General features: G+C 44.0%; 1 protein-coding gene across 4 annotated transcripts; it reads right to left on the minus strand.

The window, feature by feature from the left end:
* Positions 1–9,862: 9,862 nt before the first annotated feature.
* On the minus strand, positions 9,863–98,744 carry LRRC8C (leucine rich repeat containing 8 VRAC subunit C). Of its 4 annotated transcripts, XM_068239830.1 has the most exons (4): positions 77,016–77,102; positions 74,012–74,062; positions 18,216–18,357; positions 9,863–13,129 (listed from the first exon to the last, which is right to left on the minus strand). In XM_068239830.1, exons 3-4 carry the CDS (start codon positions 18,351–18,353, stop codon positions 10,865–10,867), a joined length of 2,403 nt encoding a protein of 800 aa, XP_068095931.1. In that variant the 5' UTR covers positions 18,354–18,357; positions 74,012–74,062; positions 77,016–77,102; the 3' UTR covers positions 9,863–10,864. The 4 variants fall into 4 exon arrangements, with proteins under 4 accessions (XP_068095931.1, XP_068095932.1, XP_068095933.1 ...); XM_068239831.1 differs by lacking the exons at positions 74,012–74,062; positions 77,016–77,102 and adding an exon at positions 98,446–98,744; XM_068239832.1 differs by lacking the exons at positions 74,012–74,062; positions 77,016–77,102 and adding an exon at positions 97,096–97,115.
* Positions 98,745–144,179: the final 45,435 nt, after the last annotated feature.

Here is a 144,179-nt window from a genome sequence, read left to right on the forward strand (position 1 = left end):
GACAATCGCATCTCTTGCGATTGTGTTCTCACTTGGTTTCCACTGTTGTGTGTTCGCCGTCGCTGGTTGGTGACTAGATTGGTGGACATACATACATTCCTTCTCTGTGCTTATTCAGTCTTGTGTCACTGTTAGCAATCGCCATCTCTTGCGATTGCTTTCCCATCTGGTCTTCACGGTTGTGTGTTCATCGTCGCTCTGGCGACTGGATTGGTGGACACACATACACCCTGTCTCTGTGCTCTCTCTCTTTAGGGGCTATCTTGCCCTGCATCGCTTCCCCTTGTACAATTCCTATCTGACATCTGTGGCTGTGCAGATGATCTGTTCCTCTGCACTCCACAGCTCCATCTGCTGGCAGGAATTCTCCTCTACAGGTGCATAGCACCATTGCTGGGTTCTCTCAGATTATACGCTTGTGGAGGATTTCCGCAGTGTCAACGCGCATCCTGTGCGCTGACCATGGGAATAATTCCACAATCGTTACAATGATGTTGATGCTTTGTATATGGAGGGTGGTCAGTAAAGATTGGAGAACCGTTTCTAATCTTCCCAAACAACTGCAACTTGTAAGAGAGGGCTGCTGTCATTTCATATCTGTGGTTACCTTAAAGAGGAACTCCAGTGAAAATAATGTAATAAAAAAAAGTGCTTCATTTTTACAATAATTATGTATAAATGATTTAGTCAGTGTTTGCCCATTGTAAAATCTTTTAAATCCCTGATTTATATTCTGACATTTATCACATGATGACATTTTTACTGTTGGCAGATGATGTAGCTGCTGTATGCTTTTTTGGCAGTTGGAAACAGCTGAAACAGCCATTTCCCACAATGCAGCAGGGTTCACAGACAGGAAACTGCCAAGAGTACGTACTCAGTTTCTTGTGGGAGGGGTTTCACCACAACATCGGCCATACAGCGCCCCCTGATGGTCTGTTTGTGAAAAGGAATATATTTCTCATGTAAAAGGGGGTATCAGCTAGTGATTGGGATAAGGTTCAATTCCTGGTCGGAGTATCTCTTTAAAGGACAACTGAAGCGAGAGGGATATGGAGGTTGCCATATTTATTTCTCTTTAAGCGATACCAGTTTCCTGGCACTCCTGCTGATCTTCTGCCTAATACATTTAGCCATAGACCATAAACAAGCATGCAGCAGATCAGGTGTTTCTGACATTGTCAGATCTAACAAGATTAGCCACATGCTTGTTTCTGGTGTCATTTAGACACTACTGCAGCTAAATAGATCAGCAGGGCTACCAGGCAACTGGTATTGTTTAAAAGGAAATAAATATGGCAGCCTCCATATTCTCATCACTTCAGTTGTCCTTTATCCCCCCCCCCCCCCCCCCCCACACACACACACACACACTCATATTGAGGCCTGTTTCCCTGGATGTGTCACTTGCTGTCTTAGTGTGGCTCTATCATCTGGAAGTAGGGATACCATTGCAGACCTTGGTATGGAGCAGCACCCTGAAGAACTGCATTTCTTGACTAGGGATTGGGATAGATTTTGAAAGCTTACAATACATACAAGATTCTGCAGCATGTCTAGGGTTATCCACAGGTACGCCTACTCCATAGCATTTGTGGCAGTCTTGGGTAGATCATCGAGTTATGGAATAGCTATGATCCAATAAGATGATGTAACTCCCCTTGTTTCTTGGAAGTGATGACAGGAATTCCATCCAGTGTCCATCTTGCATGTTTGAAGCCAGGACAATTATCTCCTGATGAAGTGAACTAATAGCAGTCACTAAACACATTGAGTATTTAATGCTCAGCCCCTTAAGTTTTATGCCTACACTTTTTTTTTTTAAACCAAGGATTATGGGGGAGAGGTTGGGGGGTGTTTGAGGGAGGTATTATACACTGCTACAAGGAGACAATGCCCTACTTGCAGCATCCTTCATACAGTTGGGGGTGGTACAGTTAATCTATATTTAAATGTATGCATGTATCAAAGACTTGACCAGAAAGAAATGTGCAATACTTGTGGTTTTATAGAATGTCTGTTTTATTTTATTTTTTTCTGTGGAATTTTGTGTTTGAAGGACACTTTTGACCTCAGCTGCTGGACTTATATATACAGTTGCGCTGATCTCTAGTTACACTGTGTCTATTGTGTTGTACTGTATGTATTCCAATGAATGTCCAGCACACTGAACTGCTTGTTCCAAGCCATTTATTCCATCACCTTGTTAGAAACCATCAATTGTTTTGGAATCATCTTGTGTTAACTTGCCTTGAGAAAAGGGTACAGTTTGAATGACTCTGAAACGACTGTTTGATACTAACATGGTATAGTAATGGAATAAACGGACTGGAACAGCAGTTCAGAGTGCTGGCCATTCATTAGATTTGTGTTTGTTTGGACTGTGACATCCTGACATTGCAGAAGGAGGCATGTCAATACTCCTTCTGACTTCTATTGTGTTGTATTTGTCCCATAGACCCTACTCCTTTTTCAATTTGTCATATGTTGGGAAGTGGGGATGTCCACATCAGACAAAATCGTATTCTTTTTTTCCTTAATCTAATTATGATACTGTAAATAAAGAGGTGTAGGACCTCTGGCTCCACTTCAGTGAGGGTCATATATGATAGTTTATTCCTAAAATCAAGGTGAATAAAGTGATATTAAAAGTCAATTTAATCAGGACCAACTTATTTTGGGCGATTTTGTTGCTTTTTGTAAAGAGATGAAAAGTTAGTGGGAGGAGCTTAGAACATCACAGGCAATACACAAAACTAAAGACACAAAATAAGTCATTTATGAACAATTTATACAGGCTTGACAAACAAAATAACCATTTGTTTTCTGAACCCTGCAAATTGAGCCCCTGGTATTAAATACATATTACTTTCTTAACATCATTAACATTCAAATGAGCAACAACATTCAAATGAACATGTTATTACTTTCATTAGCAGATGTTGACCAATGTTCAATACTATTTAATTCAATTTACCGTATAACTATGCACAAGTGTGTTATTTTCTCTTGTAAGGACACTCTTATCCAAACAAAATATACAGTTGTGCTCCTAAATGTAAATAACTTGGCAGAATTTATGATTTCTTAACCATTTTTCATAGACTATGAATGATAACAAAAAGGTTTCTTTCCCTCATGGTTAGTGGTTTGCTGAAACCAGTTATTGTCAAACAACTGCGTTTACTCTTTTAAAATCACACTGCTGATTAGCATTCTCAATTCCTTGGATAATTTTGTGTATCCCTTTCCTGCTTTATAGAGATCAATAACCTGTTCCCGGAGATCCTTTGACATTTCTTTTGGTTTCCCCATAGTTTAGAATCCAAACAACTTCAGTGCAGCATTGGATGAAAGATGCAAGGGTCTGTCAGAAGTCCAGAAACTCATAGACCTTTTATACACACCCACTAATTACAAGCAAACAGATCAGAGGTGAAGATGGTTACCTTTAATAGCTATTTAAACCCGTTTGTGTCAAGCTATGTGCATGTTATTAGGCCAAATCTTCAGGGTAGGCAAACTTGTGATCAGGATATTTTGGTAATATGAGTAGTGATTATGATTTAAAAATAGTAAACAAAGTTGTTTGGCAACGCGAAGGCTACTGAAAGCCTGACTGCGCAGCTGCCGCAATGCCCCCAAACGCGATGCCACGCAGACGTCCATCTGAACCAGCCCTCATTTAGGTAGTTTGTGTAGTGATTATGATTTTAAAAGATTAAACACAGTTGTTTGACAGTAACTGGCTTCAGCCAACCACTAATCATGAGTGAAAGAAACATTTTTGTGTTATAATTCATTTTGTATGAAAATTGGTTAAGAAGTCATACATTCTGCCAGGGTATGTAAACTGTAGGTATACAATGCAGCAAACAGCTGAACTGTAGTTTGTGCAGCAGAAATGCCAGTATGTAGTGCTGATGAAGATGTAATGTAACCCTCCACCTCCTCAATCACAGTAATGCTGGGAACACACATTGCAATTTGCCATCCCATCAACAAGTGATTGGACAGAAAGTTGTATCGTATGTACACGTCCAAACTGCTCCTGATCGATAAAGGAAACGATTTTCCCATGATAACTACCCAAAATCGATCCCTTTCTCAATCGGAAATGGATCAGGCATGTCGGAAATAACTGCCAGATTCCCAAGGATCAGGTGGGAAATTGCATTGTGTGTTCCCTGCATATTACTTCCTAATATCCTGAGCATCCATGCAAGAGGAATTGGAAAGCTAACTGGCTTTGCTGGGAATATGAAGAAGGCTACAGTATGGTAGAGTAATAAAGGGTAGTATTGCAGCTAGAAAAAGATTACCTGTGACATCACTGGCAAAAGTAGTATCAGAAAATTACAATCAGAAAATTAACTTATGTAATAACAGTGGAATCTTGTTACAGTAAACTCTGATATAGTAAACTCTGTCCCCAGGTCCTAGCAAATGCGCTTGCATAAATATACAATGCATGACTAATTCTGATAAAGCAAACTTCTGATATAGTAAACTACTTGGGCAGGTCCCTTGAACTTTACTATAAAGGGATTCTACAGTATTTCATACATACATATATACAGTCCTTCAGAAAGTAAATATGAAATGATAAATGCATCCCTTTAAAGTCCATTTACGGGCCCTTTTCCACTAGCAGTGATTGTGCTGCTGAATCACAAAATCGCAATCGCTAGGGTTTGCAAAACAACATATGAATCGCAGTAGGTATTTTCCACTACCGCAATTCGATTTTTACCAAAGCGCGATCATGCCTCGGAGTAATTTTTACCGTGATTTTGCAATGTAATACATTGCATATGCAAAATCACAATCGTGAAAAGAATTAGGGGACTTGCGTAATCGCTAGCATTTAGCAATTGCTAGTGGAAAAGAGCCCTAAAGGGTACCCGAGGTGACGTGATAAAATGAGATAAACATGTATTTGTACAGTCTCAAGTCTATATAGGACTAGGCTGTGTTTATTTTTTTCCACTGTAAAAGTTAAGCATTCAGGTATGCAGATCACACATTGAGCCTGATTCACAAAGCGGTGCAAACTTTTTCGCGGACTTTTGCGCGCGCAATTTGCCGCGATTGCGCGAATCGCGGCAAATTGCGCGCGCAAAAGTCCGCGAAAAAGTTTGCGCCGCTTTGTGAATCAGGCCCATTCTCTTCAGTGGGACACAAGTAGGACCATAGCATCTCTCTGATAATTTCAAGCCATAAAACTCTTGCTTAGATTAAAAGGGCAACAGTTCGAGATTGTAGCTGTGGTAATGTTATTTTACAGTTGTGATGTATTGCTACATGGGATATGTTATTTCCTGCATTTTGTACTGTCATATAGTTTTATTGTAAACCTCAATAAAACTGTTTGGAATAGAAGATTGCAGCTGTGGAACGCTAAAGTTAGCCACACACTTCTCAAATTTACATTTCGATACCAAGCAGTTTCCTTCATTTGTTTTGCAGTAGCGATTTTAAGGTGGTGGTAGCCTGAATTTGATACAGGAACCCACTTATCAGAAATGTTCAACAGTGGGCAAGTTTTAGCTAGGTAGTACTGTTATACTTTCTATTTATAATGCTGTGGATAAAATATAGTCAAAAGTTTTTTGGGTTTATTTTTTTTTTGTTTTGCTCAGCCCCTCTTTCACCCTTAAATACAAAACAAGACACCAGGATTCCAAGAAAACCCTATTTAGGATTAGAGCTATGGTTAAAATTGCTTATCTCAACAACTTATTTTTCACTTCAGGTTTGCTTTAAAGTGGTCTGAAAGTTAGCATTTCTACTTTGCTCTAAAAGATTCCTCACAGCTTGAAAGCTACTATCCCAGAATTTTTTTTTTAGCAGAACATCACCGAAATCGTTAACAAAGCACTTTTTCCTGCTATTCAGCTTCAAATCCGCATCCAAACTGGAGATAACAGTATCTTTCACACAGTTCAGAATAGCTCATTAGAAGATGTTAATATATAATGAAAATCAATTTGAATAAAATGCTATGACAGCTTTTAGGGCACAATAAACTACACTTTGGAAACGTGTAATTTGTAAACAGACAATAATACGTATGTACAAAAGCAAATATGATAACTGTATGAGTAATAAAAAGTAGGAAAACACATTTTTATTGAATGTTATGTTGGGAGTTTCAGACCACTTTAACATTAATCGCTCTTAATGGTGTAATTGCTACATTCTTCTTGCTACAACTTTGTAAAACTGCCAAAAATTTTAATTACCATTCACTGAACCAGTTGTAACAGTATGTTATACAGAAACTGTCAAAATTTCCACTTCTCTGTACATTTTATCAGTTCTCTATTTTTCCAGTTGTCTGCACAAAGCAGGAAGTAATAATTTAAACATGTCTGGAACAGTCTTAAAGTGGCCTGCAGTGAGAGAAATACAGAGGCTGCCATATTTATTTCCTATCAATTGCCTGGCTGTCCTGCTGATCCTCTGCCTCAAATGCTTTAAACCACTTTCCCAGAATGCGTAAGAAGATCAGGTGCTTTGAATAAAGTCTGAATACATAAACTGCATGATTGTTTCAGGTGTGATTCAGACACTATGAAAGCCAAGAAGATCAACAGGTAATTAGGATTGTTAAAAGAAAATTAAATATCACTACAGAGTCATTGTAAGCTACACACAGAAGTACTGTCATCCCAAATGGTCAGGCGAGAGGAATGCAACTTGGTGGATCACTGGAAAGAAGACTGCAAATGTAGGAAGACATCAGTACTCACATTAGATGTTAATGAAATTAATTATAACAATCATATCTGGTGGTAGAATCATGTGTGCGCATAGCTTTACGTTGACTACAAACATTCTTTCAGTTATGTGACTAATGGGATTACACATCTAAAAGGTGTGTACACACGCACTACTTCCGCCAACGACGGGTCCGTCAGACGCTGAGCGGATCGTTCAGAAACAGCCTTATCAGTCTGCCGACAGCGCATACACACGCGCTACTGTTGGCTGAACATCCGCCCAGCGGGAGGGTCTGACGGATCCATCGTTGGCGGAAGTAGTGCGTGTGTCCGCACCTTAAGGGATGCCAGAAACACATTATTTTCCATTCGAAGCCTTGAGACAGATTTTTTTTTTTTCGGACAAGTACTCAGAGCAACAGTTTGCTTCTCTAACTTCATAAAATGAGTGAGACTCTGCAACACATCTTGAAATAATCATTGCAATGTATATATTTAATCTGGTAAAGATCTGTTTTTCTAAGCGACGTTGGAACTGCACTTTAACAAAGCTGACTGAACAGTACAGTGTACATGAAAAAATGGAGTAATAGAGATGGCACATTACTGACTTGTAAGTTACTGCTTGGGTTAGAGCACAGGTGACACTACATGTTTGGATGATACCTAAAGAAGAGCTTTGTTTGAAACATGCAGGAAGTGCTGTGCTCGAATACAAGCAGTAACTTGTAAAGCAGTGGCGTGCCATCTCCATCGTTTTAATATTTGCATTGTGGCAGGAGTGTTGTATCTAAGGAGGCTTTGCACTGGCAAGCTCTGGTGGACCAAATTTGTGTGTATACAAGTTGGAAATACAGTAATCTTGAGTTGCAGACATTAACATCTTCCAGACATGAGTAATTGAAATCTATCTCCTGTTTACTACCTCTTATCCCATCCAGGGTGTAGATCTCGACAACTCATGCCTAGTAGTCTCTGGCGCCATTGCAGCCTGTTCACTCTTCTCTCTAAATGACAGCGGAGGTCTGTATGCTGGTCAGTAGCTGATTTATTTGCTCTTGGCCTTGTGATCACTGTGAACCAATTAAATTAATCACAGTATGAGCTCCCAGGAAAAAAAATGCTCTGGTCCTTAACCTCCTTGGCGGTTAATTTTTTTTTTTCCTTTTTAAAAAAATCCTTTTTTTTTTTATTTTTTTTTTTTGTTTCATGTAAAGCTACCAGAGTGGTAGCTACATGAAACACCACTAGAGGGCGCATGTGGCCCTCTAGTCCGATCGTCGCCGGCATCTATAGCAAACAGGGGAACGCGTATATAACGCGTTCCCCTGTTTGGCTTCTCCTGTCGCCATGGCGACGATCGGGATGACGTCATGGACGTCAGCCGACGTCCTGACGTCAGGCACACCCGATCCAGCCCATAGCGCTGCCCGGAACTCATTGATCCGGGCAGCGCAGGGCTCTGGCGGGGGGGGCCTCTTCAGCCGCTGCATGCGGCCGATCGCCGCAGAGCGGCGGCGATCAAGCTGTGCGCGCGGCTAGCAAAGTGCTGGCTGCGCGCACAGCAATTTATAGAATGAAAATCGCCCCACCAGGGGCTGAGATCTCCCCCTGCGCGGCATAGCCCGAGCTCAGCTCGGGCTTACCGCCAGGGAGGTTAAGGTAGCCATACACTGGCTCGATTCCCGGCCGTTTCGACAGCAGATACGATCCTGGGATCGAATCTGCTGCCAATCGTTCGCGGTAAACGCAGCCGCCGATCCGATTCCCTCCCGAAATCGGATCGGTCCGTCGATCGCGCCGTGCGGTAAATTACCCTCGATCACCCGCGGGTAAAGTGCGCGTCGCTAGCGGCGGCCGATCCGATCAGGTATACATTACCTGAGGCTGGCTCCCGGGCGTCTTCTCCGTGCTGCACGGCTCTGTTCCGGCTCCATCCATCCCGGCGCTTCCTGTGTCACTGCAGTGACCAGGAAGTTCTAATAGAGGGCGCTCTATTTGAACTTCCTGGTCACGGAGTAACACAGGAAGCGCCGTAATGGATCCGGAACAGAGCCGTGCAATGCGGAGAAGATGCCCGGGAGCCAGCGTCAGGTAATGTATACGGGGGGGGGGGGGGGACAGGCGGCAGGAGCAGCTCAGCAGATGGTGAATCGGTTTCAGGCTGAAATCGATTCACAATCTGTTTGCAGTAAAGGCAGCCATACGATCCCTCTCTGATCAGATTCGATCAGATAGGGATCTGTCAGCTGGTCGATCTAATGGCACATCGACCAGTGTATGGCTACCTTTAAAGGGATTCTGTGGACTGTTTAAATAAACAAAAACAGACATTTACCTGGGGCTTCTATCAGCCACCTGCAGCTGTAATGTCCTCCTCCAATGCTCTGTTCCCCGCCGACGGTCCTGGTGTAATATTCCTCTAACAAGATGAATAATGCTCGCTCCCGCCAGGTTCATCGGGAGCTTACTGCGCAGGTGCAGTACAAAGTTTTCTTGTACCGCCCCTGCGCAGTAAGCTCCCGATGACACGTGCGATATACTACACCTGGGGCATCAATGGTGAAGGGGCATCTTGTGGAGTATGCCCCCTTTGTACCTCTTGTGTCTCCCTGTGTCCTTCTCTGTCCCACATGTGTGTGCGCCTCTGTCCTTCTTGTGTCCTCTTCTATGCCCCTTTGTGTCCTCCTCTATGTCCCTTTGTGTCCCCCTGTGTTGTCTTATGCATGGGCACAGTACAGAGAGTCCCCGACATTACAGCAGGTTGGAGGTTGGTATTGGCAGCGTTCACAAGTCAGGAACTCCCTGCATTTGGACTATAAGACACAGTGACTTTTTTCCTCCACTTTTGGGGGAGAAAAAGTGAGTCTTATAATCCAAAACATACAGTATATTGGCTAGATGAGGAACCTACCCATATTTGCATCAAATTCATCTAGAAGGACTCCACAGCCTGTATGTTTGTCAAATTTTGACAATGACACGCCAATGTACACTATTATAGCTCCATAAAGAAAAACAAAAAAACAGGGATGATTGTTCCTCTGCGGCCTACAAGGGTACATTGGTGGATGGGAACCCTCTACAATACATCAAAATGAGGAATTAAGTTAAAGGGGTGTAACAGGCTGAACAGATTTTTTTTACTCACTCATACTTTATTTGCTTGCCTTTGTGAGATCCACTTTTCTTCACACACAAATTAAACTAGGTCTCCAGGACTATTAAAACTTTCCACTACTGAGCCACCATGCAATGAAAATAGTGCTATTGTTAAATACAGTTAAAAATAGTACATTTTCTAGATTGAATCTAGTGGTTGCACTGCTGCAGCACCATTCTTACTCTTGGCAGTGTAGATGGTTACTATGTTCACGGTAAGGGACATAGCTGATTAAGTGCTGAATTGATGGGGGAAACTCCGGGACTGCCAGGCTATCAAATGCGGCCTGGCAGTCTGGGTTGCCAGAAGAGTGGTGCTGCAGTCAGAAGACCGAGGTTCAACCTAAAACATCATTTTTAAAAATACAACACCTTTGTAACTTGTATGTATGGAAGGGACTGTCCACATTAATTATTTACACTTTTGGCTATCATTTTTTTGGAGATAATAATGCCTGCACAACCCCTTTAAGGCACAATATAACCATTACATTTGTTCTGATAATCATTTAAGTTATTCATAAAAATAGCATATGTAGTTAATGTATTAATTATATTTTGGTCCCCTTAACAGTAACAAAGATTGACACAAATTAACTTACAACAAAAAATGTTTAACACAACTTACAAGTTTCTCAGAACTACAGACAGTACCTGAGCATTTTAAAACTCAAAAGTCTTAGATGTCCATAAAATATACATTGCCCTGCAATAGTTTATTTTTTTTTAAATGCCATATTTTTTACAATAATAATAACTTGATTCAGCATTACAAAGTGCTGAAAAAAAATCCAACAGCTAGTATATTGGAATAATGCCCAATATAAAAAGGCCATGTTTAAAAAAAATCATAAGGCAATTTAAGGCCCATTCGTAAGTTGTGGCAAGACCTCTGCCAACATAACAGTGATTTTATTTCTTTGGCCGCAAAGGATAGGACCCATAAAGTAGCTTCACCTGCTACAGACTAGTTTTTCTTACTCCAATTTCATTTGATCTCTGATATCAGATGGAAGAGTCTCAAACAAAGTATCCTCTACAATAAATCCATTCCTTTTCAGGGATCTACAATCTCCAAGCTCTGGTGGTAATGTCTCAAAATGATTACCCTTAATATCCAGATAAGATAAGAACACTAAGTTGCCAATTTTTGGCGAAAGGGAGCACAAATTATTTTTTCCAATCTTTAAAGTTTTTAGTTTCTTGCAAAAGTAAAGTTCATCTGGTACACTTTCCACCTTGTTGCAAGAGATTGAAAAGTACTGCAAGCTTTGGAGAACCCCTATCTCAGGGGGAATGAACCTAATGTCATTAAAAGATAAGTCTAAATATCGGAGTTTGTTACATAAGAACAAGTGAGAAGGGAGCACTTCAATTTTATTGTGGCTAAAGTAAAGCCGTTCCAAGCTTGACAGTTTTTTAATATGCTCTGGGATGTACGTAATGCTGTTATACCACAGCTTTAGGATAGTGAGTTTACGCAAGTGCTGGAAACTGAGAATTTCTTCAATGGATTTGAGATTATTTTCTTTCAGGTCCAGTTCTTGGAGTGATAGTAGGCTGAAAATTGCATGAGGTATGCGCTCTAAATCACAGTGTATAAGCTCCAGCTCAGTCAAGTTCACCATTTTCTTTAAATTGTTCAGCATTACCAGCTTTGTGCCATCATTGTGGATACAGAGCTTCTGAAGATGTGCTGCAATGTCAACAGCCCCTTGAGGAATTTTAGACAAATTACTTTTGACAAATAGTATCTTCAAACTCTTCAGTTCACGAAAAGACTCAAGACTGATGTTTTTGGTTATGTCAGGGCTCAGTGAACCAATCAGGTAGAGTTCCTCTAGGTTCCTCAGGCTGTACATCCATGGTGGAAGCTCCCGAACATCATCAAACTTTACTCTTAATACCTTTAGATTTTCTTTCAGGAATGCTAAGGCTGCTGTGTGAATTTTTACTGAGCACTGATATAAGGACAACTCTTGAAGATTATCAAGCTGAGCAATTGTTGCTGGTATCATTACATTATTAATGATTTCTAGTTTTAAGGACTGAAGCTCTGTGACCTCAAACACGGTATCTGGAAGACCAGAAAGCATGAACAGCTGCAACTCTAGTCGGTTGTAGGCATTTGTTTGCAACCTCTGCCTCAGTTTATCTGCTGTCCATTCATTATTTAAATTTAATTGCTTCAGCTTGTTTTCACTGACCTCTGAAAGGAAAACGGCAAATCTTTTGGAGTACAGTGGGTCATATTGATCAATCATATGAAACATAAAAGCAAAGTCATTCTTCACATCTGGAATGTCATCGATGCCAGTCTCTTGACGAACATATTCAAAAGAGTATTCCTTTAAAGATCGATAGAACAACCAGTAAAGTGTGTAAAGGCACGTTAATCCATAGACACCAACAAAGCACAAGTAGCAAAAAGATAGCTTGGAGAATAGATGTGCCATTGTGTGGTTGCAGGAAAAGTTCTTATAGCCAGTCATATCTTGTATGTCAACATTGCAATCCACCGTGAACTGTACTTTTGAAACAAGTGCACTATTGTAGCATATGATGATGAGGAACTTAAGAACTTTAAGGATGGTTTGGCGAACATACATGGCATATAGAAGATCACCTTCTTCAACATGGAGTCTGAACTTTTTTACCTTTTCAAACAAGGCCTTGGCTTGCTCTCCTTCCTTCTTATCCAGGGCTCCTGCGGTTGTTTTATCAACCACAAACTTTTCTGGTATGGATCTTAATGACTGAGTCTTTACAAGGGGAGTTTCAACAGCAGAGACACTACCTATAGACTTGCTCATATTGTTCTTTCTGTTATCCTTCTCCTCTGGTTCTTCGCCAGACACTTCAGACAATGCTCGGGTTGTCCATGGTGACTCAAAACACTTTCCCAATATGGAAATAAAGTGCTCAATTTTCGAGCTTGAGCCAGGAAACTTGAACCAAAAGTTGCTACAAACCATGAAAATCAAAGTGTGAATGAGAACCAGATAAGGGAAGTACTTTGCATACCAATGGAGAGCTCGCTCATAACACATTTGGTTGATGAAGCTGTACTGCTGGAGATCCAGATCTGTTTTTAACCCCTTCATCTCCACTGTCGGAGCAGGAGCTGCAGGTTTAGGTGCAGGAAGTGGTACATTGACTACAGGGTGTGATGAGTTGTAGATGGAAGAGTTGTGACCTAGATGCACTCTTTTTGGTAGACAAATGATCTTGTCCTGCATGACCTGAAAATACAATGTACAAAAAGGAAGAATATTTAATAGTTTCATTATGAACTACCTATGAATTAATGCAATACTTCATATTACATAAGTAATTTTTTTATTGTATATTCGGTTCGAGAACTGGCCTGCGGTTTATGGCGGGCCAACAGATCTCTCTCTGATCAGATTAGAGAGAGATCTGTCTATTGGTTGATCAGCCACCAAAATCACTAACTGTATAGGCACCTTTAGACTAAATCCGACACTTTGATTGGCTCTGGCGCTATCCGCTGCTCCATGTAATTTAAATATTTGGGCTCATCATTAGGAAGGCCATTGCCAAATCTAGTCCGGCATGTCGTGACAGAAACCAATGCAGTCCCATACTTTTATCCCTTCTGCCAGTACACTGCGCCATGTAATTACGGTAATTAAGCAATTATGCTGGTGCGTGTGCAATGGTGCAAAGCTACAGTGCATGAGCTGGCAGCTGCCCCACCCCTCCGTCTGATACTGGGTCACCTTCTCGCTCTAGTGCAAGGAGGAGGAGACCCCGTTCCAGATCCTCACCACACTAAAGTAAGTTCAGGGGGGGGCATAGGTGATCCAAGAAATTATTGGAAAAGGTAAAAAGTTGAAGCAGACCAAAACTCAGAACTTCCTCTCTGCTCTAAAAGATAAGCAACAGCATAATAACCTTTCAAGAATAAAATTTCTTTGGTACAACTTATAGCAGAAATCCTGCAGTATTACATTTTTGGAATTCCTGGGAGTGCAGGAAGGGGTTAACCTCCTATGTTTACATATTAACCAAGGACAATGGCTCATTAAGACACAGCTTGGTGACAACATAGCTGACAGCTCTGATTAATGCTGGGAATACACAGGTCGATTCTGGCGCTCGATTCTGCGCCCAATCGTTTTGCCTGCTCGATTCCCTTATCTTCAGCTCGTTTTTCTTATCTTTTTTCAATTAACTTCAATGGTGAATCGAGCGGCAAAACGATCGAACGGTGATTGGACATGTCGGAAATTATCTATCGAGCCATCTTAATGGCTCAGAATCGAGTCGTGTATTCCCAGCATTACACTTGCTGATTACTTGCTGATAAGGAGTAATTAGACAGGAATGACTCTCTAATGACACACAGTGAGAGAATTTCTCAACATCTATGCTGTATGCGTTTTCCTTGTCTGCTGCGCAAGAGTTTAGGTCCACTTTAAGTCCACAAAGAGGGAGGAAGGAGGACAAGAGTGTTAGCCAAGCAGAAGACAATGGATGATGCCACTGTCACTTACTTTGGGGAAAAATAATAGCAATCTTCAGGCAATTACATTTGCACCATCACTTTACCAACAAATAGTTAAAAATAAAGAAAACAAGTGTTTGGTTTCTGTGCTTGATTCCTCTACTATTGCTGGCAGTTTTCTGCTTCTAAATAGCCTTCCTACATATGAAAATATTCTTTCAAGAAAATGTATTCCAGTTATGTAGCGCAGAGCAATCTTCTTGTAATAACATTTCCATTTGACTGTTTGCTCTGGTAGATAGAAAATGAGAGTAATTATAATTTGCCAGGTGAATAATTGTCGATTAGGTTTCTAAGGAGACGCAGGAAAGACCACTAGAAACAAACAAACTAATTACATCTCCAGATGTGTTCATCACTAAGAAACCACAACAGAATTTCCCTGACCTACCTAAACACTGTGCTGGCTCCTAATGGAAGCATTACCATCATTTAAGCTAGACGAGGGCTAATGTTAGATTAACAAGGCTGCTGCCTGCCAATATTACAAATATTACACAATAAACAGCATATTCACTCAGTGATTTTGTTCGAAAAAATGGATTTAATAATGGCAATAACAAGGAGAAAAAGTGTAATCTCCATTGCTATCACTTCAATATTTTATCTTTCTACATATTTAGTGAATTGTTGTATTCCTGTTATCTCTTTTGACTCTAACAACAGTGGTAGGCTCAACTTTCTTAAGGTATAATCTATACCAGTGCGGGGCAAACTGTGGCCTGAGGGCCGTATCCTGCCCATGTGCGCTGCAAACATGGCCTGCCTGATTCTTCTACTCCCTCCCTCCCTGCATAGTCACCAGTGGAAGGAAACCAAGGGTTAACACTCACCTACCTGCCTGCGTCCTGCATCAGATCTCTATGGCCACAGGGCGTCACATGAGGCCCTGTGTCCATGGAGACCCGATGCATGAAGGGGCGAATAGGTGAGTGTTAACTCTTCATCTCCTTCCACTCGCTGCTCTGCAGTGGAGGAGAGAGGGAATTTTAGGAATGCGGCCCAGCACTAATCTATACTATATTATAATATATAATCAGAGCATCCTACAAGGGTTGACATGCTATTAAGGTAGCCACTCATTGATATTCTCATTAGATTCCCAGCAGATTTGATCACTTTGACGACTCTGCCAGCAATCTATTGCCTACCCATGTCTGATCGATCAAATTTTAATTGATGTTGACTTAAAATAGTTCAAAGCTATCATCTGAACAAGACAGAAAATCGCAGTCTATCGACACCCCATAGCTCTGCACAGAACAGTGCAATGCTGAGGTTTTTCATCGATTTTCAACAGATTTTTTGATCAGATTCCAATCAGAAAGGTTTTGATTGTTTTGCCACATCAGGTTGCAATCTGTGAGTATACAGCTAGTTAAAGCTCTAAGGGGAAGTTGAGTACTTTGCTGAAAGTTACTACCAAGTCACATCACCTGAGGCAGAGAGAACAGGTGAGTCTACTGTAAAGAGAGGCAGGTAAAGAGAATCTAACAGTTAGAGTCAAAGTCAGGCCAAAGGTCAGGATAGGCATCAGGCATGTAAGTCAATAATTAGTAGCCTAGCCGGACATACTGACTCGTGTAAATTGTTAGAAAGCAGAAGTCAGGGCAGGGAGAGTTAACAGGCAGAGGTCAGATGGTAGAAGGAGGATAGACCTAATCAGGTCAAGATTGGTTAAAAGTATCAGTATGAAGACCTAGGTACCTTTCTTGACCATCTCACACACTCTGAAAAATACAAAAGCCTGCACAAATCCAAATGTGAACACATCCCTACCTGCGGGTGAGTACACATTTGTGCTGCAATGTTGCCATGCATATGGCCACACGCATGTGCATAAGATGTCACCTGAAAATAGCTTGCCAGGATGGGCATGGTAACATTTTCCATCCATAAAGTGGATTCAAGGTTTTTCATGAAAAACAGGGCTTTAAAATGTCCTTCAATTGCAGATTTCTAAGAACCTGGCTAGCTGGTCTTAGTTATGTGACCAATGCTGGCATTCCATGACCACAACTAGCCTAGCGTGTGTTCAGAAAGTCACTTATATAGGAAAACAGTGTCACAGCTGGCTGTAGTCCACAGAGCAGAAACTTGGTTTTGATTTAGGACTTGAGATCTTGTAAATATTAAATGTAAAGAGCATTCATATACTGTAATTACTGAGTTGGAAGATATCAAGCAGACTATTTGTTTTAATTAGCATCATGGGTATCTTCAGTCTCCGAGTAAGTAATTCATCCTATTTAAATGAAGAAAAGTATGTTTTGTATTGTTGTATGCAGAAGACTGAACATCCTCAGGAAAAGGAAAAGCAGAGAACCATCTGATTGTGAAAGGGAGAATGTAATAGCCAAGCTTGGTAGAAGAAAAGGCAAAGGCTGGAAAACCATCTCCAAAGTGTTTAAAGGAAACCAGAGAGGAGTAAACGTAAACTTTTTATACATACCTGGGGCTTCCTCATCCACCCCATCCACACGGATCACTCCCACGCCGCCGTCCTCCGTCTTTTTCCCTCTTCGGGAACCGGGTCCCATAACTTCGGCATTCGCAGCCAGTTTGATGCATGCACAGTGCGCTCTCTCTCCGTCTCAGAATAGTACTGTGCCTGCACAGTACTATTCTCTACCGGAGAGAGAGCAACGCACTTGCGTCGACTGGCCGAAGTTACGGGACCCGGTACCGGCGATACAGAAGACTGAAGGCGGCGGCGTGGGAGCAATCCGTGCGTATGGGGCTGGAGGAAGCCCCAGGTATGTATGAAACTTTTAAGTTTACTTGTCTCTGGTACACTTTAAAGTGTTATTATTGCATATTTATACAGTACTGACATGTGACAGAGTTTTATAAAGTTTATAATTACATTTACACACGAGTCTAGCAATCGGTTTTTGACCCTCAAAGCGCTTCAAAAAATAAATTGAACTTCCCACTTCGGAAGTAAGCAGTACAAATATCTGACCAGTGCAACCAAATGCTTCTCCAATCTATGCTGGCAGTTGTAAGTAATAGAGATGTAACGTCCTGTCTAACTTAAAAAGCTAGGAGGTAGATGTGAATAAATATTGATCAGTAGTTCAACTCCTATAGATTGCCTCCTTCTTTAGAATCCAGAGGCTTCCCCCTCCCGAAGTAAGTACCTCCCAGGGGCCCTTTTTTTCTTACAGGTAAACTCATATGCAATGTGCCTCCTTCCTCAGTCCCTAGATGTGGACCGCACCTTGGGACTGAAGTAGGATGCAGACTGCATGTCCTGTCTTTGCCTGCACAGCAGCATGTAGCCACTCATGCATTGTTTTATTCTCTGTGCATGAATGGCTCCATGCTGCTGCACAGGCGCAGACAGGACTCGCACAGATGTAAGGGCAGCCGTACTCATAGACAGAGGAAAACGCGGTCACGAGAATAAATCTTAGAAGGTCATGTTAGATTTGTTTAGAGGGTCCTAACACTGGACTGCTGGGGTCAAGGATGACAGTGGGAAGCCTCAGGACTATCCAGAGGCTTCTTCTAATGTAAGTATGGAACTTTTATTCCAATTAAGGTACACTTTAAAATCTACTCTGTTAAATGAAGTATATTGTGGCAACCTTGTAATAATATTATGCTGTGTCTTCTATGCCTAGCTTAATGCTGTAACAAATGTAGACTTACAGTTTCAGTTTTTTTTTCAAGAACTGAGCTCCATTTAAAGATGATAACTGATATCACCCATGAACTGAAGTATCAACAATGTCTGACACTGTATGTCATTGCTGGCTCCACTAGATTTATGTATCTAATAAATGAATTACCTGCAGTGTGCAGCCAAACACTCCAATCATCAGCATGGCCACCGAGAGATAGTCAGTGAAGACATCCCACCAAGGTTTAAGGACTCGAAAAGCTGGTTGCTGTTCTGAGAACTGACGGAATTCGGTTACTGGAATCATCTTCCTAAGGGATACAAAGAAGAATGAAATCAGTCTTAAGAGTACTCACCGACAAGTTACCAAAAATGGATTTGTTAAGTCTTATCCAAAGTATTCCCTGCTACAACCCATAGTTCTATGGATAATCATATAGTATGAGCTAATGAAGTAAAGAGATTACCGGTAAATCTACATACCCTTATGTTACAATGTTCCCATCTTAAATGTGTAATTACTGTTTTCATCTATAGTGCATATGTTCAGCAAAAACAGAAGGAAGAGATACAGTGTCTCTGAAGCTACAGCTATTCATTATAAAGCTGAAATTTGATACTTTGCTTTTTCTACAGTTTTACTGTTAAGCACATTGAGATTCTTGGAAATGGATACGGAAATGCAGCAGAGACATCCTTCCCTGTACTATAAAACCTGCAGAACTCTCTGTCTTGTGTATTTTTTGTGTATCTGCGGCATTCACGTGAGAGCTTATCCATGCTGTATATACAGAATAATGTATAAGATAGAGCTAATGTTGCTTATAGTCTTCACTCTCTGACTGTACACTGAAACATAACACTTTCAGTTCCACTTCTGGGCCTGTGTATCTCAGACTCTCCTGTATGTCAGAGGAGCAAGATCGCAATATTGTGTTGCAAAAATAGTACATAGAGTATAATGCATAACATTAATGTACACAACAATAAACTGACCCACTTACCTTCTTACACCTAATGCATAGCTTTTAACTGTCCCCTCTTAGAGGTAATACCTGTTTTTTCTTGTGGAATCCCCCAGTCCCTCTTACCTCTTCAACTGACCCTACCATAGGTTTTATGTACAAGAGCATGCAGTGGAATGTAGAAATCTCAGTATACAATCGATTTCTAAAGCTCAATACTCACCTGACGATGGATCGGGGAACATCACAGTGGCGCCTCCCGATGAGTGAGGTTCCCCAAACCATCTTCCTGCCTGCGGGAATATGCGACTCACACAACAGGCACATACAAGAGTTGTTCAAGTGATAGTGGCACTTTGTGCATGAGTCGTCAGGGATCTTAAAGATCCGATGTGACGGTCGTTATTGCTGCGCGTCACAAAGCGCCGTTTGCCTAAACGCGCACTCACACCCACCTCGCAAGATTGCGGAAGCAATCATTCGTCGTGGCATGTGGTCCCGCAGAAGCCGATCTAGAGGGTAATTCTGCGGGACTGCATTGCCTTCCTGTATTGATCCTTGCCTCCCTGACAGTAGCTGTCAGGGAGGCGTAGCGCTCCCCGCATGGATGGATCTTCGGACCAATTTATTTCAAATGCATTGCCAAACGGTTTTCTGATTGTGAATGACAGCTTTGACCATGGTGGGCGGAGCCAACGTTAACTGAAGGTGTGTGAGATACAGAAAAGTTATTTATTTTGGTTTTGTTGCACTTATGTTTGTACATGTTTATCTCTCTTGGGCCATAATAACAATCGTCGGCGTCTTTTCATGTGTGTGTGGTGGGGACTGGGGGAGGAGGATGATGTTGTGACATATGTCACAACACCACAAATAAAAGTGTGTTTATTAAAAACCAGGTCAGTGGTAGTACTTTAAAACTTTTAGCCATAGAGCCTGAACAAGCATGCAGATCAAGTGCTCTGACTGAAGTCTGACTGGATTAACTGCATGCTTGTTTCAGGTGTGTGCTTCAGAAACTATTGCAGCCCAAAAAAATCAGAAGAACTGCCAAGCAACTGGTATTGCTTAAACAGAAATAAAAATGAAAGCCTTGCTTTAGGTTCCCTTTATAAAAGAGTAAGAAATCCTTTGAATGTGAAATTCTTCCTCAACTGGAATAATCTAAACTAAGAAAGGAAGTAATCTGTTGGGAATAATTATGTTTGGTGCTGACTGACTGCTGTTTAAAAATAAATGTATTCGCGTCATTCAGACCATTAGATAACTTTTCATTACATTAGACTGTCTCGGCTAATGAAATCTCATTCGTTATTGATTTAATCTCAAAATCTAAATGCAGAAGCCTTGTTTACTGTATCATGTTGAACATGTCGTAGTTGTAGTGTCTTTGCTGAGGGTACTACCTACATGTACCCCATATCCCACCCCCCTGCACACAAGGCTCCCCAGATATCTATATAATCAAGCTTGGTATATCATCCATCAGTGGTTAGACCCTCATAGACAGCTTGCTGTGAAATAACCTTAAAAAAAAAATATACTGATCATAGTGTACCAAACATATTTATTCAAACTTTAAAACATGTGCACTCACAAGTGTCTGTTGGTGTACAGCATATAATTATGTATGGTCATCCGGCCAGGGCTCCTGCAGCTACCCTCTGTCCGATCCTTCAACGCTGACACCAGCACCTCCTTGCACCTTCGCAAAATATGATAAGATCCCACACTCTGGTTAGCACTTCCCAACTAGTTTCATCATCAGTCAGAAGCATCGGGTTACGCTATGATCAGTACACTTTTCTTTGAGGATATCTCCCAGCCAGCTGTGAGGGTCTAACCACTGACGGATAATATACAAAGCTTGATTATACAGATAGCTGGTGAGTCTTGTGTGAACCAGTTCGTATGTACATATTGTAGACAGGGGATTGGAAAGCAATCTAGTTGTACCTGCTATATCCAGACATCAGTTTGTACCATAATATATACAGGCAAGTTTATATACCATATTTTTCGCAATACAAGATGCTCCGGAATAGAAGACAAACTTAGGTTTAGAGGTAAAAAAATTAGGGAAAAAAAAGAAAACTACTAAACCTAGGTACATCCATAGTTCAGGGCGTCTTATGGATCTTAGTTGTCTTTAAGCTAATCTATCTAAGCTACACTGACCAACTACACTACACTAACCCTTGTTGCCCCTACCAGCTACAGTGCACTACACTACACTACACTAGATTATACACTGCGCTAACCCCCTGCTGCCCTCCCAACTAAGCTACACTGCACTAACAATTCAGCTCTTACCCATCCAGCGCCATGCTCCTTGACCACCTTGCTCCGGCTTCTCCAAGCGTTCCTCTTCACCTCCGATATAGCTGTACACAGCGGCCACCTGCCGCTGTACAGATCAGGGTCCTCTGTTTCACTTGGTCTCCGTACTTCCACATTGGTTCAGATACTGTAACACCAGCGGTGGACCAATGCGGAATTACGAGGCCACCTGGATGACCCAGAGCTGTACAGCGGCAGGCGGATGCTGTGTACAGCTATACTAGTTGCTGGAGGAGAAGAGGAATGTTTGGAGAAGCCGGACCGGAGCGACGTGGGAGAGGAGCGCAGCGCTGGATGTTGCAAGTGCTCCCTGCACACTCTGCACAACATTTATTGTATATTCAGTATATAAGATGCACCCACTTTTTCCTCTCAGTTTTGGGGAAGAAAAAAAGTCTTATATTTTGAAAAAAAAAACAGGAATTCACTACACTGAGATAACTTCTCCATGAAATTTTCCACACCCACAAATAATAAAGGCAAGATAGTTAAACTAACAACAACGATATCATGCAAATAGTGGGTGTTATTGTGTCTACATACAAGTGTGAATGTCCGGATATTCTTGCCAGCAGCCCCAAGATAAGATTAGGCAACAAAACAAAAGAAGTTTGAGTTAACGCTTCCACATGCTATCTTCAAGCATTGTTGAATTCCTGTAATGTTCTGTCATAAGAACAATAAGCAGCTTCTGCTTCAGGCAGCACTGAATCCACACAATGACACGTTTACATAACATATCATATCCACAACATCTCCACTGCTCCCTATCACAGTGCAGCCTGTGTCTGGGATAGTTTCAGTAATGGTGAACATCCTGTACCAAGGAAGTCTAATTAAATAGTGACAGAGTGTTAGTGACAGAGTGTAAGGGCTGCCATGCTGGCCACACAATGTCAGATTTTGTTTCAGGATTGAGCTGTTGGGAACAAATATGTATTAACAGTTGTGTTGTATTCATGTCTTACCGCATGGCTTTCATTTGTAAGGAACTTTTAGGTAGGCCATTGCATTATATTGTTTATAAATTTTCCTGGGGGTAACATTGGATTTTGCTCATTTACACCATATATTAACGCATTAACTATCTCTTGCTACTTCCGTCTCAAAAACTTTTGTTCCCTTCTTCCACAGGAGGCTACTAAAATTCATTTACATGCTCTAATGATATCCCGTCCTGACTACTGCAGCACCCTACGTTGCGGTCTACCAAAAACAAGACTAGCACTTATCCAGTCCCCACTGTCTGCTGCCTGGCTCATTCACCTCTCCTCCCACAACTCTGACGTAGCACCTCTCTGCCAATCTCTCCATTGGCTACCTACAGTATTACCCAAAGGATCCAGTTTAAACTTCTCACCCTATCATACAAAGCTCTACATGATTTGTCACTTCCTTACATTTCCCTCATTAATCTGCAGACACCATCCCACCCTGAACCTTTGCTCCTCTCAGGAGACCCTCTTGTCCTCTAGGATGGTCACCTCCTCTCAATCCTGCATCCAGGCCTTCTCACGAATATCACCTCTTGATTGGAACTCTCTCACAACCTGCCCTTAATTCTCCCACCCTGTAAACATTTAAATGTGCTCTCAAAACACACCTGTTCATACAAGCCTAGAATTTGCTATTGGAGGTTCACTGCCTCATCACCTCTCCTTCCCTAACATTTCCAACCCATTACCCTCTAGCTTGTAATCACAAGGACATGGACCCCCTCCTTGTGTTTTTAATTCTGCTGTAATGTATCAGATAAACATACAACAGCATTGGAGAGGTCTCAAACCACACAAACTATGTATGTATTTAAAATTCTAACATTTGTATAGCACTTTTCTCCTGAGGTACTCAAAGCTATTGAGACCCGCAGTGCAGAGTAAAGGAGTCTTACGTAAGGACTCCTTACTGAATAGGTGCAGGCCCTTAACCAGTACACTATCCAGCCACTTGTATTTGTATTGGTGGGTGTCCTGATTGTACACAGATTTGAACGTCTCATGTATCTATGCTCCCCACTATTTGTTTTGCGCTATGTACAGTGCTTCGGAAGATGTTAGGCACTATAGAAATAGGAAATAATATCTCATTTAACATTTTCCTTTTTGTGTTGACTTGTATTCTGCTTGAGGTACTGTAAAAGTCAATGTGTACATGTTTATGTGGTGTTGTAAGCTTGGAAAAGCTCAGCTATTCATAAAAAAGGACAAACAGGAAATCAAAACAGGCCAGATGTTTTCTCATTCCAGAAGCAAAAGCCTCCCTCCCATGAGACAACGTTAGATCCTCATTGCTCTCAGTACCTCTGTTATGGCAGTGAAGAATAGATCCCCATGAATCACTTTATCTTTAGCAAAAACTGAGACTGTGATTGGTGGCCCATGTCACATAACCATTTCTATCAAACTAATGTTGAAAAAATGTAAAGACATCAGGTTTAATCAGTCAAATATTCTATGCATGAGCACACTACTGGATGAAGTTCAAGCTATTGAAAAACAAGCTTGTGTGGTTTTTCACATCAAACCCTATTTGTGATATACCTAAATACTTGATACGCCACTATCTTTCTCCAGCTGCTGCAAGGTGAAAATGCCCAAATACTATGAGGACATTTTTGGTAGTGGCACATTATATTGTAGAGGTCAGTATTTGTTCACATTGTCTGCAGGGCAAAAGATGGATGTTTGAAAACAAGGCTGCAAAATTCCAAGGCCTGTTAAAGCCCTGAACTTAATTTGACCATTCCCGTCAGAAATCAATGCTGTTGGATACTTTAGAGTCAGCAGATTCTGTGCCTTCACTCAGTTTTTATTGCACTTCAGGTTAACAGCTACAAACAGCTCCTGGAGCTACAAGTGCCAGGCCTCTCATCTCCATAAAGCCAGATACAAAAGAGTCAACCAACTTCTGGCTGGCAGGGGTGTAGACCTAGCCACCTTGTTTCAGAGACTACTGTTAAAGCTCTTCTCCAGGCAAAATTTTAAAAAAATCATATGATGTGAAAAGGAGATATTCACTTCCCCACGAAGGCTACCTCTGATTATCCGTCCTTCCCTACCTTGTCCCTTGTTCCCTGGGGAAGTGGTAATATTGGTAGCAAGTGTCTTTGTCTAACAATCTTCATCCATCCCATTACTTCCACTCATGGTTCTGCTAAGTGAATAATTGGCTCTCTTAGTCAAAGCCACCATATTGCCAAAAACATTTAACAGGATCATTGGCCATATTGGTTTTTAAAACCACTGTATCTTCACCACAATGTTTGTAACACCTGCTGAAGAAATAAGAGAACAAGAAGGAACATTCACTGGAGGCATCACCTGCACTCTTCACAGATAAAAACTTTTGGGGCTACTTTAGGGAGTATGTATACATACTCTAGCTGAATGTTATTTTGCTGAACGATTTTCCGTCACAAGGATTCTTCCCCTGTACTCTAACATACATTCGATTAGGACCTGTATTACACCCAGAAAGTCAGTATCTGTGAGACTCCAACTAGAATTTCAGTGCCCAAGGCAATTCTTTGTGTACATTTTGGTTGAAAACCTAAAGTTACAGGTGTCCTCTGCAATTGCTTGCCTTACATTCAAGAATTTTGTCCTTAACCACTTCACAGCTCCAGTACAGTATATCTACTCCCCTGCAGACTTCATCTAACCGCCCAGGGGAGTAAATATACGTACTCCCGCTGCTACCACTGCTGAAAGCGCTCCCGCTTATTTGTGCGCTCGTTCATGTTGCCATCTGCCCGCCAGGAGATCAATGAATGAGAAAGCAATTCCTAATCATTGATCTAAGTCCCCGTAGCAATTATCGGCGCCTTTTATGAGAAGCTGCACGATCATTCTAATAAATAAAAGTTTCCCATCTTCAGTACACTTCCTGTAAGCATACATATTTCGCTTACAGGACATATAACAAAAAAAAGACTGAGGCCATATTGTAGCCAAATAGTAAAACTACATCTAAAAGTACTTTTTTTTAAATACAAAGACCTGTTTTTACATTTTAAATTAACCCCTTACCTCCCACACTCCCCAATAGTTACCAACATTTATTTTTTTTGTAAAAAAATACAATGAAATAAATTTACAATTATAAAAAATGCATTAATAGTTTTCTTAGGGACTGAACTTTTTTAATATGTATGTCAAGACGGTATAATACTGTTACTTTATAAATTATGGGCTTTTTATTAATGATGGATGCAAAACTGAAAAAAAATGCATCTTTATTTCCTAATAAAATATTGGCACCAGACATTGTGATAGGAACATCATTTAAATGGTGTAATAACCGGTACAAATGGGCACATTAATTACGTGGATTTTAATTACGGTAGCATGCATTATTTAAAAATTATAATGGCCGAAAACTGAAAAATAAGGATTTTTTTCCAATTTTTTTCTTATTTTTCCATTAAAAAACATTTAAAATAAAAAAATTCTTGGCATAATGTACCACCCAAAGTAAGCCTAATTAGTGATAAAAAAAACACATTTAACACATTTAATTCTGATAAGTAGAGATAAAGTTATTGGCAAATGAATGGAAGGAGCTGAAAGGTGAAAATTGCTTGGATGCTGAAGGGGTAAAACCCCTCGGTTGTGAAGTGGTTAACCAGCACTGCTATGTATCATGGGAAGTGTAGTCCCATGGCTGACAGTAAGTTAGTACCTGAGGTAGCATAGACCTTTCACATAAGCCTTACAGAAGTATAGTACAGTGGGGATGAGAAAGATAATTTAATTAGAAAATCACACACTAATTTAGGCATGTTCAAGGCAAAGCTTACTTTTTTATCTAAGTTTTAAAGTGAACAAAAATTAGAGGATCAGCAACGTGTACTGTAGATTCTGGAGAAGTCCAAGCTGAGAGTTCATGATAATTGGAATGAGTGCACATCCAAACACACTCAGATATACTGTATATGGCGGGTACACATGGTAGATGATACTCAGCCAAGGCGGACTTTCACAATCATCTCAGGCAGGAATCTTGCATGTGTTCGCTTAAAATCTGGCAAAGTGGATCTTCTGGAACAACACATAACCACATTGTTCACTTTCTCACCTTGCCCATCAGAAACCGCTACATCGTCTGCCGTGCCGTCATCCCTCCTCCCCTTAAGGCGGAATATAACCCTGCATTTCAACTTTGCTGTAAAACATTATTTACAGCATATTATATGCAACCAGCATTTTTTTTTTACCAGACCAGCATTGGAAGGGTTGCACACAGAGCTTTAAAGTTCCTGGAGAGAACTGTTCCCTGTAGCGTAAGTTTAGATAGATACATTTAACTAAACAGAATGTAACAAGTGTGAAATGTGATTCACTATCTCTGACTGTGCAGGAGCTGGAGGACAGACAAGGAGTGTGTAACATTCCTCACTTGTTACAATCTGTTTATTTAAATGTATGTATCACTTCGGCTGCGGGGAGCAGTTCTCTCCAAGGAACTTTAAAGCTCTGTGTGTAACCCTTCCAATGCTGGTCTAGTAAAAAAAAATAATGCTGGTTGCATATAATATGCTGTAAATAATGTTTTAGAGCAAAGTTGAAATGCAGGGTTATATTCCGCTTTAAGGGTCACTGCAAACATGTAAGCAGCAGCGTTTTGTAATAGCCTATCTTCATGATAGCAAGGTGAGGACCAATACCAAAGTCATGGAACGGGCCCGGTGACCTGTTTATTCTGTTACCCTATAGATAGTACACACAATGCATATTATTCTGCTGTATAAGGCTGATTCACACTGGACGGATCAACAACTGATCCATGTAAAAACTGATACAGGAAACAGATCAGTTTTTATTTGGCATCAGTTTTTGATCCGTTATGTTAGCCTGCGGTCAATGTGACGCGCCCGTCGCTCAGGAATTATCGCAGCCTCCCCAAACTTATGGAGCAATGTGAATGGATCAAGTGGTTAACATTGGATCCGTTCGCATCCGTAAGGATCCATTTTGGTAGGGTATGGTCTGCTACATGGACTGTTTTGCCAGCCAATGTGAACGGGGCCTTATACATCATCTCTTGTGCAGTGTTACAGCCATTCATTTGAAAAACAAAGCTTTTTACAGACAGCAATGCGTTTTTACCCAGGAGTCCCTCTGGTGAATCTCTGAAAGGCATTAAAATGTTCTCATTTAGGTAATGGTTCACATCTGAGTGCATTATAGAAGGAAAAGTCTAATTACATGTACAGGCTCCAGCAGTCCTGTATCTCCTGCACAAATGAACCATGATGAGGAGTATAACTGGTGACAACTTGCTATGGAAGAAATGCTTCCTGCTACTTAGATTATATTCAGCAGAGCTACAGTTTCCATGTCCATTCATTTTACATTTTAATCCCTTTTGTAACTCGCATACCCAATGAAGCTCATATCTCACATCCTTGGCCTGGAAAACATGGCAAGTAGATGACAGTAATCCTGATGGGGTAGAGCCCGCTTCCCCTCCTTTGTCTTGTTTTTGTTATTGTCTTAGCGTTTGCAATTTAATTTATTGTGCAGCACTGCTCTATCCCAAATGATACTAAACTACATGCTCATGGAGAAAATATATGTGTCACTGTTTGAAAGAGTTTACATAAGCTGGCACAATGGATTTGCAAAGTCCTTTGGCTGCCTCTCTCTCTTTTTTCTACTTCTTGGCTGTCTATCTTTTTTTTTCTCTATCTTGGTTGTCTCTCTCACTATTTCTCCTTCCTGACTGTCACTATCTTCACTATATCTCTCACTCTCTCTTTTTTCGCTGTCTCTCCCATTCTGCCTTTTAGCTCCATCTCTTCATGTTTGCTGCCCCTCTCCCCGAATACTTGTGTCTCTCCAACTCCCTTCCTTTTAGCTTTCTCTTTCTCAGTTGTCTCTCACTATCTTTCTCAGTTGTCTCTCACACTTCCTCAGCTGTCCCTTTCACTTTTTCTTGTAGCTGTTTCTTTCAGTACGTCTCCCAGTCTCCTCTTTATCACTCTCTTTGTCAAGGTTGCTGGAACAAATTTACCCTGACACCAGTGGCTGACGTGGGCTCTACCAGGGCATTAAGTCTACTCAGTTTCTGGTCTTCACCAGAGCATCCAACAAGAGTTGATGGGCCACTTCTTCAAGTGGTGAGCAGACTACTTTGCTGTTAATAAGTATTAGGTTGTGGCCCCCTGGGATTTCTCCACTGGAGAAAGTGAGAAAAGGAAAGTCCACAGTTAAGAGATGCCAAAGTCGAGCAGAGTAGTAGGATAGGTCAAGGTTGGTACTGGTGGGAGACAGGGCAGAGTCATAGAACAGGTTGAGGTCAGTACTGATAGCTGACATGTCAGAGACATAGAACCGGCCAGAGTCGTTACTGGAGACAGACAAGGCAGAGTTTGAGAACAGGTCAGGGTTGGAGTTGGCAGCACATAAGGCAGAGTCATACAAAAGGCAGGGTCTATAGCAAGGTTGGGAAGACCAGTTGAGGTCACATTAAGGGGAATAACTGGACAAACATCTTCGAGCACAAGCCAGAGCTCCTTAAAGGGGTTCTTTCGCGAAAAAAGTAGGCAGTTAAAAAATGTGACAGATGACAGGTTTTGGGCCAGTCCATCTTTTTGCAGTGGCTGGATGGTGTACTGGTTAAGGGCTCTGCCTCTGACATGGGAGACCTGGGTTCGAATCTCGGCTCTGCCTGTTCAGTAAGCCAGTAATTCAGTAAGGAGTTCATTGGGCAAGACTCCCTAACACTGCTACTGCCTACTGAGTGCGCTCTAGTGGCTGCCTCGCAAGCGCTTTGAGTCCGACAGGAGAAAGGCGCTATACAAATACTGCCATTATTATTATTATTATTATTTTTAAGGGGGATTTCCTGAACAGCAGTTTAACTGCCAAAATAGCAAGATACCAGCCGGCCTCCCTAATCACTTGCACACTATTATGTCAGTTAGATTTTGCAACTGTTGTTCAGGAAATGCTGTTGAAAACCAAGAAAGCCCTGAAAATCCCCCTTAAAAAGATGGACTGGCCCCAAACCTGTCATCTGTCACACCTGTCAACTGCCTACTTTTTTCGCGAAAGAACCCCTTTAACGCAAAGACACAGCCCAAGTTCCCCCACCAGGAAGTGCAGGACTGCCTGATGCAGCACACTAATTTTACCCTGCACTGCTTTTGCGTGGTAGCTTTACCTGCATGCCTCATAATCCTAGAGCTTAACTACTTAAGGAACTTAGTAGTTGAAATCTAAGCCCTGTTTTGATGGATATCTGGCTGCCAGGGCGTAGATTTCAACTCACCTCCGCTGTGCGCATCCACCGTTTTCATCGCTCCCGCCGATCTTGCCACTGAATCCCCGCCATCTCCCATTGCAGCTTACCGATACTTGCCGTTCCTGTCTTTATGAAGGCAGAGCCCTATGAGCGGGTCAGGAGCCGATTTCATTGGCTCCCGGCCCTGTCTTTCAATGTAAGCAACTCCCATTGGCTTACACTAAAAGACAGGGACAGGAGACAATGAAAGCAGCTCCTGACTGGCTCACAGGAACTCTGCGGGTGGCCCAGGTTCCCGACATGCAGCGGTGACGGCAGTTGCGGCGGGTATGTGCGGCGATCGTCGACATTCCGCCGTTTCTGTATCAGCGGCCTCTGGTCTTTAAGGAGGCAGAGACCGCTGGTATTTAAGTTGTTAAAGTGTACCTGTAGGGCACAGTTCCCCAACCCTGTCCTCAAGGCCCTCCAACACTACATGCTTTGCAGGAAACCACAAACATGCACAGGTGGGGGTAATTAGTGTCTCAGCAGAGCTGATTAACTACCTGTGTGGATTTCCCCAAAACATGTACTGTTGGTGGGCCTTGATGACAGGGTTGGGGAACACTGCTAGGGAATACAAGTGCCCCTCCTTCTTCCTAAGAAGAGGTAATCCAGCACTGGAACCCCCCACCTCCTCCGAAAAACCCCCAACAAGCCTTTAAAGTGGACCTAAACCCAGGACTTACTCTCTGCTCTAAAGATAAGCAACAGCATAATAACCTTTACAAAAGAACATTTCCTATTTACAGCTTATAGAGCTCCTCAGAGATGCTGCAGTTACAGTACTTCCTGGTTTGCTGGGAGCACAGAAAGGTTTAAACTCCCATGTTTACATATAGCCTGTCTGAACGGCACACCGTGGCATAGAGCAGACATAGCTGACCGCTCAAATTACAGTGGCTCATTACTAGCAGATAAGGGAGAATTAGACAGGCTATTATGTCTAAATACAAACAAAGTAGGGTTGCCTGTGTTTTCCTTCTTTCCTGTGGAAGAGTGTAGGTAGGTCCTCTTTAAAGAGCCACTGAAGCAAAATAAAAAAAAAATATGATATCAGGAATTGGTTGTGTAGTAGGGGTAATTACTAGAACATTGGTAGCAAAAAAAATATTCTCATGTTTTTATTTTCAGTTATACAGCTTTTTTTTTATAACATTGCATAATTCTCGAATATTTGCAGTTTACACATTACTCAGCATTCAAAATGTTTTTATAGAACAGGCAGTGAACTTTTGAACTGCCCTGAACTGTTCTCTGCAAAAGAAAAACACAATACAGTTGAGATAACCTAATCAGAAGTCAGAGCTCTCTGCGACTTTCAAAGTCGTGAAGCTTAATGGCAATTTGCATAGATAACAACTGGAGTTTCTTAGCTCTTCCTGTACTGGAAACAAATATTAGACTTAGGTCTCTGCTCCTTATGCTTTATTTCTTAAGGTGGCCATACACTCAGCCAATTTTCTGCCAATCGATCGATCGCAAATCGATTGCCCGATCGATTTGCGGCCGATTTTGATCGATCTGACATGATGGAACATCTAGGTTGATCTGAAGAGATTGCTTATCAATTTGCATGGGACCTAATCGAAATCTGATGGCAAAAAAATGCCATCAGATCGATTTTCAATAGATATCATACTGAAATCTATTGGAAATCTGTTCCTAGTAAAAAAATGTTCCTAAACACATCAAATAGATCAGAAAATCTATCTGATGATCTATCTGCTGCTAATCTTATGAGTGTATGGCCACCTTTAGCTGTACTACACAACCAATTCATTATATCATTCGCTTCAGTGTCTCTTTAAGTTGTAAGGTGTTACTTCTATAAGCTATGAAGAATATGTGAAGGTTGTTTCTGCATGTTATTCTTAACATGAATCTTAATGATTTGCGAAATCTGTTATAAAACTGGGTGGTGGTGATTTTTACAGCTGGTAATCATATTTACTTCATCCAACTGATTCATGCTTGGGAATTATTTTCAAATGTAATTGGATGAAAGCACTAAATCCATGTCTGCACACGCGTGGGAATATAGATGACAGCACACAAGTATTATCAGGAGGTAATGGAGAACAATCCCGAAACACAACAGGCCCTCATATATGAAGAGATTGGCTGAAGTTCCTCCCAGTTGTGCCATGTTTGGTTGCTAGGAGAGGAATAGAAAGTGTTCTACAATCATACACGGCACTGAGTAACATTCGCAAAACAGCACAAGCACCTCTCATTCTCCTGCTGCAGTTTTGTGGGTCAGTTTTCAGGACTTGAGAGACCTATGAGTAACTTCTTCACTCTTTTATAAACACAAACAGGAGGGTTTTCTACTAGTATTTCAGCGTTCCACAGTAAAGTTCAGCTCCAAATTATACTGCCCCCTACTATTTCATAATTGCAACAGAGGTGTGGTATGAGAGGTGGCTCTGATCTTGACTGCACCCAGAACACATTTTTCATAATTGTGTTTTAGTGCTCCAGACGTGGTCTGATTAAAAGGCAGCACTACAGTCCCACTAGCCATGGGGGATACTGATGGCTGAAGGTCTCTGAGTAATCCTGCTAAAATCAACCTCATCTGTCAACATTAATTTACTTTTTACTGGAATATTGAGCTAAATTCCTGTAGTTTTGCTTTAACTCTTTTTTTTTTTAGGAAATGCCTGTAAATGTCTATACAAAAACCTACGTCAGTATAATCAGAAGCACATAGCATTGCATAAGTGGTTGAGCATTAGTTATCTACTGCTTTGATGTTATTATTTATATGATTCAATAGATAGATCGTGGCTATGAGCTCTGGTCTACACAAACAAATGCATTATAAGTGTAAGAAATGTAGTTTAAAAAACATCTTTAACCTGTTTATTTAAGTGGCCAACATGTTGTCTGGCAGGTGAGTTAAACTCTATTTGTATATATTGGGAGACCAAAAACCATATCCTCAATGGTGTGCTACTTCACCAATAGTTCTCATGTAGAATTACAAGCATATATACATATAATGAGCAAATTATTTGAGGAAACCAGAACGTTTTTGAAAGATGGGCATACTGTAATATTGTAATGTATCAAAAGTGTAAAAGAGGTTCACAATTCTTCAAAAAGCAATCAACTACTGCGCTACAAATGGGAAGTTTATAGTACTCACGGGATCACAGCAATGAAAGGGTCACTCCACCCCGGACAGATTATAGCAATAGACCACTGCGCCTCACGTCTCTACCCACTATCAATATAGTGGCAGACAACCCTGCAAAACCCAATTCACAATCCGCACATAGTGCCAATATTGTTGGAGAAATTCCACAAATAGCAACCAGTGCTGCACTCCTGGGGGTAGTGCCACCACCACGGGAAGGTTAAGAAATACAGGTCACCCCCTGGTGCATCCACTCACCAAAAGGTATCAGATAAGTCAGCCAAGGATATCCATTCCAGCATTGCAGGTAGGCCTAAAAGATAAATCGAATTGAAATCGAAATCGCGATCACCAAGATCACAATTTCAGAATCGTCAAAGCGGCGAATATTGCGATCATGTCATTTCCACATGAGGAAGTTTGAAGAAGCGCCTTCAAACTTTCCCAAAGTCCCAGTGCCCGCAGCGTTGGACATACCTTCCATCTTCTATCGCCCTCTGCCTCCTCTTGTGCTTGGCAAAACTTTGGGTTCCTGTATGTCACATGATATACAGGAAGTATGCCGTGCATTAGAGCCTGCAGGAGGCAAAGTGGATAGACGGGCATCTCTGAACTAGTGCTTGAAGCTATGTCCAGAACTGATGCAACTTGGGGGACAGAGGAGGCACAGAGAGAGACAGCGTGGGCACAGAAACACAAAGGAGGCAAGAAAGAGACCCAGAGGAGGCATGAAGAGGCAAAGGGGGCACAATGAGAGACAGGGAGAGACGGGGAACAGAGAGGCACAAAGGGGGGGGGGGGGGAAACAAAGCTTGATTTGAAGGAAATCGTGAATCAAATCGAAATCTTAATTTTGGACATAAATCGCTCAATTCAATTTTTTCCTAAAATCGTTCAGGCCTAATTGCAGGTTAAAAAAACTTTAATATAAAGCGCCAGGGACTATGTGACAGGCATATACTCTGGCCGCAGAACACAGAGCAGCACGTCACCTACAATCCACCCGGCTTCCATGTCTGATGTTAGTGCGCACCTCCGACTCCACCCTATGCGTTTCATCACACTGTGACTTAATTACTGGCTTGGCTTGCCTGATTAATTACTAGGTTAAGTGATAGGGGTACAACAACGCAAAGCACCAATGCGCTCAGTTGGATGGATCTCCACACACAAACAATAATGTCACCAATAAGTGCTGCTCCTCGGTTACTTTGGGGTTAGAGTGAACCAACTGTAGAAAACAAATAAAAAGAGAGGAGAGGAGCGCTCTCTGGTGCATTAACCTTTTTAATATTGCGTCTTTGCGCAAGGTTTAAAAAATCAAACTTACAAGATTACATATAAAATCAAGCTCATCGCAAGTTTTGCATATCACCATGTCCTATAGATGGAATCTCCGGTCTGGTCGCCCCCATACTATGGCCAGTAGTAGTGGTGATCCAGGGGATCCAATAATGCCAGTGGGGTCAGGATCACGGGAGGATGGTGGCAGCTGCCCTGCGCCTAATACGTCATAACGCGTTTCGACGCCTTCGTCCATCTATAGGACATGGTGATATGCAAAACTTGCGATGAGCTTGATTTTATATGTAATCTTGTAAGTTTGATTTTTTAAACCTTGCGCAAAGTCGCAATATTAAAAAGGTTAATGCACCAGAGAGCGCTCCTCTCCTCTCTTTTTATTTGTTTTCTATAAGTGATAGGAGTAGGAGGGGAGTTGTTAGAGTTAGGGTGAATGCTCACCTGAAGATGCAGGAAGATGGATCACAGCAACCTCCCCCAACATTGAGCAGTCCCCAATCCATCTTCCTGCCTGCGGGAACATGTGATGACAAACGGCGGGCGCAAACAAGAGTTCAAACGATCGCAGCACTTTGCGCGGGAGTCGTGAGGGATCTTATATCCGATCCGCCATGACGGTCATTATCCCCACAAGTCGCAAAGCGTCATCCATCTAATCACACACTCGTACTCACATCACAAGATCGCAGAAATGATCGCTCTCTGGAGGAATTGGGCACAAAATCGCAAGGTAGGTACAAGCTTTTAGGCAAGATAGGGGAGGGATAGTGTGAGGATTAGGGTACAGATTGTTAGTGAACATTGTTATAAATATCGATATTCTACTATTGGGATAGCAGAATATTCTACTATCCCATATTCTACTATCAGTATTACCTGGTGCCCATTTTTCTTCGGACCTCTATTACATGTAAGCTCTCTAGGTACCAATGGAGGGAGAATTGTGTGGCACACTAGGCATCCCTAAAGTGGAGTAGGGCAATGACTTAGGCCTGGGACCCACTAGCAGCGCTTTTCTAAGCTTTTGGTAAACACTGATTTGAAAAGCTCTCGCTAATGTAATGCTATGTGTGTGATCCCATGAGAGATGGGATTTTTTTTCTTAAAAATCCCCATAGCATTACATTAGCAAGAGCTTTTTAAAATCACAAGCACTTAGAAAAGGCCTTATTGTGGGCATGCATATACGGTACATGTGTTTTTATTAGGATTTCCATAGAATAGCAAATACAGAGGTAATCACCACACCAATCAGTCTGATATGAAAGAACTGGAACACCTAAAGATATAGTAAACATCTGCAATTTTATTCAAAGGCTTATTTTAAATTCATCAACCTCATGCCAAATTCCTAAATCCGAAAATTGAGTTTGTAAGTAAGTCACTTTCCAATAAAGTCAAATTTATGCCAAATTCATTTGACTTCATTGGAAAATACAGTAGTTTATATCTTAACCCTCAGGTGTCCCAGTTCTTTCATATTGTAAGCATGACCAAATAATGTATGTGAACCTGGTGAGGATGTAAGTAGGAAACAGTGACACCTGCACTGTTCTGGAAAACTTGGATGACTCCTCCCTCTCCTTGAAGAAAAAGTTGTTTTGCACATCAAAGTTTTATTCTCCTGTCGCAATGCATGCTGGGAGATGTAGTCCGTGGATACGTGTACATCTAGCTTTAGAAGTCTTGTGTGACATCAAATGAGACATTTAGTCACTCTGCTTACTAAACTATCAGACGGTGTCTTTAAAGAGAATCTGTATTGTTAAAATCACACAAAAGTAAACATACCAGTGCGTTAGGGGACATCTCCTATTACCCTCTGTCACAATTTCGCCGCTCCTCGCCGCATTAAAAGAGGTTAAAAACAGTTTTAAAAAGTTTGTTTATAAACAAACAAAATGGCCACCAAAACAGGAAGTAGGTTGATGTACAGTATGTCCACACATAGAAAATACATCCATACACAAGCAGGCTGTATACACCCTTCCTTTTGAATCTCAAGAGATCATTTGTGTGTTTCTTTCCCCCTGCATCTCTCATGCACTGAAGTTTCAGGCTGCTCTTCCTGCAAACAGCTTTGCCCTTGTCTGAATTTCCTCAGTATGTGAAAGCCCAGCCAGCTCAGAGGAGGATTTATCCAGCTTGTAAAAGATAAGAGAAGAGAGAAGCTGCTCTAATCTAAATAATACACAGGCAGTGTGCAGAGAGGGGCCTGGAAGGGGGAGTTCATAGCAGAACCACAACACTGAAGAACTTGGCAGCCTTCCAGACACAGGCTGACAAGTCTGACAGGGGAAAGATACATTGATTTATTACAGAGACTGTGATAGCAGAAAGTGCTGCAGTAAGCCAGAACACATTAAAATAGCTTTTGGAACTTGTAGGATGATAAAAAACAGGATGCAATTTTTGTTACTGAGTCTCTTTAAATGTACTTTTGAAATTAGCACCCTATGAACCCATGGGAAGACCCTATGTCTGAGAATCCGTGCTAACCCATTTGCTTCCACTTAATTCCCTGGTCAGAGCAGAACACAGCATGTACACAGCAAGTTACTGCACAGTGTAAACATGTTCCCTGCCCAGCACAAGGAGAAATTTCAGCAAATAAATCCTGGAAATACATTGGGCTGTCTACTTGGTGAATAAATTCAACTTCAGCACCAAGTAAACATTTATATTAGTCATAAATAGTAAAAAAAAAGCGCATATACACAGAGCATAAGTGACTAAGACTTCCTGCCAATTCTGTTTTGCATGGTGATAGCTGTTCAAGATATTTATAGTCTGTAGTTAGCTGACGAAAAGACAAGTCCTCTGCTTATTATAAGTGATGAGTGGAGAATTCACCTTACATGCAATTCACAGTCACCCGGGTAACAGAAGAAGCTGCTGGCAAATAGAGCCACTGCCACTGATTAAGGAAGGTCAAGGAAATTAAAATAATTCTCAGTTGATGTAGGGTGAAGAAAATTTGGATCCAAATTTATGCAGATTGGGGGCCCCACCAAAGCAAAATTCATTTGGTCAAGTTGCCCAAATCTGCATACAATATTTGCAGATTTCTGCATCAATTAGTTGCATGTCATTGACTATCCCTACAGGCTCATACACACATCAGACCATAGTCTTTTGAAAATGAAAGATCACAGACCAATTTTACCCCCTTCCATGTAGTATGAGAGCCATACCTACACAGTCTATTCTATGGAGCTGAACTCCACATCAGACAGAAATCTTTGCAAGATGCTGCACACAAAGATGCTGTAGACATTCAAAAGATCAGTATCTGCAAAAGATCTGTTCCTGCCAAAGATCCGTTCCTGCAAAATGCATTCGTAATCTATGATATCTGCAGATCATCATACACACCTTGTTTAACAGACATTCATCTGCAGATCAGATCCACCAGGATGGATTTTCAGATCTGCAGATGATTGTCTGATCTGCAGATGAATGTCAGTTAAAAAGGTGTGTATGATGATCTGCAGATCTCATAGACTATGAATGCAATTTGCAGGAACGGATCTTTGGCAGGAACAGATCTTTTGCAGATACTGATCTTTTGTGTCTGTACAGCATATGTGTGTGCAGCATCTTGCAAAGATTTTTTTCTGATGGGGAGTTCAGCTCCATAGAAAAGACTGTAGGTATGGCTCTCATACTACATGGAAGGGGGTAAAATTGGTCTGTGATCTTTCATTTTCAAAAGACTATGGTCTGATGTGTGTATGTGGCCTACCGCTGATCAGTTAGCCAGCGGCTGTGCTATACTGCTGGCTTATTGAATTGTGTAAAGTGGCTTTCATTTCCTGGCCACTACTTCGGCTTTGTGGGTGTAGTACACTGTAGGAGATCTATATATAAAGTACATTCTCTGCCAAAACCTGGTTATTGTGTCCACTACATGAACTAATGGCTAATATTTATTCACTGCCCATTATTACATAATTCACAAGTACTTTTTTCCCAATGAAACTTCAATAGCTTTTACTAACAAGAAAACCTCACCTGAGAGGAATATGGAGGGTGTGGGTTGCAAAAAGCATACTTCCTACTTTCTCTGAAGGTAAGTAGCCAGGTAAGTTTACTTAGATGGATGCACTGCACAGCTTCCCTGTGGTTCAGCTACACAGCATCAGGGAATCTAATACAATTTGGATGCTACATATTAAACCAAATGGAAGTATCACCCAGGCAGTTGGGCCAGCAGTTGACAGACTGCAATCAACCATGACACAGTTAATACAGTAAGTTGCATGCCACATATGACAGGCAATTGTGACCCTCTCAGAATGCAGGTGGTGATGCAGGGAGAGCCGTTGCACTTGTTCTGAGCCTGGTGGACATTACAAGAATATTAAGCTAGGTTCACACTAAGTTGTTGCATTCCCTATAAAACAGTAGGCTTCACTGCAAATGGAAGCACCACACATCATGCCTCATGTTATGCTGACAGATTCCACTGCACGGCACTACTAACATGCTGATGTAAACTTACCGATAACATACTGTATAATTGCATCACGTTTGCTGTGTGATTATATTGTCTGAGGCAACACAACCTGTCATTGTGAATAAAGGTGGTATACACCTTCAATTTTGATTGGTTAAACACTGACCAATTTTACCACATCCATGTAGTATCTGAGTACCTACACAATCTGTTCATAGTATTCAAAATCACATGGCCCGGGCAAAATTTGCCAATCTTCTTTGAAGGAGTGTACCAGGCTTTATCCAATAACAGCAGCAGCATGGGTGCCCTGTCCGATTCAGAAACATGTGGTACCCAATTGAAAATAGGCCCTAAGGGCTTGTTCACGCTAAGGGCATTTTCGGGATTTTTTTATGTGCCGGCGATTATGAAAATCGCCCTAAAAGCGTTTGTGCAATGATTCCCTATGAGATTGTTCACATCTGAGCGGTTCGATTACGATCCGCTCACCAAAGCGCTGCCTGTGCCATTTTGGGGGCGATTTGCTTATAATAGCAGGTATAGGGAAATCGCAAAACACTTGAAAAAGCACTTGGTATTGCGATTTCCCCAGCGCTTTTAAGAATAAATACATTGTATTTATTCTTTTCCAGGCCAAAGAGTTCACTTCCTGACATGCGTCAGAAAGTGAAAAAACAAATCGCTCTGCAAAAGCGATTTACAAAAATCGCAATGCGCAGGTAAGCTCCAGGAGGCGCTAAAAATAATTGTGCACAAAATCGCAAAATGCTGGTGTCAGCGATTTCGATTTTAGATGTGAACAAGGCCTAAAGGTTCTCATGCTGTGCTTAAAGTGAATGTTTACCGTTTCAAAAAACAAAAAGTCAGATACTCACCTAAGGAGAGGGAAGGCTTGGTCCTAATGAGCCTTCCCTCCTCTCCCGGTGCCCGGTCCCGCACAGGATCCCCCGTGGCAGTATTCGACCAGTTCGGTCAAATACTGCCACTGCCGCATGCCGAAGGGAGCTTTCGGAAGGCTTCGGGAGCACTCGGGCTCCCGAGGACGCGGCCGCTCCATACTACGCATGCGCGAGCCTCCTCTATGACGTGCTCGCGCGTACGTAGTATGGAGCGGCCCGTCTTCGGAAGCCCGAGTGATCCCGAAGACCTCCGAAGTCCCTGCGGCGGCGGACGCGAACGGGGGAGCCAGCACAGCACCGAGGGCACCGGGAGAGGAGAGGGAAGGCTCATTAGGACTGAGCCTTCCCTCTCCTTAGGTGAGTATTTGACTTTTTTTTTTTTTATTAGTGGTACCCATTGGCTTTAATCTTTTAAAGCAGAGAGGAAGTTCTGAGTTTAGATCCATTTTAACAGCAGCCTGATATGGATTTATGCAAATCAGAAGCTGCTTTAAGCAAGCCAAAGTCTCGTGTAGGTTTATTTTCCTTTAAGGAAAACATCTGTCTGGCACACACTATTCCATCCAGAGCTCAGTGCTTCTAATGCATTACTTCATTGTTGATATAATATTGTTTTAAGAGTGTCCGGCCCTACTGAAAGCTTAGTCACAGCATTACAAAGCAGAGAGGACTCATTTTGTTCTAACTTGCCAGCCTGTCCATGAAAAGGATTAGCCTAAAGGCTCGTACCCACCCTGCGATTTTGTCCACGATTCTTCCAATGACCATCGATTTTTTTGGGCATCGAGCGATCATTTATGCAATCTCGCAATGTGGGTACGAGTGTGCTATTGGGTAGATGACTTTTCGCGATACACGTCGATGATAATGACCATTAAGGCGGATCGGACCTTTCAGATACCCACGACTCCCGCGTAAAGTGCCATGATCGTTTGTACTCTCGTTCGTGCCTGTCGTGGGCTGTTGCGAGACGTCATGTGCTCCCATGGGCAGGAAGATGGATTGATGAATGCTCATCGTCCTGGGACATTGCTGTGATGCATCTTCCTGCGTCGTTGAAGTGAGTATTCCGCTTAAGATAGGCTGAGGTCATGTACAGTACACAAGAGCCAATATTAATTTCCAATCAGCAAATGATCCAGAGTCAACAGACTGTCTATTGGTCAGAATTGAATTCTTGTGCCTGCCAACCAGAAGTGACCAAAAAACAGCAACTGAATCAGTTAAGTGATTAGATGTAAAAATAAGCAAGACGTATAATGAGACAAGTTTCAGTAAGCTGATCCTCCATTAATGAGAGCCAAGCCTTCTCATCTTCTGGTTCCCATGGAGAATCTGCATGATGCGAGCAAGATACTGTTTTCAATATGGCTGCCAGTAGCCACCCCTTCTGACTAGTTGCAATGAGAGCAATTTTAATGGCAAAGCTGCCATGTACCATTCCCTGAGATCCTGCAATCACGAAGTGCAAGTGTTGGAGGCCATATCTAATTAGACCTAACTGTTAGTATCCACAAGTAGTCTATCACCACAATAACAATCAGAAAAGTATGATGATCAATTAAAGACAATGCTATTACTGAAGTAAATGAAGACTGCAAATTGAAAACTGTGGATGCCGTGTGACTTCACCACGGATTTACAATGTGATTTGTATTCAATTGCATTTTGCAATTTTCATTGGATGCTAGGAACAGAAGTACAAATGCTCAAAAATGCAGCCGGCAAGAAATTTGTGAGCAGGGATAGTTGAATTGCAATTTCAGCACAGTAATGAAAAGGTAACCTCGTGGTTTAAATTATGTAGCAGGTGTCCTTGCATTTTTGCAGTGTAATCGCAAAACACTTCTAGATTTTTAGAACACATTTTGTCTAGAATGGTGCTTTAAAGGGTAGGACTTAACAAAATAAGTGAAGGATATGCGGACTAACCAATATACTTACCCATATGTCCTCGAATGTGGTCATCCTCATGTACAAGTCGACCCCAAAGTTTGACCCTCTTAAGCTGGAATTTTTTTTTTGACTACCCAGCAAAGTTAACGGCTGCACTTGGGGACCAGGAGCGGTTAATGACTGCACTGCATAAAGTATTGCATCCATTAACCCCTGCTGGCAGGCAATAACGCCTTCAGGTCATCATGTGCATAAATTATCCACTCCCCCTCCTTAGTAAGCATTTAGTATGCGCTGAAGTCCAATATCTTTCCCCCTGCCCATTCATGTTAACTGTTGTGGCCTGGACTTGTGGCCTAGACCTGTGTTTTCTTCACATTACCTTCATCAAGAAAGTGGCGCTTACCACTGGGTAAATCAGTGCAAATGGTAACGTCACTAACATTACACACATTACTCAATGTGCTCAGTGTTACAGCCATTTGTTGATAAAAATGCCATTGTCTCACAGGCAACAGATTCTAAAACCTACTCATATCAAAAGTAAACTGGACTAGATTCTGAGCCCCTCTGGGGGACAGTTAGTGACAAGACAATATACGCTGCACAGCACTGCATAATATGTCGGCACTATATAAATACTTAAATAATTAAAATAAAAACAAAGTAGTGCTTTTCCAAACAAAGGTGAGGGTGGGAGTGGGGTTATAAAGCATGCTTACCACCGCGGCTTGCTCTGCAAAGGTTGAGAGAGAGGTGTGCCCCCTCAGCTATGAGTCAGAAATGTAGGTCCCTCTCATGTACAAGTTGACACCTAAACTTTTATTGTGAGTCAGACCTAAATTTCTAGACTTATAGTCAAGCATATACAATAACCCTAAATTATTCCCTGATCAACAACTCAATTATATTCCACCACTGATTTTGGCATGTTGCAGTGCGTTGTATTTAGTAGTAGTAGTAGATCTAAGCATGTGGCATGATGTTCACAACATCAAAAAGGTTAGGAACCACGGTCCTAGGAGATATCTCAGGAGAAAAGGTGAATTGGCCTGTGTGTGTGTGTGTGCGCGCGCGCGCATGCGCGAAGAGGATGAAGGGGGGGGGGCACAAAAATCTAATTTCGCTCAGGGCGCTGTGAAACCTAAGGCCGGCCCTGGGTACCTGGTATTACAATCAAATTGCAAAGGAGCTGAAAAGTTGCAGTACCATTGCGGTGCAACCATACAGTAAGGCATACAGTGCAATGAAAAGTATGCCTCAAACTAACTGTAACTGCACACACGTTGCCCTGTGTGTTACTGTGCTGAAACCCACAGCTCCTAGGTGTAAAAAGACCCATAGAAATATAATTACATTGCAATGCAATGATATTGTCTACTGTGATACAATGTAACTGACTTTGGTGTGGAAGGGCACTTAGACTAATGCCTGACAAAAGCACAGGTCCGTGCTAGCACTTCAAACTTCTTTAAAACATCCTCGTAAAATAAATGCAAATGAGACCGATAGTAGATTCTGTCACCTGTTCATGGAAAGTCTAAAAATCTTTGAGGAAATGTGACGCGATGTCTGCAGAAGCCCAGGATAGATATGGTACCTTATCATTTTAGTAAACTTTCTGCCTTCTCTGGGGAATGAAGCATATTTGCTTCTGTATGAAAATGTACATTCAGCCTACACGTTATCGCTGACACAAGAAAGTATCTGTTCACACAAACAGGAAAGGGTTTAGCGGCATCCTGTGGAGATGAATTTAGTCACTGTGGAGGCCAGGGAGACATGTTTACCAGGTAAATGAAAATCTGGAGTTCTTAAATGAAACATTTCATTTCAAGGGAGGATAACAGATGTTTGTCTATTTCAGCTTTGCAGATGGGTGCTTATTTTTGGCCCACTTCAACATTTTCCCTCACATTTTTCAGCAAACAATCTAGAAAACGGTTTAAATAAGTAAATAGTGACTACAGTTAACAAGAGCTGGATTACCATAGCTGGGAACTTCCATCCTGGAACATTTTGTTAAATGAAAGCACGGCGTTGGAAATGAATATATCAAAGAGGATCTTTGCTCTTATTAAAAACCAGGACATTGTATTAAATCACAATTTCATTTTGTAGACACATTGCAAGGGTTAATGGAAACCTCGGTTCAGAATGCTTATTCTGTTTTTATGTGACTAGAAAACAAAGCACCCATTGTGATGTGTAAATGACAAACCTTCAGATGGGAGTGTCAAAACCTGCTGCTAATCACTGAATTAAAGGAAACCGGAGACTTTTTCGAGTCCATGCTACTGAGCAGGAGGCTCAGCATGTGCAGTAGTACAGACCTAAACAGGCTCAGCTACTCCATGCTACTGCACATGTGCGAACCATCGAAAAGCCCTCGTCGTGGTTTTGTGGTAGTGACATCGCTGGAACGACCCAGCAGAGCAGGCAAACAAATCAGACAGCATGCAGCAAAAAATGTGCTCAGAGTGAGCTTATATCAGCAAGTGCCACAGCTGAAGTGGAAACAAGTTATAACAAGATGACACGTAAAAAGTGAAGTTGGCTAGATAGCTTGTACAAAGGTTTTCCTAAATTAGAAAACAGCTTTCCAGCCATTCACAGAAAGGACTGAGCCACTGTGTGTGTGTGTGTGTGTGTGTGTGTGTATGACTTTTGGTTAACATGTGCTTTGTTTTGTTTCCATTTTTTTTAATAGTAATTAACCTGTAATACATGATGCAATAAATAAACAACACATTCGCTTCAGCAAGAATCATGGATTCCAGTAACTGTAGATACATACAGCCAACCTTGTAAATACATACAGCCAAGCTGAGACTTCTAATTTAATTTTAAAAAAATGTATGGTTTCTGCTACAATATTTTAAAGGGTATGTCCAAGGTACGCTCGCACAGAACTACTGCGTCTGCTTAGTGCACTCCAGATTACCGTCAGCGCGACCACGAGCGTCTCTTACGCAGGCGCAGTACAGGTCAGTCATCAAGCCGGGACCCGGAACTTAGCAGCAGTGCGAGCAGAGATGCCGGGCAAAGAGTAGGGGGGTAGAGCTGCTCATCACTGGAGCTGGAGAGGTGAGTAATGGCTGCTGTCTATGCTGGGGACACCTTTCTATACTGGGGACACCTATGCCTAGCTATCTATACTGGGGATACCTATGCCTGGCTATCTAAATGGCCCCCCTCCCGAATGTAAAAAATGCTCCGGACCTTAAGGGGGTGGAGGTGCCGGCCCTGAGGAGGTTAAGGAGTTGCTTGGTACCAGGTTAATTCGGGCCACATGGGGATTCTGAAAACGCAACTCAATGGTCTCAATTTTTTTTTTATGAACAGAAGTATGACATAGTGAAACATTTGTGACTGTGTTTCTAGTTTATTGCTAGTAGGTCTTGAACAAGTAGATAACTGCAGATCTTTGACCTTTCTGGTCCCCTCCTCTTGTCCCCCCCCCCCCCCATTCCCTTTAGATTGTAAGTTTGCAAGGGCAGGGCTCTCTCCCCCTTTTGTGTCTTGGAAATCATACATTTTATTCATCATGTTACTTTAACAATTCTATATTTTGTATTCTGTATTTTGTATCATTTTTTGTATTTTGTCACTAATCATGTATCTTGTATGTTGGTGTACACAATTGTCTGTATTATTATGTACCCCATGTTTGTTTCTTACTTTGTACAGCACCACAGAACATGTTGGCGCTTTAAAAAGCAATAATAATAATACCTTCGTGGATAGGGATTTTTTTTTAAGTCGTTTAGCAGTGTTCTAACTTTCAGCTGCATCCATATCCCGACCATGGTGCACTTTTAAAAAATGCTAATTATTGTGATATTGGGCGTTCATCGAAAACGTATTACTTGTAGGAAATACTCTCATAATATCTATAAAATAAAAGCAGTTTAAGATCTGTTCATCTTAATAAGTAATATTCCACATAGGGTTGAGCTGAACAGATGGTTAGCTCAATCTGGAATTTCACTTCCAGTGAAGTGAGCCATGCAGATCAGATATGAGACTCCTTGGTACGTCAGCTATGCAGTGTTCATTATCTGCAAGTCTGTATGTGGGTCTCCAGCCCTGCGGTTATTCAATCGCACGCCATTAGAGCTTGAGAAAAAGCATCAAAGTTGACTTTAATGTCGGCCACAAGTATTTATATAAATTTACAGTATCAGGATTACATGGTCAAAATCAAGACTTGCAGGAACCACCATAATAATAAGCTGATTAAAAATCAAGCTGCCTCTTATCAAACAGCTCATAATCACTTACTGTATTTTTCGACCATAAGATTCTCCTGACCGTAAGACACACCTAAGTTTTTAGAGGATAAAAACTAGGGGAAAAAAATATACCAAACCAGGTTTGTCCATGGTGCAGGGGCGTCTTGTGGATCTTCTCTTCCCCAATGAGCAACCGCTATCTGCCAATGTGGGGAAAACGATCTGCACTCAGACTTGTGAGGTTCTGGCAGTCACAGCTCCAAAAGTAGATACTTTATGAGATAACAAAGTATGGGACCCTTGAAAAAGGGCGAATAACTGAAGCTGGGAAGTAGGAGGCGCCCAATGGTAGATAATCTGTATAAGAAAATGATGTATGAAAATGGCCTAACTTAAAGGATATCCGAACTGACATGTGACATGATGAGATAGACATGTGTATGTACAGTGCCTAGCACACAAATAACCAGGGCTGTGGAGTTGGAGTCGGGGCAATTTTGGGCACCCGGAGTCGGAGTTGGAGTCGTTGATTTCATAAACTGAGGAGTCGGAGTCGGGTGATCTTTGTACAAATTCCACAGCCCTGTTAAGTATTAGACTAAGGAGTCGGAGTCGAGGAGTCGGAGTTGAGGAGTCGGAGTCGGGGCCATTGTGGGTACCCGGAGTCGGAGTTAGAGTCGTGGTTTCATAAACTAAGGAGTTGGAGTTGGAGTCGGAAGATTTTTGTACCGACTCCACACCCCTGCAAATAACTATGCTGTGTTCTTTTTTCTTTCTTTCTCTGCCTGAAAGAGTTAAACATCAGGTATGCAAGTGGCTGACTCAGTCCTGACTCCGGCAGGAAGTGACTACAGTGTGACCCTCACTGATAAGAAATTCCCCTTTTTTACCTCTTTCTGCTCTCAGAAGCCATTTTCTGCTAGGAAAATGTCTTATAGTTGGAATTTATTATCAGTGAGGGTCACATTGTGTAGTCACTTCCTGTCTGAGTCAGGACTGAGTCATCCACTTGCATACCTGATATTTCAGGCAGAGAAAGAAAAAAAAAAAAGAACACAGCATAGTTATTTGTGTGCTAGGCACTGTACATACACATGTCTATCTCATCATGTCCCATGTCAGTTCGGGTATCCTTTAAGAAGTCGCTCTCTGTAGATCGGAAAAGAGGGGGTAGAGCACCTCTTCTCCAGGGGTGGACACAGTACTTGTAGTAGGAAACAGAGGCGCCAACAGCATAAAAATCACTAAAAACTTTAAAATTGCTTGGGAGAAAGCGGTGGACTTTTTGGGAAAAGCTTTTTAAGAGTATATAATAAATTAACGTTTGTTCATAATTGACAGTTAATGTCTGCTTCTTGGACGCAATTCCACCACTTCCTCCCAAGCAATTTTAAAGTTTTTTGTGATTTTTATCCTGTTGGCGCCTCTATTTCCTACTACATCTAGGGGCTGGAAGAAGCTCCAGGTAAGTAGAGATTTGAGGAAGCGGACATTGACTGCATGCTTCACTGTATGGAAGGCAACAAGCTGATAATGTGTGGCGGGGCTTTCCCATTCCATTCTGTTGCATTCCTGCTTTTACAGGGAACACAGCGCCCACTGCGAATCTACCCTTACAGTGAGTGCTCTTTATCCGGAAATGGAAACAGCATCAAAGTACAATGGGGGGCGAGGGATTAGAAAATTACACATCGCTTAACTAAGAAGAAAAACTACAGGTAACAGTGCAGCAGCCGATGTATAAATATAACTGTCTCCATCAGCTAAAAATTGTAATACCTACGGCACAAAGCACACTGAAGGAATGAATTCATATGATTTCACAAAAAAACCTGGAGGTGTGTCTGTAAATGAGTTACTGCATTTGGCTGTTCTGAGTTTCCCATGCTAGATTCTGAGAGCACGCTGCTGGTTGGAGCACCATATGTATGGTCACAGCACTGTGCCAGCTAGTGCACCGGGGAAGTACAGACAGACAAATACTGCAGAGATAAGGAACGGCAGCAAGCATGTAGTCATATGAGGCTGGTGAGATTGTGACAGACGGTATTTTATACTTAAAGGTAGCCATACACTGGTCGATTTGCCATCAGATTCGACCGATAGATAGGATAGATCCCTCTCTGATCGAATCTGATCAGAGAGGGATCGTATGGCTGCCTTTACTGCAAACAGATTGTGAATTGATTTCAGCATGAAACCGATCACAATCTGTGGAGCTGCCGCCTGCCATACATTACCTGATCTGGCTGGCGCGACTCCCCCCGGTCTCCGCTGTCTTCTTCTCTGCACTGGTCTCCGGTTCGGCTGGCTTACTTCACTGAACTTCATGTCCAGGGGAAGTTTAAACAGTAGAGGGTGCTCTACTGTTTAAACTTCCTGGCGGGACAGGAAGTTCAGTGAAGCTGCAGCCCTGGAGCGGAGAAGAAGACAGCGGAGACCGGGGGAGTCGCGCTGGCCGGAACAGGTAATGTATCTCCGCTGTATTGCGTCGGTCGTCGGGCATTCAAACGCCGCTTATCAACACACTCCCGACCCGCCGGCGATCGAGAAAAATTTTCCGCACGGACGGATTGACGGGAACGATTGATTTCGGACGGAAATCGATCGTTCTGTCAGCGTTTGCGCGACGATTTCACAGCAGATTCGGTCACAGTGATCGAATCTGCTGTATATCGGCGGGAAAATCGTTAGGTGTATGGGCCCCTTAAGACTGTGTAAAGTAAGGCCTGGAATATGGCACAGCTTTTTTTTAAATCATCAATATAAATTAATTATCAGTGAAAAAAGTTTTAGAAAACATTTCATTTTTTTTCAAGACAAAGGAATGTACTTGCTGCACCACCTTATGTATCCTCAGCAATCTACAGCTGCCAAGAACTGCCTATCACCTTTTTTAAAGGGTACAAGCTTCTAAGGGTACAATGGTTAATTTGCATATATTCAGCAGTGATGCCCCGGGAGACATCTCAAGCTCACTCCAACCTGAATTATCGCAAATTCTTTCTGTTTTAAAGAGACTCCGTAACAAAAATTGCATCCTGTTTTTTATCATCCTACAAGTTCCAAAAGCTATTTGAATGTGTTCTGGCTAACTGCAGCACTTTCTACTATGACAGTCTCTGTAATAAATCAATGTATCTATCCCCTGTCAGACTTGTCGGCCTGTGTCTGGAAGGCTGCCAAGTTCTTCAGTGTTGTGGTTCTGCTATGAACTCCCCCTTCTGGCCCCTCTCTGCACACTGCCTGTGTATTATTTAGGATTAGAGCAGCTTCTCTCTTCTCTCTTATCTTTTACAAGCTGGATAAATCGTCCTCTGAGCTGGCTGGGCTTTCACATACTGAGGAATTACAAACAAGGGCAAAGCTGTTTGCAGGAAGAAAAGAGCAGCCTGAAACTTCAGTGCATGGGGGAAAGAAACACACAAATGATCTCTTGAGATTCAAAAGGAAGGGTGTATACAGCCTGCTTGTGTATGGATGTATTTTCTATGTGTGGACATACTGTACATCAACCTACTTCCTGTTTTGGTGGCCATTTTGTTTGTTTACAAACAAACTTTTTAAAACTGTTTTTAACCACTTTTAATGCGGCGAGGAGCGGCGAAATTGTGACAGAGGGTAATAGGAGATGTCCCCTAACGCACTGGTATGTTTACTTTTGAGCGATTTTAACAATACAGATTCTCTTTAAGAAAGCAAACTTTTGTTTTTCTTAACATCTTAGTAAGGGGGCTTTTAGGACCATTGTAGTCCCTTACACACTCCAATGAGTTCTGGGTCACCATGAGCTTGCTGGTTAGTCTGACCCTCTCGGTGTTACAAGCCCTACTGCATAGAGCTAAATTAATCTATGCCATGCACTGATGAGGATCAAACAATCCGAAACAGCCTGTATGCATGTTGGATTATTATGGCTCTGTACAAATTAACAAGCTGACACATCATTGCATTCCAGCGGTTCTGGAGGTGTGTTTAGCTTCTAAGGGTACAATGGTTAATTTGCATATATTCAGCAGTGATGCCCTGGGAGACATCTCAAGCTCACTCCAAATTCTTTCTGTTTTAAGAAAGCAAACTTTTGTTTTTCTTAACACCTTTTTTACAAATATATATGTTTTATTTACTTTACATATATTCATTGACTTTTATTAATGTCAGGCTGGGGGGTCTGGTATTTGTAATTGCATAAAACAGTGGAAACTATGAATATTGAAGAAAATGAAAAAAAAAATTAGTACAGTATATGACTGTTTTGTTATTTGAGCTTGTTGTAGGTGTACAGTAGTTTAAAATAGCCTGCTTTCCATTCCCAGAATAAAGGTGGTTGTGAGTTAGTGGTGATAAATACATCATTTTGCTTTTCAAGTACTACTAACAGGCAAGGCCAGGCAGACCTATCATTTACTACTACCAGTATAGCATCATCCTAAGCAGGTACTTTAAAAGCAGTCAGCTGCCAAAACACAAAACCCTTTGGCTCTCCAAGGTCTCTAGTTTAGCACAAGCTATGCAGAGGTATATGCAGAGAGTCAGTGAAGCTTTGTAAAACGTACAAATAACCCAGTAGAACACTACTGTCTGCCACTGTATAAGTGTCAGTTTGTACTACGGTAAGTACTTTACAGCATTTAACTTTACTTTTAGCATCATCTGGATAGTGTGCTGGTAAGGCTAATGCCTTTGATGTAGGATTTAAACCCTTGACCAGGGTTTGAATCCTGACTCAAGCCAGTACATGAAATAGTAAGGAGTCTTCGGGCAAAGCTCCATACTGATCCTGGTCGCCATAAGTGGCTGCAGTCCTGAAGTGCTTTGAGTCTGTTAGGAGAAAAGCACGATATAAAAGTTCTGTGTCTTGTCTAGTACCCAGTAAACTACTAAAAAGTCTATTCCATACATGTCAAACTCGAACCCATGGACCAAATCTGGCCCATAGAGCCATCAAATTTGGTTCCCAAGTGATTTCCCCACTGCATTATGTTTACACCACCATGGAAGCTATATTGAATGTGAAGCCCTAGATAACAAGGAAAGCCATAAGGTGGAGGAAGGGGAAAAGCACTAGATATCAAGGGACTGTATGTAGGAGGGGGGTCACTGGACACCAGGGAACTGTATAGGGGAAGAAGGGGGGCGTAAGCCATGTGTAAGCCACCAGTGAGCTGGGTACTCAAATCCTTGGGGGCGTAAAATACTATTCCCCCTTCGAGTCATCGCAACTCGAAGGGAGATGTTATTTGGGGACCGGTGATCGCTGGAACCCTGAATTATCCTTACACGCCCCGCGCAGTATAACCATCTGCTTTGGAGGGGGGGGGGGGGACACTAGACACCAGGGAAATGTATAGGGAAATCAGAGGGCCATTAGACACCAGGGAACTGTATAGGGGAGGGAGGAGACATTAGACCAGTGGTTCCCAACCTTTTCCGGCCCGGGGAACACTGTCTGACCAAATTTTTCTTCGGGGAACGGCGCGGGGGGGGGGGGGGGGGGGGGTTTGCGGCCCCCGGTTGTTTGCGCGACCTAGTGGACAGTGCCGTGCGCAGCAGGCTATGGGGGGGGGGGGGGGCCTGGGGTGCGGCTGCATAGCTAGCATAGTTGCCCCAGTGTAGGGAGTTTAGTTGCCTCAGTGTAGCTAGTATAGTGCCCCAGTATAGCTAGTATAGTGCCCCAGTATAGCTAGTATAGTGCCCCAGTATAGACAGTATAGCACCCCCAGTATAGCTAGTATAGTGCCCCAGTATAGCCCCCCAGTATAGCTAGTATAGTGCCCCAGTATAGCCAGTATAGTGCCCCAGTATAGCCAGTATAGTGCCCCAGTATAGTGCCCCAGTATAGCTAGTATTGTGCCCCAGTATAGCCAGTATAGTGCCCCAGTATAGCCAGAATAGTGCCCCAGTATAGCTAGTATAGTGACCCAGAATAGTGCCCCAGTATAGCCAGTATAGTGCCCCAGTATAGCCAGAATAGTGCCCCAGTATAGTGCCCCAGTATAGCTAGTATAGTGCCCCAGAATAGTGCCCCAGTATAGCCAGTATAGTGCCCCAGTATAGCCAGTATAGTGCCCTAGTATAGTCAGTATAGCCAGTATAGTGCCCCAGTATAGCCCCCCAGTATAGCTAGTATAGTGCCCCAGTATAGCCAGAATAGTGCCCCAGTATAGCCAGAATAGTGCCCCAGTATAGTCAGTATAGCCAGTATAGTGTCCCAGTATAGCCCCCCAGTATAGCTAGTATAGTGCCCCAGTATAGCCAGAATAGTGCCCCAGTATAGTCAGTATAGCCAGTATAGTGCCCCAGTATAGTGCCCCAGTATAGCCCCCCAGTATAGCTTGTATAGTGCCCCAGTATAGCCAGAATAGTGCCCCAGTATAGCTAGTATAGTGCCCCAGTATAGTGCCCCAGGATAGTCAGTATAGTGCCCCAGGATAGTTCCCCCCGCCCGTCCCCGCCGCTGTTATTACCTTAACAGCTGCCGCCCCTCCCCTCTGCGGCGCGTGTATATTTCAAGCAGCGTATCTCCGGCTGCTCTGTGTGATGCGGAAGGAGGCAGGGCAGCGGCTTCCTGTAACGGCGATATGTATCGCCGTTACTATGGAAACCGAGCCCTGCCTCCTGCGCATCACACACAGAGCAGCCGGGAGATATGCTGCTAGAATAAAAACATGCGCTGGAGAGGGGAGAGCGGCCGCTGCTAAGGTAATAGCAGCGGCGGCCGCGGGGACGTGCGGGAGGGGGGATAAGAGGACGGCACACCAGGCAACGTTCCGCGGAACACTGGTTGAAAAACGCTGCATTAGACAAGAAGGAACTGTATAGGAGAGGGCCACTAGACACCATAAAACTGTATAGGGGTAGGAGGGGGAGCCATTAGACACCAGCGACCTTTACAAGAGAGGGAAGTAGCCACATGACATTGAATTTGTCCAGAAACTCAGTCCCAGTGTTCAATTTTGGCCCACTTTGTATTTGAGTTTGACACTCCATTTACAAACATTTTTTTTTATCTTTGTTAGTGACTTGGATAAAAATGTTATTTTACAAATAAACATTGATTATAGACTAAACCTACATCACTATGGTTGTAAGGTATACTGAGGAGAGCTCAGTATTACCAGTTTGTGAGTGAGCACTCTGGTAATAGGTGAAGGAAGTTACTTATACATCACTACTGAAGATGGTAGCGCTATATGAATCAATAATAATAATAATAATAATATACATGATATTTTATTTCTTGTCTGAAATGATAGTTCATAACAGACCAGGTAATATATAGCATCACTAATGTTAGTGGCCTTCACTTCAGCAGTCCACCGAGTTGGATGAATGCTCAACCAATCACTATAGTATCCTCCTGCTTGTTCTACCCTTCCCTCTCCATAGAGAGGGAAGGGCAGGACAAGGGTCCTTGTAGGCATTACAAGGACCCCCATACACTGGGGGTCCTTGTACTGCCAGGAGAGAAGAGCAGAAGGCAGGCGCCTTGTTTGTAAGGAGTTGCTGTTTGGGAAGAGATCGAGCAGTTGGAACTCGCTAATTGCACACTACAATTGGTCAATCTGAAATGACCTTTTGCAATATTTCCCATTTATATTATTAAAATTGAATTTTATATTTTTAAAATCCTATTCACAAAATAAAAAACTAGAAAAATGAGATGAAAGCAGCTTTAGCACAGCCTTATTGGTCTCCCCCATTCACTGACTGCTGAAATCAGGCAGCTGTAGATATTAGTGGGAGCCTTATCACCCACTCTTCCATATAGTAGGAGTCCTGGGATTCCCAAGTCTGGAGTCGCGTGGAGCGAATTGCTAAACTCTCTCCAGCTCCTGGGAATAAGGGCTAGGACCTACTAGTAAGTGTGAATCGCGATCGCACTTGATGAACGCTCTTGGTAGGGATTTTTGCAGCGATTTCCATCACTTTTAATGCGTTTTTTTTTACCTTAAAGAATACCTCAGTCCTAAACATATGGCAAAAATTATGCCCTTTGTGTGTATGGGGAGTAGTACAGAGGCTTACCGCACCTTCCTTGTCTCGGCATCAGCCTCTGTTTTGCTGCAAAGCGGCCCGTTCCACAGTATGTCTGCGGGAGTACGCGCGCATTCCCGCGGGAAGACGTACCCAGCTTGCATGCCTTCTGACCTGGACATTCTACACTGCACATGTGCAGTGTCTGTTTGGGCACTTTGAGACTTGTCTCCCCACCAACCTCGAGTCCAGTGTGTGCAGTTTCCCACGCAGACAGGTACATCTTCCCGCGGGAGTGCACGTATACTCCCACGGACATACTGTGCATGCACCGACCCCGCCAACTAGAACTTCGGAATGGGCTGCTTTGCAGGGAAACTGAGGCTGACACCAGGACAAGGGAGGTGCGGTAAGCCTATGCACTACTCCACATACACACACAGGGTATCATGGTTGCCAAATTTTTAGGACTAAGGTATCCTTTAAAGGGTCACTTAAGGCAAAAAAAAAAAAGAGCTTTACTCACCTGGGGCTTCCTCCAGCCCCCTGCAGCTGTCCCGTGCCCACGCAGCCTCGTTCGGATCCTCCTGTCCCCGCCAGCAGCTACTTCCAGTTTCGGCGACAGGCCTGGGAACGCAAGTGATTCTTTGCGTTCCTGGACGCAATAGCGCCCTCTTTTTTTTCCTAAAGTGAACCGAGGATCATTTTTAACACCCAGGGCAGCTCTATAGCAAATTAAAAATGCATTGTAAAAATGTGGTTTATTAAAAAAAACAACTTTCATTTTACCTCATTTTTTTACATCTAAGGGTTAAAATAGCCACTTTGTCCTGCTGACCCTGAGCAGGAGATGGTGGAAGGCAGATAAGAAATCACCTCATTAGACTTAATTGACCACAAACAAACCCCCATTGTACTTCAAACAGAAAACATCAGTTACAGTTGAAGAATTTCACACCTAGCCTGGATAATGGCAGTGGTAAAATAGCAGGGGGGTGAGCTTCTGAACAATGTCAGCCCTTACAGCTATTTGAAGCCAGGAGCTGCTTGGATCCCTTTAAGTGTCCCTTTAATGCAAGCGATTTGTACAGCGATTAAAAAGAAATTTTTCAGTGATTTGTATTTTGTATTTAAGTGCAAATGTTCCAAAAATACTGCAGGTACCACAATGTCAGGAAATCGCAATCACTACTGTAAGATCACCTTCACTCACTTCCGTTAACTTAAAACACTGCTGAAACAGCAGGGCCCCCGAACTGTCGACTAAGGGATAGAATCCCAATCCCTTTGGGCTCCAATCATTGTGTGTATATTAAAAATAACTGTGAGACTACAGGAAAGTTCTATATACTACTGCTACTTGCTACTGCACATTCAATGAATTTTCTTTTTTCGTTTATTTTCAGTTAAGGTTTAATTTAAATGACGTGGTGATGAGAAAGTTTCCATAGATGCTGCTGTGCAGTCAGTGTGTATTGGGATTGTGAAAGGCCCAGTGAGTGGCAGCCATGACATACCATTACACACACATTGCTCAGTATAACAACCAGCGTCTGTAAACATAACTGCAAATTTAAGCTGCTCTACTGATTAATGTATACTCCAGACAGCCTCAGAATAATAACATGTTCTGGGAAAGACATTAATAGGGTAACCGTAAGCTACTTCATCCTAAAAGTATCACCTGATGCTCTACAAGTCCTGGGTGGCCGGGAAATCCAAGCTGAACATTGTTCGATTGTTATTTTCAAACTGTGATTGCGATTTCTCATAAGTCTAATAATACCTCATAATATCTAAATATAAATCAACGTTGACACCAGGGGCAGAACAATAAATCATGGGGCCCCTCAGCACAATTTTGCTGGGGCCCCTCAATGTTTACACCCTTTCCCTTGCCAACCCTTTGTGACTCTCACAGCCTAGTGGCCAATCTTTCAAGGGTCATAAAACAAGTGTGGACATTGTAATTTTCACACCCATAACAAGTGTAGCCACAAAAACACCTGATCTGAAGAATGGACTCCTTTATCAGAGGGAGTGAGGTAGTAAATGGGGCTCGCTTACAGCTCTGGGCCCCCCTGTAGATCGCGCCTGGTTGATACATATCATTAGCAGCCGTACTAGATAATGTAATTAGCTACTGATGTTTGCAACTAGCATCAAATGCTGCTTAAAGCGGACCTGAACTCAGAACGTCCTCTCTACACTAAAAGATACACAATAGCATAAAAAACCTTTAAACAACAAAAAAAAATAGATATATTTTTTACAACTAATACAAATCCTAAAATAAACTGCACTGTTTCTATTTCCTGAGCCTGCGCTTTCAAATGGGATTATCTGCCATCTCTGCCATAGGCAGTCACGTGACACAGGGGAGAGATCAGATTACAAGTTGTGATTAGACACAAATGAGGGGGAATTAAGCAGGCTAAACTCTCTAAATACATACAGAGTGCACTTCTCTATGTTTTCTTTTGTGTCCTGCGCAAGAGTTCAGGTCCACTTTAAAGGGAACCTGAAGCAAGATATATATGGAGGCTGCCATGTTTATTTTCTTTTAGGGCCCATTTCCACAAGCAGCGGTGCAATGCGATAATCGCTTGCAAATTATGCGACCCGGGAAAAGAATCGGATGCATGCTGCAGATTCTCGCAGCACACATCCGATTCTCATAAGAAATAAAAGATGGCTGCATCCAGACTTCCGGAAGAAGACCGGAAGTACCCACGGTGAGATGTGAAGATCGCAACCTATTGCTAGTGGAAATGGGCCCTTAAATAGTACCAGTTTCCTGGCAGTTCTGCTGATTATTCTGGCATCAGTAGTATCTGAATTACACACTAATCCACTCTAATCCAGTCATACTTCAGTCATAAAAATCTGATTGTTCAGGGTCTATGGTTAAAAGTATTAGAGGCAGAGCATCAGCAGGACTACGAGACACCTAGTATTGTTTAAAATTATATTAAATAAATACTGTATAAACTCGCGTATAAGCCTAATTTTTCAGCACCAAAAACGTGCTAAAAAGTTACCCCCTCGCCTTATATACAAGTCAGTGGAGCAGAACAGATGGTGGAGCAGGTTTTGTTACTGGCAGAGGAGCATAAGGATTGTGCACTAGTGATCCTGCTCTTGCCATCTGGCTCCCTGCTGTTTCCGTGCCCCCCATCCCCTGCAGTATGGTGTGCAGAATGCGCTGCTCAAGACTACCTGTGTCCCCCCAGAATGTGGAGCAGAGAATGCTAGCACGCCATCGGCACATGAACAGGGATTCTTCCTGTGTGGCGTCTTGAGACACAGCTGTATCATCTTTGGGGAACATCTAGCTATGGGGAATGGGGCTGACTTGTACTGGGGGCACATCTGGCTTCTGTGGAGGGGGTATACTGGGGAGGGAGCTTATATGTGGGTCAATCATTTTTTCTTGTTTTCTTAGGGAAAAGTGGGTACCTCGGCTTATATACGAGTCTATACGGTATGTCGGCCTCCATATTCGGATCAGGTAGCTGCAAAAAAACGCTGCTCCCCGCAGCTCCTGTGAGCCACAATGGCCCACTTTCACTTTCTTGACCTTTGTCCCATCTGCCCACATTGGGTTCTCTTTAAGTTAAATAAAGCATCACTGCATAAAGTAGTCATAACAATAAGCATATAAAGCCCTAACTTTTAAAATGAAGCCGTTTTCTTTAAACTGTGTTTACTATAACAAATATTTTTTCCCTCATTAAAATACTGGGGCTGATTTTTCAAAATAGGTGCAAAAAAATATAGAGCAAATGTGGAGGAATACCTCAGCGCAACCAATTAGGTCTAATAAATAAAACAAGGATAGTGATTACTGTTAATTCAAGAATGTCACTGAGTGAGATCAGGTCATTCTCATGGTTACTTTTCAATATCCTTTGCTTCCTCTACTATCAATGGCATGTATTACATCCCGCTATTCACGACTTTTCCATTACTGTCCACTATCCTGTCCCTATCCCAGGTCTTTCCATTACTGTCCACTATCCTGTCCCTATCTCCGGTCTTTCCATTACTGTCCACTATCCTGTCCCTATCCCAGGTCTTTCCATTACTGTCCACTATCCTGTCCCTATCACCAGCCTTTCCATTACTGTCCACTATCCTGTCCCTATCCCAGGTCTTTCCATTACTGTCCACTATCCTGTCCCTATCACCAGCCTTTCCATTACTGTCCACTATCCTGTCCCTATCCCAGGTCTTTCCATTACTGTCCACTATCCTGTCCCTATCACCAGCCTTTGCATTACTGTCCACTATCCTGTCCCTATCCCCGGCCTTTCCATTACTGTCCACTATCCTGTCCCTATCCCCGGCCTTTCCATTACTGTCCACTATCCTGTCCCTATCCCAGGTCTTTCCATTACTGTCCACTATCCTGTCCCTATCACCAGCCTTTCCATTACTGTCCACTATCCTGTCCCTATCCCCGGCCTTTCCATTACTGTCCACTATCCTGTCCCTATCCCAGGTCTTTCCATTACTGTCCACTATCCTGTCCCTATCACCAGCCTTTCCATTACTGTCCACTATCCTGTCCCTATCCCCGGCCTTTCCATTACTGTCCACTATCCTGTCCCTATCCCCGGCCTTTCCATTACTGTCCACTATCCTGTCCCTATCCCCGGCCTCTCCATTACTGTCCACTATCCTGTCACTATCCCCGGCCTTTCTATTATCCTCAACTATCCTGTTCCTATCCCCGGCCTTTCCATTACCCTCCACTATCCTGTCCCTATCCCCGGCCTTTCCATTACTGTCCACTATCATGTCCCTATCCCCGGCCTTTTCATTACCCTCCACTATCCTGTCCATATCAGTGGCATTTTCCATTACCCTCCACTATCATGTCACTATCCCCGGCCTTTCCATTTCCCTCCACTATATTGTCCCTATCCCTGGCCTTTCCATTACCCTCCACTATCCTGTTTCTATCCCCGGCCTTTCCATTACCCTCCACTATCCTTTCCCTATCCCCGGCCTTTCTATTATCCACCACTATCCTGATCCTATCCCCGGCCTTTCCATTACTCTCCACTATGCTGTCCCTATCACCAGCCTTTCCATTACCCTCCACTATCCTTTCCCTATCCCCGGCCTTTCCATTACCCTCCACTATCCTTTCCCTATCCCCGGCCTTTCCATTACCCACTACTATCCTGATCCTATCCCCGGCCTTTCCATTACTCTCCACTATCCTGTCCCTATCACCAGCCTTTCCATTACCCTCCACTATCCTGATCCTATCCCCGGCCTTTCCATTACCCTCCACTATCCTGTCCCTATCCCCAGCCTTTCCATTACCCTCCACTATGCTGTCCCTATCCCTGACCTTTCTATTAATTTCGACTAACCTGTCCCTATCCCTGACCTTCCAATTACCCTCCACTATCCTGTCCCTATCACCAGCCTTTCCATTACCCTCCACTATCCTGTACTTATCCTTGACCTTTCCATTCCTGTCCACTATCATGTCCCTATCCCCGGACTTTCCATTACTGTGCACTATCATGTCCCTATTCCTGGTCTTTCCATTACTGTACACTATCCTGTCCCTATCCTTGACCTTCCCATTACAAATGTAAATTTAGAAGTACAAGGTAGCCCTGTGTGAAGAGTTTTTTTTGATGTAAGAAGAATGCTGAAACCGTTACAACAGTATTTCTCAAACCTGTCCTCATGATTCATCAAAGGTGCAGGTTTTGCAGGCAACTTTACCTATGCACAGGTAATGTAATTAATGTCTCAGCTAGGTGGATTGCATGTGCCTGAGACACTAATTACCCTACCTGTGCATAGGTGAGGTTGCCTCCAAAGCATGCACCATTGGGGAGTCACGAGGACAGGTTTGAGAAACACCGAACTATAGCATAGCTCTTCATTTTCAACAGCACTGATGAAGGAAATTTTATAACTTCTAGAAACTGTGTTATATAGTTCTTATGGTTTATGTTGTATTTGGACACCTTCAATGGTATATATGTAGAAGGTGATTTAAAATGTGGACCTTTGTGTGGACACTGTTTACTGAAACAGTGGAAGATACATGTTTTTGTTTAGACTTCTGTTTTTGCTATCCATGGTTTGAAACAAAACACAGCTCTTTCATTTCTAAGGCCAATCCATCTGACCATAAATCTAAATATACACTGAGACAAATGTAGGAGTGTTTCCTAAAATGGTCCTCTGAGACCTCTAAATATATACTGAGCCAAATGCAGGCACGTTTACTAAAGTAATCCCCAGGGAGCTCTAACTTTATATGTATGGTAGGTCTTCTCACAGAAAGAAATATGTGATACATTGCACTGGTGCGTCTGTTATTACTTTACTACCAGATACACCTGTAGTCCAGTCAGGTAATGCTGCATACTGTACACACTAAGGAACTGTAAGAATGATGCACTTTCTATGTGATCATTATGCCTGCTAACAACTCACACACTATAAGTCTATCACCAGATCAAATGAATCACGTTTCTTCACGAGTTGCCATATAAACGCACGCATCACTAATCTTCAGTGCCTTAACCTGACAGGAAGTAGGTAGAAGTTTGCAGTACAATTTGCTAAAACCTAACAATGTAAGGTAAAAGAGATTCTCAAAATGAACATGATGTCCAGCTCTGCATACCTACTGATTTGCACTGATCACTTTGCTTGGCTCTAGAAACTGCAGTTACCTGTGTCTTGGCTGGAATCTTGAAAGAATGAACCGTACATGTGCAGAACACTGCCAGGGACTTAAAGAGAAACCGTGACCAAGAATTGAACTTTATCCCAATCAGTAGCTGATACCCCCATTTACATGAGAAATCTATTCCTTTTCACAAACAGATCATCAGGGGGAGCTGTATGACTGATATTGTGGTGAAACCCCTCCCACAAGAAACTCTGAGGACCATGGTACTCCTGGCAGATTCCTGGCAGTGAACCTTGTTGCATTGTGGCAAATAGCTGTTTACAACTGGGTCCAACTGCCAAAACAGCAAGCAGCAGCTACATCACCTGCCAGCAGTAAAAATGTCACCATGTGATAAATGTCAGAATATAAATCAGGGATTTAAATGATTTTACAATGGGCAAACACTGACTAAATCATTTATTCATAATTATTGTAAAAATGAAGCACTTTTTTATTACGTTATTTTCACTGGAGTTCTTATTTAAGCACGAAAGAGAAGGGTGGGTGGACTGGGCCACACATGTGCGGTTGCCACGACTCGCAATCGGGTCATACGTGTCACAGAGCTACCAACAGGAGAATGGTCAGAACCCGGGGGACACTGAGGGACCTCATGGACTACAAGGGGCTGGAAGAAGCCCCAGGTAAATAAAGCATCTCAGATTTCAGCTGAGTTCAGGTCTCCTTTATAAAAGGTAAGTGTCTGGCTTACCTTAACATGACAACACCATTTATAAAAAAAAACCCAAACTTGTTCTACACTAGAGACAACGCGTTTTGCAGGTGACACCCAGTTTCTTCAGAACTAAATACAGTACCTTGGTGTGGCAATCTACCATGCTATACGTGCTTTAGAAGCTGTTTTTTATAGTTTATATGTGAAATTTCACAGTTAACCTGGGGGTTTACTTTTTCTACAGATAGCATATGAGATTATATTGGGTAAAGGCATGGAATCAAAATTTGACCTAAAGGGAAAATGCGAAGTCTACATTTATAGCAGGGATTGCTAACCTCTTTAGGATTACTAACCACCAAGTGGGTTGCACAATATGTTACCATACGCGCTTCCACACCTGGCAAAACACAAACACACACATTAGCTGCAAATAGTGAGTATTTTGCATTTATAGAATCAGAACATGCAGTTGATGAGATCAGCAGGAAGCCAGGCAACTGGTATTGTTTATAAGGAAATAAATATGGCAGCCTCCACATCCCTCTCAGTTCAGGTATCCTATAAAGTGTACCTGAGATGGCAGAAGTACAGTTCCACAAGCCATTCTACCCTTTTCGTAAGTTCTTAAAAGGAACCAGAGGAGAGAGCGATATAGAAGCAGCTATATTTATTTCCTTTTAAACTATGCCAGTTGCCTGGCAGTCCTGCCAGTCCATCGTTCTGGTCAGTAGTGTCTGAATCAGCAGGACAGCCTGGCAATGTGCACTGTTTAAAAGGAAATAAATATGGCAGCCTCCATTTGTCTCGGGTTCCCTTTAAGTGCACAAAGAGGCAGAATATCTAATTTTCAGATCTTATTTTCCAAGCTTCCAATACAAGTTATGCTAATCTATAACAATCAAGCAGAATTTAATGTTTATGTGTCCCTGTTTTTTTACTGGCACTTAAAATTTTTTACATATGATATTATAATTTTTGACTCAATTATACCCAGAAGTCTGGTAGGACATTTCCTTACAACATACTACAAGTTAGACAAGGACTTAAACAGAGCCAGGTTGGCAAGACCATCATTTTGATATCAAATATCGTCATTTGTACAGAAGCTCAGAAAAACAGGATTTCCTGAGGAACGGAAAGACCCACCTAGTGCTTCCTAGATATGCATGGATTTGCAATTTAATGCTGGTCAATAATCCACTCAATTCCTGTTTGCACCACCTTAGCCTGCTGTGATATGAACTACGTACAAATAAGAGCATGGTTGGTGTGATCACTGAGCATCACAAAGCATATTAACAAACCTCAGCCTGTTGTAAACATTTCTGTAATTGGCTGAGAAAACTGGATAATGGCCCATACTCACGGGCTACAATTGTCGCCGCAACACGCGGCGCACGTGTTGCGGTGACAGGTCGCCCGTGAGTATTAGGCGTTGCACGGGCGCGCACCCCGAACCATCGCTGATGTCGCCAGGTGATTGACCGTGGTCAATCGCCTGCCGACAGTTGCTGCCGCAACTCCGCCGCAACTGTCGCTAGTCCGCGTGAGTATGCGGACTAGCGACAGCAACATAATAGCAAATAGACTGCGCTTCCGGCGAGGGGGGAGGAACGTCGGCGACAGCTTCCATCGTACAGCTGATCCCTCTTCCGCGTGTGTACGCGGAGGGAGCTGTCGCTGACCTGTCGCGCACACGCTCACGTGTGCTGGCAACAGGCCACTTATGTAGCCCGTGAGTATGGGCCATAACACTGTGTTTTCCAAGATAGAAAAGCTGTCCTAAAATGCTGTAACGAGACTGTAAATAGACCTGTCTTCACACGTGTTATCTTCCTGCTCTTGCTTACTGAACACCACCTCAGTAAGCCATAAACATTAAACAGAACTGCATATCAACACCAAGTAACCTGGAATGTAGCGTGCAGAGGCCAAGGCAATTGTAACTAAGTATACTAAGTACTATACTAAGTATACTTTTTGTTTACATTAGTTCCCTTTTATTTTGTGTTTTCGTTTCCTTTAACAAGCTTTTTGTTAAACAATTTTTTTATAAAAATGTTGTTAATATCATGCAGTTGGTTCTCTGGATGCTCCTTGGAATGCTATCATTCATGGCGTGCTATCATGCATGGCTTAGAGCAGGCATGGGCAAACTTGGCCCTCCAGCTGTTAAGTAACTACAAGTCCCACAATGCATTTGCCTTTATGAGTCATGACTGTGGCTGTAAGACTCCTGCAATGCATTGTGGGACTTGTAGTTCCTTAAAGAGTAACTGTCAGGCTTCAAAAAGCTAATTTAAACCTCTATTCTCCTGTGTTAAACCGTTTAGAAGGAAGCCAAAAAGGCAATACTGAAGTTCAAAATCTCTCTTACTTTGATGCTTGCTGAACAGCAAGGCTTGTTATTCTCAAGCCCCTAAAGAGGCCGACAGGACGAATAACAGATACTGCAAAGCATTCTGGGGCTGCTCCTTCTCCCCACTCCCTTGGTCCTCCCCTTCATTTCCCTATACCGCCCTAAGGCTGCTTGCACAGTGAGAAGTTACAGACTCATGTTACAGCAGCCAGTAACGCAGCCTAACTCACAGCACTGAAAAATCATTGTGCTGTGCACAGGACACATGTTCCGTTATGGCCCATACTCACGAGGGACTTTTGTCGCCTCAACACGCGGCGCGCGTGTGTTGCGGCGACAGGTCACCCGTGAGTATGGGCCGTTGCACGCGCGCGCACCCCGAACTGTCGCCCGTCGCTCATGTCGCCATGCGATTGAAAGTTTCAATCGCATGGCGACAGTCGCCGCCGCACCTCCGCCGCAACTGTCGCTAGTCCGCGTGAGTACGCGGACTAGCGACAGCAACCTCCATTAAAGTATATGGAGCTTCCGGCGGAGGGAGGAGGAACGTCGGCGATAGCTTCCACCTCGCCGCTGGTCCCTCTTCCGCGTGTGTACGCAGAGGGACCTGGCGAGGAGCTGTCGCCGGCCTGTCGCCCACACGCTCACGTGTGCTGGCGACAGGCAACATTTGCAGCCCGTGAGTACGGGCCATAAGAGTCCGCTATTGTTCCTAGCCACATGGCTAATTAATATTCACTGCACAGTAATGTTGTCCGGATCATGAACCATCTTTTTCATCAGGAAGCAGGGTAAGGGAGGATATTACGTCCCAATTGGCTTCATACAAGACAGACAATCATGGAACCTGCCATGAGCTGTCAGGAGCATCATTCTCTGCAAATACTATATAAAAATTCTGTGAAATCCAAACGTGGACAGTGAAATGCATATGTAATGCAAGTACAGCCAATATTTAGCTACTGATATATGTGTTTATTTTCTCTGAGACCTTATACCTAACAGCTCCACTTTAACAGCTGGAGGGCCAAGTTTGCCCATGCCTGGCTTAGAGGCTGCTTGGATCCCCATCGACCAAACTCCAGCTCAAGGTCTCTCTTCTCTTCTGGCCATGCTCCTAGATGTGGACAAGCGCATTTGGACTGGGCATGCGCGGGCAAGGTGCGCACATGTCTAGCAGAACAAAGCCAGTCATGCAGGAGCGCTTCCTTCTACTGAGCATGTGCAGATCTTACTTGTGCATGCCTTACTTGTGCATGCGCTCATCCATGGTTAGAGCGTGCCCACAAGAAACCTCTGGACTACCTAGACTCTTCCACTACTGAAGTATGTATCTGGTGTCCTTTTTTTCATTACAGGTACACTTTAAATCACTTGGTGGCAATTTCCTTTGTGTATAAAGGGCTAACATGCTTACCAGACCCTGCACCAGTTCTTTCTTCCACCTGCTAGCACTTATTGCCAAACACTCTGGAAAATCTCTGCACAGTACACAGTGCAAGGTTGAGGAAATAGGGCTCAAACTCACTAGCAGCCTTTTTTTGCCACGCTTTGCATTTTGAAAATGCTCTCCCATTCACTTGAATGAGAATCGCAGTAAATGAGTTCTAGATTTTGTCGCAATTTTGAATAATGCACTGGCAAAAACCGCTGCTAGTGGGTTTGAGCCCTAATTGTTACATACACCCAATCCCAGAAGGCACAGGGGGAAGGTGGACAGCTGGGATGACAGTTTTATCTGTCAGATGCTATAATATTTCACCATTCTGTCCAAAACTAAAGTATTAGGTTTGGCTGTGATTATGTTTCCATTTTTGTAAAAAGCACATGTAAGCTGAGAGAAAACCTAGACTCTAAACTATCCTCTGTAACGATTTCTCCCTCCCTAGGAACCTATTAATAACGTTACCTGAGAACTATTCTATTTCCATTCATCTGGAATCCCAGATCATAAAGTATGACACTTGACATGCTGTAAAAGATTTGGCGGGCATCCTTAAGTGTATGGATGTATTGGAAAACTATAAAAGCCTAATGCATACACTGCAGCCATAACTCTTGCTGGGAGAGAGAGGACTGCAGTAAAGTAATAGCAACTCCCTCTTGGCTGTATCTGCTCTCTCTTCTTGCAGAGATTAATGCATGGATGATTAAATATACAAAATGAAAATTAAATAAGATATATTAGTTTACTGTAAGAGAAACTTACGAACAAGCAAACTCAAGCATCTTCTGTTAGACATTAGAAGACTTCAGTTCACCTTGTTTCTAGATCTAATTTAATGTTATGCTCTGATCAAATTTCAGGAAACAAAAACTGCACATAAGATCATAGACCACAGTCAGAAATTACCTTCAGCAAAGTCTGTATCATAAAATAATGAGCAGGAGATAGAGGCGAGTACCTATCAGTAAAGACTGTATCACAAAATAATAAGCAGGAGACAGAGGCAAGTACCTATCAGTAAAGACTGCACCACAAAATACATTTCTTTTTTTGACGCTTCCAGGATGCGGTTGACAGGTGAGATGGTTAGGGAGGGGACCGTGTGGGAGATGTGCCTACACGGACCGTCCCTGTAACAGATGCAATCTACGATTGTGTCCAACCGAAGCCTCCCACCTGAATGCTACCCAATTGATGCAATTCCTGCTAGATTTGGTACAGCAGGCAAAGGGTGCATGACAGTACACCTGATTGGCTGACTGCATCTGCTGACCAGATAAAGGTAGGAAATTGCCCTAGCTGGGAGTTAGCAATTATGTTTGTTGCAGTAAGTATTCAGTTTAGAGGTAGTGGGGGTGAATTCCCTTGGGGTGAGAGGTCCAGGGCTCGCCCGCACTTCCCTATAAGTGTCGCATGATGGTTTGGGGGGCCCAGCCAGTGAGAGAAACTGGGACCCCCGGCTGTCTTGCGGACCAGTGTTTGTGATCACAAAATAATGAGCAGGAGACAGAGGCGAGTACCTATGAGTAAAGACTGTATCACAAAATGAATAATGAGCAGGAGACAGAGGCAAGTACCTATCAGTAAAGCCTGTATCAGAAAATAATGAGCAGGAGATAAAGGCAAGCACCTATCAGTAAAGACTGTACCACAAAATAATGAGCAGGAGACAGAGGCAAGTACCTATCAGTAAAGACTGTATCACATTATAATGAGCAGGAGATAGAGAGGAGTACCTATCAGTAAAGCCTGTATCACAAAATAATGAGCATGAGATAGAGGCAAGTACCTATCAGTAAAGATTGTATCATAAAATACTGAGCAGGAGATAGAGGTGAGTACCTATTGTGGCGCTGCCACATCAACTCCAAGTGGTGCCGCTAAACAGTAAAATATTGGTAATTTAAATGACTGATATTTTACTATCCTATTCTAACCTCAACCCTTCAGTCTAAGTATCTATCCCTAACCCCCCCCCCCCCCCATCTAATGCCTAACCCCAAGCCAACACCTAATGCCGGGTAGCCGATTACCGAAAATTAACACAGGCTTACCGGTATATTAGATGCCTGCCGATGGTGCCACCCAAATAACTTGATCTGGATAGAGGCTCCTGGAGTAATATAGCAATTTATAAGTCTATTTCTAAATAGGTCACTCAAATTAAAGGGAAGGTTCAGGGTGGCTGTTAAAAAAATAAAAATGCCCATCCACTTACCTGGGGCTTCCTCCAGCCCGTGGCAGCCAGGACGTGCCCTCGGCGCCGCTCCGCAGGCTCCCAGTCCCCTCCGGTGGCCGACCCGACCTGGCCAGACCGGCTGCCAGGTCGGGCTCTTCTGCGTTTCAAAATGCGCCTCACGGGGACGCCCTGACGTCATCGGACGTCCTCCGGGCTGTACTGCGCAGGCGCAGAACTACTGCGCCTGCGCAGTACAGCCCGGAGGACGTCCGATGACGTCAGCGCGCCCCCGTGAGGCGCATTTTGAAACGCAGAAGAGCCCGACCTGGCAGCCGGCCTGGCCAGGTCGGGTCAGCCACCGGAGGGGACCGGGAGCCTGCGGAGCGGCGCCGAGGGCACGTCCTGGCTGCCACGGGCTGGAGGAAGCCCCAGGTAAGTGGATGGGCATTTTTATTTTTTTAACAGCCACCCTGAACCTTCCCTTTAATTTGTTCTTCAATGCACACATTCACCTGTCTTCTCCTTCTCATTCCTTTAGTCTACTCTGACTCTTCGTGACCATATGTACTTCTGCACACCAGATGTCTGTCAATCACTGATTATTTCAGCTGTTGAATAGGCATGTTCATAGGTTCACATTTGTTGTCTATCAGTCTTAGCCTCTGTCGTCCCCTTCTTCATTTGCAATTGCTTTTTCCAAGCATCAAGGATTTCTCAAAAAAATCCAGTGTTTTTATTATGTGACCAAAGTATTTGAGTTTTAATAGTAACATCAACCCTTCTAGTGAACACTCTGGCCTTATTTCTTGAAGTATTAACTGGTTAGATACTATGGCAGTCCAAGGAACTCTCCGTGACTTTCTCCATACCCACAATTCAAAAGCATCAATTTTTCTACAAATAGTTAATACAGGCGCTCCACCGAAGATATCTCTATGGTCATAAAACAGTAAACCAGCATATAGTGTGTTAAACACACAAATCCACATACACGATTTCTAAACAATGCCCAATCTCCAGTTCCTGACCAGTTTCGGCCTTGCGCCGCCGTCGACATTCCTCTGACGACAGCGTAAGGCCAAAACCGGTCAGGAACTGGAGATTGGGCATTGTCTGGAAGTCGTGTATGTGGATTTGTGGGTTTAACACATGCTGGTTTACATCTGAAGGGTCCCTGTTGGAAGGGCCCTCAATGTGAGTACTTGTTTTTATATGTTTTAAAGTGAATAAATGAATATCTTGTTTTAAGTATATGCCAAGAGAAGCTATGCACACAATGTCATCACCAACAGCTTTATTTTTAAAGCCGAACTACATTTTTAAATTGTTCCCCTTCTTTACTACTTCCCTCAAAATAACACTAGGGTGGGCCCCTACACTAATGCCACAACTCCCCCCCCTCCTCCTTTTAAACTAACAAGGCCTTCAACGTTCTAGCAGTGCTCACCTCTCTCTTTGCTGCAGATTGGAAAGGAAGTATGACTGTTACTGTCATGGACCTCTCCATAGAACAGTCCAACAAGACAGACAGAGAACGCGGTTCCAACTAGCTTTGGCTTGGATGGTTATCCACGGGGGTGTATGAGGGAGTGTTGAAGGGTGGGTGGGTAGTGGAACACAGGTTAGTTTAGAGGGAAGGGAATAGGGCTATGGAGTCGGTACAGAAATCATCCGACTCCGACTCCTCAGTTTATGAAACCTGTGACTCCAGGTAAACAAAATTACTCCGACTCCTCAGTCTAATTTTTACAAAGGATATGGATTTGGTTAAAAAAATCATTTGACTCCAACTCCTCAGTTTATTGAAACCATCGACTCCAGCTACCTAAAATCGCTCCGACTCCTCGACTCCACAGCCCAGGAGGGGAAGGCATAATTCGTAAATATTTGTTGTGGTGATAAGTTGTAATGGTAAAAGTGGCCGCTAACGGACATTTCCTCCTCAGTTTTATGCCACAGGAATAAATGTAACATTTCATTTTAATATAAAATAGCAGGGGTTTGTTAATTCTATTAGAATAATTGCTGTTGGAACCATAGTCTAGAACAGCAACAGCCTAAATAGCTACCAGAGAAAGTGAGCGATGCTATATACAGCTCAGTTTTTCTGCACACCTTTAGTTTACCTGTTACTCTATTGGCCTCTTAGGGCCCATTCACACTTACAAGCACAAAACGCCTGTGATTTTTGCTGGCGTTTTGCGGGAGTGATTTTCCTGCAACTTCACGCAGAAAAATCACTGGACACTGCGGCAATTTTTTTCTTCAAGTTTATCGCTTCTATAGCACTGAAACGCGATCGCCGGGATAATCACATTTGCGTTTAGCATTTTGGGCGATTTGCGTCGATTAGCGCAAATCGCCCAAGTAAAAACGGGCCCATAGGGTTTCATTACACTAGCACTTTCAAAAGCGCTAGCATTTGAGTGGTTTGCCGAAATTGCCGGCAAAACGCTCTAGTGTGAATGGGCCCTTAGGGAGTGATGGATGGTTTTGCCAACCAATGATAGAGATCAGGATTTCAGTTTTTCCTTTAACTTAGAAAACAGAAGTCTTCGTTTCTGGAATCACTGAAAGGAACATCTAATTATGTATATTCAGCATTCTATAGGACAGGTTTGCTGTAGGCTTCTTCAGAAACAAAGGGTCAGTTACGTACTTTCTATCGGGCATGCTTGTTGTAACAATGTAGCAGATATGCAGCCAGGTAGATGGAATCAGGTAATGCCACCTTCCCTGTGGAACTTTTTGTGGACAGTGCAGTAAAGAGTAGGAAGATGCCAAAGTGGGCAACTCTGAGATGTGCAGGGACTCTGGAGAAGAAGATAGCACCATTGAAGACCTAAGCGTAGTCATACATCAGGGGTTGATGGGAGTATATGACGGAGAGAAATTTGTTGGCTACACATACACCGCAGGCTGATTCCCGAGCTATTTCAGCATGAAATCACTCGGGAATAGGCTGCATCATAGAGAACTTCACCAAATTCATGACTGACAGGATAATTGAATGCTGAATTAGCAGGGAATCATGGGAAGCACTCACTGCTGCTGAGCAGTAATGATGTCATGCACATTTACAAGATTATCCATCCATTCTATCACAGGAACTGTAGTGAATATTGCTAAGTGGTTAATAATGAATCCTCAGGGCAATGTGAGAGAAATCAGTATTACTGTATAACATAGACTCTCCACCAAGTGCACAAGTTACAAGGCAGAAGAGAAATAAGGGATATGTCAGAGAGGTCTGCTACAAATCACCACAATGAGCTGGGAGCAGAAAACACAGGAGCCAGGCAACACGCAATGTTTGAAAAGGAAATCCGCTCCACCAGACACTGGTTCAATCTTCGTTCAATCTTTAATTGCATAAACGGACAAACAGTACACCCATAAGCTTTAGAAAGACAGCATACATATCTGTATAAAGCCATGAGAAAAACAAAGTACACCCTCTATTTATGCACTTGATTAAGTGATCATCAGCAAGTGTAATCATCTCTCTAATAGCAGACATTATTGTGGCACCTTGCTAGATTGCTGGACTGCAGCATTCATTTGTGTGTCAAAACAATATCAATAAGAAAATACATCAGCAATAATCTTAGGCCAGCTTGAAATTGCAAATTGCAGATTATCGGTGCAAAAACAGACCTTCAGGGATTACCGCGTTATTGTAATCCCTGTCTGGTATCTGGCCAAACAGGAAGTGACGCTTACTTCTTGTTTGGCAATCAATGGCGTGCGCGGGAACATATTTCTAAAATACGCTTCCGCGATGATGTAGATAACTTTTTTTAAATGTACGTGCGTTACCTTTGACGTACATGACTACTGGCCCGACGCATGTCGTTGCCGGAGCCGCACGGTACCGTAGGTATTGAACCGCGTTAGATAGGGCACTTCCGGCACAAATTTACTGCAACGTGGGTAGTGTGAACATTAGGCTGCAATGGGGTACAGTTAATTTACCGCACCGCCTCAGTGTGAAAGGGCCCTTAAGCCTTGTATACACGCTAAACTAAAGTTGTTTGAAATATCTGACAAACAACAGATTTAGAGGAATGGAATGACAATTGTGTGCAAAAATGTAGACAAATGACAACAAACATTCTGCTGGCATTTTGCCCAATCCCTGCAGCGGATCATTGTTTGAACATTTTCTACTAAATGAATGCATATCATGCATGATGTAGTTTCTGCTTGTGTGTACATTATTTAAATGAGTTGGTCGTTTGCACTATCAGAGCACAGAAACAACAAGTCATACTAATGACGTCACTAGTAAAGTCGTTTCCGCAAAGTTGGTCATTTGTTTTCTGCAACTTTCTTATTGGGCGTGTGTACAGACTGCTAGAAAAGCAACTGTTACTGCCCACCAATTTGGGAAAGGTTATCAGATCATTTCCAAACAAATCCATCATCCTACAGTGAGAAAGACAATTCACAAGTGGAAAAACACCATAGACACTTGCCATTCTTCTCAGGAGTAAGGGCTGGTTCAGACGGGCGTTTTTGTGGCGTTTAACGCAGCGTTTCAGACGCAGCGTTTTTTGGGATCTACTGCCATCCCATGCAAGTGAATGGGAGCGTTTAGAGCTGGCTTTTGCAGGCTTTCATGAAAGCCTGGCAGTAGATCCCAGCGTTGCGTCTAGTCTCAAAAGCAACATGCTGCTTTCAGAGGCAGTAAACGCGAGGAAACAATAGCAGAGACCAGAACTGCTAGCCTTGAACGCTTTTCAAAAGCTTTCAAAAGCTAGCTTTTAAACGCTGGCGTTTAAACGCTGGCGTTTGAACGCAATGCCAAGCAAAAGCTCAGCAGACGCCCGTGTGAACCAGCCTTAAACCTCCCAGGAAATTCACCCCAAGGTCAGATCATGCAAGGCTCGGAAACACTTCAAACATCCTAAGAGCTATATCTGTCAATCTGCAGACATTAGTAGGCAAGTTAAGTGTTAAAGGTCATCGCAGTACAAGTACAGCTTGTTTGGAAGGGCTGCCAGGAGGAAGCCTCTTCCAGGGTCAGCCCTACTATGAAGCCAACATTTAGGTAATATCTAGTGGGTGAAGCAAGCAATATATATATGCAGAGTGCCAGCAACGGAAGCACAATTATTTGGTCCTTGATCGGTTCCCCTCCTCTTCTGCACTGAACCTCACCTATCACCATGCCGCAGCAGCTCTCTGTAGCCTCCTGATGCATGTTATGTGACATTGGAAGTCTATGGTGAGATGCTTCCACATGGATAAGAGAAGCATAGTGTAAGAAGAAAACAGTTTCTGGTGATCAGGTAACTGCAATTTTGCTGCTGCTGCTGCTCTGCATAATGTGAGGGTGGGGAGGAACACACTGGCTATGTCCCTCTGGATAGAGCCGGGTGTCGGGCAGCAGTCAGGGGCTGACGTGCATGCGCCGGATTACCAGCAGAGACAGTGGTTATTGGATGCTTTAGCCGACTTTAATCTAGCATGTGTACAGGCCTTTAAGTGCATGGCTTTTCCGATTGATCATAATTTTCGAGGTACTAACCATGTATTCTCGAGCTTGCTGCAATTCTGGGATAAAAGATGGTAAACTCCAAAAAATTGGTTGGTTAGAAATATTAGAAAAATTTTGAGAAAAATGTACTAAATGGTTACATACAATTTTTGCTGGTTGAATAAAATTTCACAATCCATCACACACACCATACAATCCTTGATAAAAATTGTCTGAATTTTACAACATGTACAATCTCAAAAAAAATTCAAAAACCCCCAGAAAATTAAATTGGATTTCTCGATCGAAAGCAAAAAAGCTTTTGATTTTTCAGGACAAGCGATCATATTTATCGAATTTGTATAAAATTGGATTTTTTTTAACTGTATGGTGTGTACCCACCTTAACTCAGAGTTAGTTCTGGTTCATCATGAGCTTGCTGGGTAATCTGTGACTCTGAGAGGTGAGAGAGCAGGCAGACACAGGCAGACAATAGGAGGTAAGCTGACTATATTTATCCACTTTGTAAGCACTAACTGCCATTATTTACAAATACACTCATTAACATTGTGATAGGATAAAATGTTGTTGGCCGTAAAAATATCCCACAATGCAATGGCGTTCATAGAAAGGAAACTGTCAAACTGTCAGGGCCATGGCCCTGACTTCACACTGTGGGAAGGGGTTTCACCACAATATCAGCTACAAAGATCCCCCCCCCCCCCCCCTCTTCAAGAAAAGATAAATATTTCTCTTGGGGAAAGGGGTATTGCCTTTTGATTGAGATGAAGTTCAAGCCTGGGTTAAAGTTCCTCAGTTTTACAGACAAATATGTTTAGTGTAGTCTAGACTAGTCTAGACTACTAGTAGACTTTTACATACTATTCATGCACTCTTTCCTTGTAGACTCATTATGGGTCTGTGAGGTGTGCAGTCTAAGTATAAATGAATGTCATGAGGCACCAGACATCCGCTTCCTGTGGAAAGGATAGAAACAATGCTATTGTTCATATGAGCAAACTATGCCCCAACAATCAATAATGTGAGAAAATAGCCTTGTACAGCAATAATAGCCCTGACAATAGACTGCCCGCCACACCATGAGCACTTGCGGTGACAGTGACAACACAGGAGGCTGGATGATAAAAATAAACATTTGCCAAATTCAGGCACAATGAAAATGCAAATAGATATGCTTGCAGGGTGATAATAGATATACTTCAATAGCCATGAACAGTGGAGGTGGTCAGTGAGATGCAAATAACTCCAGCCTACATGAAAATATCATGCAAATTGTATACAGCCTGGAAACTGGCCAATCAGATTAAACAGGAAGTGAAACTGATGGGCTGATTCCAAGCTGAATACAATTTGCATTACATTTGCATTCAAATTGCAATAACTGTCCAGAGATGAACAGGAACATTATTTGTACGTTTCCTGGTTGCATGGCTGTACGTTGGCTGGTTGCATTGAACGAATCATGCCTCACTGGCATGGAGGTTCATGTGAGTTCATGCTATACTGTCACGCCAAACAATCCCCATGATTGTTGTGGATGATGAAAATCTAGCAGCTTTACAAATCCATTTACCAGATCAGATTGGTCACATTCTTCTCCCTGACATCTCCGCCATGAGGGTTTCTGTAAAGTAGGGGAGGTATAGTTTAGGGTAGTAACACACTAGGCATAAACACTAGTGTTGTGGAAAACGCAGCAAAAACGCACATAATGCAAGTCAATGGGCTACATGAAGAAACGCATATGTTTGCATTCTGCAATGTGCGTTTTAAAAACGCTGGCCATGCTACATATTTTTCCAAAACGCATCTAAAACACAAATAAGTCAATGGTGATGCAGAGGTATTGTATTTTAGTGCATTTTTTGAATGCTTTTTTAATGCATTTTTTTAAAAAATCGCCGGTGCTTAACGCAAATTGGCAAACGCAAACGTGTAGCCTGTACCATTTTCAGGCGATTTCCCGGCAATCGCGTTTAGTGCTATAGAAGCACTAATCGTGATTGTGGAAAAATCGCTGCAGTGTTCAATCGCCGCAAAACACCGGCGGTAATCGCTGGCATTTTGCGCTTTTAGGTGTGAATGGGGCCTAAATCAAAAACCATTACTGGTATATTAGGAAAACTGCCTTATTTCCCGACCAAGCTTTCAGCCTTCCGCTGTCACCCCCATGAAAGTGAAAATCAGCCTGACTTTGGTTTATACTTTGGTGGTGGTAGTTTCACTCTGTTGTGTGAGCACTGGGTGGCTGCAGGCTGCACAGAAGAGAGGTCATTACAGACACAGTGCTGAGGAATTTACAATACAGATAGTCCCCGACTTACAAAGGCCCAACTTAGAACGACCTGCTGATACGAATGGCATGGATTCTCTGTTTCTATGAGAACAAGTCAAAAAGATTTTTTTCAAATTGAACTTGTAGTTTTTGAGAAAATCGATTTTAAAAAATTCAAAGAAAAAATGGCTTTTTAAAGCGGAACTGTAAATACAATTTAAGCACAGTGTTCCACTTACCTGGGGCTTCTGCAAGCCCCCAGCAGCCGCCCTGTCCCGCGACGGTCCTGCCCGAGCCGCCGTTCTCCCGCCGCAAGCTCCGTTCCGTTCCTAGACTTCAAAGTCGACGCCAGCACAGCCCTGCCAGGCATATCGTTTCTTCGTGTTCCTCTCTGCAATAGCAGGGGACGCGAAGAAAGAATACGCGTGGCCAGAGCCGCGCAGGCGCCGCGGCCCGGCGGCGAAACCAAAACTAGCTGGCGGCGGGAGAACGGCGGCTCGGGCTGGACCGGCGCGGGACAGAACGGCTGCTGGGGGCTTGGAGAAGCCCCAGGTAAGTGAAACAGTGTGCTTAAATTGTATTTACCGTTCCGCTTTAAACTTGTATAAGCAGGTACAGAGGGCAGAGGTGACACAGAGGGGAACACTGGAGGCAGAGGGGGGCACATAGGAGGTACAGGGGACAGAGATGGCACAATGTTCCGACTTAAGAACAGATTTAGGTTAAGAACGAACCTACAGTCCCCTATCTCGTGCATTACCAGGGGACTACCTGTACTATGCTATCTGTCCATTGTGGATTGGGAACCTCTGGCTGATATTTAGGGCCCAATCACACTTAAAATCGCATTTTTTGCGCAAGTGATTTTACCGCAATTAGCGTGGTTAAAAATCACTGTACAGTTCCTCGATTCAGAGCGATCACGATCAGCGCTTTATTAAGCACTGTACTGCGATCGCTCCAGAATTGCTGCAAAATGCTGCAGGTAACATGTTTTGCGATTGCCGCTATCGGTACCAATCGCGGCATTGAGATCACTGCCATAGGGTTAGTATAGCACTAGCGCTTTAAAAAGCGCTAGCGTTTCGGCGATTAGCGGGAATCGCCCGCTAATCGCCGTAGTGAGAACGGGCCCTTATACAGTTCAGTGCTCATATCATTCCTGTTTACAAGTACTCTATTGAAAACAGATGACTTAGGGCTGGTTCACCGGCATTCGGTACTCGGTGTTAAACGCTCCCATTCAAGTGAATAGGATCGTTTGTGCTGGGCTTTTACAGGCGTTTGTGCGAATGCGGCATTCAGATCCCAATTCTCCCTGGCATTCGAGGCGACCCTGGATGCTACATGTATGGTCCTAGGACAGTTAACCGCCGTGGCTAATGTCCCCCTGTGGGGGCGAAAAACCGCCTAGCGCAACTGAAAGCCAACAAAAGCCCAAACACAACGCCGACGAAAGCCAGGCACCCACATAAGTAAGGTGGAGCTACTAATTGCCATGGCAGCATGTCACCTGCATTGTCACAGGTAAGTGAGGTATATGGAGGCTTACATATTTATTTCCTTTTAAACAATACCAGTTGCCTGGCTGTCCTGCTGATCTATTTCCAGTAGTGTCTGAATCTCTCCAGAAACAAACATGCAGCTAATCTCGTCAAAACTAAACATTTGACAGAAATGTCAGAGACACCTGATCTGCTGCATGCTTGTTCAGGGTCTATGGCTTACGGTATTAGAGGCAGAGGATCAGCAGGATAGTCAGGCAACTGGTATTGCTTAAAAGGAAATAAATATGGCAGCCTCCATAGCCCTCTCACTTCAGCTGTCCTTTAACCTCTCCATCCTTCCTCATGAAATGATCCCTCCCCTTCCTGATGCCTAACCCTAACCTCACCCTGTGCCATTACATCCTTCCCGAAGGATGGTGCTTCAGGAAAAAACAGGAACCCAAATGAAACACCTGGGGCCAAAATATCAGGAACAGAGGGGGGGGGGGGGGGGGGATTTGTAGTTACACCACTACTAACCAAACTGAATTAGTACCTCAACTGTGTGAGGTCGCTCAATTCATACACTTGTATTTCAGCTGTATAATAAAACTGTTTGCTTAGTAAACTTTTAAAATGTAAATTAAAAAAATATATATATTCCTAAGATTTAGTGTGAACTATTTTTCTAAATGGTAATAATGACCTCTCATACCCTAATGACATTGTTAATACCCTCAATGACATTGTTAAAAGCTATTCCTGAAAAGAAGGTCTGCAAATATCAGTACAGTATTGTGTTATTTTGTTTGTACTTTATCTTATTTAGCCTTGCAGTCCTCTCCAAATACCGAATGCTGATAATCTGGCTAAAGGTATAAAATACAAGTGCTGAACTGGTAAACATGGCCAAGGGTACTTTTCCCAATCTCCATGGCAACTGCAAAGAATTCATTGTCTGAAGCAGAATAGATGTGCTTTCTGGACCCCTGTCGGGTGAACAGAGGCGTGAAGCTGATTCACTAGCAGTGCCCTTGGAAAGTCTGGACAAAGAATCATTGGGTGATGTACGCTAAATATACATGTGCCTACTAAAACAGAAGGTACCGTGTTTATAATTATTCAGCTTATGTGAGCAGGAATGAACTCCCATGATGCATCACACCTGCTCAGTGAGTGAATATGCAAATCATCTCATAGATCATACACACATCCAAAGCAGCTGGTATGCAATGTGCCTATAGCCTTATAATTTTACAGAGCCATACTTATCCAAATAGCAGGCAACTGTTCCAGGCATAAGAGGAACTCCAGTGAAAATAACATAATAAAAAAGTGCTTCCTTTTTACAATAATTATGTATAAATGATTTAGTCAGTGTTTGCCCATGTAAAATCTTTCCTCTTCCTGATTTACATTCTGACATTTATAATATGGTGGCATTGTTACTGCTGGCAGGTGATGCCAGTAGAAGGAGAGGCTGCTTGCATTTTTGGCAGTTGGAAACAGCTGTGAACAGCTATTATTTCCCACAATGCAACAAAGCTCCCACAGTGCGATGTCAGAACCACGGTCCTGACATCACACTGTGGGAGGGGTTTCACCACAATGTCAGCCAAACAGAGCCCCCTGATGATCTATTCGAGAAAAGGTAGATTTCTCATGGGAAAGGGGGTATCAGCTACTGGTCACACAGGTCATTTAGGGTTATGTTTACATCACATTATGTAAGTATCACAGTGTGTAACAGCCGGGATGACACAGTAAGGAATCCCCTGCCCTGTTACTTAATGCCAAAGGGTTGATGCACAATACTTATATTTACTTGCTCAAACATTTCTCAATGGGGCTCTGAATAATACTGAAATATACTTCCATTATGTTCTTCCCTTGTTCAAATATAGGCATGTCAACCCTAGTATGTACCGTATAAGCTATAGCACTGTGCATACTGATGGAGCAGAGTGTTCTGTAGATGCAGATAGGCACCCAGTATAACAAGTTACAACTCTTTACTGAAGAAAAACGTGAAGAGATAAAATCATACACAACCATCAGCTAATGAAGCTTACTTAGAACAGAGAGGAACACTGACTGAATACAGGAAATCACAATACCATAGAGATCTTCACATCATTCTACAGTCAGTGACATCTTGTGGTTGCTTTGCTATACTGCAGTTTAATGTTGTTACTACCAACACATACACCAATGATAAACCAGGTGAAGTGTGTGCTGATCTCTGCTTGAATAATAACGTCCTTTGAAGGTGTTTCCATTGTTTTTACTGTCGAATATCACATATATTAAATGTGTCTCATCCACTGTTGTTTATAGCGCTTTCATAGTAAATTCAATAGATATACTGATGTAGTTTTGCCAGGAGGGAGCTGGAGGTCACATTTGCGTTTCTATTTCATTTTTTTATTAATATAAGAAATATAGTCAGAAAAGAGCACACTAAACTACATGCAAACTTTAACAATCTCTTGCCCAAAATATTCAGAGATTGTATTGGGCAGCAGTTTGTAATGATGGCGTGTTCTGCTTTATAGGGAGAAGTGGGGAAGGGGAGATGTGCAATGCTTGACACTGTGGGAACAACAAGCATCAGGGGACAGTGATCGGACAAAAAGGATCACTACTAAAACAGAAGGCAATGATGTCGGGGTACACCTGATCATTTTAAGCAAGAAAAATCTAAAGTTTCTACATAACTTGAGAGAGGCAATAGCAGGTTCATAGAGATTCCTGGTCATCTATCTCAAAATAAACACAGCTTGACGCTGCTGTCCATTGTATGTCTCCTTTACTAGATAACCTAAGAAAACAATGTGAAGCTTGTCCTAACCATATTAATTCCCAAACAAATCAAGTTATGTTACATGGCCTTTTAGATACAAGCAGTGGTTAGTGAACAGCTTTATAGGGTCAGCGAAAGTGAAATTAAGCACAAAAAAGTATTACTAAAATCAGCTACTTTTACTGATAACTATTTTTTTAAATTTGCATATCCGGGGTGAAACAAGTATGCAAATGCAGCTTCCCCTAATGATTACAGTGAAGCTAATCGTGGCTAATTATGTACAGAGAACCATGAGAGTCCTCTCTGCCCTTCAATGCAGTGTCACTGTCTGGGTATAATACAATGGCATTCCTGCTGATAATCATGACTGCTGACTAATGCCTGGTACACACCATGCAATTTCCCATCAGATAGACTGGTCAAATCAAATATTTCTGGCAGGTCCAATCTGATTTCCAACTCTTTTTCTGATCGATTTTGTATAGAAGTGATCGGAAAAACGATCAGCAAAATGATCGGAAATCAGATTGGACCTTTTGGAAATATTAGATTTGAACCGTCTATCCTGCAGGAAATTGCATGGTGTGTACCAAGCATAACCATACTGTTTTGTGGACTAATAACTAACAGACTGGCAAAGCTCCAATCTGTACTGAACTCAACTGCTCGTCTCATTCATCTTTCCTCTCGCTCTTCCTCTGCTGCTCCCCTCTGTCAAGCTCTTTACAGGCTACCAATTAACCAGAGGATCCAGTTCTAATACTGGAAATACACGGTTCGTTTTTGAGGCAAATAGATGGTTAGATAGATAATTTCCGGCATGTCCGATCTCCCGTTCAATTGTTTTGCCTCTCGATTCCTGATAGAAATGAATGGAAAATGATAAGAAAAACGAGCGGATGATAAGAGAATCGAATGCAGAATCGAGCAGCAGAAATGAACTGTGTATGCCCAGCATTACTCTTAACCCTAACCTACAAATCCCTCCACAATCTCTCTCCCCTGTACATCTTCTCACTAGTTAACAGATACCAAGCCAATCGCAATCTTGGATCTGCAAATGACCTTCTTTTTTCCGCCTCTAGATTTACCTCCTCACATTCACAAGATTTTGCATGTGCTTCACCACTCCTCTGGAATCCTCTTCCACAACACATCAGTCACTCTCCAACCTTTAATATATTTAAACGTTCCCTCAAAACTCACCTTTTCCCTCAAGCATACGCTCTACATTAGGTCAGTTGCCCCTCTGACCTCTGGCCAAGTTGTACTCCCACTAGATAACCTAAACCACACTGCCTCTGGGAAGGAATATGGTGTACTACCCCACCTCTTGTCCCCTCCCCATTCCTGTAGATTGTAAGCTTGCAAGGGCAGGGCTCTCTCACCCTTTTGTGTTTAGGAATACGTTACACATTTATTCATATTAACTTTGTCACTGTAATTACCAATTCTGTATGTACCTTTTCTGTATTTTGTACCAACTCTACATCTTGTATATTGGTGTAAACCATTGTCTGTATTATTTTGTACCCCATGTTTGTTTCTTACTTTGTACAGTGCCATGGAATATATTGGCGCTTTATAAATCAATAATAATAATAAGCTGATGGTTTGCTATTTGTTAACCTTTGGCTTGGTTAATCAGGCTCATAGTGTATTTAGGAGAAATATGCATTTGCTACTACCGGTAATTGCTTTTCTTGTGGATTTTGCTTTTCATTTAATGATACCCACACTGAGTGATAATGTGTAGAGAGTTCTTGAGAATAGCAGTTCTGTATTATAGAAATGTCATACAACCATGATAAATCTGAGCAGGATTTAAAAGAAAAGGGAAAGGGCTGGATGCTGCTGATCTACTGTCTGACATTTACTTTTGTTTGCTAAAAGCATTAAGTTCCAACAATATTGTTTTATTTTGTGCTGATATATTAATGCCATTCATCTTGGTGAAGAGATACTGACTAAGTGAATTCTTCATGCCCAATTTGACAAGCCACCTTAAAAATTATAAAATAATACTTGTCATCCAAAATGATTTTGGGGATCATTCAGGTTGACAAGTCTATCCATCCAGGCTTAGTGTACATGTGCCCTACTCTGTAGGAAGCTGAATCCCAAGCTGTAAAGCGAACCCGAGGTGGATCTTCGGGGGGCAGATGGGACACAGAGGCGTGTCCTCTGCCTAATGACATGGCTCTGTGCCCCCCAACCACTACTCTCTGCCTATAGCCCCCCGAGTTTTGCGACAAGATTTGTCGCTAACTCGGGGGTAAACACAGGGGAGAGGAATTCCCTGTCCAAAACCCCGCCAGGGGTGTTCCTACAGGGTTTCCTGAGCTGCCATTGGGCAGCTCTCTCCCCCTGGCCGCGCCTCCTGTCGCTCCCCCGCCTCCCTGCACGCTATGAGAGACACAGTCTCTCAGTGCAGCGCTGTGACCCAGAGGTCACGAAAGTGAAAGTGGGCCATGGCAGCCCACAGGAGCCGCGTGTTTTGCGGCTACCTGACCCACTCAGCCCCACAGATCAGGTAGCCTAGTTTGTTTGTTTGTTTTTTTTCATTTTTTGAGCCCACTTTGGGCTCCCTTTAAGCTAGGTACACACATGCAATCACTGTCGTCCACGGGGATCGGGAATCACGTCAGATGGGTGGGTCGGGAGACAAGGAGCGCATGATGGAGCGGAAGGGAGAACACTGGTGTCAAGCAGTGTTTGGCGGGCTGAATCTCTTGCCAATGTATCTGGGTGGGAGAGGACTGCTGTACACACACAAGATTCTTGACAGAGGTGGTCTTTTGTGGCCGCCTTGGCCAAGTTTAACCAGTGTGTGTATAGACCTTTGGACCACTTTAACACTAAATATCGATGGTAGCAGCGGTATTGGGGCCACACTGCCAAAAACAGGCCTTCGTGGATTCCCGTGTTAGTATGCGGTAATCCCTGTCTGGCAGCAGGCCAAGCAGGAAATGAAGCTCACTTCCTGTGGTTGAATGGATGACGTGTGCGGAAGCATATTGCTAAAATACGCTTCCACGCATGCGCCATGCATAACACTGCGGCTGTCAGTTTAAAAAACACGCGTCGCCATAGACTTGCATGACTTCAGGTCCGCAGTACATGGTAACGTAGGTATGCGCTCACGTTAGATAGGGTACTTCCGGTGCAGCGCACCGCACACCATGTGAACTACCCCATAGACTTTCATTGCGCTGGCATTAGGCTGCAGCAAAATGCCGCACCTCACCGAGCCAGTGTGATAGGGCCCTTAGAGTTTGCTCACAATAGAAAGGTATGCAAAAAGTAAATGTAAGCCCAACTTTTTGAAAAAGTCATTAAAGCAGGATTGTCAACCATAAAATCAAATTCCATTTACCCACCTCTCTGTGTTTATTACTTAGTCTACATCTTGATCCTGCATTGCAAGCATTTAAATATAATCATAAATATTTCTGCTGTAATTCATCTTAGCTCACTCAGCCTGGCTCCTTTCTGGTACATTGCTGAAGAAAAGGAAGCTTGTTGTCTCCCCTCCCACATTCCTGCTCCTCACTAATTGGCTGAGGGCAGTTCAGTGTGGCACGAGACTGAGAAGGGAAATACACCTAACTCCTCTGCAGAAGCTGCTGAAATGCTGTGCTGTGCTCACCTGTGTTTATAAAGCAAGCTAGATATGACAGTGCAGTTTCTAGTACAGAACAGAGCTCAGTGGGGAGGAGGGCTTGTACTGCATACACCCTTTCAGGCAGAAGAAAAAAAGTGTAAAGGAGCAAATTACATCAGGATTGGCTTCAGTCAGAGGCAGAAAAGCTGGAAATGCCTGAAAGTTTTTTTTTTTTATTTACTACATAAAATTCACTGAAATAAAAATGTGGACAGTACAATACATATGTTATCTGATTCTATATGGGGCAGCACGGTGGCGTAGTGGTTAGCGCTCTCGCCTTGCTAGCGCTGGGTCCCTGGTTCGAATCCGAGCCAGGGCACTATCTGCAAAGAGTTTATATGTTCTCTCTGTGTCTGCGTGGGTTTCCTCTGGGCACTCCGGTTTCCTCCCACATTCCAAAAACATACGGATAAGTTAATTGGCTCCCCCTAAAAAATTGGCCCTAGATTACAGTACTTACACTACATAATATAGACATATGGCAATGGTAGGGATTAGATTGTGAGCTCCTTTGAGGGACAGTTAGTGACAAGACAATATATATATATACACTGTACAGCGCTGCGTAATAAGTCGGCGCTATATAAATACTAAATAATATATATGTTTTTTATTTATTTTCTTAGTATGGCTGTCCCTGCTGCTTTAATGATGTAGCACATTGTAGCGTATTTTGAGAAATCCTAGAGGATAACTGTACTCTGTAACTTACAAGCACTTTCTATGTACATTTGATGTGCTCTTTAGCACATAAGTCAACACACAATGCAAGAAATACTTCCCACAAGAAAATGCTTGGAAAATACAAACAAATGCACCCGACACACATGTAGGCCTGGTACACTCGGGCTGATAGTAGAGTGATAGTGCTGAACTGTAAATTCCTTTCCTAAAATATAGTATAACTGTAAATTCCATTCCCAAAATAAGATATCCCAGTAAACACTTCTTGACAGGATGCCAATTCGAAAGATTCCATATGGTTGTGACACCACAGCATCACCAGAGGTCATTAAACTTTAAATAGTGAGAGACATGTCTACAGTGGAAATATAGGTTTTGTATTATTGATATGACAAGACAAATAAGATTTATATCGCGCTTTTCACCTGGCGGACTCAAAGCGCCAGAGCTGCAGCCACTAGGGTGCTTAGTAGGCAGTAGCAGAGTTAGGGAGACTTGCCTAAGGTCTCCTACTGAATAGGTGCTGGCTTACTGAACAGGCAGAGCTGATATTTGAACCCAGGTCTCCTGTGGCAGAGGCTTAACCATTACACCATCCAGCCACAGTATGTTTTACTGTGTTTCAATTAATGTTGATTTTTGCATCAGTGTGAGCAGATAACACCATATAATACAGGGGGAGCAAATGGAATTTAGGAACTAGTCTGTCCAATCCAGAGCCAGCTATATTAAAGAGAAACTCTGACCAAAAATTGAACTATATCCCAATCAGTAGCTGATACCCCCTTTTACATGAGAAATCTATTCCTTTTCACAAACAGACCATCAGGGGGCGCTGTATGGCTGATATTGTGGTGAAACCCCTCCCACAAGAAGCTCTGAGTACCGAGGTACTTCTGGCAGTTTCCTGTCTGTGAACCCTGTTACATTGTGGAAAATAGCTGTTTACAGCTATTTCCAACTGCCAAAACAGCAATCAGCAGCTACATCACCTGCCAACAGTAAAAATGTCACCATGTAATAAATGTCAGAATATAAATCAGGGATTTAAAATATTTTACAATGGGCAAACACTGACTAAATCATGTATACATAATTGTTGTAACAATGAAGCACTTTTTTATTACATTATTTTCACTGGAGTTCCTCTCTAACAGCAGTTAGAGGAAAACTCAAAGTTAGCCTTGATTGCCTAGCTCCTGGGATAAGTCCAGCCCTGATATAAAACTGAATGCAAGCCAGCTTAGCCTTTTTTGTATTAGGCCATGTTTACCGTGGGGCATTGCAGTGCCAAGTAATGGACACAATGTAACGCAGAATGTTACACTGCTATGTAAAAGCCATGCAATGTTCACAGCGTGTCTGGTGCGCACTAAAGGCATCCCAACCCATCCCCAAAACATGTTAAAGCGGACCTTAACTCAGAACTTCCTCTCTGCTCCAAAAGATACGCAACAGTATAAAAACCTTCAAAGAAAAATATTTCTTTGTTACAGCTGATACAAATCCTGCAATAAATAAATCTGCAGTTTGTCTACTTCCTGCTTTAATTGAAGCAGGCATATTGTTAACATTCTGTATTTAACAATTAGCTCTCTGCTGTGGCAGTCAGCTGATACAGTTGATAAATCAAATTACAACTTCAGAATCAGAATCAGAATCACTTTATTTCGCCAAGTACAGCAGGAGCTGTAATCGGAATTAGTTGTGGTTCACATGGCATAGGCAGGAGTATAAGACAATTTACAATGCGTACAATTTAAAATGCAGAATCAGTTCATATCGTCCATTTCGCTGCTGTGCAAAATACAGCCCAGTAAATAATAATAATAATGATATTAGTAATAATAATAATAATAGGGGTGCAGGTAGTGGCCCCGAGTCTATCTGGATAGGCCAGGCAGGCAACAGCGGGGACCGGTTTGATCGATCCAGCTAGAGCGCAATGGTATGCGAGCCCGTCAGGGGGAGGTTGGAGTTCAGTAACCGGACAGCTTGAGGGAAGAAGGTATTCTTCCGCCTAGTGGTTTTGGATGGTATGGTCCTGTAGCGACGGCCCAGCGGGAGGAGCTTGAAGTAGTGGCTGCCTGGGTGAGAGGGGTCACGGGAGATCATGGTGGCCCTCTTCCTCATCCTGGCGGAGTGGAGGAGATCGAGACGTGGAAGAGGAGATCCGATGATCTTCTCCGCGTCCGTTATGACTCTCTGAAGTTTGTGTTTGTCGCTGGCCGTTGCGCCCACGTACCAGACAATGACTGAGGAGCAGAGGATGGACTCAATGGTGGAAGTGTAGAAGCTGGTCAGCAGCTCCTTGGGCATGCCAAATCTCTTCAGTTGGCGCAGGAAGAACAGCCTCTGCTGAGATTTCTTCTGGATTTTGGTGGTGTTTAGCTCCCACTTCAGCTTGTTAGTAAGAGTTGTGCCGAGGAACCGAACAGATGTCACCTTAGAGACTTCTGTACCCCCAATGAGGACAGGTGGGAGGGGGGTAGGGTTTCGCCTGAAATCTACCACTAGTTCAACAGTCTTTGCTGCGTTGAGGACAAGGTTATTGTCTATGCACCAGTTGCATATTCTCTCGACTTCGCTGCGGTACTCCTGCTCCCCGTTTTTACCAATAAGGCCGATGATAGTGGTGTCGTCTGCAAATTTGATGACTTTCACAGAGTCAGCGGATGAGATGCAGTTATTGGTATAGAGGGAGAACAGTAGAGGTGACAGAACGCAGCCTTGTGGAGCCCCCGTGTTGGTGGTTCGAACCCTGGAGAGGTGGTTGCCAAGCTTTACCTGTTGTGTTCTGTTAGTCAGGAAGTCATTGATCCATGCGCGAAGAGTAGGGTCAACTCCGAGCTGCGACAGGTTGGCGAGCGGGATGTCTGGGCAGATCGTGTTGAACGCTGAGCTAAAATCCAGGAACAGGATCCGAGCGTAGGAGGCAGGGCTGTCTAGATGCTCAGTGATGTAAGCCACGCTGGCATTGATGGCATCCTCCACGGATCTGTTTGCCCTATAAGCAAATTGAAGTGGGTCTAAAAGGGCGTCCGTGGACTTCTTCAGATGGGCAAGAACCAACCGCTCGAGGAGTTTCATGATGTTCGAGGTAAGGGCCACTGGTCGGAAGTTATTGTGCTCGGTACTGCCAGGTTTTTTTTGGGACTGGTACAATTATAGACTTTTTAAAGCAGGAGGGGACTATACCATCCGTTAAGGACTGCTTAAATAAGGAGGTGAGCACAGGGGCGAGCTGATCGGCGCAGGATCGCAGACAGATAGACGACACTCCATCTGGGCCGGAGGATTTCCTGGGGTTCAACTTATGGAGGTGCCGGAGTACCTCTGATTCCAGAACAGTGACAGGAGCCAGGGCGGCGAGTTCACCCGATGCTGTTTGGCCCGCGGGTTGGTTGGGATGATGCTCAAATCTGCAGTAGAACTCGTTGAGCTCCTCCGCCAGTTGAAGGCTCGGGGTCGCCATTTGGGGTACTGGTTTGAAGTTCGTGGCTGCTCTCAGACCCTTCCATACCTCCCGTGTGTTTGATGACTGAAGGCAGAGCCTCAGTCTGTCGGCGTAGGCCCGCTTTGCAGATCGCAGTTCTATTTTCAGGGCATACCTGGCTTCTCTGAATTCTTCTGAGGAGCCAGACCTGTGCGCCTCCTCTTTGCGTTTCCGAAGTCGGCGAAGCCTGTCGTTGAACCAGGGTTTGTTATTGGGGTAGACTCTGAAGGTCTTGGAGGGGATGCACGTTTCCTCGCAGAAGCTAATGTAGGAGGTGACATTCTCGGCCCATTCATCAAGGGTGAGTGCCTCCAGAGTCGACCAGTCGGTGGTTTCAAAGCACGCTTGGAGCTCCAGTTTGGCCTCTGCAGTCCATTTTTTCGTGGTTTTGACGATGGGCTTTGAGGTCTCCAGGAGCCTCCTGTAGGTGGGGATCAGGTGTATTGTGTTGTGGTCGGAGTTCCCCAGGGGGGCACCTTGGATGGCCTTGTAGGCATTCTTATGGACCGTGTAGCAGTGGTCCAGGGTGTTACTGTTCCTGGTGGGGCAGGTGATGTGCTGCCTGTAGCGGGGCAACTCGTGCCGAAGGTTCGCCTTATTAAAATCGCCCAGGATGATGAACAGGGCCTCCGGTAGGGCAGTTTCCAACCGCGAAATGCAGTCTCTGAGTTCATGCAGGGCAGTCTTGGGGCATGCGTCGGGAGGGATGTAGGCCCCAATAAGGACCAGGGAAGAGAATTCCCTCGGGGAGTACTGAGGCCTGCAGTTTATGGCAAGGAGCTCAACATCTGGGGTGCAGGCCTTGTGGAGAGTGATGATGTTGGAGCACCAGGAGGTGTTTATGTAAAAGCAGATTCCGCCACCTCTCATTTTTCCAGAGAGGGCAGCGTCCCGGTCTGCTCTTAGGAGGATGTAGCCTGGAACATGCAGGGAATTGTCGGGGATACTGTCGCACAGCCAGGTTTCGGTGAAACAGAGAACAGGGGTGTTCTTGCTGATCTGGGGTTTGCTGTCGAGTAGGAGGAGCAGCTCGTCCAGTTTGTTGGGGAGTGAGCAGACGTTTGTAAGTAGGATGGCAGGGACAGGGGAGCGTAAACCCTTCCTTTTGAGTCGGGCCTGGGCCCCCCTCCTTCCTCTGTGGCGGCGTTTGCTCGGTGCTTGTTTGGTGGCGAGATATTCGATGTGTGCGGTGACAGCATTCCACAGGGAAGAGTTTGGAGAAGGCTTTGGACTGATCGGGGGTTCCCATCTGAGAAGGGCCTCTCTGGAAAGGGTGACAGTCCGTTCAGCGCCCATGGCACAAGCTAGGTGGTGTGGAGCGGACCGCCCGGCGCCGATAGATGATATGGATCAGGAGGCACAGATAAGTGGTATTTGGCGGGCAGCACAGCACAGACTGTAACACAAATAGATGGAATGGAGCAGGCCAAGGTGGGATGCTGGTTAGTGGGATCATATCATATGAGCGGTGCAGGACAGACCATAACAAGAGCAACGCGGCACAGTCCATCACTTGTGCTTAGTCATAGATGAGATGGAATTAGACAGGCTAAACTCTCTAAATACATACAGGGTGAATTTCTATTTCTCCCTTTAGATTGTAAGCCTTTGGGCAGGGTCCTCCTCCTTTTGTGTCCAACCTGATCATGCACCTCCATTACTGTGAACCCATGCTAGGCATCTGAGTGAACCTAACTTGCCTAATCTCCATGCTTCATCCAGTGTCTGACTAAGCATTACCTTGTACTCATACTGTGCTGCATGATCTGATCTTTCTTGTATTCAGGTATTGTCATTTTGCTGTATGTCACCCCTAAATATTGTATGTATCCCTATTTATTGTCCAGCGCTGCGTAATATGTTGGCGCTTTATAAATACAATAAATAAATAAATAAATAAATGTATTCCTTCTGCCCTGTGTAAGAGTTCAGGTCCACTTTAACAAGGACAGGGAAGCATACTTTTATTCAAAGCATGGGACACAACAGTCATAGACCGCGCAGTGCCACTTTCCCGCTCCGTTGCATTCCTGCATTTACAGGGAACGCAATGCTCACTGGGAACCTAGCCTCAGTTCTTCAGCAGGCAGCCCCTTTTGTCTTGCATTCTTACCTATCTCAGTTTATATCACTTAATGACCAGCTAACGCCGATAGGCGGCGCCTGGTCGTTTGTGGTTTTGCATGGAAACGGACGCTCGTTCAAGCGGCCTTTCCATGCCACTTCACGGAGGGTGTCTCCGTGATCAGTGTGCGAGCCACCGATCGCGGCTTGCACGTGTAATGTAAACACACGGGGAAGAAATCCCCGCTGTTTACATCAATACGGCGCTGCTGCGTAGCAGCGCCGTGACGGAGAACGGCAATCCCCGGCCTCTGATTGGCCGGGGATCGCCGTCATTTGATAGGCAGAAACCTATTCGGCACAGGATGGATATCCCTCAGAGGGGAAGCCAGAGGGAGGGAACGGAGGTGAGGGCAGAAAACGCTGCGGAGGGGGGCTTTGAGGAGCCTCCCCCCCCACAAATCAATAATAGCCAGCGGCGATCAGACCCCCCCAACAGGACATCCCCCTAGTGGGGAAAAAAGGGGGGGGGGGGAAGTCTGATCACCCTGCCATTAACACGATCTGTGCTGCGGGCTGGAGAGCCCACGCAGCACAGATCTTTGAAAAACAGCCCGGTCCTTAAGTGGTTAAGTCACATAGAGCACAGTACAGCACCTTCTGCCTCCCACCCGCCAATCAAATCAAGGATTCCCTGATGTGTTCCTCTTATTGTCGTAACCCCAAGGGGGGTAGAGTTGGCAGCACTTCATTTTTTTCAGATGGATGAGCACATACAGTCCTGTGGCCCCAAGGCAGGCTGTATCAGAGCAAGGCCCAATAAGACCGCCGTGCCTTTAAATGTTCAAATGACAGGAAAGTGTTCTGATAAGGGCTTTATATAGCCAATTTGGTTCAATCTAAAAATATAAGCGTCTCCTGCGAAACTGATACTCTGCCTGAAGTGCACACTGGCTGGGGAGAAAATTGCTCCATTACTGTATCAGCCCCATAAAGGTCTCCTTGTTGAAACGACCAGGAAGCAATTCACAGAATGGCCTGGTGCTTGCCAGCCAGCATGCCGTCACCATAGGGCATAGCTGGAGAGAAGAAAAGGGCACATTTATAAAACTGGAGTCAGCTGAAAACAGCCACTCCTGTACTGCAGGGTGGACACAGGCTTGCTGCTTTTCAGCTCATAAAACAACACACTAGTGGCCATAATTCACCTTTGCAAATAACTTGACCAATTTATGGCATATAAAAACAGTATTTATATTTTCTAAATGCCCATTTTTACTTAAAAAATGCATATTTGGTAGTTTGTAAAGTTACCTGGCAGGGTGTTGCTGTGTTACTTAGCTTGCAAAGCCTTTGGGGTTTCCAAACAAAATAAATCAGTTGCTCTTTGTTCCCCTAGGCACAGCTCTCAACAATAGGCACAGCAACTAAAATCCCACTAAGGGCCCTTTTCCACTACAAAACGCAATGCATGCGTTTGCGTGTTTCCCAATTGTGATGTGTGTTTTTTATGCGTTTGCGTTTTCCGTTTTTCTGATTGGCAAGTGGCAAGCGTTGTCTTGAAAATAGATACTAGTGGTTAAATCAATACATTTTCATGTGTTCCTATACTTTACATTGAAACATAAAACGCATCATAATCGCACATACATGCGTTTGCGTTTTTTTAAAAATCGGAACATAGCAGTGGAAAAGGCCACCCAAGATTCTTATTTTAAACAGGCTGCACTTCATAATCAGCAAACGCATGCATTTTGCGTTTTTGGCAGAAACGCAGTTAATGGAAAAGGGCTGAAGATAAAGAGAATACCCAAGCAGCCTAGCAAATCTAAAGATGCTCCATGAGATGCTAGTAATTTGGGCTTCCATATAAATGTAATCAAATTGCTTTCAGCTTGTAATTGGGCCAATTAAGCCTGGCATCTCTGGGCAGCAGTGCAGAGCCTCTTTTAGCTAATGCCAGATGCTTTTCTGGTACCTTTGGAGGCGGTTCCCAGCGATTTGTTGTCACACTGCGTTTTTACTCCTTTAAGCAACGCTTTAGTTGGCCACCAGAAACAACACATTTATCTCCTCCAATTGTCTGTCCAAACCAGCCCTTAGTTATACTGCCATCTTTGATTGGTTCACATTGTATGCAGCTTGGTACTCGGCCAATCAAAATCAGCAGGAAGTGTATCTGATTGGCCCAATTCCAAGCTATATACAATTTGCTTACAAGCCAAATTAATTTGCTTCTGACTGACCATCTTTACTTATGATATAGCAAAGCTATAGAGAATGAAGGATAAACTTGTCATTCTATAATACTCAGGAGATCTTATTACTGGCTTCAAACTGTAAAACCTTTATATTATTATCATGCATTTAAACAGCACTGCCATCTTACTTTACAGAGAATACAGTCCTGTGGCCATACACTGGTCGATTTGCCATCGGATTCGACCAACAGATAGACCCCTCTCTGATCGAATCTGATCAGAGAGGGATCGTATGGCCACCTTTACTGCAAACAGATTGTGAATCGATTTCAGCCTGAAACCGATCGCAATCTGTGGAGCTGCCCCCACATACATTACATGTTCCGGCCGGCGCGAGTCCCCGCTGTCTTCTTCTCCGCTCTGGCTCCGGCTACTGAACTTCCTGTCCAGGGGAAGTTTAAACAGTAGAGGGCGCTCTACTGTTTAAACTTCCTGCCGGGACAGGAAGTTCTGTGTAGCTCTGGAGCACGAAGCGGAGAAGAAACGGTCTGGAGCCCGAAGCGGAGAAGAAGACCAGGGGACTCGCGGCGGCTGGAGCAGGTAATGTATACCCGCTGTATTGCGTCGGTCATCGGGCATTCGAACGCCGCTAATGACACACTCCCGACCCGCCGGCGAACGAGAAAAATCTTCCGCACGGATGGGTCGACGGGAACGATCAATTTCGGACGGAAATCGATCGTTCTGTCAGCGGTGTGCGTGGAGATTTCACTGCCGTTTCGATCACTGTGATCGAAATGGCTGTATATCGGCGGGAAAATCGTTAGGTGTATGGACCCCTTTACTGTCCCTCAGAGGAGTGCACAATCTACCATATCACATATCACAATCTCACATATCAATCTACCATTGTCATATATCTCCCCACACCCTAATGCTGGGTACAGACGTTGCGATTTCCTGCTTGATCCGCGGGATCGATTTGATTATTTCTCAATGCTCGATCGGGTTTCGATTGATACAGCCGTCGATTTTGCATACTTAATATGCAAACTCGACCAATATCTTGAAGGGGAACGAATTAACTCATATTTTTGGGAGGATGTGGGAGGAAGCCTAGGGAAACACAAAACATGCAAACTTCATACAGATCATGTCTTGGACAAGGTTTGAACCGTGGACTCTAGCACTGCTATCCACTGTGTCACCATGCTTCCCTATTACCTACAGACTTGTAATATGTGTAACCATACCTTTATTTAAAAAAAAATTGTTGAAACAAGCTGTATCTTTTGCAGGGCAATCAATTTAATACTGCTTACATAATATTCTTTTAAGATGCTAACACAAACGCACACACACGCGCGCACACACGTGCACACACACATGCACATACACACGCACACGCACATACACACATACACGCGCACGCACACACAACAATAAGCAATGCAACTACGGGAACGGCAACATTTCATATATCCTTGATTACATCAATATACTGTATATGTATTTGTACCATTTTATTTTAGTGAAGCATATTTCTTATATATTTGTCATTTTTGTTAAACTAAATCATAAATATTATTTTAGTGCATGTTCATATTGTTGACATGCATTTAAAGACAGCACACAGAAGCCAGAACTAGTTAAAAGTTTCATGTCAGTCTAAGGTGAGCTGTTGTGAATGCTCCCTGTTTTATGTACAGGGCTGACATCACCAGCAAGATGGCAGCTCCTGTAAAACAGGCAGCAGAAATAAGTTACAGTGGAAAAACACTGCAGTAAACATGTTTGTTAATTCAGGGCACACGAGGTCACAAGTTGGTATATAATAAAGGTTTGCTTTCAAAGAAAAATTCCTGGATGCTAATTACGAAGCTGGTAAATATATTACAATGCTTTCATTAGCAAGAATTAAAAGACTTATCCATTTATAAAATCTAATTTATATCTAAAGATGTATTCAACACTTGCAAACAACTTGCAAACTATATGGTGAGAACGTCATATTTACCTTTAAATTTATATTGAACTTTTTAGATAAAAAAAACATTCCACCTGTGTATAGTCTAGCTAAATGAACTTAAATGTGCCCATTGACATTGCAATTTTTAGGAAACCATTGTATTATTTTGATTAGATCATTCAGATCAAAAGAAAAGGATTGTATTTAATCGATTAACAGCATTAATCCAAACTAATCCCAATATCAAACCAGTTGTAATAGTATCTACAGAAAAATCCACTATGCTGATCGATCAGCTCTGTAAGGAAATGATAAAAAATGTGATTGTCCAAGACTGGACCCACCAGCTTCTCCGTTCTCATAATCTGCATAAACTGATTGAAAAGTTGATTATTCACTAAAGATATTGTACTGATTTGTGGGGCCCCTAAGGACTTTGGGGCCCTGGGCAACTGCCTAGTTTGACCCTATAGAAGCACCGGACCTGTTATCTCTTCTCATAACTAAAAGGATTACTATCATGAAAAATTGTAAAATGTAAAGACCTAAATATAAGGCAAACTTTCTGAGTAAAATGTACTATAAATTCCTTTTCTTCCTATGTTGCTGTCACTTACAGTAGGTAAAAAAAAGAGACAGATCTGACTAGACCATCTCCTCATGGGGGATGCTCAAGATGTTGTTTAACAGCACTCCCTGGAATGGACCTATACAAAGATACAAGTCAGCCTCCCTACTCATTTGCACGCTATTTTGGCATCTGGACTTAAAAACTGCTGTTCAGTAAGTGCTTTTGAAAATAAAGAATAACTTGAGATTCCACCATGAGGAGATGGATTAGTCTGAAACCTGTCAGACCTACTGTAAGTTACAGCAACAACAAAAAAAGTAATTTATAATGCATTTTACTTTGGAATAAATGTACTGAACATCTAGTATATAACATTTTATAATTTTATTTTTTGTGCTAGTGGTCCTTTTTTATTCTGTAACTAAAGCCCTAGTTCAGGCTAAAGTTTAGTTTGCATGTAAAACTTTTGTGCATTAATATTTTTGTTTTTATTTAGCTGGCTGGCTGTGTTTGCATTGCTGCTTTCCTGATCTAATGTCAGATAACAGTGATCAACAACAGTAACATTTGTAAAGCACTGTTCTCCTATAGAGCTCAGTACATGGCCTGTCTCAGATCTGCAGTTATCACTACTTAGTACTGCTTAGCTGAGAGAGTTATCAGTCTTAAGCCATTCTGTTTCAAAAGATGTTTTCGAGATCATCACTGTTGCTTTAAAACAGTTAATTCAAATGTAAACTCCATATGTACATTCCGGCTGAAGCCAAGTGCAGAACCCCTAAAAATAACACACACACAACTGGCCTTTCTGCAGCTGGATGCTTCTGACCTGTGACACCCATGGGAAATGACAAGCTAATTCAGCCTACAGGAATTATACAGCAACATCCTGTAATGGACCAGGGGCTTCCCCTTGCTCTGATTTAGTCAATGGTTGTGCACAAAGCAGCCAGCAACTCTGACTGACCAATCGCCAAGGACAGATTTATAATTTTTCTATTTTTCCAGCTCTCTTGAGGCTCCTCCTCCATATGCAGTACCCACTCTCCTATTCTATGTGACGTCCCCTCCTCCAAGTGTAACATCCATGTTCAACGGTGTCTCACTTTCATACACAGCTCCCTTGGGCAGAAGCTTCCCTCTTCCATGTGGTGCTCCCCATTAGTAGCCTCCTCTTTCCCTTATGCAGCAACTCTAGTTCCATGTCCAGCCTCCCTACTCTGCAGCAGCTGCCCAAGACCTGGGCTTCTGTGGCCTTTACAGAAATTACCTCATCCAGCCTTCATGCCAGCCACAACAGTGATTCCTCATACAGCTTGTCATATTACCATCAAGTGACAGCTGCCACATTTACAACCCATAACTTCAGATCAGTGTGAATACAAGTGATCCAACAAACATGGCTTTGGATTTTTCTAAATGTCTGCTATTGGATACCAAAATTCCCACAATACCCAACCCTCACCTGGGCCCTATTGGGCACAGTGGAGGATAATTAAAGGGCAGTTCATATCCAAGGATCAAAAGTTACTTACGGTACTTACTTACAAAATTACAGCTGGTGTCTGAATTTTTTTGTAATTCACAATTAATCCGTTGCAACTAACAATATCATCCCATCGCAAAGAGATGCAATGATACTCTATAATAGTGTATAAATGTATGATGCATCTGATTAACTATACTTATTTAGGCATCTTTATTATTCTTATTGATTTATAAAACATCAACATATTCCGTGTCGCTGTATATATGACAAGTTAGTACCCCGAGAGGCCACATAGACTCTGGAGTAGGAATACTATGGGCTTGATTCACAAAGCGGTGCTAACTGTTAGCACGTCTGTGAAAACCCCCTTAGCACGTCTAAATGAGCTTTTCGCGCGCAAAACTTCATGCGCGCAAAACTTTATGCGCATAAAACTTTACGCGCGTACTGCACAGAGCGCTCCGCGCAAAGTGCCCATTAAAGCCTATGGGACTTAGCGCATGCATAGGACTTTGCGCGCATAAAACTTTACGCGCAAAACTTTGTGCGCGATCTGATTGAGAAATCCGGTGCTAACCTACTTAGCACCCTGGTTAGCACGTCTAAAGACTTTAGACGTGCTAAGTAGGTTAGCACCGCTTTGTGAATCAAGCCCTATGTGTTTAATCTAGATAGAACAATATTTCTTTCACTTAAAAGCAGAGCTGTGGAGTCAGTACAAAAATCATCCAACTCCCCAGTTTATGAAACCACTCATTCCGACTCAAGGTAAAATTGCTCCGACTCCTCAACTCCAACTCCACAGCCTTTACAGGGATATGGAGTGAGTATAAAAATCATCCAGCTCCAAAATCCTCAATTTATGAAACCACCAACTCCGACTCCAGGTACCCAAAAACTGCTCCGACTCGACTCTGACTCCACAGCCCTGTTAAAGGCACTAATACAAACACACTAGTAACTTCCTTCAAAGCTGGCTACCGATTATAGTAGACAGTAGTGTATGATTTTGGCAGGGACAATAGATTGTGAGCTGCTTTGAGGGACAGTTGAATGAATTAATAATCAGTGTACTCTATAAAGCACTGTGGTAAAATGTCCTTATTATATAAAAGCATAATAATAACAATAATAATTACAGATTCATGATAACGCCAAACCTAGCGCAACTCGGCTAAACTGAAACTGGGAGTGACCTGAATTCTCAATTCTTCTCTTCTTTCTCAGTGCTGTATTCACACAATTATATGAAAACAAACTCAGAGGATTGATTAGACTTACCAGTAGGTTGTACGAAGTAAATAAGTTGTTTAGAAAAAGATAACTGGTGAGTCTTGGTCTTGCTCCAAAACGAGACTGAGGCAGAAGAAAAAGGCTCACACATGAGGTGAGGGGAAACGATACAGTAATTAGGGGATCACAGTTTTAGGCTATAATGAAAAAAGACTTTCACTTTGCCACATGAAAACAGATACAGTCCTACAGTTGTGACAAGAGGTATGCATTGCATTACAGTCACTGAGTTCAAGTACTTCCAGGATTGTTCTCAATGTGGAATTCTGGCATTGTAGTTTTTGCCATAGAAAATAACAGAGCAGAGGCTGAAGCTCTGCAGAATCTCTCAGAGAGCGGATCTTTTTATATTTCAGAATGCGGTTAGGGGATAAAAAGCCTACTTTGTATTTTTGTTGTTGTCCTGTGACCCTATCTGTGAGAATTGACATTACTTTCTGTTCATGAAGTGAAAATCTCTTTTAGGGCTGGGACTTTTCTAAATCGCGGAACTGCCACGGAGCAGAGCGCATGATTTAGCTACTGAAGCCATTGATGCGATTGCTCTGGGATCACACCCACTTGCATAGCACTCTGCTGGCTATCGGCATGCGCTGCCAAAGTATGCCCAGTGAGTCCTAGCCCTCAGATCAAAAATAAGTTAAATAAAACATACCACCTGATACGTTATCCCCTCCGGACTTTTTCTCAGCCAAGATGGGCAAAACCCCAAATTCACTTCCAGGTATGTGTGGCATGCACACATTCCCATTGCAACATGCACAAGAGGACTGAGCTCTGAGCATGTGCAGTATATTCTCTCATGCTCACGGCACAGTACATACTTAGAAGAGTGGCTGTTCCAAACAGGAGTGGGCGTATTTTAGGTAGCAATGGGAGTGTTGAAGCCTTCCCTTCCAGCTTCTAGATTTGACAAGCGTTCGACAAATGGCTTGTCCTGAACTGTAGAGAAGGATTATGGGCGACGAGGGGGAACTTTAACGCCACCATGGGGACAGAGGTATGAAAAATGAACTTCAGGTACACTTTATGAGTCGGGAACGAGTAATACCATCTCTCCAGCAGTGTCAAGAAATAGCAAAAGCAACACGTTGTTTGTAGAAACTTATTAAAATCCCAAAGTAGATTTTTAGCTACAAAGCTCCAGACTCCCAAGTGTCAGAAAGTGAGGAAACATCTCCTCAATGGGGACCCAAACCGAATGAAAACATTGAGAGGTTTCCAACCCCTTCCCAGATAATTCAAAACACACACACATATTATTATTATTTAGTATTTATATAGCGCCACCACTTTCCACAGCACTGTACAGAATTGTCTTGTCACTTAACTGTCCCTCAGAGGAACTCACAATCTAATCCTTGCCATAGTCATATGTCCATCATAGTCTAGCGCCAATTCAAGGGGAAGCCAATTAACTTATCTGTGTGGTTTTGTGATTTGGGAGGATACCGAAATGCCCAGAGGAATTCCACACAGACAGGGGGAGAACATACAAACTCCATGTAGGTAATGCCTTGGCGGGGATATGAACCAGGGCAAGGGCATTGCAAGGCAAGAGTGCTATCCACATGGAGTGGAATACAATCTATGAATTTAATACTGCCAGCCAGGATCATTTCCAGTGGTAAAATATATGGCTTCCTGTATAGAATCTGGAGAGCCACACAGACTGTCTGTATATCAGGTAGGAGTCAGCAGCAAGTCACCTAATCTTGTAGTAACACAAGCCTGTCACTGCATAGTAGCATGAATGCCTCATTCCCTTGGAAGGGCATTCCAACACGTGTTCCTATACATCTCCCACAGCTCAGAATGCAAGAGGAGGATGGAAATTCCCCCGCAGCCTCCCCATCCATGTCTCCCATAGCGGAGCACAGGAACCCCAGTGTCTGGGCGGGGCAGACATCACACCAGCATGCGGTAATAACACAGATGTATATTGAGTGCCGCACACACAACACAGGCTCTGCCACTTCTACACAGAAGTTTGCCCATCACTCACCCGGTCCAGGCTGAGCACGGCTACAGGCAGAGCGGAGTCCGGGTAACTAGCTGGTCCTCATGTCTGGCTGGCTGCCCTCTGTGCCAGGCAGTAAGCTGGGGTCGCCTCCTCTCTGCGCCCCGGCGGCTGCTGCTCACTCCAGCCTTTCCTTCCTCTCTCTCTCTCCAGCAGGACGGACGCTGGAGAAGATGCTCAGCCCAGCAGTGACGCACAGAGACTCCCCCACCACACGACGAGGAGGAGGGGGTCCTGGCCCAGGACAGCAGCCACAGGACCTGCCCCTCTGTAATCATCATCTGCAAACGCTGATGTACCCTGAGCAGCGCGGAGGGTGTGGGGAGCTGGTAAAAATAGATAACAATATGAGGAAAAAGGAAGAGTCTGCTCTATTTATGAAATGTAACAATGACATTTTATATGCATCCTCAATACACATTTGATGAGACGCCGATGCCAGCCTGCAAAATGATACCTTTAACCCATTAACGGCCAGGAGACTTCTGGAATGATGGAAATCTTAAACCTGAAGCCAAAACGTTAGATTCTTACCAGTGCTGAGCAAAGCTTCTGAATGATCCAGAGGAGACCCCGATCCTTCACGACCCTATTTACGCTTAGCGCCCTTTTCCACTGCAAAACGCAACTGCAAACGCATGCGTTTTGCATTTTCCCCAATTTTGATGTGCATTTTTTAAGCCACATTCATATCATGAATCACAGATGGCAGTGCGTTTAGAACGCAACGCATTTTTCATGCATTCCTATACTTTACATTGAAACGCAAAAAACGCATCATAATCGCACAGACATGCGTTTGCGTTTTAAAAAATCGGAGCAGTGGAAAAGGCCACCCAAGATTCTTATTTTAAACAGGCTGCACTTCAGAATCAGCAAACACATACGTTTTACGTTTTTTGCAAAAACGCAGCTAGTGGAAAAGGGCCCTCAGGCATGTTTCCACTACACGCAGAATGGATGCAGAAAAACTGACTCCAATGAATGCCTATGGGAAAAGCTGCATCAGAAAAATTGCGTTTAGTGGAAACAGGCCCATAGACATTCATTGGAGTCAGTTTTTCTGCATCCAATGTGCGTGTAGTAAAAAAAAAAGGCCCTTAATGAGTTACACTGGGTTGCAATGAGTTACACTGGGTTGCAGCCCATATGCCAAAATGGAACACAATTCAACGCAATAAATAGGGCCTCCACTGCAAGCCTCATAGCATTTTTCTTTTTTGCAACCTGTCATAATTTGCAAACCATACTCCATACGAGAAGGGACCCTCTTCAACTTTGTGGCCAGGCTCCCATCCATGTACAAGCATGGCCGCACTGCGCAGGTGGGGGCGCCTGTAGGGTTCTCATAGGAGCGCCTCTAGCCATCTTGTCACTCCAGGCGAGAAAATCTGTGGCGCCTTATGAATTTCCACCTGCTTGTCCAGCCCCTTCTCGCGTCTCCATCATTCCTCACTTATTTCCTAGTTTCTGTGGTGACACGTGGGTTATGCAGACGGGTTTTGTCAGCATATCAGTCTTTAACAAAATTACTTATTAACCCTTCGCACTCTCGCATGCAAATGTTCAAACAAATGCATTCACAGATTCACTCATCCAGGCACAACTGTTATCCCTACAGCTAAGTTAAAAGCCAGGGATAACAGTTGTGCCTGGATGAGTGAATCTGTGAATGCATTTGTTTGAACATTTGCATGCAAGAGTGTGAAGGGTTAATAGATTTTTGCTGTTTTCTAGCCACACCCCCTTCAGCACCTCCCTATCCTTAATCATTTATTTAATGTCCTAACTAGAGGCGATGTGCCTGGATATATGTATTTTTTTTTTTTAACAAAATTACTTGACACAAAAGTAGCAGAAAGTATACATGTGATATAGGCTGACTGCATTTCCCACAAGCCAACACTGGAGCACATTTTCTGTCTCCCTGGCATCCACACTGGACAATACAGTGGGATGCAAACCTTGTTAATCGTCATGATTTTTCTGTATAAATCGTTGATTGCTACTATAAAACATGTCAGTTAAATATATCATATAGGAGACAAATAGGAGACACACACAGTGATATTTGAGAAGTGAAATGCAGTTTATTGGATTTACAGAAAGTGTGCAATAATTGTTTAAACAAAATTAGGCAGGTGCTTAAATGTGGGCACCACAAAAAAGAAATGAAATCAATATTTAGTAGAGCCTCCTTTTGTAGAAATTACAGCCTCTAAACGCTTCCTGTAGGTTCCAATGATGTATTTTGGACCATCCTCTTTACAGGGCAATATAAAAGCTTGGCGAATGAGCTTTTTGTCCCCAGTCCTTCTCAAAGGACTAGAGGACATGATCTGCACATGGAGGAAAAACGTTTTAGCCATTTATTTAGGAAAGGGTTCTTTACAGTAAGAGTGATTAAGATGTGGAATCCATTGCCACAGAAAGTAGTTATGGCAAATGCTATACCTGCATTTAAAGGGGGCTTAGATGCTTTCCTTGCGTTGAGGGACATCCATGGCTACAATTACTAGGTAATGCCCAATGATGTTGATCCAGGGATTTTATCTGATTGCCATCTGGAGTCGGGAAGGAATGTTTTCCCTTTTGGGGCTAATTGGACAATGCCTTGTAAGGGTTTTTCGCCTTCCTCTGGATCAACAGGGATATGTGAGGGAGCAGGCTGGTGTTGTACTTTGTTCTCTGGTTGAACTCGATAGACGTATGTCTTTTTTCAACCCAAATAACTATGTAACTATGTAACATCTCTAGTTCATTCAGGTTTGATGGCTTCCGAGCATTGACAGCTCTCTTTAACTCACACCACAGATTTTCAATTATATTCAGGTCTGGGGACTGAGATGGCCAAGATTTCCAGTTCCTGCACTGGCCACACAGCCCCACAGCGTGATGGAACCACCACCATATTTTACTGTAGATAGCAGGAGTTTTTCTTGGAATGCTGTGTTGTTTTTCCTCCTTGCATAACACCCCTTAAAACTAAATTTTAGTTTCATCAGTCCACAGCACCTTATTTCAAAATGAAGCTGGCTTGTCCAAATGTGCTTTAGCATACCTCAAGCGGCTCTGTTTGTGCTGTGGGTGGAGAAAAGGCTTCCTCTGCATCACTCTTGCATACAGCATCTCCTTGTGTAAAGTGCACGGAATGGTTGAGCGATGCACAGTGACCCCATCTTCAGCAAGATGATGTTGTAGGTCTTTGGTGCTGGTCAGTGGGTTGACTCTGACTGTTCTCACCATTCCTCACTTCTGTTTATCCGAGATTTGTCTTGGTCAGCCACTTCGAGCCTTAATTTGAACTGAGCCTATGGTCTTCCATTTCCTCAATATGTTCCTAACTGTGGAAACAGACAGCTGAAATCTCTTAGACAGCTTTCTGTATCCTTTCCCTAAACAATGATGGTGAACAATCTTTGTCTTCAGGTCACTTGAGAGTTGTTTTGAGACTGCCATGTTGCTACTCTTCAGAGGAAATTACAAGCGGAGGGAAACTTACAATTGACCCCCTTAAATACTTTTTCTCATAATTGGATTCACCTGTGTATGTAGGTCAGGGGTCACTGAGCTTACCAAGCCATTCAAAAAGGTTTTGGAATCAATAAAATGACAAAATGTATGCACCTGCCTAATTTTATCTAAACAATTATTGCGCAGTAAATGTGCACGTCCTGTAAATCGAATAAACTTAATTTCTCTTATCAAATATCACTGTGTGTGTCTCCTATATGATATATTTAACTGACATTTTTTATTGTAATAACCAATGATTTATACAGGAAAATCATGACAATTAACAAAGTTTCCAAAACTTTCGCATCCCACTGTAAACATAAAAAGTGGGAGAATTTCATATTTCCATGCTGTTTTTAACATTATGAAGGATAAGAGTGTTACTTCACTTTTTTAAACAACTCTGGAACCCTGGGTACTAAATGCTGCTACAGGCCTGTGCCTAGAAAGCTTGTGCCCGAAAAACGACCGCGATTGGTGGTAATTACGGAATGGGGGATATGGTTTCTTTGTAAGCTCTCAGACAAGCAGGCAGCCTATGTTACACCGTGGAAAGCGATGATATGGACAAGAAATCAGGAATTACGTTGTCAGTGGTCTGAGTATTATCTTTTGGTGGGGGCCACTTACTGTATGTTGAGGATATTTGAAAAGGTTTGGAATGGTTGTTTCATGAGACAAAAAGTGTATGGAATTTTATGGAGAAATAAGAGGAGGAAGAGTATTGCCAAAGGGTATACAAACCCCGCAACAAGAGAATGTTCCTCAGTCCAGATGAAAACTGTTAGATTAAGTGTGAAACATCTTGTGTATGGGAATGTCAACATGCACAAGTGATATTCTCTTGGCGGATCTGTTCAGCACAGATATCCTCCTGGAGGATCTGTTCAGCATAGTTAAGCAATGCTGCTTAGCAAAGTCAGTTTAACCTTATTAGGAGCACACCTGCTCTGTACGTAACCTCTCAACATAGCACAGCACAGGCAGATAGTGTGTTCAGGAATGACCTTGTAAATAGTGGTAGTGCCCAGACAGTTAACTGACCCTGGTGAAGAGTCCCAGCTATTCAGTTATTTGCACTGGAGGCATTTGCATAGATGGGCTGGGATGTGTGATTTACTAAAGGTGAATTTCAGAGAAGTTGGGTTCATTTACAACATCAAAATATGTAGAGAAGTTGTTAAAGGATACCTTAGCGGTCACAGCTGTTAAAAAGCAGAGGGAACAGGCATGTGCAGGAAGCGGTCCCCCCGTTCGCTTCCATCCCCTTCTAAAGGTCCCGCAAAGTAACTTCCTGGTGGGCAAGGTCGGTGACTAGTGCGCAGGCGCTGTCCTTGACCGCTTGCCCGCAGCCAGAAGTGCTCTGTGCATGGGCACAACGTAGTCATTAATTGCAGAGCGCTTGCGGGCACGCGGTCAAGGACGCGCTCCGCCGGGACAGCGCCTGTGCACTAGTCACCGACCTTGCCGACCAGTAAGTAACTTTGCGGGGCATTTCAAAAAGAGAATGGAGGGGGACGGAAGAGAAGGATTTTTAAAATTTTTGACCACTAAGGTCTCCTTTAAGTCTGGTACACACTTTCAATTAGGATTTTCCAATCACTGACCAATTTTACCACCCTATGTAGTGTGAGGGTTTACTTACACAATCTGCTCATAGTATTCAATATCTGTTGACCCTCATACTGCATGGAGGTGGTAAAATTGGTCAGTGATTAGCCAATCATAACTGAAAGTGTGTACCAGACTTAACTCTCTATACTTCTCTGCACATAACTGGATGTGGCAGTTAAACCCTCCCAATACTTGAAATTTAGTAAGGGTGCATACACACATCCAATTTTGATTGTACAATCATTGGGCGATTTTACCATCCCCATGTAGTATGAGAGCTGAAGTACGAAATCAAAATCTCCAAATTGGATGTGTGTACGCTTTCCAAAGGTGCATGCACACACACACACAGCACACCTGCAGAGACTTGATCCCTCAGGTGTCAGTTCAGGAACAAGTGCTGTACAGACACGAACCTAGCCTACTGGTTAGCAAAGCATTTTATTGCAATGGGGGAGAGAGGCTGTACAATGCTGTGGGGCACAATGGAGCAACATTGAGCTGGAGGGGTAAGGTGAAGAATAATGCGCTCGGTCTAGATGGTCCAGCACTCTGGATCTTTCAGCGATGCATTAGAGCCACTGTACACACACTACACACAATATCCTGGCAAAAGGCAGCATGTTTAGCCCTTTTGATACCAACCATAGCATTAGGTACTCACACAAACAAGCACATGACCCTCCACAAACCTAGCTGAAGAACCCACAGCTGGGAGTAGACACACCGTCCACTAGGACAATGGCTAGACATTCATTTCCATTCCATATCCTCTATTTAGAAATTACTGTATGAAAAGTATATAAAAATACACCAACTGCAAGTAAAAAAAAATTAGCTCCTGCCTCACCATGATTCTACTATGCCCTAAAATAACAATGCAATTTTTAATGGCACCAGGAAGACTGGGAGTGGCGGCAAACTAACATGTCTACTTTTATTTTTAGATGTAACTGTTCATAGTTTAATTTCTATTTCATATTTTATTCTATAGATTAGAAAATAGCATAAGTGAAATAAGGTCACGCTTGTACGCCTGTTGGAAAAATATGGTATTGGACAGGGGATTAATATAGTAGGTGGAGTCATATTAATTCTTCATGACTTAGACTCTTAAAAATATTATGGTTCTCTAAGGCTCCAGCGTGTGAAATGACCACATTGATTAATCTACTTGCTCAAGAACAAAATGTTCAGATTATTCATGTGTATGTGTATGTGAGCGCCTCAACCCAAATGTGACTAACACGTTGATAAACGGATTAGAGAAAGGCAAGTAAGTCCGTGGTGATGGCTTCGCAATAACTATAAATCAGACTACATAAATAGAATTTAATAAGCTTCACTTAAACATTCTGTATTTACACAGTTATAGAGCTTTAAATCCTAAATGCTGTTAAAGCGGACCCAAACCAAACATTTTTTTAATTCTAAATATTTAGTTGCACCACTCTGACACATAAACAGTTAAATAAACACTCCTTCAAGCCTATGAGCATTTCAGTGCATGCTTTTCACCCTTCTGTCTTCATTACTAGGGTTATACAGGTGGCAGCCATAAGCAATTCCTCCTTTGCTGGAGACCATCTACTAAACCAGTTTGCCGGATTCTGTCCCGGCAATATGAAAGGAAGGGAGGGGTTCCTCCAATAAATGTAAAATATTTTATATTTGTCATCATGCAGCCGAAAAAAGGCTGCTATTTATTATTATAATTTAGAAAATAGATTTTATTTCTGAAATCTTGTGTTTTTAATTTGGGTCCACTTTAATATCAATATCATTTTTAATAAAATTCTTAAAAAAAGGGACACTTAAGTTATCCCCTAAAAATGAGCTTCCCAATAGCCCCTGCAGCTGTCCGGTGCCCATGCTGTCTCCCTCCGATCCTCCTGTCCCCGCCGGCAGCTACTTCTGGTTTCGGCGACAGGAGCCGACAGGCTGGGAACGCGAGTGATTCTTTGTGTTCCCAGCCACAATAGCGCCCTGTATGCTGCTATAGCATATATCATATACCATATAGCAGCATACAGCGGCCGGGAACGCGAAGAATCACTCACGTTCCCTGCCTGTCGGCTCCTGTCGCCAAAACCGGAAGTGGCTGCCGCCGTTTACAGGAGGTTCGGAGAGAGACAGCATGGGCACCGGACAGCTTCAGGGGGCTATTGGAAGCCCCAGGTGAGTAAAACTCATTTTTTGGGGATGACTTAAGTGTCCCTTTAAGGACAGTTAACAGGAGGGGGGAATGGGAGGTTCATGGGCGGTAACATGGCAGCAAGCCCGACTCTTCCTGTCTGAAACTGTTACTTTAGCCAAAAGTCAATCTTTTAAGGAGTTATTACAGAGACCGGGGGGAGGCATGGGAAATGCCTAGAGGTATGTGGATCCTGCATGAACATACCTCTCTGCTTACCTTAGGTAGCATTGCTCAGGTCACGTGGTGCATGGATCTATCTTATCTAGCTTGCATGCCATAAATACTTTATTGGATCCTATTAAAAATAAATCTAGCATACTGAAACAAGGGTTTCTTAATAGGAAATTTTACATTTTGATGGAAGTCTAAAACCCAAGTTTTTATTCTAACTGATCAACAGTGTACCTACGGGGGACCTCAACATTATGACCAGACATACATGATCATCCAGCAACTAAGAGGGAGGCACTCCAGCCATTAGCGCATTGTGATACCTCAATCCCCTGCCCCACATCCCAGAATCCTTAGTGTTGTGCCACATACCCCCATGGTCCCACAGTTGATAATGTGAAGAATCTTACAGCTTTTCCTCAGAGTACATCCTGTTTTAAACTTGCTTCAAGGCAATACTCCAGTCAAAATTTTTATTTTTACTTTTGGATAGTATGGAAAAGGATTATAACCCCTTCTAGGTTTTTATTAGTGTCTGTGTCTCCATCTGAGAGAATTTCCATCACATCTTGTAACGATTGTGGAACTATTTCCGTGGTCAGCGCACAAGACGCACGCTGACACTACGGAAATCCTCCACAAGCATGTAATTTGAGAGAACCCAGCTATGGTGCTATGCACCTGTAGAGGGCTATTCCCACCGACAGATGGAGCTGTGGAGTGCAGACGAACACAGCCTCTGCACAGCCACAGATGCCAGGTGGGAATTGTACGAGTTGAAGCAATGCAGGGCTGGATAGCCCTAAAAGAGAGAGAGCATAGAGACAGAATGAATGTGTGTCCACCAATCTAGTCGCTACCCAGCGACGGTGAACACACATCAGCAGAAACAAAGTATGAACGCAATCGCAAGACTGGCGATTGCCAACAGTGACACAAGACCGAGCAGGCACAGCAAGCAACAACAATCAGAACATCCAAGGAAAATAAAAACGCTAGCTAAACTCGAACCACGCACTCATTCGCAACAGCGAACGCGTTTAAGACACGATCACCACGCGTTAGGCGCCCAGTGATAAGCGTGCCACCCTAACTAACTAATGAAACACAAACATGAAATAGAGAACGCGAACGCTTGCTAACGGTTACCTCACCGAGCCTACAGCAAGCGTTCGTACCAGACAAGACAGACAGATGGGGCTACCAGTAGCAACCGCTGCTCTGGTTAGCACCCCTAAGGCAGAATACAGAAGGAAGCACTGCCACTACCACTAGGGCAAATGCAATCCAAACAGATGGAGCAGCCAGTAGCAACCGCAGCTCTGGCCTACACTCCCAGACAGACAGAACGATTTCCTGTCGACCGCCGCTGGCGACAAGACAATCGAGACAGAGAGACATAACAAGGCAATACAGATAATACAACCTGACTGCACTAGAAGGGATGCCTAGTACAGTCCCAAGGAATTACACTAAGATAATCTTAGCAAACAATAGCAAGGCTGATACTCCAGGAGAGTTAGCAGGAACAAACCATCATGACCAGCAAGGAATTCTGGGAGCAAAAGGTATTTATACTGCAAGCCATCAAAGGAGGCAGCTAAGCCATTTGCATGACAAGTATATGCAAATTCCTCACCAGTAGAGCAACTCTGAAACTTGCAAAGTGAAGACAGGTCTCTTTTCCAGAGACCTGCAACACTCAGACCTAAAGAATGGACAAACAGCTGTCTGCCCGTGCAGACAGCTGAGCAAATCATTACACATCTTTTCTTGACAGGAAGTGGATACAATTTTTCCGCGTCAGGAATGAACAACTATGAAAAGGGTTTTTTTGCGGAGCAGAGTGTAAGGCTAGTTTCACACTAGGGTGTTGTGTTGCACATGCTGTATAAACAGGTTCGCATCAGAGAAGAAAAGTCATATTGTGCATTGCGCGTACAATGCAACACACACGGTGAAGAATACAGTACATGAAAAGCGTGTTTTACAGCAAATGTAAACACACAAATTGTCTGGCACTGTACAGCATACCTTGTGTTATAGATTCTGTCACACCACACTGCAAATGCACAGATGTGAACATAATATTACTATATAATTGCATTGCATTTGCCATGTGATTATGTTGTCCCTTGCAATGTGTCAGTGTGAAAGTAGCCTTAAAGTGAACCTGAGGTGAGAGTGATATGGAGGTTGCTATATTTATTTCCTTTTAAACAATACCAATTGCCTGGCTTGCAAAAAAAGTGCCCAGATTTACCTCACAGGAGCCTATAGGCACAGATGTCCTGGCACCTTATGCTTTGTCCTACAAACCCGAACCAAACTGCACTGCAAGTGTGCTGACGGTCCCAGCAGTCACTTCTCCTGTAGCTACAGGTGTTACTTAGTATTAGGTAGCCAGAAGTACCCTCAGTATTAAGTAGCTAGAGGTGCCCCCAAGTATTAGTTAGGTAGAAAAACCTCAGTATTAAGTAGCTAGCATAGAGGTGCCCCTGAGTCTGGCTGAAGGAAGAGCTCGGCACTGGAATGCCAAGAGCAGGGTGAGTAACCTCTCATTTACACTCTCATCAGGACTCTGCATAGGAATAGAGGGAGGGAAGCGCTCAGGGAGGGGAGTGAGCCGCCTTTCTATCCTCAGGCGCCTGTAGGCTTGCGCCTACAGTGCCTTATGGTAAATCCAGGCCCTACCTTTAAAGTACCGATACACTAATATCTTTTTGTTAGATCAGGTAAACAATCAATGTTTTTTAGATATCAATGGTTTATCTGTTCTACCACTTTACAGCATTTGATATTAGACAAGGTTTAAGCATAAATGTTGTTCAATATTGGGCTCCCCACTGCAGTCACTAGCTTTGTAGTACTGAAGCAGTACAAAGCTATGGCAAACCTCGACTGTGCTGCTTCAAAAATGCCAAGCTTCAATAGATTTTCATTAGGTTGACTGAATATTGAATCTAATGTCTTATCTATTTAAACAATTGAGCAGTTTCAATATATTAGACATTCAGTTCTTCTGGAAACATTATGGCCAACTAATTAAAAACACTGACAATAGTTTGTTCTAATTACCAAGATGTTAATTGAAATTAATAGACGAAAAATAAAACAAAATTATAGTGCAGCATTAGATGACTCATACTGTGGAATGAGAAGTAAATAGATAAGCATTTCAGTTAGAAATGGCTGTTACATGAACATATTTAACCTCCCTGGCGGTTTGTTAAAATCCGCCAGGGGGCAGCAAATACCTTTTCTTTAATTTTTTTTTTTTTCATGTAGCGAGACAATGTCTCGCTACATGATAGCCGCTGCTGAGCGGCATCCCCCCAGCCCCTCCGATCGCCGCCGGCGAACGGAGATCAAGAGATCCCGTTCAAAGAACGGGATCTCTTGGAGGGCTTCCCCCGTCGCCATGGCGACGGGGCGGGATGACGTCACCGACGTCGTGACGTCAAAGGGGAATCCGATCCACCCCACGGCGCTGCCTGGCACTGATTGGCCAGGCAGCGCACGGGGTCAGGGGGGGGGGGGGCGGCTGCGGCGACGGGTATAGCGGCGGATCGCCAGGCAGCGGCGGCGATCGGAGGTTACACGCAGCTAGCAAAGTGCTAGCTGCGTGTAACAAAAAAAAAATTATGCAAATCGGCCCAGCGGGGCCTGAGCGGTGCCTCCCGGCGGCATAGCCCGAGCTCAGCTCGGGCTTACCGCCAGGGAGGTTAACTTCTGACAATATGGGCCTGATCCAGTTCACTTTATCTTCTAAGTTTTCTCCAAGGTAAATTTTCACATCTTATCAATAAAATGCATTTTAAGCCACCAGCAAGCAAGAAAATCTGAATTATTTTGACAGTTCTTTTTCACCTGCTTTTTTTTTACTTTTTCCAATAGCAGAGTGCTGAAAAGCTCAGGACCAGAGCAATTTTCACTGCTTAACTGCTTATTCACTTTTCATTGACTTGCATCTACACTTTTCATCTTCTGGTTTTAAACAGAAGATGAAAAATAATGTACTAGGAGAAAACTTAAGAGAAAAAGTGAATTGAATCAGGCCTCTACCTGTTACCATAAATGCTATTTTGGGATTTTTCTTTTCTTGGAAAACAACATACAACGCTACATGCCTTTTTGTAGAATGTACTCAAGTTTAGCACAAGGCACTGGTGCTGGAAGGAGACATTGCTTATTCCATACATTCATGTTTTCTTGCTTTAAAAGCTCTTCCTGACTCTGGCCCTGCCATTTAATATTCCTACGGCAACAGAAGGGCGTGATCCTCTCCCATCACCTGACCAAGCCCACTCTCCCCCAGTGGCTTGCTTGCTGACTATCAATACTGGCCGTACATGTTATTTTGGCGGCTCTTGAGCTGGGTGCATGGTGAGCCAAGCTACAGCTCGCCCTGCTGCCGCTCAATACCCCAACAGTGTTAAATACTCCCAGGTTGTAGAAACTCGGGGAGTTGTAATTCAGAGTCTGGCGATCGCTGGAGCCCCTTGCGTCGGGTGCACTAGTGCTATGGCTTCAGCACTTGGCACCAAAATGACCTGATTTGAATACTGGGGGGTCCTTCTGCCTACTTATGCTGGGGGGTCCTTCTGGTCACCTATACTTGGGGGGTTACCTATACTGGGGGATACTTTTGAATACCTATACAAAGGGACCATGTGTCTTCCTATACTGAGGGGGCTATTTCTGGCTACCCATACGGGAGGTCAACTCTGTATATGGGGGGTTCATTTCTGGCCAGGGGCGTAACTACAGGGGAGCAGCTCCAGAGACCTTAGGGAGACCCAGAGCTGTAAAGTGCCCCCCACTACAACTTCACTCCCTCTGATAAAGGAGTCCATCCTTCAGATCAGGTGTGTTTGTGGCTACACTTTTTATGGGTGTGAAGATTACGTTGTCCACACTTGTTTTATGGCATACAGTCAAAAATGGCGCAGAGTAAAAAATGGCGCACCGTTCTGCCGATCATAAAACGCTATTTACTGTTTTAATGTAAATACATTAAAACGGTAAATAGCGTTTTATAAAACAGCGGAACAGTGCGCCATTGAAAAATTCAGGGAGCTAGTCAGGCAGAGGAGGTCGGGCTGGAGAGGCAGCAGAGGTCGGGCTGGAGGAGAGGCAGCGGGCAGTGGGCTGGCAGCGGGGGTCGGGCTGGAGAGGCAGCGGGCAGTAGGCTGGCAGCGGGGTCGGGCTGGAGAGGCAACGGGGTGGAGGGAGTAGGATTAGGTAGCATGTGTAAACATTACCTCGTCCCGGCCGGCGATCGCTCCTTCACTTCTGAATGCTGGATGCAGGACTCGTGCAAGCTATGATGTGAAGGAGCGATCGCCGGCCGGGACGAGGTAATGTATACACATGCTACCTAATCCTACTCCCTCCACCCCGCTGCCTCTCCAGCCCGACCCCCGCTGCCAGCCTACTGCCCGCTGCCTCTCCACCCTGACCCCGCTGCCAGCCCACTGCCCGCTGCCTCTCCAGCCCGATCCCTGCAAAAAAAAAAAATTACATATAAAACGATAAATATCGTTTTAAGTGCAGCGCCATTCTGACACTTGGCGCACAGTTGCCTGTCCCTGTTTTATGAGCCTTGTAAGATGGGCCCCAGACTGTGAGGGTCACCATGGGTTGGAGATGGAAAGAGTGGGAACATTTGGGGTACCATGAAAGTTTGGTTGGGGGACCCTGTGATTTGTAGTTACGCCTCTGTCCCCGGGTACCTATACTTGGGGGGGGGGGGGGGGGCACTACTTCTGGCTACCTATACATGTGGGGGAGCTTCTGGCTACTTACACTGGTGTCTACCTGCGGCTATCTACCTGGGGATGGTACCTCTGGCTACCATTACTGGAGGACTACTTAATCCTTGGGGCTCCTTTGGCTAGCTAAAATTGGTGTGCAGGGGCAAGAGAAAGCGCACAAAGATGCCTTATACCTTTTTTTGGGAGGAGGGGCACAGATGTCCTGACACCTTAGACTTCGCCCTCCATAAAACTACAAACCCCCACCTAACCGCACTGCAAATGTGCTGGCTGTCCCAACTGTCACTTCTTTCTTACTCACCTTGTCCATCATACGTAACTACAGATGCCTCTTACTGTAGCATTAGGTAGCCAGAGGTACCCTCAGTAAAAATTAACCAATTTGCATCCAGACCTTCTTTTCCCCTTATGAACCAGAGCAGTTTTGATGCTTTAGCCATGTCCCTATTTAAACAGCCATAACTTTATCCCTACTCACGACACCTAAATGATCTAGGTATCGTTTTTTCAGGACATACTAGACTTTCATAGGGGGTAATTTGACCCAGGAAAAAAAAAATTCTATGCATTTTAATGGGAAAAAGAGGGGGGGAAATTAAAAATTGCTTTAATCCTTACAGAGGCGTAACTAGGAATCGCCGGGCCCCCCTGCAGAAATTATAAACGGGGCCCGGGGGGAGGGGGGCCGTTTTTGGGGGCTGGAGGGGTTGCAGCATGAGGGGAGAGCTTGGTAGCACGTTGATGGGGAGGGGGCGGTCCCCCCCCCCCCCCCTCACCTTGGGCTCTCCCCTCTGCGCTCCCCTCCAGCATTGAATAGTGCGTATGCAGGCAGCGGCAGATACATACCTTCCTTGCGTTCCAACGCGGATGTTTCCCCCTCTAGTGTCTGACGCTACTTCCTGTTTATACAGGAAGTCGCGTCAGAAGCTAGAGAAAGGAACATCCATGGAACGCAAGGAAGGTATGTATCTGCCGCTGCCCACCGCCTGCATACGTAATATTCAATGCTGGAGGGGAGCGCAGAGGGGAGAGCCCGAGGTTAGGGAGGGGGGGACCGCCCCCTTCCCATCAATGTGCTACCAAGCTCTCCCCTCATGCTGTGACCCCTCCAGCCCCCAAAAACGGCCCAGAGCGGCCCCCCGCGAGAGCAGGGGCTGCATCCCCTATTGTTACTCCCATGAATCCTCAGGTTTCACCAATTCTAGTAAAAAATGCTACAGTAGATAACAAACATGCCACCAGTATTACGTCCCCCAAGGATAGACAGCCAGATGTGTCCCCAGTATCAGCCCCCCAGTATAGCCAGATGTGTCCCCCAATATCAGCCACCTTGTATAGCCAGATCTGTACCCTGTATTTGTTAGCCCTCCCATATAGACAGATGCGCCCCCGGAATAGGGCCCATCATTATAGCAAGATGTGTCCCCGGGATCAATGTTCCCCATTACAGCCAAATGTGCCCCCCGTATTAGGTTATGGCCCCCAGGACCATCAGATGTGCCCCCATTATTAATTCCCGACCCCCAGTTACCTAGATGTGCCCCAAAATACATTTTACCCCCCCTTTCAGAGCTCTGCCCCCCACCCTCCGTTATGGGTAGCCAGATGTGCTCCCCCTTTACCACTCTACCCCCTCAGTGGCCAGATCGATAAAAAAAATGCCCCTGCAAGCAGAATATCTCACCTTACCTGGTTCCTGCGATCATCCTTCAGCCCCAGCGTTCATTCACTACGGTGCACGCAGCCCTGTGATACCGAACAACTGGGTCCCGGCTTGATGATGTCATCAAGCTGGGATCCGGATATTCGGCATCACAGACATGCGTACACCGCGGTGAATGAAAGCTGGGGCTGAAGGATTATGGCAGGAACCAGGTAAGGTGAGATATTCTGCTTGCAGGGGCATTTTTTTATCGATCTGGCCACAGAGGGGGAGAGATGAAGGATCACCGCTGTTTGCTCGTTCATTCGCGCAGGGGTCACTTATTGGCTACAAGGGATCATGTTCCCTTTCACCAATTAGTAATGCAGCTGACAGTGCCGGGGGGGGGGGGGGGGGGGGGGTGCGCTCGGAAGTGCACCCGATCTTGCACAGCAGGGCTGCAAGCTGAATCAGTATTTCTATGTCATTGTGGCTTGGAGGTGCCACAGATGACTTAGATATACTGTAGCAGAGAAAAAAGTGGTTAAGTATCCAGTGGTGCCTCCAACTTAAGGGACATCTGATCACTGGTATGTCGAGAGCTGGGTGAGTTACCTCACATTTACGTTCAGTTCCAGATTCTTTATAGGCAAAGATGGAGGGAGGGGAGTGAGCCGCCTTTCCATCTTCAGGCGCCGGTAGGTACGTGCCTACAGTGCCTTATGGTAAATACGGCCCTGTGCGTAGGGCAGGGGGGTGGGGGACAGTTTCCATAATAATAATCCACAGCTCCTTGGAAGTCCTGGGGACAGAAAGCAAGAGGAAATTTCGTTAATAGGGATACAGCAGGAAAGACTCTTGCCCACTGAATTCAAAACAAACAAAAGTTTTGCTGGAATTGCCCCTTAAATGCGATTCCCCTGACCTCCTCTGACACTCCTTTTGTTTTTCTACTCCAGAATTTTCATAAAACATGTAAACAAAACTCAAGGGATGCTGCAGGTAAATAAATCACACAATTATACGCGCAGAGCAGACAACACAATCAAGAGAAACAAAATTCAATTGTTTAGCCTGGTAAATTCAATATATTTGCCATCATGTTTTCAGAATATACGTAGTTTCAGATGGCCAAAGTACAGCTACCAGTGCTGAAAGCCTACTTTATTGCAGCACAGATATAAATGATAAAGCAAGACATAACAAATAACATTTAGAGGAAATTTATCATTTTTCAATACATTTCTCTCTATATATTAAAAAAAATTTCAGCCAGGAACATGTACAAAGTTGCAGTAAACAGGACTGGCATATCTACAAATCATGCCCCCACCCCTAGAGAAACTTTGATGGTGTCCTCCAGAGTTCACAGCCTCTTCTGCTTCCGCCTGTGGTACCCCCGTAGTCCATGTGCCATGGGTCATATCACAGGTTTAATCACCAGAGTCCCCTTACATATCAGTGCAGCCACCATGACTCCGCCCTCCCATAACAAGAGTGGCCATAACAACACCTGCTGTGGGGGGGAGGGAAAGCTGTATGATAGGGTGAGTAGATGAGGCCCCAACAGTGCATGCACATGCAAAAAGGTTGTCAGAGAAGTCTGGGTGCTGAAAATAGCCACCAGTAGAATATTGCTAAAGTTACTGATATTCTACTATTGGACAGTGGTAATTCTAAAAGTAAAATATCGCTAAACCTTCTCACATGAGGCCTCCCTCTACCGATGCCTAACCAAACCCCTCCCCCACGAATGCATAACTCTAATAAACCCTCCCCCTACTACTAATGCCTAACACTAACCCACTCCCCCCATGCAAAACTCGAATTGCCCGCCTCTGCAAATCCACCAATATCTGCACCCCCTATGCTGCTTTATATGGAAAATATCAGGTGCTGCAGAAATGTAGGTGCTTTTTGGCAGTAAAAGGAAATTTGGGCACTGATAGCAGGTACAGCCTGGTATACAAAATGTGGCTACAAATAGCGGACACAAGGCGCTGTATACACCAAATTTTGGTCACTGCAGAAGTTTGGGAACCCTATAGGCATGCATGTTAATATCAGCTATGACTGGAAATTGCCCACTATTTGTAGGACCATTTTGTATAGTGTACGGCCCTAGTGGACAATATTTTATTGGGCACCTCTGGAGCCCAAATTCCCAATCATATCCAATATTAACATGGGTGCCTATCAGGCGCCAAAACTTTTGTGTTGCCTCCAGAGCCCAAAGTTCTTGTCACCCTTAGCTCACCCCCGCAAGGTGCTACTTACCCAGTAGTTATTTATGTCTGGAACTTCCTGCTGAAGAAATTTTACTGTTATTGTGGACAGAAAAGCTGCCGGACACGCTAGAGCTGGAGATAACAAAATCCTACATTTTTACTTGTGGTAGAAGACAGTAGTAGTGTAATGATCCGCTCAGCTGCCTGCGCAGGCAGGCAGCTTTTTGACCACTGTTCAGGTCTGCATTCTGCAGGTCTCTGGAAGAGAGACCTTTTGTCAGTTTTGTCTGCTGCTAGGGAATTTGCATACGTTGGTCATGCAAATTTCCTAGCCACATCCTCTGGAGGTTTGTACTATAAATACCATGTGATATCACAGACCTTGGCTGGTCATAAGGGTTAGTCCTGCTGTGAAACACTCCAGGAGTGTCAGCCTTGCTCATTGTTTAAAGATTAGCTTAGAGTAATTCCTGGGACTGCACTAGGCAGATTCCCTAGTGCAGTTAGGATTGCATATCTGTTTTGTTTGTCTGTTGCGATTGTTCTGTCCCAGCGGTGGTCGACAGGAAGTCGTTCTGACCTTTGTTCTTGAAGTATAGCTGGAGCAGCGGTTGCTACCAGCTATCTCATCTAATCTGCCTTGCCTGGATCGCACTCGCCTGGCGCTAGTGCTGTGGATCAGTCTCTCTCACTTATTCCTGTTTTCATGTATCTGTCTTGTCTGCTACGAACGCTTGCTGGAGGCTCGGTGAGGTAACCGTTAAGCAAGCACTCGCGTCCTCTGTTTCATGTTTGTCTGTCGGTGGTTATTTAGGCGTGCTTGTCTCTGTTGTGCTTAACACGCGGAGACCGCGCATAAACGCGTGCACTGTTGTGAATGAGTGCGGTGTTCGCGTTTAGTTAGCGTTTGTTATTTTCCTTACCTTCTCATTGTATGATTTGCTATGCCTTTGCTACTCTCGTGCTCTGCCTTGCTGTAGCCTTGTGTCACCTTTGGCAATCGCCTCTCCCGCGATTGCGTTCCTACTTCATATCTGCTGTTGTGTATGCATCGTCGCGGGTTGGCGACTAGTTTGGTGCACACACATACAATCTGTCCCTTTGCTCAATCTCATTCGCAATTGCTTCTCACTCGGTTTCCTTTGTTGTGTGTCCGCCGTCGCAGGGTGGCGGCTAGATTGGTGGACATACATACATTCCTCATCTGTGCTTATTCAGTCTTGTGTCACTGTTAGCAATCGCTATCTCTGACGATTGCCTTCTCACCTGTTCTTCATGGTTGTGTGTTCATCGTCGCAGGGTGGCGACTAGATTGGTGGACACACATACCCTCTGTCACTTTGATCTCTTCCTTTCAGGGCTATCTTGCCCTGCGTTTCTTCCCTTCGTGCAATTCCTGTCTTGCGTCTGTGGCAGGGCAGAGGAGCTGTTCCTCTGCACTCCACAGCTCCACCTGTCGACAGGAATTTCCCTCTACAGGTGCATTGCACCTTTTGCTGGGTTCCCTCAAATTATACGCTTGTGGAGGATTTCCGCAGTGTCAGCGCACGTCTTGTGCGCTGATCACGGAGAGAATTCCACAAACGTTACAAGTAGAAATATTTTGAGTATTTTGTATTTGTATTTCAGTATTTTGAGTTTCACTATTGGTCAGTAAAGCCACCTATCCCTGTAAAAGGTTAAGGGAAACATTGGACAATAAAAGAACTTGATGAAGTTAAAAAAAAAAGAAAATTAACCACTAGCCGTGTTTGCGGCAGTATATCTGCGCCCCACTGGAAGACTGTTCTTGTTCCAGAGGCGTACATATTAGTCTTCTGAATCTAATGTGCGGTGACTTCCCCCCCCCCCCCCCCCCCCTGTGGCAGTGTTGTACTACACTGATCAGTAAATGGCAACACAGTTCCCATTCACAGATCAAAGTGCCTGTGATCAATGACTACCAGCATCAATGAGATGCTGTGGTCATTGATAAAACTAAAGTAAACACACACACACTAACACACACACACACACACTATTTCCTGTGTACTGTTCACAGAGTACACAGGATTAACCTCCCTGGCGGTAAGCCCGAACTGAGTTCGGGCTAAGTCGCCGCGGAGGATTTCTCAGGCCCTGGTGGGCCGATTTGCACAATTTTTTTTTGGTACACGCAGCTAGCACTTTGCTAGCTGCGTGTACAAACCGATCGCTGCTACCCGCCACGCTGCCCCCAGACCCCGTGCGCAGCCTGGCCTATTAGCGCCAGGCAGCGCTAAGGGGTGGATCGGGACTCCCCGGTGCACCAAGACATGGATGACGTTGATGACGTCATCCCGATCGTCGCCATGGCGACGGGGGAAGCCAAACAGGAAATCCCGTTCTGAACGGGATTTCCTGTTTGCTCTGATCGCCGAAGGCGATCGGAAGGGGAGGGGGGATGTCTAGTGGCCAAATAGTAAAATTACACCCTACATACATTATATTAAATAAAAATACATTGATTCCCTTTCAAAATGTACCCGTTACCCCCCCCCACTCTCCTATAGTTACCCCCCCAAAAAATGTGCATATTAAAAAAATAAATGTAAAAAAATAAATACATTTACAAAACATAAATAGTTACCTTAGAGACTTAATTTTTATAATATGTACGTTATGAGGGTATATTACTGTTATTTTTGCAAATGAGGGCTTATAATTAGTGATGGATGCAAAACTTAAAAAATACACCTTTATTTCTAAATATTAATATTGTCGCCATACATTGTACTAGGGACATATTTTAAACATTGTAATAACTGGGACAAATAGGCAATTAAAATGTGTGGGTTTTATTCACAGTAGCATGTTCTATTTTAAAACTATAATGGCCAAAAACGAAATCATTACTTTTTTTCCATTTTGTTTCCTTGTTATTTCTGTTAAAATGATTCATAGAAAAACATACCACCCAAAGAAAGCCTAATTGGTAACGAAAAAAAGGTATAGATCATTTTGTTGTGATAAGTAGTGATAAAGTTATTGTTTAATGAGTGGAAAGAGCGCTGAAAGATGAAAATTGCTCTGGTCCATAAGGGGAAAAACCCTCAGTGGTGAACTGGTTAACTAAGACCGCTCCACGCCAATTGGCGTGGACGCGGCGGCAGCCCCAGGACCGCCTAATGCCGATCGGCGTGCAGTCCTAGGGGTGTGTTTTGCTGGAGATCGCGTGCACCGCTGTATGCACATCTCCACTTGAATGAAGGAGCTCTGCTCCGTCATCAGTCTCCCAGCGGCGATCACTGCTAGGAGACTTTTGGACGGCGAAACCGCGTGTGTGACGTCATGTGGCGGGCTGCGGAGCGGTGCGAACAACATTATTGGAAGGGGGTCAGCTTTGCTGGGCATGAGTAGATCCACCCAGTGGATCAGTAGCGGGTGGTTCGCTGGCTGTTGTACACACACCTGAATATCGGCTGAAGCGGTCGTTATCGGCCGCCTCAGCTGACTTCAATAAGGGTGAGTACGAGGCTTAAGAGGTTTTTGAACTCTGAATGCAATAGGTAGGGGAATTAGAACAATTGCTAATAAGCGATGGTTCAGAGACAGAGGAAGATGGGTTGGTTAGTTTTTCATTATATTACAATACCTTATTGCAGATTGGCATTTAAAGGAAACCATTGCACAAGCCTGCCTTCCAGATACTTCAGCACAGCTTCCCAGATACCAGAGCAAGGAGCCGGAACTGAAGCGTGGCCAGACACTATCTAACATGAGCAGTCAATCGGTAACAAATATAATGAGTAGTCTTGGAAACAGAATACATTTGTCTACAGCAGTTTGTGTATTCATTGCTGCAGTAAGTAAGAAATACACTGACAGGCAAACGTGATTCAAAGCTTAGACTACTGGACGACTTTTTACATTGCTGGCTGCTGACATTGGAGAATGGAATTCAAATTGCCAAAAGTGGTTAGATGTTATGCCATAATGGGGATGCACAAACATCATAAACCAAAGTTTAAGCTTTTATATTCTTTCATTCAATTATGTGTGCATTGGAAGAGATGCTTTTTCTGTTGTGTGATTGTCTGAGTAAGGAAATATGTAGTACCACAGAAATGATATGGTAGATGATACATTGAGGCCCCTTTCACACACAGAGCCGGTTCTTTCATGAAGCAAGGTGAAACACTTGCATCAAGCGCAGAGATTACAGGGGCGGCATGTTTGTACTGTGTGCTTACACTTACAGCATGCAGTCAGGGTAGGAGGAGAAGCTAGAGGAGAGCGAGGTGAAGAGGTTATCATTGGGGAAAAGCAGCTTGTTGTGCTGAGTGAGGAGTCTGACAGTGAGTTAAGAGGGGGAGGCAGGAGAGCAGCAGTGTTTCATTTGACTTGCACAGCAGAAGGGAGGAGGTGGCACTGCTGACCTGACTAAGGAGGAATGGAGTGGCTGAGGGTGAGCAGTTTGTTTGTCACAGACTCGCAGCCAGCCAGCCAGCCAGTGTGTTATTGTGTTGAGCTGCAGCATGTCATGTCTCAAGTTGTTGCATACGCTCCATTGCTGACTGAGAACATTAACCACTTCACCACTGAGGGGTTTTACCCCCTGACCACCAGAGCAATTTTCACCTTTCAGCGCTCCTTCCATTCATTCGTCTATAACTTTATTATTACTTATCCCAATGAAATGAACTGTATCTTGTTTTTTTTGCCACCAATTAGGCTTTCTTTAGGTGGGACATTATGCCAAGAATTATTTTATTCTAAATGTGTTTTAATGGGGAAATAGGAAAAAATGTGGGAAAAAATTATTATTTTTCAGTTTTCGGCCATTATAGTTTTTAAATAAAGCATGCTACTGTAATTAAAACCCATGAAATGTATTAACCCATTTGTCCCGGTTATAAAACCATTTAAATTATGTCCCTATCACAATGTTTGGCGACAATATTTTATTTGGAAATAAAGGTGCATTTTTTTCAGTTTTGCATCCATCCCTAATTACAAGCCCGCAGTTTATAAAGTAACAGTGTTATACCCTCTTGACATAAATATTTAAAAAGTTCAGTCCCTAAGGTAACTATGTATGCTTTTTTTTTTTATTGTATTTTTTTTTTTTTTTTTAATTACAAAAAATAAAATAAAAATTGGGGAGTGTGGGAGGTAATGAGTTAATTTATTGTGTAAATGTAATGTTTGTGTATGTAAAATGCTTTTAGGGTGTAGTTTACTATTTGGCCACAAGATGGCCACAGAGTGTTTGTTTACATGCGACCTGTAAGCGTCCGGAAGGACGCTTACAGGAAGCAGTAGGAGGCTGGGAGACGCACAATGATCTCGCTGTTTCTGAAAGAAGCAGCAGATCATTGCGGGGGCTAGATCAACGAACGGGAATGGATTTTCCCGTTCATTGATCTCCGGGCGAGCGGGCGGCAGCGTGCACGAGCGGCGGGTGCGCGCGCACGAGCGGCGGGAGCGCGGACAGCGGCGGTAGCGCGGAAGGTATGGATTTCTCCGTCCCTGTTTTTTTAGGAGGGAAAAAAGGGGCGGAGAAATTCGTACCGCTGGGGGTAAAGTGGTTAAATTAAGCAGATTAAATTGTTGGGTGCTGTGCGATCATACCAAATTGGGGGGGGGGGGGGTGCACAGCCTCACAAGGTTGCCTCAGGCAGCAAACGTCTAGGACCGACCCTGTTCACACATGTAGCATCACGTCACGGTACTCTCCCCCACAGCTGCTCGTCACAGTGGCCTATGTGACAGGATACAGTACCTGTGTTGCAATGGAAATGCTCCGCGGTCCCCTCCACACAAGGACAAGACCTTGTCTATAGCTACCACATGTGCAGTAGCAAAGACTCGATCAGGCTCGGCATTTTCCGCTGAAGTCAGGTCCATGCTACTGTGCATGTGCAAGCCATGTGCACCTGCTCATTACCATGGACCTTTTTGGCTTTTTCTGCCAAAGCCTGAGTGGGATCATGCTACTGTGCAGGTGCAGTGCAGCTGCAATTCAGGGGCCTCAGCGCTGGAACGGCGAGGTGGGGGAGGGCTCTGGAGGATCTCTGTCTATTTTTTGCTGTTTTATATCCTTACAGGTTTACCTTAAGCAGGACTCATTTGGGCTGAGTTCTGAACAGACGCATCCCCAGTCTGCTGGTTGATGTATGAGTTCTGTTTTGATGCAGGGGAAAGGGGGACAACGCACAGCAGAGCTGGCGGGGTAAAAAGGGAGAACAGTAGTGTTGGCATGCAAAATAATCCAGCTTCCAGATCTCTGGCCAATGCATCAGGGCGAGTTGGGGGCCACTGTACATGCTAGATTCTTGAGAGAGGTGGTCCCAATCTGGGGTGCGTATGAGGCTCTAGGTGGGCGGCAAAAAGCCCAAGATGTCAGGTAAGGCAGACCATCAGGATGCAAGTCACACCTCTCCTATTACTGTCTCTGCCAACCAGCAGGACAGGAAAACCTGATTTTCTTATGAAAAAAAATCCATAAATCATATTTGGGCTTCTTTTTAGGCTAAACTGTAAGCATGTCTTTAAAACATGATCAGTGTAGTAACACCTGGGGTCATTTTAAACATAATGCCTACTTCAGCCAGATGCTTTCCAAATACACCGTAGATTTTCTGCCCCTCCCCCACCACCACACTCGCCTCCAATAAAGGAAATTACATTTAATGTCATATGACCCGCTCACTTCTTTTTTTTAATATGTTGTTTTGCAGGGCTTTCTGAGAGCATCCCCCTGGAACCTGCTGTCAGAAATTAAAATATCTTTCATTGACACCAGATAGCAATGACTCAGGGCCGGATTACCAACCAGGCAACAATAGCAGTCACTTGGGGTCCTTCATTCAGAGTCAAAGGGGCCCCATTAGCACATAAACCAGCCCTTGCCATCCTGTCAGCGGTGGCTGGATGGTATAATGGTTAAAGGGACTCTGAGCAGTGTAGTAACTATGGAAAGATGCATATCATTTTAAAGCTCTCTTTCTCCTCTTTCCATTGATATATAAACCGCCGCGCTACGTCTTTTAGCTTTCGATATTTTCGCGATTGAAATCGTGGCCACAGCAACTTTGATTGCGAAAATAGCGAAAACTAAAAGGCGTAGGGTAGCAGTTTATCTATCATAGGCAGGAGGAGAAAGAGAGCTTCAAAATGATATGCATCTTTTTTCATAGTTACATTGTATTACACAGGAAAAGTCGGCAGCTCGATTCAGCACAATGCAATGAAATATAAGGAACCCAGGGGGATGTAATTACAAACATTATGCTGGTAGGTGTGAGGATATAATTAATTAGTTGTGCGTATGCTTAAAGGCATACCCACAGGCACTGCTCGGAGTCCCTTTAAGGGCTCTGCCTCTGACACAGGAGACCAGGGTTCGAATCTCGGCTCTGCCTGTTCAGTAAGCCAGCACCTATTCAGTAGGAGACCTTAGGCAAGTCTCTCTAACACTGCTACTGCCTATAGGGCGCGTCCTAGTGGCTGCAGCTCTGGCGCTTTGAGTTCGCCAGGAGAAAAGCGCGATATAAATGTTATTTGTCTTGTCAAATGATGCCCTGCGCTGCTGATTGTCTTCAGAGCCAGGCTCTCCTCCTAGGTCCCCCTCCTGCTACTGTGCGCTCTGCCGCTGCCCACTCCTCCCTTCCTTCCCACAGAGAACCACAGCTGCAGCAAGAATGATAGCAGCAGATGGCAAACGCTCACTCACCTATCCATGATCCAAGCGATAGAGATTCCGTCATCTGAAACCCATTTGTCTCTTCTACAGTGCAGCCGCTCGCTCTGAACTTCCTGATTCTCAGATCAGACAGGAAGTAGGAAGTAGTAATAGTAGTAGTAACAGAGGGGCAGCACTCTAGAGGAGACAGATGGGCTCCGGATGACGGGACCTCTATTGCTTGGATCGCAATAGGTGAATGTGAGTCATCTGGTGCTGTCATTCTCCCCCGCTGCGGCTGCCTTCTCTGCTGGACTATCGTATTCACTGGGATGGAGGCTGCATGGTGGCTGTCTAGTTTGGGAGGAAATCGGTTGTTCGGTGGTGGGGGTGGTTATATAATTCTGTCTGGGGAAGGCTTCCGGTTTGGCGGTGTCCAGAGCTTTCTGCTATTGCTAGGCTGGAGATGAAGGGGGAATGTGCTGCTGCTGTGATATCTGGCGCCCTCTTCACAGGGGTGCCCCAGCCCCTGAGTGCAAATGTCCCAGCCATTCATCTCTCACTTTGCATTTTGCTGCTGCTATTCCCTGCATTGTGCACCCACAGAGGAAAGCGGGCTGTTGCCCATAGCAACTAGTAGCTCGGCTGCCCCGGTGTGTGCGGCATGTTGCTGTGCAGCTGCATGCATCTTCTGATTCTATTACGACATGATGCGGGGCCCAAATCAGTTACTTTGCTTAGGGCCCCATTTAGCCTTAATCCGGCTCTGCAATGACTGCATCCAAAATGTTTGGGTCAGAAAATACTGCACGGTAGAGTCAGCCTGCTGTAATCAGTGGATCAGTTCTACCAATAGACAATCAAGGTTTTCTGCCTAGTACAGCTAAATTACTCTTGCATTCAAGCCTATTCTATACAGACCAAAGGCTTGATTCACAAAGCGGTGCTAACAGTTAGCACCCTGGTGAAAAGCCCCTTATCACGCCTAAACTCAGTTTAGGCGTGATAAGTTTAGGCATGATAAGTTTAGGCGTGATAAGTTTAGTAGTGAAAAGTTTAAGCACCAACTGGGTTAGCACCGCAGTGCACAGCTGATCAAAAGTTTTGCGCTAGCAAAGTCTGGTGCACTTCGCATAGAGTTTATTGGCGCTGCTTTGCACGCGGGACTTTGTGTGCGATCTAAACTTATCTAAACTTATCACGCCTAAACTTATCACGCCTAAACTGGCTTTTCACCAGCGTGGTGCAATGGTTATCCCGCCTAAAGTCTTTTACTGGGTTAGCACCGCTTTGTGAATCGAGCCCCATATATGATAACTGAAATTTCAGGAAATGCAGCATACCATTGAACCCGCCAGTGATCAGCTGCCATCGTTACAAAGCAGTGAAATCTGAGCCGGTTGTTTATTGCAGCTTTGTCCTCTATGCATGTGAACCCATACTGGCCTCAGCACAGATTACGTAGTATGTATTTTTACATGACTTCTATAAAGCAATATGGTTTAGATTATTTACTTCTGTAAACTGTATATTGTGATGAGATTCTGATGTCATCGTTATATCCTCAGGGCTTTAGTGTATTGGTCAGTTCTCTGTTTAAATTCCTGGCAAAAGCTTTCTATAGTAATTATTCTGTATGCCATAATTCCTGCATAGCTCCTAAATAGTACAAACAAGGGGTGTTCAAAAAAGGAAGGTTCCCAAGTGCTCACACTGCCTTGGACCACAATCTGCAAGCTACACGCCAATGGTAGGAGCAGTGCAGGCAGCCTCCCAAATGCTCTCACCACTCAGGTGACTACACACTACTTTCCCTACCACCAAAGTCATTACCCACAAAACCTCCCCCTCCATACATTCAAAAAAGAAACAGAATGGTAAGAGAGCTTGAGAGCTAGTACAGTGACCAGAAGTCCTGCTTTCCACGGGACACGTCCAGATTCAGGGTCTTGTGCCCAGGCAGAAATTTGTCCCGGGAAAAACCCCAGTTTGGCTGATATACGTCCAAGGATTTTGTGCACTCTGCCTCCTGCCCACCTCCAATCTGCCTCCAAGCTCCTGCCCACATAAAAAAGCGCAGCTGGTCGCATACACATCAGCTCCGTCCACAGCTCCAAACCAGTGTGCTGCTTGTTGTCTGTGCATCACAACACTGCAGCAGTAGCAGCCCAGCGAGCCAGGCCACAAGGGACAGAGAATTGCATTTGGTATGGGAAGGAGGGGGGCAGAGAAAGTTGCTGCTGATTGGCGTAAGAAAGAAGGCAGCAAAGGTCTAAAAAGGTCTGCCACCCCATATGGACGTCACTGGTGCCATGCTGCACATGAGTCCTGCCAGACAGTGCACTGCCATTGCCCTGCTTGTTCAGAAGACAGCAAGCAATGGGCAGTGCGCACAGGCTGCAAGTGAAGTGAAAGCTCCAGAGATATGCCCAGCCCCTTGGGGCTAAATACACACCTTGAATACAAATCAGATGCAAATTATGTGCTAACACTAATCTAAATTCTAAAATTTGAATGCAAGCTGACACCCCTGGAGGCAGCTAGCCTGAAGTATACTTAAGTTTTGTACAGCAGAAGGAAATGGCAGCGCTTCCAAACAGACGCTGCACCTGAATTGACTACCTGCACAGGTATGCAGAGCTCAAATAACGGGCAGGTTACACACCTTGCATTCAAAACAGGTACAGTAAAGGGGGGCGTTAGCTTCAGCATAAGTTGTGCACAAATTATCCCTAATAGACTCTCCAACGGCGGTGACGTGCCCCATAGGAGAGAAACTAACCACTAATCTAGCAGTGAAACATATAAAAAAGTGAAGCATGTACAAACAATGAAAATTGTCCAAAAAAAAGGTTAAAACCTCAAACTAATGTAACAGTGAAACATATTCAACAGTGAAACATATCCAACAGTGAACCCTAGCTAGTCTAAAATTAAAATCATAATCCTTACCTGGTGCAGCTAGCCATAAATGGTATACACATTTGTTCAGAAGACAGCAAGCAATGGGCAGCGCGCACAGGCTGCAAGTGAAGTGAAAGCTCCAGAGATATGCCCAGCCCCTTGGGGCTAAATACACACCTTGAATACAAATCAGATGCAAATTATGTGCTAACACTAATCTAAATTCTAAAATTTGAATGCAAGCTGACACCCCTGGAGGCAGCTAGCCTGAAGTATACTTAAGTTTTGTACAGCAGAAGGAAATGGCAGCGCTTCCAAACAGACGCTGCACCTGAATTGACTACCTGCACAGGTATGCAGAGCTCAAATAACGGGCAGGTTACACACCTTGCATTCAAAACAGGTACAGTAAAGGGGGGCGTTAGCTTCAGCATAAGTTGTGCACAAATTATCCCTAATAGACTCTCCAACGGCGGTGACGTGCCCCATAGGAGAGAAACTAACCACTAATCTAGCAGTGAAACTGCTTGTGTCATGGCAGACGGCATGCGGTGACCAATCGGTAAAGCTTAATGCTGTTGCGGTGGGGTGAGGAGGGATATTAATAACTGACATTAGGGATATTGGTGGGAGGGGGATGCTCGTATCATTAAAGGGGAACTCTGTGGGGAGATTGCTGTCAGATCATATTTATTTTGTAGGAAAACTGCTGCCAGATCATATTTATTTTGTAGGGAAACGACGGCCAGATCATGTTTATTTCTATGGGGAAATTGCCACCAGATCATGTTTATTTTGTGGGGAAACTGCTCCCTGACCATGTGTATTTAGTGGGGAAACTGCTGCCGGATCATATTTATTTTGATGGGAAACGGCTGCCAGATCATATTTATTTTGAGGGAAAACTGCTGCCAGATCATGTGTGTGAAAAAAAATGTGGCCTTCCATACCCGTAAAGTTGGACAGTACTGGTCTACCTAGTCTTCCTTGCCATCTCCTCCCTGACTACCTCTTGTGAGTGGTGATGGGAAAGGGGGAGGAGTTTGGACTCTATCCAAGCTGCATCCGAGTCACACAGCGAGTCTGTTTTGCAGAGTATGCTGGTATTCCAAATTCGTAGTTTTCTGCACCTCAAATAAGAATTTAATGGGGGGGGGGGGGAGGGGAATGGGGCCCTGTCCACCACCCTTGCTGAGCGCTAGCAAGTGCCAGGCTGGTAGACCGGAGCAGCTAAGAGGCGGTCAATTTACTGCCTTCACCTGCCCATTGAAAAGTGCCCTTATTTCAGATGATTTGGGAGGTCTTGTGTTAAAGTGTAACTGTCGGGCATAAAATCATAATCGGTAATAAAACGAAACTTAGCCGCGGAGGGAGACCGGAGGGCACCGAAGGACCGGCGCGGGCACAGGACGGCTGCAGGAGGCTTGGGAAAGCCCCCAGGTAAGTGAATTTTTTCCCCCACCAGTTAAGGTTCCCTTTAACCTCCTTGCCAGTTATCCCGAACTCAGTTCGGGGTGACCTGCACAGGAGGATTTCTCAGGCCCCGCTGGGCCGATTTGCATAATTTTTTTTTCCTACACGCAGCTAGCACGTTGCTAGCTGCGTGTAGTACGCGATCGCCGCCGCTCGCCGCCGATTCGCCGCTACCCGCCGTGCCGAGCCGCCCCCCCCCCCCCGCCCCAGACCCCTGCGCAGCCTGGCCAATCAGTGCCAGGCAGCACTAAGGGGCGGATTGGGATTCCCTCTGACGCCATGACGTCGGTGACGTCATCCCGCTCGGTCGCCATGGCGACCGGGGAAGCCCTGCAGGAAATCCCGTTCTCAACGGGATTTCCTGCATACTCTGATCGCCGTGCGGCGCTGCCTCCTTGCCGGATTTTTTAGAACGGCAAGGAGGTTAAGTCTGAGGGGAAATAAAGAAGCAAAAAAAGACAACCCAGCATGCCCTGCAACTTCCTTTGTGCGGCAACGTACCAAATAAGAGTCAGGTAAACTGAGGAATGATCATTTATAAACAAGAAAAGTAATAGAGATTTTAACTTTTGGATTGCCTGGTTAGCATCCTTATTACTTGTTTACCCGATAAAAATAAAGAATTGATTTTTAATTTTATGCCCGACAGTTACACTTTAATCATTGTTAACAAAGCACTTTTAGTGCAGCAAAGGTTTCTCCAATCCTTCCAGTTCATTCATGTTGTGATCATTGGGCCATATGCAATTCGAGGAGATAAGAAGCTGAAAACATGCGAGCTTCTTATCTCCTCACATCGCTCAGGATTTACCGGCAAATTCAATTACCAGTTTTACCTGAGCGATGTCCTTGCGTAAAGGAGCATAACTCAGGCGCATACTAGGTATTCGCTGAGCGATGCTGCTGTGTGGCCAGCGATGTGGAGCGAGGCATTTGTGCCGTGGAGCTATCCTTCAGCACCACAACACTGCTGCCTCGCTCCCCGGGAAGATGCGCGCGCATCGTCGCAAGAGCCAGCGCATCATCGCAAGGCTCGTACCCGTCGCCTCCTGCCGCTCGTCGCTACCGCGGGACCTTCAGAAGATACATACCTGCATCGTTCCCATCTCGCCGCATGTCCCACACCGCTCCTCCGCTCATCTCTGTGACTGTCATTGTTCTCGGAGCCCCGGCAAAGCATCTTTGAGTCTCCCGCCGGGGCTCCCCATTCCTCCACTAGGTGGCCCAATGACAATCATCCTGATTCTAATTGGACCAATGAGAATCAGGATGATTCTCATTGGGCCATCTAGTGGAGGAATGGGGAGCCCCGGCGGGAGACTCAAAGATGCTTTGCCGGCTCCAAGAATACTCACAGTCACAGTGATGAGCGGAGGAGCGGCGTGGGACATGCGCGAGACGGGAACGATGGAGGTATGTTTTTTTGTTACATTTTAAATAGGTAAGGAGTCAAAACTGACTCCTTTACCTATTTAAATCACTGGCATCTGGGGTTTCCTTAGTAAAGGAGGCTCCCAGATGCCAAAATCAGCCCGCTGACAGCAGCGATAGGTCTTTTCGCCTGCTCAGAGCAGGTGAAAAGTTAGCACCTATGTTTCACTTCCCGAGGGGGTGCAAAATGCAATTGCATAGGGGGAAAGGAACTTGCTGGGCAATTATATTGCCCAAGCGAGCTCTTTTCCGCCCTGGGGGGTGTTAAATGCAATTGCATTAGGCGACCTTGCTGACGCCTAATTTAAGAACTCGCCAGCACTTAGCGCTGGCGAGTTTGGTAATTGCATAGGGCCCATTGTGTCAGCATTAGGCTGATTCTCATGGCAAGGTCAGTGTAATGATTAATGCACTCCAGCCATTAATAAGCATTCCGTATTACTCATTACAGTGATGTAATTTCCTTCTAAGCGGAATCTCGTGTAAATTCCCATTTTCTGTGTAATCCTCTGCATCCATGAATTGTGCTGCAGCTGGTTTTGTACCCGTCACATCTGATAAAAATGTTTCCTTATAGCCATGGCTTACCATTTTTTCTTTTTCTTTCTTTTTTTGTAAACATGTGCGATGTGCTAATAGTATAGCATACTTAGAGTATCGATAGGTGTGTTCAAAGTAATGATTTATATTTTACTTTCACATCTTTCATTGTTTTTATACAGTAGTGCTGTTTCGTATGCAGAATGTACAATCTGTCTCCTGTGACCAGAGCAGGATCATCTACAAGGCAATCTAGGCAGGTGCCTGGTGCCCAGTGGGTGTTAAGGGGCCCTATTGCCACTTTCTCTGACCCTTCTCCCATTTAGAACCATAAGGAGGAGTCAAAGCTACTACCTTGCCTAGGGCCGTCTCTGCCTGTGACCATTAAGTCTCTTTCGCACGGAAGGCTGAGCTGTGCACTTGTCTTGCAGTTCAGTCGCCCATCTTCCGGGCCCCCGAATGCTTTGAGGTTGTAATTCTATACAGCCAAAAGGCAGCTTTTCTAACCATGTTCATGGGCGTCAGGGGGAGGCACAGAGGGTGCTTGCAGAGCGGCAGCGAAGCGATCTTCTTAGCCCACCCTGGGGTGACTAGAGTCCCAAGATGATGCAAAGTGATACACACTCCAACCACATCACCGGAACCCATTAGTGGCCAGCGCCAGAGCGACCACGCATGTGACTGGAGTTTGGAGATCATCGCTGGTGGAGTCATCTGCCAGGTAAGTTGACTATATTTGTATGTACATGTTTTTGAATGCAAATTGGCAGGGGGAAGCTCGTCAGAGGGAGGGGAAATGCTGCCACCTGCCAATTAATTCCATTGTGCGGGGCTCTGCTGCCAATTAATTGCAGTGTGTGGGAATCTGCTGCCAATGAATTGCATTGTGTGGGACTCTGCCGCCAATTAATTGCACTGTGTGGGATTCTGCTGCCAATTAATTGTATAAGTTCATGTACGCGTGCCGCACACCTCTCCCCCGTTTTTCGGCGGATTACTTAACACCCCCCCCCCCCCCCCCAAAACATTTCTGTGGACACTCATGACAATGTGAGTAAGGGCTTGACACAATGCACAGCTACCCGGCAGCAATACAACACATCATATGGCGTCCATGTTCAGATGTGACCCAATGTGTTTTCCACTGCCCAATACCCATGCTAAGTGCTACCAAAAGCCTGGCCGGGACACAGGAGCAGCAGGTGAATTCATCAACTTCTGCTTCTTTTACAATGGATATCAAATTTGTGGCCCTCAGTAAACTGTGTGGTCCATGGACTCTATCCATGCAGATTGTGCACTGGAGCTTTCTGGAGGTTATGTAATATAGTTACCTGTTCCTGAATCTGTTCCTCTGCCGCCTTTAACTTTGTTCCAAAGGACTATGGTCAACTGTATGCTCCAATACACACTGTGCAGGGGAAGTGGGAGGAGCAATATAAGGGGGTGGGGACTGCAGCGCTATAATAAGGTGAATATACCAAAGGCAACACCATAATGGAAGCAGGATAATAAAGAGTGCATTATAATGGAGGAAACCAATTAAATATACCATTTTATTTTGCAAGTAAAATGGGGCTGTACAGTAAGGCAGGGGACACACTTGTCTTTCAGTTTTCTGTGTGAGTTTTTCTACGTGCGTTTTCTGCACACCATGGGCTTGACTCACTAAACCGTGATAACTCATATAATGGCCACGTTAGCGTTTCGACGCACCATCGTGAAATTTCACACTCAATACCACCACCGATCGTTAACTGCTAAATCAATGAATAGGAACACAGTTCCTATTCATTAATCTAAGTCCCCGTGTGAATGACCGCAGCCGTGTATGAGACGGCGCCGTCATTCACAAAAGCCGTCCACGCACCTTTATTTCCAAATAAAATATTGGCGCCATACATTGTACTAGTAAAATGTTGCAATAACCAGGACAAATGGACAAATAAAATGCGTGGGTTTTAATTACGGTAGCATGTACGATTTTAAAACTATAATGGTCGAAAGCTGAGAAATAATGCATTTTTTTCCATTTTTTTTTTGTTTTCCTGATAAAACACTTTTAGAATAAAATATTTCTTAGCAAAAAGTCCCCCCCCCCCCCCCCCCAAAAAAAAAGAAGATATAGATTGTTTCGTTGTGGTAAGTAGTAATAAAGTTGTAGGCGAATGAATGGAAGGAGCGCTGACAGGTGAAAATTGCTCTGATTTTTTAAGGGGACAAACCCTTTGAGGTGAAGTGGTTAAGGTTCTCACATGACATGCTGCAATTCATTACAATAGCACATTGGCTGGCTATAAGTATTTGACAAACAAACAACTTACCCTCAGCCATTCTATACCTCCTCAGGAAGGTACACACAGTACAAACATGCTGCCCCTGAAATCTCTGTGTCTGATGCAAGTGTTTCACCTCGCTTCATGAGAGAACAGGCCCTGGACTTGTGTTTTCAGTAGCAGAACTCAATGCAATCATTTGTATTGCATTCACTAGTCTAAGCCTGAACTCAAAGAAGAGATGGAAAGAGCTTTCAACACTGCATCATTTGCAAGATTTTCTAAATGATAAACTCACAAAAGGGGCACTAAAGCAATATTGTTTTCTGATGACAAGATTTGGATATTTAAAACAAGATTCCAGAAAAAAATGGTATTTTATTTTTCAAATGAGTAGTGGATAGTGAATATTAAGAAAACAAGCACATTACCCCGAGAATGGCCATGGCTTGAACCTGAGATTTTGGGTTTGCAGACCACGGACGGGAACTTATGCAAAAGTGTGAGTTTGCGCGACCCGGCGAAACGTAATAGACGTCAATGGGAAGTCGAATTTAAAAAACCTACAAAGACTGTTTCTGGCCACAAAAGTGATGGAAAAGTTGTTTCAAGGGGTCTAACACCTGGAGGGGGGCATGGCAGAGTGGGATACACGCCAAAAGTCCCTGGGAAAATGACTTATCTGATGCAGAGTAGGGCAGAAATCACATTACATTCCTAAATTGGAGGCATAAAGTGCTTTAAAACATCTTGCTTGTGTATATATGGATCAGGTAGTGTAATTAGTGTACTGCTTCACACTGACACACCAAACTCACTGTTTAACGCACTGCAAACAGCTGCAAAGGATTGTTGTCATTAGTTGATCTCAGGACATACAGTGGCTTGCAAAAGTATTTGTCCCCCTTGAAGTTTTCCACATTTTGTCATATTACTGCCACAAACATGAATCAATTTTATTGGAATTCCACATGAAAGACCAACACAAAGCGGCGTACACATGGAGAAGTGGAACGAAAATCATACATGATTCCAAACATTTTTTTACAAATAAATAACTGCAAAGTGGTGTGTGCATAATTATTCGCCCCCCTTTGATCTGAGTGCAGTCAGTTGCCTATAGACATTGCCTGATGAGTGCTAATGACTAAATAGAGTGCACCTGTGTGTAATCTAATGTCAGTACAAATACAGCTGCTCTGTGAGGGCCTCAGAGGTTGTCTAAGAGAATATTGGGAGCAACAACACCGTGAAGTCCAAAGAACACACAAGACAGGTCAGGGATCAAGTTATTGAGAAATTTAAAGCAGGCTTAGGCTACAAAAAGATTTCCAAAGCCTTGAACATCCCACGGAGCACTGTTCAAGCGATCATTCAGAAATGGAAGGAGTATGGCACAACTGTAAACCTACCAAGACAAGGCCATCCACCTAAACTCACAGGCCGAACAAGGAGAGCGCTGATCAGAAATGCAGTCAAGAGGCCCATGGTGACTCTGGACGAGCTGCAGAGATCTACAGCTCAGGTGGGAGGCTCTGTCCATAGGACAACTATTAGTCATGCACTGTACAAAGTTGGCCTTTATGGAAGAGTGGCAAGAAGAAAGGCATTGTTAACAGAAAGCATAAGAAGTCCTGTTTGCAGTTTGCCACAAGCCATGTGGGGGACACAGCAACCATGTGGAAGAAGGTGCTCTGGTGAGATGAGACCAAAATTGAACTTTTTGGCCAAACTGCAAAACGCTATGTGTGGCGGAAAACTAACACTGCACATCACTCTGAACACACCATCCCCACTGTCAAATATGGTGGTGGCAGCATCATGCTCTGGGAGTGCTTCTTTTCAGCAGGGACAGGGAAGCTGGTCAGAGTTAATGGGAAGATGGATGAAGCCAAATACAGGACAAACTTGGAAGAAAACCTCTTGGAGACTGCAAAAGACTTGGGACTGGGGTGGAGGTTCACCTTCCAGCAGGACAATGACCCAAAACATAAAGCCAGGGCAACAATGGAATGGTTTAAAACAAAACATATTCATGTGTTAGAATGGCCCAGTCAAAGTCCAGATCTAAATCCAATCAAGAATCTGTGGCAAGATCTGAAAACTGCTGTTCACAAATGCTGTCCATCTAATCTGACTGAGCTGGAGCTGTTTTGCAAAGAAGAATGGGCAAGGATTTCAGTCTCTAGTTCTAGTTCATGTGCAAAGCTGGTAGAGATATACCCTAAAAGAATGGCAGCTGTAATTGCAGCAAAAGGTGGTTCTACAAAGTATTGACTCAGGGGGCCGAATAATTATGTACACCCCACTTTGCAGTTATTGATTTGTAAAAAATGTTTGGAATAATGTATGATTTTTGCTCCACGTCTCACGTGTACACCACTTTGTATTGGTCTTTCACGTGGAATTCAAATAAAATTGATTCATGTTTGTGGCAGTAATGTGACAAAATGTGGAAAACTTCAAGGGGGCCGAATACTTTTGCAAGCCACTGTAAATGTCAGTCCTCTCGGCGGCAATGTTTGTGTAGTGATGGTCGTTCTCATGCACACGTTGGTGAGAGTGCAGGCGATGTTGATGAAAATTAAAAAATACTTTTTTCTTTTGATTAATTGAAAATTCCAAAGTTATTTATAAAATTCTACGTTGTTTTTTTTTCCTGATACGTTACTTTGATAACTGTGGTAATTCAAGAGCTAATACCTGCCAACGAGCGCTGACCTGTACGGTGCCATAAAGAACTTGTGCTGTGTACAAACACCTGTGCCTTCTCAAGTTGTGAATGTGAAAGCAATCTCTAATCCAACAAATCTAAGAAGCATCACACAGAAAATGTAGCTGCAGTTAAATTGCAAGCTTGAAGGAGAGCTGTTGGGAGTGGACAATCATTCCCCTGAAAAATCTGATGGTGATTGGAATGGATCAACCATGATGCTGGACACAGTTCCTGTTCAGTGACAGGCTTTGTGGGGCCAACATAAATTCTTTCCTGACCTGCTGATACTTCTGTGTAATCTTTCAGCAACCACATTAGGGTAGTATAGATGGGTGGCTTGAAGCTGTACCTTGTGGCAGCTCTCCAGAAGTAAACAAGGTAAATCATGTAATGCCAGAGAAGATTGTGGTTTACCAAGATACAGTGTGCTGGGCCTGGGACAGTACAGCAAGGGCCAGCTGCGACAGACAGGGCTGTTTCTATGCAGTGTCACCCACAAAGAGAGCTATGGTATACTAAGTTAAATCACACAAATACAGTGGAAAGATATGCACTGGTAATAGTGTGCTGGGCCTGACACAGTACAGCAAGGGCCAGCTGCAACAGACAGAACTGTTTCTATGCAGTATCACCCACAAAGAGAGATATGGTATACTAAGTTAAATCACACAAATACAGTGGAAAGATATGCACTGGTAAAAGGTTGCTGGGCCTGGCACAGTACAATAAGGGCCAGCTGCGACAGACAGGGCTGTATCTATGCAGTATCACCCACAAAGAGAGCTATGGTATACTAAGTTAAATCACACAAATACAGTGGAAAGATATGCACTGGTAATAGTGTGCTGAGCCTGGCACAGTACAGCAAGGGCCAGCTGTGACAGACAGGGCTGTATCTATACAGTGTCAGTGTCACGCATAAAAAAAAACACATCTGAAGAATATTAGCCATCAAAAGAGATTTTTTTGGGGTGCTTTCAGCAACAAATTTCAGCAGAGCAAGTGGGCTGCAGCGGCAGGAGAATGGCCTGATCGGCAGTAGTGGCAGGAGCGTGCGGCACGGTAATTGAAGTCTACACCCTGACAGGGATAACAGGTTCCAAACAAGGCTTAGATTTCAATTAGCAAGGTCTGGAAGTGCTTAAAGCACACCTGAAGTGAGAGGGATATGGAGGCTGCCATATTTATTTCCTTTTAACCTCTTGTAGACTACCTAACGCAGATTGGCGGCAGGTCCGCGGCTCTCTTGTTCCTCCATGATGCATATATGCGTCATCTCGTGAAGGAACGAGACTTGACGGGAGCTCGCACGAGAGCACATTCACATCAGGGTGCACAACAGACATGAGTCATCAGCTTGCCAGCCAATGACCGGCACTGGCAGGCTGTTTATTTTATTTATTTAATTAATCAGTGTTTATATAGCGCAGACATCTTACGCTGCGCTGTACACAGTATATTGTCTTATCACTAACTTTCCCACGGAGGGTTCACAATCTAATCCCTACCACAGTCACATGTCTATGTATGTATTGTGTAGTGTATGTATCTTAGTCTAGGGCCAATTTAGGGAGAAAAAAAAATAAACAATATTTTTTTTTAGCAATAAACCGTTAAAGTTGCGGCGTTCCAAATTATAAAAAATGGCCTGGTATAAACCTCTGGGGCTCAAGTGGTAAAACAATGCAGATTGCCTGGCTGTCCTGATGATCCTCTACCTCTAATAGTTTTAGCCATAGATCCTGAACAAGCATGCAGATCAGGTGCTCTGAAAGAAGTCAGACTGGATTAGCTTCAGGTTTGTTTCAGGTGTGTGATTCAGCCACTACTGCATCCAAAGAGATCAGCAGGAAACCCAAGCAACTGGTATTGTTGAACTGGAAATAAATATGGCAGCCTCCATTTACCTCTCAGGTCTGGTGTCCTTTAAGTACAGATCGTGCCTAAAAAGAAGTTGATGTATAGCTGCATGTTTTAACTTATTGCTGTGCAGTAAATTGATGTATTTTGTATATATAAAGTACTCCTTCACTTCCTCATGGCTGGCTTTGACGTACGAAGCCTCATGAATTTGCTACATAAACTCTATCAATGTTATGAATGTTCAAGCCAGCAGCAATAACAATGTGGGCTTTGTGTGTGATACAGACGTCCTTTGCCTGGTCACAGCATACATATGTAAGATACTGTGAGTCATTTCGCTAGCTACAGGAAGCGTCTCATGGACAAAGTCATACACAGGCAATATCTCCTCTCTAGATTGTTAAAAGTCTAATCCACTTCTTCAGTCATTTTTTGGGATGTTCGGAAAAATTCCCATGGAACACTGATTTTGAGTTTCGAGAAACCGGTCATGGAAATCAGAAATTCCATGGAAATGCTGCATTACCACAACCAATCACAGAACTCGGAAGCATTGGACATCAGATTTATACCAATCACAAGACCCAGATATTGCCAAGTTTTTCGAGTCTTGTGATTGTATTAAAATGTCTGTGGTATTCTGATTTCCGCAGTAAACCACAGCATTCACTGATTGGTTCAATACTACTGAGTATTTCCGAGTCCTGTGATTTGCCTAAAATCGGAAATTTAGACCAGTCATAGGAATCGGACCAAACAGAGAATGCGGTGGTTTACTGCGGAAATCTGAATACCACAAGAATTTTAATACAATCACAAGATTTGGAAAAACGCAGTAGCAGCAGAGCCTCGCGATTGGTCTAAAATGAACGTGGTATTCCGATTTCTACTGTACATTTGTAAATTCTCTAATTGGTCCAATACTTCCGACTCTGAAGTATTTGGCCAATCAGAGGATTCGGTAGTGTATCAAGGATTTCCGCATAATAGCAGACACCTGCAAAATACAGTGGATTCCCAAAAAACAATAAAAAAAATGAAATAAAAAAAATAACATAACTTTATTAACAAAAACACCTTTCATCGGAAATCATTCGAAATCTGCAGAATTAGTAATCAGCATTTGTGGAAATTGGAATTTCAGTGGAACTGGAAATCAGCATTTCTGACCATCCCTAATGTTGGATTATTATGGCTCTGTACAAATTAACAAGCTGACATATCATTGCATTCCAGCGGTTTTGGAGGTGTGTTTAGCTTCTAAGGGCAATAATGGTTTATTTGCGTATTTTCAGCAGTGATGCACTGGGAGACATCTCAAGCTCACTCCAACCTGAATTATGGCAAATTCTTTCTGTTTTAAGAAAGCAAACTCTTGTAATCTTTATTTGTAAATCCAAAGCCATATCTGACAGTATCAGATTGCGGAACAAATAACTAGCATTGGTACAGCCATTTTACACCATCACAAATTCAGTCATGTGATCTAGCGAGTTTTTTTTAAAGGGGTTCTGTGGGGGGGGGGGCTGAGGATAAAAACCACCACCTACCTGGGGCTTCTATCTGCCCCATGTAGCAGTAATGTCCCACGCCGTCCTTCTCCGATTCGCCGTTCCCCACCGCCGGCACCAGGCCGTTCGCGTTATCGGAAGCTTACTGCGCAGACGCAGTATGAAGTTTTCTTGTACTGCGCCTGCGCAGTAAGCTTCCGATGACGCGGGCGGGAGCGAGCAGGCGTGCGGCCACGGCCGCCCCAGTCGCAGTTGGACAGCATGCCGCGCTAGACCGGGGCCGATGGCGAAGGAGGACGGTGTGGGACATTACTGCTACAGGTGGCTGATAGAAGCCCCAGGTAAGTGGCGTTTTTTATCCTCAGCCCCCCCCCCCCCCCCCTACAGAACCCCTTTAAATTGCCAGTCCTCCTGTGCTCTCCTGCGGTAACAGACAGCACAGGAGGAGTTGTCAGTCATGGCTGCAGGTGACTGTTATAGCATGTTTGTATGCACCCTAACTGGTTCCGGACCTTGATAATTAAAATCTGTGCCCTGTTTGTGTCCTGTTCATCATGCCAGGGCATAGATTTCAGTCAACCCTGCCATGCGGTCTCTTCGCTCTCACCATTTGCACCGCTGTTTGTATCGCTTCCATTTCTTGGTCAGAAGATGATTTCATTGGCTCCTGACCCCATGATTGCTGTGAGAAAATCACAGCAATCACTCTGCAAAATAGGAAGAGGACGGCTCAGAGGGGCCAGAGCTGTCTAGTACGGAGGTAGTTAAAGGATACCTGAACTGAGAATAAAAACATGAGGAGGCCATACCTGGTGCTTTTTCAGGGTCCGCATAATCTCCATGGCCCTTCAGCTTTGCCAGTCACCACTTCATCACGATGCTTTCTCCCCAGTTAAAATCTGCAACCAGTGGGTAAAGCATGACAACGGAGAGCTGGGCAGTGAAGTTGAGGGGCCATGGAGATCCTTGAAGAAACCCCAGTTATGGCCTGTAAAGCAAACCTGAACTGAACATTTAGACTTTGTACACATCTAAAATCGAAATCGCTGACCCCAGAGATTTTTGTTTTTTTCAGCATTTTTCCCCCTCCCGGCGCTCCACTGCACTCTACGATCTTGTGTTGTGCGCTTTTTCAAAGTGCTTTTGCAGAGCGATTTGTTTTTTCACTTCCTGACTTGCACAGTCAGGAAGTGAACTCTTTGACCCAGAAAATAATAAATACAATGTATGTATTCTTAAAAGCGCGAACGCAATCACCAGATAATCGCTGGATAAAGCAATTTGTGAGCGTTTTGCATTTTTCCTTTACCTTCCATTGTAGCAAAATTGCCCCCAAAAATGGTACATGCAGTGCTTTGCTGAGCGGAAAGCGGACGAAACGCGCAGATATGAACTGTCCCACAAGGATTCATTGCACTAGCGATTTCAGGGCATTTTAAAAAATCGCCAGCGCTAGGTGTGAACAAGCCCTTAAAGTCATAAAAAACATACACACGTTGTACTTACCTCCTGTGCAGTTTACTCATCAGTCTCTTTCTCCTCTCCTGTGTCCTGTTTGTCCACTGTGATCAATGGTCTCCTTCCTCCATTTTAAAAATGGCCATGACCCTGTAACAGCTTCCAGGTCAGCACACTGTGAAACTGTAATATCACCCACTTGAGCCATAGGGAAACATGGACATTACCTTGCACAGCAGTTGTCCTTTTAGTTGTAACTGACATACAACTGACAGCAACTGATATATTTTAGTTCTGACATAATCTTTTTAGAACTGGAAGGAATCAATGCTAGAAGAAAATGGGGAGTTTCTGAGAGGAACTGACAGTGAGGTAATTATGTAATAGGGTGTTGTTCTACCCTTTTTACAATATTCAACATTAATGTTGAATATTGCCGTGGCCATGCTTCCCTCTGTATACAAGCATGGCCGCACTGCACAGGCTCAAAGTAAGGCACATGCCAGCACATCATGGAGGAGCTAGAGCATAGCTTTTTTACCTGTGCTGTACAGGTGCGATCACTACTGATGCTGGTGCAGCGTGGCCGGCCGCAGTCGTACACAGAGGGTAGCACGATGAAGATGCCCTGACTGGGAGCGGAAGGGTTGTGGAGGTTCAGGGAAGCCTCTGGAGCATCCAAAGGCTTCCCTCTCCTGTGGTATTTAGCTTTTCTTTCTGCTTCAGGTTTGCTTTAACCACCTTGGCATTCTATTAAGAGCGCCAGGGTGCATGCGCAGCAGTATTTTATTTTTTTTTTATTTTCCCCTATCATGTAGCTAGCCTAGCGCTAGCTACATGATGCCCCCCTCTCTGCGCTATCCCTCCCACCCCTCCGATCGCCGCCGGCACACTCAGCCCATAAGGTAATCCCGTTCTGAACGAGATTCCCTTTAGGGCTTCCCCCGTCGCCATGGCGACGATCGTGATGACGTCATCGACGTTATGGACATCGTGATGTCATACGGCGTTCTGATCCACCCCGCAGCGCTGCCTGGCACTGATTGGCCAGGCTGCGCAGGGGTCTTGGTGGGGGGGGGGCGGCGGTTACGCGGCGGATAGCGGTGCATCAACGGCGAGCGGCGGCGATCGGGATCAACACGCAGCAAGAAAAGTGCTTGCTGCGTGTTTGAAAAAAAAATTGTGAAATTCGCCCCAGCGGGGCCTGAGCGGCGCCCTCCGGCGGTAATGGACGAGCTGAGCTCGTCCATACCGCTAAGGAGGTTAAAGCAGTGGGCCCGCGGGCCAAATGTGGCTCCCTGACAGAGGTGGCCTTAGAGTGCGCGGGGCTTGGGGCGAGTGTCATATGCGGGGCCTAGAGACATATGCTGTGGATACACTCGTTGTGGAAGCACACACTCTGTATAGGTTAGATAGGTAGGTGCCTCCAGTATAGGTTAGATAGGTAGGTGCCCTGCAGTATAGATTAGATAGGTAGGTGCCCTGCAGTATAGATTAGATAGGTGCCTGCAGTATAGATTAGACAGGTAGGTGCCCTGCAGTACAGATTAGATAGGTAGGCAGGTACCCCGCAGTATATATTAGATAGGTGCCTGCAGTATAGATTAGAAAGGGTGGTGCCCTGCAGTACAGATTAGATAGGTGCCTGCAGTATAGATTAGACAGGTAGGTGCCCTGCAGTACAGATTAGATAGGTAGGTAGGTACCCTGCAGTATAGATTAGATAGGTGCCTGCAGTATAGATTAGTCAGGTAGGTGCCCCGCAGTATATATTAGATAGGTACCTGCAGTATAGATTAGATAGGTGCCAGCCTGCAGTATAGATTAGATAGGTGCCAGCCTGTAGTATAGATTAGATAGGTGCCAGACTGCAGTATAGGTTAGATGCCAGCCTGCAGTATAGATTAGATAGGTGCCTGCAGTATAGATTAGATAGGTGCCAGCCTGCAGTATAGATTAGGTAGGTGCCAGCCTGCAGTATAGTTTAGATAGGTGCCTGCAGTATAGGTTAGATAGGTGCCAGCCTGCAGTATAGGTTAGATAGGTAGGTGCCCCGCAGTATAGATTATATAGGTAGGTGCCCTGCAGTATAGATTATATAGGTAGGTGCCCTGCAGTATAGATTATATAGGTAGGTGCCCTGCAGTATAGATTATATAGGTAGATGCCCTGCAGTATAGATTAGATAGGTAGGTGCCCCGCAGTACAGGTTAGATAGCAAGGTGGCTACAGTGCTGGGGAGAGCGGGCATAGTTGTTAAAACTCACGTGTCTTTGCCGATGCTCACAGCTACCATCTATTTCCTCTCCCAGCATCTGTGTATTGGTAACAGTGCCCCCCTGTGGTGACATGTGGTCACGTCATCATAGGGGGCGCTGCCTGTTACCATTACACAGATGCTGGGAGAGGAAATAGATGGTAGCTGTGAGCATCTGTTCAGACACGTGAGTTTTAACAACTATGCCCGCTCTCCCCAGCACTGCGGAGGGTGCGGGGCCTGGGGCGATTGCCCCACTTGCCACCCCCAAAGGCGGGCTCTGCTCCCTGAGGCTTTTTTACTGACCCTCCACACACAAAATGTATTACTTATAGATGTGATCAGCTACATCTTTAAATATTGGTGGCCCTCATATAGCTTAGCAGTGCTGGCACCACCCATCCACAGGGAATCCAGAAAGCAGTAATTCGCTGGTTTCCAATCAAATTCCACATCAGGTGACACTGCTGTCCAATTGGACTGCAGGTTGTCACCTGGGTATGCTTCACTGTCTGGTCCGCAAAGACTTCTACATCATTTTATGTATACTCTGGCCCCCCAGCTGTCTGAAGTATGTTGACCTGGCCCTCGACCCAAAACATTTGGGGACCCCTACTCTAAAGTGTACCCGAGGCGACATATGACATGATGAGATTAATGTGTATGTACAGTACAAACATATTGATAACCAGGCTGTTTTATTTTGCTACCTGAAAGAGTTTAAAGGGCACTATGCCAAAAAAATTTAAAATTGTAAAATGTAAAATATATGCAAACATAAACAAATAAGAAGTACGTTTTTTCCAGAGTAAAATGAGCCATAAAGTATTAGGAACTCACCTGGAGGTTCCCACAATGCGACCGCTCCTGACGAGAGTCGCGTCAGGACACATAGGCAGGGGTTTTAGTAATACATTTAAAATAATGGATGCTGACCCTGGCCGGGATTGAACCCTGGTCTCTCACATCGGAGGCGATTCCCTTAGGCTCCCTGCACACTGCATGCGATTCCGATTCCGCTTTTTAATCGTTTTTTACATCCGATTCCGATTTTTAATCGTTACTGCATGCTGCGTTTTTTCCTACATTTTTCTGTTGATAGCATTCAGGGAAAATCGGAATTACAAATCGGAAACGGAATCGCAAAACTGATTTGCAGTGTGCAGGGAGCCTAAACCAGTATGCTATAGCTGACAAACAGTCAGGATGTTTTGCTGGTCATCTGACTGGTTAGTCAGTTGACATGTATTGCTACCTGTGTCAGCTGATCTCTCTGTCAGCTGACACTTAAACAGGATTATTGCCTGTGTGTGATTGGCTGCTGTGTGCATGTGGCCGGTTACTGATTGGTTGCATGAAGCATTTAAACCTGCTGAGTGCTTTCTGTCATTGCCCGTGATAGCTTTGGCTGTGTTTCTGCTGGGTGTGATTTATTGCTTATTGATTATCTGTGTACCGACTTTGCCTGGAATCTGACTACTCTCTGCCTGCCGCCTGAACCGACCTCTGCCTGGAATCTGACTACTCTCTGCCTGCCGCCTGAACCGACCTTCTGCCTGATCCCTGACTACTCTCTGATCTCTGCCTGGACCGACATAGGATTACCTGACCTTGATTTCGCCTGCTCCTTGTGTACCTCGATACTTCTGATTATACGTGTATGACCTCGGATTGTTACTGGACTTTGCTTATCTCCTGTTAGGTTCTGGTGAGTTACATAGTTCACTCTATGTTCAGCTCCTATACCTTGCACCTACAAGGCCTGGGTGTAACTGAAGTCGGGCAGGTGTTGTTTCCTCACTTCCCGTTCAAGCAGGGACGCGCCACATAGGGTGAAGAAGGTGGGGATAGATTGAGGCATAAGAGCTGAGCTGTGAGCTGATAACTTGCTAAGCCTGACATTACATAAATTACCCTGTCTCCTATGTTGTTGTCAGTTACAGTAGGTAGTAGAAATCTGACAGAAGCGACAGGTTTTGGACTAGCCCATCTCTTCATGGGGGGATTCTCAAGGAATATTCAAAAGCACTTAGTGAATGGCATTTGCTCTGTCCAACTGCCAAAAAACTGTGTAGCAAGTAGTGTTGGGCGAACAGTGTTCGCCACTGTTCGGGTTCTGCAGAACATCACCCTGTTCGGGTGATGTTTGAGTTCGACCGAACACCTGATGGTGTTCGGCCAAACCGTTCGGCCATATGGCCGAACTAAGAGCGCATGGCCGAACGTTCGGCTAGCGCTGTGACTGGCCGAACGGGTCACGTGGTTCGGACCCGAACGCGCTCTGATTGGCCGAACGGGTCACGTGGTTCGGGTAAATAAATACCCGATCCACGTCATTTCTCTGCCATTTGTCTGTGGGTTTAGCTTTGGGTAGGCAAGCAGGGTAGTTCTCTCTCCAGCCAGGCTAGCCAGGGACCCCCCAGTCATTGTGTCGCTGCTGGGAACAGTAGTACACCGCTCACCCACACTATATAGCATTGTGTTTACTGCCATTCTGTGT

Source organism: Hyperolius riggenbachi, chromosome 6, assembly GCF_040937935.1.
Source record: "Hyperolius riggenbachi isolate aHypRig1 chromosome 6, aHypRig1.pri, whole genome shotgun sequence".
Classification (NCBI taxonomy): domain Eukaryota; kingdom Metazoa; phylum Chordata; class Amphibia; order Anura; family Hyperoliidae; genus Hyperolius; species Hyperolius riggenbachi.

Coding starts and splice junctions, on each gene's coding strand:
- LRRC8C (XM_068239831.1), bottom strand. CDS start 18,353: ATGATTCCAGTAACCGAATTCCGTCAGTTCTCAGAACAGCAACCAGCT. Junction 13,130..18,215: donor TGTTTGGCTGCACACTGCAG/GTAATTCATTTA, acceptor TTGTATTTTCAG/GTCATGCAGGACAAGATCAT.